Source organism: Channa argus, chromosome 9 (assembly GCF_033026475.1).
Source record: "Channa argus isolate prfri chromosome 9, Channa argus male v1.0, whole genome shotgun sequence".
Taxonomy (NCBI): domain Eukaryota; kingdom Metazoa; phylum Chordata; class Actinopteri; order Anabantiformes; family Channidae; genus Channa; species Channa argus.
Genome location: NC_090205.1, coordinates 10,299,828 through 10,438,558, shown reverse-complemented (window position 1 = coordinate 10,438,558; position 138,731 = coordinate 10,299,828). Strand labels below are relative to the sequence as shown.

General features: G+C 40.3%; 2 protein-coding genes across 4 annotated transcripts; one reads left to right on the top strand and one right to left on the bottom strand.

Annotated features, from left to right (window-relative positions):
- Window positions 1-31,423: 31,423 nt before the first annotated feature.
- dachd (dachshund d) lies at window positions 31,424-123,264 on the top strand. 3 transcript variants are annotated; one of them, XM_067516368.1, is made up of 11 exons: window positions 31,424-32,378; window positions 78,634-78,749; window positions 85,733-85,885; window positions 99,109-99,281; window positions 99,390-99,543; window positions 99,639-99,770; window positions 112,336-112,481; window positions 115,597-115,744; window positions 116,386-116,529; window positions 117,559-117,627; window positions 121,609-123,264. In XM_067516368.1, the coding sequence occupies exons 1-11, from the start codon at window positions 31,822-31,824 to the stop codon at window positions 121,644-121,646; spliced, it is 1,830 nt and encodes a 609-aa protein (XP_067372469.1). In that variant the 5' UTR covers window positions 31,424-31,821; the 3' UTR covers window positions 121,647-123,264. The 3 variants fall into 3 exon arrangements, with proteins under 3 accessions (XP_067372469.1, XP_067372471.1, XP_067372470.1); XM_067516370.1 differs by having other exon boundaries at window positions 31,425-32,378; window positions 99,408-99,543; XM_067516369.1 differs by having other exon boundaries at window positions 31,425-32,378; window positions 99,408-99,543; window positions 116,386-116,544.
- An 8,262-nt stretch (window positions 123,265-131,526) lies between these two features.
- On the bottom strand, window positions 131,527-136,182 carry gpr18 (G protein-coupled receptor 18). The gene is made up of 2 exons (XM_067516417.1): window positions 136,053-136,182; window positions 131,527-135,080 (listed from the first exon to the last, which is right to left on the bottom strand). The coding sequence occupies exon 2, from the start codon at window positions 135,060-135,062 to the stop codon at window positions 134,043-134,045; it is 1,020 nt and encodes a 339-aa protein (XP_067372518.1). The 5' UTR covers window positions 135,063-135,080; window positions 136,053-136,182; the 3' UTR covers window positions 131,527-134,042.
- Between the last annotated feature and the right edge of the window lie 2,549 nt (window positions 136,183-138,731).

The following is a 138,731-nucleotide window of genomic DNA, read 5'->3' as shown; positions in this document are numbered from 1 at the left end:
TGTATTAAACTGCAGGTTTCTACAAGAAAACAATCATATTTTTGTGATTCAGTTGAAAATCTGAACCACATTGAAATGAATACTGATCATCCAATTAGGAGCTGACTGATTGCTTGTCATATGCTGACCTTTCAATGTGCAACTTAAATCCATGGATGTCTCAGCTCCAAGAGGAGCAACTGTCATTCTTGGCCGTGGCTCTTCCTGTACAGCGAATGTGAGCCGAGCCCTCCTCCATATCCCCCCGTATTAAAACCTCACAATATGCCCAACAACTGCACAGCGGAGGAGAGAGAATGCACGGTATGTGCTTACAGCATCACAACTCCTCTCTGCTCTCACATGGACAAATATGGCCAAGCCAAGGGGAGACAGAACAATAAACACATGCAGCGCATTGTAAACTCCTGTAGGCTCAGTGCCCATTTCTTTTATTATTTGAAGCGTAAAAAAACTTTCAATGATCAATTAGTTGGTGTGCTTTGTTTGTAAAAATAGATTTGTTTAAAAACCCACCTTTTGAACACATCGATTCTGTCTTTGTAGTTATGCCAGTTATCTTTAGTTCTAAATAGCATTTAGTGTAAGACATAAAATACACACAAATTTTATTTTTGCCTTGTTTGCTCTTTCTTCAAGCAGGTGCTTGGTGCACCCACCAGAGGGCAATGGTCAGCTGCAGTTAAGCTTCACTAGTGTGTTTACCTACTGCAGCTTTGAAATGTTAAACCATCAAAGTAACACTGTTAATGCATTCTAGTTTTATGTGTCGCATAATTACCTTCTACAGTCAGTGAACGGAAAAAGCAAAGGGATGTTTTCTCTGCAATAAATTTAGTGCTGTTTGGTTTCAGTGGGTATTAATGACATTCTGTACAAGTTCATTTTTAAATCACTGATTATAGTTATTATGATTTAAAATCTTTACATATGCATCAAGGACAATGTTTAAATATAAACATGCTTAAAATGCTACCTCTGGCTTTCTATATACTTCTATAAACGTTATGTAGGCACAAGGAATTTAATTTCTTTTTTTTACATCTGTACGAAGCCTGTTCCTAAAAAAAGGCAATCAATAATTTCTTTCTTGGCTTTATTATTTTGTCTCAAGTTTGGCTGTGTTACAGGCTTGGCTTGTTGACTCCGTACAGCATTTATCTGATCTGACACTGTTTCATTAGGCATTAGTAATCATTTCCATAGCTCACAACATTAGAGTACTGCTGTTTGTAAAACAGCAGATGAGGCTAATGCCATCCTCTGGGGAGAAATTCAATATAATTCGTTAATTAAATAGAATAATTTAATTACAGTAACTTAGAAAGCATTCATCAATATAATTGTTTCTGGAGCCACCATTATAATTGAAGTTTAAGTGAAAACAAGTCCGTTTCTAATGTTGGTAATGCGCTGACATAGTTCCCCCACCCTCCATTTGTTCCTCTCTCTGATCTTCCACCATGCCGTTTCTCCACAGTGTTTTCGTTTGATAGCCAGCCATACCACATCAGCAAGACCAAAACATTTATTACAGCCATTTAATTTAACCTCTCTACAGGCACGGACAAGAAGACAGAGATGATAGCACAGCCGCACTGAAAGACTCTCGCTGTTCAGCTTCTAATCTGATCCTCTCTGTTGCCCTTTCATAAAGACACCAGAGTATTACCCTGACTCCAAACATACCTCTGCCATTTAAACTGTCTTGGATTTCACCACAAAGACGACCAAATAGAGTCCAATTCACTCTTCGGGGCCTAAATAATAAAATATAATTTTAGTCTAATCTGCCTAAAGAATGTCCTCTGTTTGAAGTTGACAGTGTTCTATCTTCTGGGAGGAATAATTGCCTTTTGAGTACAGCAGGAGAGGCCACTGAGGTAAGCCTGTAGAGGGTCTGCACCTTACAGGTGTGCCCTTGGATAGACAACCTCCTCGTTGTTCTGGAGAGAGCGAGACGGGGGAAAAGCCAGACTAAAAGAATTTATCTGCCAGTTGAAACTATACAAGGCACCAGCGTAGCAACTCCACTCTGCATTCTCAAATCACTGTGTGGACAAAGTGTGGTGAACAAAGAGACACTGATCTCCAGTAATTCCCCGTCTGATACAGCTGACAAATATTTGTCATTAAAGTTTTATCATTTTGTTGGACAGGTTTGTGAAATCGACCTGGTTGTAATCTGTTTGATTTGGACAACGGCATTTATGATGAAGTTACTGACAGTTATTGCCTAGAAATGCAAACGACACTTCTCACATAGTGCGGGCTTTGTGTGCAACCACAAGCCGAACACATTAGCTCAGTTTGCCTACATGGCCACTGAAATTCAGTGCGGCCATTGATTTGGATGTTAAACATTAATAACCCGATCGTTTTGGTTAGTGCAGCTTTTTATCAGCCCTTCTAGATAGTGATTTTTTAATTTTTTTTTTATGACAAACACAATCCTTGTTTCATTTGTCAAACTTCTCCATGATTTGTAATGGGGCCTATTAATTTAGCCCAGAAATCTGTCCCTCTCTGAACATGGCACAGAAAGCTGCTGAACAGCTGTCCCAGCTCTGGAGAATCATATGGAAGAATGCATTATCGGCCTTGTTTGAATATTCCCTTAGATTTGGAATAATCAGGCAGCTATTCAGCAGTGAGATGGCCACGCACAGATGCCAAAGCACAGCTGAGGGGAGCACAACGGTGTTATGCTGCTGAAACACACACACACACACACACACACACACAGACAACCAGTGGCATGAAAAACGTGAATAATGCAGGTGTGTCTTATTTCTGTATGGTGTGCTCATCATACATAATAGCTAAGACACTTTCTTTCAGTCCTTTTATCTCCCCCTTTTTTCTTTCTTCAGGTCTTGTTCAAGGTGATCCTAGCTTTGCATATGGCTGATTAATCTTATTGCACAGTAGCTAACATTGATCACAGAAATGATTAGAAATGCATTAGTCAGCAGACTGTTTGGAGTGGTTGGGTTTAAGTGCTAGTGCCAAGCCATTTTCCATAGGTGTCCATGTTTTTAATTTTGTTATATAGAATTTTGCAAATGGATGCATGCATGCCGCCCAAATACAGCATCAAAGCTTTAATGCTTACAGACATAATTTAATCTCCTAGATGGCAGGCCTGATGGACTGTGTAGAGAAGGCATCCCTGCTAAATTCATTATGCTAAAAGTTGCTACATCTCACTACCTGATGAGAGACGGACCGAGTAGCATAACCTGTGTTTGTGTTTTGTGCAGTGTGAGAAACCTTGGCTCGGCACTGAAAGCAAACTCTTCTCTATCAGACTGTTTGCACTTGCACAAAAGATTTTCAATAAGTTAATAGTGAAAACGCATCAGAATGTACTTACATGCAGAAAGCATAAGAAGCTTTAATTTGATTCTTTGTTCAAAAGTGTGCTTTTTATTTGGGCGGACGCAAATAAACTACGTGTTGTCATTCAGTGCCCAGTCCCACACAGCAGTTGACCATAACACTGTGCTAAAGAAGTGTTAATGTGTTTAAAATGACAGTGACACTGCCATCTAGTGAATCAAATTAAGATGATGTATGGTGTCACACATGAGCGGAACATTGACAAGTAAAGAGGAACTGTGCTTTTGCATTGGGAACACTGCAGTCCTCAATCCCCACAAAATCAAAATTAAAAACCCTGGCTTCAAACAGATTTCTTTAAGCTTTTCTTCATTTTTCCCTGACCTCGCTGACCACAGCCCCTCCTCTTCACTCATGGTCCAGATGAGTCCTTTAATCATTAAACAAAGTCTTTCTTTCTTCACGTTATTTCTTTTCTTCCTCTGCGTGCACAGAGATAATAGAAGTTTAAGTTCACTCCCAATGCTCCTTAACTCTTCTGCTGTGCTTTGGTTGACAAGAACACCCCTACCAAAGCTGCACGTTTCTTAGAATGACACATGTTGCAGAGATCATAGCCACAAAAGAATGCAAGGAGAAAAATAATTATTCCATTCTTGTAAAGTTATAAAATCCTGTGACTTTACAGCAAGATACAGACATTAAATAGCATAATAAATCTGAATTAAAAAATAAATCCTCAGCCATACTGCTTAAATGAATTGGTTTGTACAGTCCTCCAAATAATAAAATGAGCTTGATTACTTAGCAAAGGGGCACCTTTACAATTAAAAAGCATGGCATCCTTTCAACAGCAGAGGTGCAACTCATAAGGGCCCCACCAAGACAACTCTTGCCACATGTTCAACACTACCCATTAAAAACCTGGGGAAATTAATGAGCTTCCATTGGCACCCTCACAACAAAGGGATCTATAAAGCAACCTTAATGTTCTCAGGGAAACTTTACTCTTCAGTAGTTCCCAATCAACCGGTAGCAGCAGATTTTGTTTTATTTCCCTTGTAACCTACAACAAGAGCTAAAAATGCTGTGCTGCAACTTTACATAAATGTTATCATTGATTGACGCTCATTGCTTTAAGCTCATTCTTAATCAAAGATTTGCCAATAATTAACCATGTTGGGTTGTCAAAATATAATCGCATATACCATATACTGTATATCTGTAAATAAAAGCTCAGCAGTGTGTTGTCAAAAATCTATAAACCTGCAAATTATTGCCAAAGCAACATTTATTTGTATTCAGAGTCCTACCAAGAGTTACAAGTAAACCACAAACAGTGTACAAGGAGAGCAAAACCCTCTCATGTTGTGAGCATTGATTTGTACTTTCTACCTGCTTGTACACAATTAAGAACACTTAGGAATCAAAGAGCGCAGAGGTTTGCAGAAAGGTATTAATTAGAACTTTATTTATGCAGATGCTTTGTAAATTTGCATAAAAAGCAATTCCACAGATGGGTTTATGGCAGTAATGACTGTTCCAGTCTGCAATAAAACATCTGCTTAATCACAACAGAGACAGTCAATGGCTGCTGTGAAAACCGGCTGTCCAAGTACATCTCAAAGAAAAGTACTCAGGTGAAGAGCCAGTGTGGACAGGTTAGGCAAAATATTTAAGAGACTTAGGAAAAAACCTGTTCAAAAGCTGTGTTAGTTAAAAGAGGCACACTTTTCCCAAACATTTGCTGGTGGTACTTTGAGTCCTCTGATGTTGAGAAAAATACCCTTATCGTGTTGGCAGGACAATCCACTTACTGTGTCTAAGAGAAGAGAGAATTTTGTTCCAAGTCAAGCCAAGTCTTTGTCTACATGTGCCAACTATTTTGAAAATATTCCACTTTGTGTCTTTTTAATCCATGAGCCACACACAGATCCGAGCACGCATGCACGCACGCACGCATGCACGCACGCACGCACACACACACAAACACACACACACACTCAGACACAGCAGTGTGGCTGCAAGGTCACTCCAAGTATTGATAAATCACCCAGCTGTGATTCCCTCCTGACAGCTCAAACTAACATCAAGCTGGATGGGGGAGAACAAAAGACCATCAAGCGGCCCTTTTCCTGACACTTTTATTCAATCACGGCCAGATTGCTTACGACAGCACCAGCAGCTGTTTCGTCTTCATCTTTCCCCATTTGATAAAGCGTGTCAAGTCATATTTCTGTAAGTACTTCACCTCACCCCATACTGTGCAGATCCGCAGCGATTCGGCATATGCACATTCCACATGAGGGGATCGTCAAATGGGTCAGGGAGTAATGACACCCCTCTGAAGGTCGCAGCACACTGGCGTGGGGGGGTGGGAGCAGGTACGTGGGTGGAAGGTAGGGGTGTTGGGGGGGCAACGACAAAGCAACAAGCTGAAGGTCAAAGATAAGAACAGCCGCAGAGATATCTAAGATAGCCAGCAGAAATTAAACAATGAAGGAAAGGCAGTAGGGCTTTGATTGTGTGATTGTGTTGTTTAAGAGAGAGAGGGGAGGGGGGTTGGGGCTTTGGATTGTTATTTTGGGATCACCATCCCATTTGGAGAGCTTCTACTGACCTTGTTCCTTGTGGGATGGAGGTCGGTGATAGGACATAGGAATATTTCAGATGCCTATTGTTTGTTTGTGATCAGACATCAACCCACACAGAAATGACATTTCCATTTCGCAACTGCCTTTTAATGTTTACATTTAGATTGTCTTCACAGGGCCCGTTTTCCTGTGCAACTGTCTGATAACAATTACAGGTGTTTCAGGTTATTGAGGAGAGGACGGCTGCCATAACGACAATAATAACAGCACTGAAGGATGGAGTACACAACATTTCCTAGCTCTGTTTGTTTTCACACAGTACAATTCCTCGTCACCTGCTTTTTTTAGTGATTGCCTGCACACATTTTAAATATACCCAGACTTTATTCATTACTCTAAAGACAGAACCAACTTTGTATAAATAATATAAAATGCAATTTATGTATACACAGCAACGTGAAACTTTGCTTTACACGTCATTTAAGATATTGTAGCAGTGTGGCTCCAGGGGTGGAATCGTTGTCCATCCACAACTTTGGCCCAAACTGAAATATTTTGACATCTATTGAATAGTTTGTCATGAAATTTGGTATATGGACACTTAAGGTCCCCAGACAATGTATCCTATTGACTCTGGGATTGACTTTTCCTTTTGTGACACCAGGAGGGTCACATTTGTGGTTTTGAGTGAAATGTCTTAACAGCTGTTGGATTGATTGCCATGAAAATAGGTAGAGACATCCATGTTCCTCTGGATCAAGCCAATAGTTTTTTGTCAATTCTTTCACTTTTTAACTTTATTAAGTAAGCCTCAGCTTTTTTTTACACTAATTTGCAACTAAACTAAGATGGTGAACTAGTAAAAATGACACCTGCTAAATATTGGCATGTTAGCATACTTTTATGCTTGTCAGTTGCTTATGCTGCAGCTTGCAGTGAAAATTTCCTTAAAGAAATGTTGCTACAGCTATGTTCCGCTTGCACCCATCCCAAACAGAAATAGCTTTACCTGACTAGACAATCTAAGATGTATTAAACCTCCATCATACATCATTAGAAAATAAGTCACACCAGTAGAACCTGTACTGTGGTAAAACTGTGTCACTGCAAAGATACAGTAGCACAGCTGTTCAAGTCACACATCTCAGCTCTATCTGAAATATGTCTCAAGATCACCTCTTCAGCATCTTTGGTTGGAGAAAAATTATCTTCTAAGTCAGGTGCTATTTTGGCCCGTGTGAATGGTTCTGTGGACACAGAGACATGTAAATCAAGTAGAATGTAGGAGATGCTTGTATCAAAAATGGGACAGCTCACTCCACTCAGACTTGGCCTGGCTCCCAGGAATGCAGTTAGCTAGCACACAATCACTGCCTATTCACGGTGGCACAGCTGCTGTGGACATATGTTCGCCACCAAAGGAGGAGGACATCAACCAAGCACACCTTGAACAGGTTAGCAGATGAATGGCGTTCGGTCCTTTGACAGTCTGCCCTCGTCTCGTTGTTTTTTTCCCTTGCTCAACAAATAAGTTCCTCTCCAATTGGGCCTAAACTTTTCCCAGTCATTCACAACACACTGAAAGCATCAAAAAACACCAGTGAGAATATTGTTTTTAAATAACACCAGTGAGGAAAAAAACCTGACTGCTGTAAATACATATCTGAAATCAGTGACATTGCTCAATCATTGAGGGCGTTTCGGAAGGACAATGAATCCCAAGGAACAGTAATAAGGAATATTAATAGCAAAAGCGCATACAAAGACCTTTTTTCCCTAGCCCTCAGCAAATGACCAAATGTGAGAGAAAAGATTACATTTATTCATAGCTGTCTTTCATCAAGAAGCTTAAAACCCAAACTTCGAATGTAACCCCAAATTATATGCATATTGGGCTGACCTCTTTCACCCTTTTTCTTAAAGCCATACAGGAGGTGTGATATGCAAAAACCCACAGATCCTCCAGCCCATCGTTTAGACGATTTCAGCACTTTTGGTTTTCCAGCCGTCCAAGCTTGATCACGTTAGTCGCTAATAGATATAGAAGAGGCTCCTCCATTAGCATGGAGGTCATATGTGTAACGTAAAAATTCCCAAACCTTGCTGTCAGTGCAGTCAGAGAAAAACACAATGTGACACTTGAAAATTCACTTGATGCAATGTCAAACACTTTGAGTCATGAGACAGAGAAAGCATTGGATGACTGCAATCCATTCTCACATTATCCATTGTTAACACTCGTGCTTTTGTCACCCATCACTGCAGCTATGACCTATTAGCTTTAGTGAAGTGCTCTGAGGCCACGGAGCCACGTGAAGGTTGTTCACCCATCCAACAGGGCCATTTACAGGAGAGAGACCCCGGAGCCGAGCCACAGCAGCCCTCTAATGACTCTATCAGCTACAATGATGGGAGCAAATAGCACCCAGAGATTTCAACACATTCCCTGAGCATGCATTACATTTGCTCTCTGTTTTTTCCTTATTGTGTTGTGATGGTAATGCTTAAGTATGCATGTAAGGACATTGTACAACATTTGACACCACACCACAATCAGATTCCCCCCCAACACACACACAGAGACAATCCAGATTTCATTTCAAGTAAACATAGGTGTGATGCCACTGACATCTTAAGTTGCACACACATTTTCTGACCTTATGTTAGCTCTTTAACCTAAATATAATCTTGCTCTAATTATTGTCTTTTCTGACGGAAGCAGGGTTGATCTTAGACCTCAATCCAACAATTACAGGAAACTATGTATAAGACAAAAAAAAAACAGAATATGTGCTTCCCTTTGTAAGAGATGGTGTGAAGTCACAGGAGTATTCATTAAGGCCTTTGTGTCCTGTTTGAAATAGTGCTGTTAAAGGCTTTAGCTGTGGGCATCTCTCTGGAAGAGATATAATGATCCTCCAATTAGAGACAGAATCATGAGACCTGTTTATTAGTCCTAATTCATCTCCTCATTGTGCTGAGCATATCAAATACCACAGAGAAAAAAAAATCAACAATTTGCCCACCATAATTACAGATGTATTAATAGTTTCACAACAATGACAAGCAAAGCTATTCACATCATTTTCTACTGTCAGGAACAATACCACAGCACTGTCAATGTATCCATTAAGGCCTACATTTATACCAGCTCAGTGACATTTTGCATTTCAAAGATGACTCTGAGCCTCTTCAGACAAATTACACTTTTTCATTAACAAGAATGGTTTTGGTATTATTAATTCTAAATGGATTTTCAGACACCACTCTACATTTGTAGCTTATCATACAATAACAGGCTTTTCTAGCTGTAAAGGTATTTTCCATTAACATGGAAAGGGGGAAAAACACATTGTTTAGGTCCCGTTTTCAGGAGTCTAACTGTAAAAAAAGGATAGAATGAAATAAAAAAAATAAATTTCTAATTCACAAATGTCCATTTCAATATGAACATCTTTGATAAACACTGTTGCCTTCTACTTCCCTAAAACAAGTCTTTTCTTTCGTGATAGTAAAGCACTGTGCATTCTGCAACAGTAGATGACACTGGTCAGGACACTCACTGCCCACTTTATAAGGTAAACCCGTACAATCAATTTATAGTTTTTCTAGTTTTGTAAGTTGAAACCGCAGGAAAGGCGATAATTCTACTCTGTTTGTTATTAAGGTCAAAGGGGTTATAGGAGTCCTACTGGGGAGCATTATAAGAGGAGGTGGTTCTAATGTTTTGGCCACCCCATTTAAAAAGAATCCACGATAATTCATGGCAGGGCTGCTGTATTGAGTTTGTTTGGTTGGTTTGTACAAATGTACCTAATAATGTGGCCAGTGAGTGTATAATCATGTGCAGAGCACTTTTGTTACTATAAGCTAGTTTCTGTTGTTTTGCCTACATGTTGACTAAGATCAAACCGATCACTGTTAGCTAAGCTTTGTAAGGGCCTCGCACCGACACTTGGCCGTTTCACGCCCTTCAGACCGAAGAGGAAGCAGCGGTAACGGGGAGTCTCGGCTGTCTCCGGCTTCCACCGCGGATCCGACCGGCGGCCACCCCACGCACGCTGACGCACACGAAGCGTGACCGAGGACACAGCGTTTCAAAAGCCCTGGGTTTGAGTGAAGGGTAAACGCCAAACTTTAGCTTACAGAGATGGCGCTAGCATCGTGGACAGTAAAACAGCGTTAGCCAAAGTTAGCTAACATAGCGTTAGCTTTTAACTTAACAGTGTACACAGCAGAAAAGGTGTGATGCTGTCTGAAGTTAGCCGCTGGCTAACACCAGTTTAAATCGTAGGTGAAATTTAATTGTATAACGTTAATTAAGTTAACAAGGGCCAAAGCCTGTGCTAATGCAAGACACAGAATATTAGAACATTAAACCAAAGATAGCATCATTCATTTTAGGGGCTTAGTTAGATCAGAACCCACTGCCCTGCTTGTTTCCACTGTTGATTATGTAATTCAGGTGTGATCAGGGTTGAGAAGCACCACGTTTAGTGGCTATTTCCTGTTTGACTTCCCTAAAAACTAACCTTCTTAATTGTGGTTTGGAAAAAATATATAGATGAACTGCAACACCATCAACAGACAAATTATGCTGCAAAATGTGTCAACAAGACCACAACTCTACATGCTTTCTCCCTTTCATTTTTTCCAGTTCCTGTTTATCACACAGATTTATATGCATTTAAAATTTCTCCTAGCCATTTGGGATTATTGGGAACTGATAAGCATTGTCTTTAAGCAGGAAGTTAGAGTGGGCATTGTCACCATTTTATAAAAAATCTATATATTAACATCTAGTGGTATTGGAAAAAGCTTGGTTGGAATGACAAGATGCGTAGATGTGATAAATCGCTGGCCAAATCTAAACACATTTAAAATATATTTTACAGTGTGTAATCATAAACAATGTGATACCACCCAGAAAAAGAGCCAGGCCATAACTCCCAACTATGTGAAACTTAAAAAAAAAACACTTTGGTTGCAATTATGCCAGAGAGGTGTTTATTCACCTTTAGGGTTCATGATACTTTATTGAGGGATTATAATTTCAGTACATGAGCTGACACAACCTCACCATCACTACTCTTGATGTGGGGCAAGTAGCTGATTTAATAATGCAGATACAGTTTGTCAGGATTGACTATGATGATATAGATTTATACACTCACTCAGAATGCACACGTGCACCTGACATTCTCCTGACTTTCTCCAGAGGGGGGTGTACAATATGTGAAATTGCCTGAGTGAGATGCTACCGACGTTATCTGGACTTTGTCCTTTGAGCCCCCTAGTACAATGTTCCTTCTAATATGCATGAAAACGTGTGTGCAGCATGCTGCTGTGTCCAGAATTGTTGGGAGGATTTAAAATGACCCGATGTTCATGATGTTTCTATCACTCAACTACTGCAGCAGTTAATTGATAGAACCTTTTTTTTAATTTTTTTTTCATTTCAACACAACACTGTATCCCAAACCCTAGGTTTTCCATCATGTTATGCCTCGTTTGCACGCTCGTCCTGCACTGAAATCAAGTAGAGTTTCTCCTGTGAGGACGCGTCTGACTCAAAGAGGTCCCGCTGTGTGTTACACGTGTGAAACGCAACTCCGGACAATGTCCTCGGCTGATTTCTCCTGACATTGTTCTGTGTTCGTATGAATGTACGTCTCTCCCTGTCAGCCCTGAGACGTGTCCCGCAGTTCACCCATTGACAGCTGGAATCAGCTCCAGCACCTTCCTTAACTTGTAACATTAGAACACAATGACACTAAAAAGCTACTTTAAGATTATGTAAGTTATAAGTTATAGCTAACTTTAGCTAGAGGAAAATGAAGACTGCCTTTTTTAGATATTTTTCTGCCCACTCAACAAGTCGAACACAAGTTGTTAAATAATGAGAAACGCATCTTGATGGGAGAACACTTGGCATGATAAGCCCCAGTGCTTAGCAAGCCACATTGATCAAAAAAGTGGCCATGTGAACTCTAGTCAACAGTGTGCTGAGTGACAGTTCCCACTTCAAAGCAATTACATTTGAAAACATGAACCACAAGCCGAATAGTGCAGCAAACAATATCACAGTTCACTGTATTTTTGTCAGTGACTTGTCCATCATGGCAAAAAACACAAACTTCACGTAATTTATTGACGTTTGCAAAAAATCTCAATAGGACCTCACGATTAGACAGGAAATAAATAATAGTGCACATGCACTGTATGCTACTGTGGGTAAAAAGATATAAACTTTTCAACTTCTGAAAATAGATTTTTTTCCACATACATCTCAACCCAAACTAATGATGCATACACTGTGTGTATAATATGCTTCTCTCACTTTGCAGTGTTTGGAATTTTCTGGACCAAGCAGTACATCCACTCACCATGGATTTGAGAGTTTCTGCTATTTGCTTCAATCCCTAAAAATTATGTGACAAGTCGACCTCAAGTCAAGGTAAATAAATATAGGTTTTGCTCTCCAAAGTTGTTAACTTTAGATAGGAAACTTTCAGGACAGCAGATTATTACTCTCTTCAGTACAGCTCTGTAACCCTAACTCTTACTGCCATACGATTTAACATTTTGTGCAGAAGAATCTTTGCTGTCCTTATGACAGATAGTACACCTCTTGACAATAGAAACAGGGGCCGTTGCTAAAGTTTTGAAAAAGCTGTGTGCACTGCAACAACACATTAGTTTCACATAGGGCCGGCTTCCTCCTGAACTCCATCATAATACCAGCCAGAATGAGGCCACTGTGTTGGCACAGCAGAGAAAATGCAAGGTCATCTTTCTGGGAAAGTTGAACTTGGCCCAGCTTTTGTCACAATACGGTGTAACGTGAAAGGGGCAGTTCTAAAGTTTACCATATGATTAAGTCTAGTCTCATAATATTAAAATCCACTTGTAGTGTTCTGGCATCTGATAAGCTTTGAGTTTCATTGATTCACTGATTAAACAAATGTAGCCTCTTGGACTGTACAGTATTTTCTTTCTATTTATATTTTTTTAAACAAAGCTGTTTGCAGTCCAGATGCTCATTATAGTCTGAAATCATATTAGAGTTATAAAATTCTAAAAGGTGACCCATTAGAGTTCTGTTTTTGTGTTATTTGTTGATGTAGGTTAACGCATAAAGAACTAGGGGCTCATGGATTCTTCTAGTCCATGGTTTGGTTCATACCTTGGGTAATTTGTAGTTTTTAAATCAGTAGTTGGAAATAGTAAGGTAGGAAGAGTCTTGGGCTCTGAGCACTTTGAAAACAAGGATGATCTACTGTACACTCTGCACTGTCCTCAACACATCAAATGCGTCAGGCAGATTTCTGCAGTGGTTGGTGGGGGTCAGATAGCCAATTAGCATTGTGATACAGATATTCTTTCAGTAACACACACTGTGGTGCATATTTCATCTCTTTTATTACAGAGTGGGCTATGTGTAACATATGCCAACATCCTGCAGAGGTTCTCATGCATTAGCCTAAGTGTTTTAATATTGTAGCTTTATTTTATGAAGCACCTTAACTTATAGTATATTTATACATGAACAACATGCATTAGTAATAAAGGTGAACTAATAATTGCTATAGACCATTACTCTCTCTCATGTGCTTAGTCTGTCTAGTACAGGTGTGCTAGGGTAATCGAGAATAAACTCATGCTGATCTAGAGAGACCATGTGTTCACCAGCCATTTAAGTGAGATAGACTGAAGCCCTGCTGTCTCTTGGGACAGGGCAGCTCTACTTTGGACAAATTAATCTCCAGTAAAGATGACTTAGATCAACTTTGAAAAACACTAAGATGAAAACCCATAAAATGATTACGAACGGCGGCCAGAATGACAAGTATTATCAACAAAAATTAATCAGGTGCATCTTTTCATGAACTCAATTAATAATGTGCAACAACGGGGTCTTTTTTCCCTGGAATGAAAATTAATTAGCAGGGGAAGGTCACTCGGAGATGCTGACATCACTCATCAGGCCGCTGTGGCAGTTCTAATTATTTGTCTTCCAGGCTTGGCTGATCAAAAATTATTGCCATACCTGAGCAACATTTAGAAAAAAAGCTTTGTTTAAAGCGCTTTTAATTAGACCTGCTATTTGATTAATGCCGTGTAAGCGCTCAGGATCGGCCCTCTTATCAGCATTTCTGACAAGTTTGCTGGGTATTGTTGTGTGAAAGACATTTTACTGACGCTAACAGACTGTTTAGTATCTAATTCGTTCACTTTAGTTGCAATTAAAAAGCTATTTACTGAGAGAGCACTTGTTGATACTAATATAGATGTTGTAAACTTTGACAAAGCACTCTGTATCAAAATTTGAAATAATCGTGGCAATAAGTAATAGCCAGTAACTAAATTTCCATAATCTGGTTTAGACCTAATAAAAAGTCTAGTTACTCTTAACTTGCAGTAGCACACCTAACCAGTGTTGTTGTGAATTGTGCAATGATCCCCCAAGTTACTCCCTGCACAGTCTTAGAAAGAGCGAGTGTGGCTCTAAGGTCCCACCATTTATTGTGTTTTTGTCAGCCATAATTAATAACAAAAGACAAAGGTCAAACTAAGCAAACATGATTGCCTAACCCCTGCCTGATAACATATCTAGCCACTATTGCCCCCTTGGTCACATAGAAAGAAGGCGTGTCACAGAGCAGCATTGAGGCTTTATCAAGCTCTTGTGTTTTTTCCACAGAGTTATTGTGTTGACCCGTTGCCTGGACTATCTTCAACCCTTACTACATCAATTCACATTACCTGCAAATTAGCAAAGTTCTACTTTCAAGCTCACAGTACATTTGATCCAAATAGACTCTAAATGCCATTTCTGTTCCTATTAACCTAAGGATCGGTGTGGCAGATATTTTCATGAGGTTGCTGGGGAAAAAATACGGGGCTAATGGCTTGGTTGTGACAGCGCTATTCATGATGATTTATGATTCTGTGTTTAAGTTGATTACTCCACTGCTGACTCGGAATACTATTTCAATTAGTGCACTGAAGGTCACTCCGCGAAATCCCTCCATAATCTATTCCTATTAACACTAATGCGCCTAGTATCCATATCTGTTCACCCTTGTTGATTCAAATCATCCCCACTCCTAACGGCCAGCTTGTTTACCAGTTTACTGGTTTGGACGTATCCTAGATGGTAATTTTCTCTCCTGCGTGTATCATTAATGTCTTCAGTTTTGACACATGGCTAGGAGGGACATCTCAATAGAGCTTGGGTGCATTTTTATGGCTTTTATTATTTCTAATTTGTTTTACAGATCAAGTTATATTTATGCTGAATGAAATTGATCCTGAAAGCCCTATAGGCAAATGTGGTAATATGAGGTTAGAAAGCAACAACCTCCTATTACTTGTCATCATGAGAACCAAAATAGCCTCGGCATGATCAAAATTTTAGAAGTCTAAATTAATTTTACATCACTTTCATTCACACTCCCACTCACCCATGCAGAGGAGGAAATTAGCTACCTGTATTTAATCTAATATGTTCCCACTGTTAGCGCTGGTGGACATGATATACCTAATCAGTTCACACTGAATCAAAAAGCTCACTAGACAATGCTTAGTGATGAACACTGTATTAGCTTTCAAAGACAGGGTCTCTGAGCTCACTACCTAGAAAGGAGGCGTATTGTATTTTAAAGGACACATTACTCTTACTACATAAATAGGCCTAATTGCTTGATCTAGTTATTTTGATTCCAGATGTGAGAGATCAAAGATTCCAGATCATAAATTGGCAACTCTTTTTCTGCTAGAAGTTTAATTGCACTTTTTGTGTTTAAATCTTTAAACTTGTAGTTGTTTGGATTAGCAGCAAAATACTTTCTTATCAGCTACAACAGGTCTGTAGGCCTGAGGACAGTAAACATCCTTTTTTTGAGAAGGGTAAAAGTGCTGACATTGTCACCAGTTGATGGGACTCAATCCAAAGGATAGGTGAAAACACTTGGGCACAGTGACATCAATTTTCAAGATGATTTAACTCTGTGCTCCTGTGTTGGAGGAAAGAAACTTCAGACCCCTGATTTACCTCTGATGACAGCCACGCGGCCCCCGAAACAATGTTTCCAAGGCTACTAGCGAATGACGAGTGGTCACGTCTGTACAGCCGTCCCCATTGGTTTGATTTATGTGACCGGGATCCAATAAAAATGGCAATCAAATCAACCCAGCCACTTTACAGGTAGAGGGCTGTCTGATTGAGTTGTCGAAGGCATGGCTGAGGCTCAGAATGATTATGCTAGGAAACGGAGAGGGGTCCATCTCTCTGCACCCAACAAGGACACCATACATCTCCCCGTGCAGCTTTCTTACTCCACTGTGAAATGTATCCAAAATAACTGCACACCTACTGCTTGCCTGCCTCCCCTCTCTGAAGGTTATTTGTCGTCTGAAGGACTCTCCCTGTCAGAGTATGATGAATACCATGTACACAGACAAGAGCAGCGTCAGGTTCAGGATTAGCCGGAAAGCTCACTGATCTGTGAATAACCTAAAAAAGAGGAGCTGAAGATTAGCAATGATGCTTTTAGGAATGATCCATCAAACTCAACTACCTCAGTCACTCAAATGAATCATCTCACTTGATTCTTTAAACCAGGTGAAGTAAGAGTGACTGCCACGGTACCCGCAGGTCACAGAGATCATTTTGAGGATGTTTATTAAATCAGTGCTATCAATTTTCTTACTGATCATCTTTTATCGGTCCCGTCCTTGGGGATGACTCTAGCACACCGTGATGTTAAAGGTTATGGTATTCAGCTTATGACTTCCCCATTGAACCACAAGAGCTTTGCTGGCAATTGTGAATTACAGCAATTGCCAAAATGTAAAAGTTGATACTTGAAATATGCCCCAATTTGAGAGTACCTGTCGCTTAACTTAATTTTCCTTTGTTAACAGAGTAACAACTGTACGAGGCAGAACAAAAGAAATGAGCAAACAATAATCATGAACTATTTGCCTTGGCTTTGAACTAATGACAGTTTAGGCAGGCCTGTTTACTGTGCATGAGGAAGCACACATTCAGGAAGTAAATTGGATCAAAGTACAAGCAGCTGCTTAAGTACTTACTCGCTTCGATAAGCAGAGTGAAATCACCATCATTGTTGCATTAGAGTGACTTGATTCAGTCACCGCCAGGGAAGCAGACAGGAAAAAGAGAGGGGAGCTGATAGTGTACCAGCTCCATGTGTCATGAAGGAGCCACTGGCTAACAGCCAGCCCGAAATAGAACAATTGAACATCACTGTCGAGTCTTTTTGTGCTGGAAACACAATCACCTTGTTGGAGAACAGAGTGCACGGTACAACAGTTACAAACACATCCTCTGGAACAATAGTCAAGCACGTTAACTTTTAACCAAACCAGCTGACACATTTTAAGGCAGTGCATTTGTCAGGGAGGGTTTTGTGTTTTTCTTTTTTCTCTCCTTTGCCTGCTACAGTTAACTCGGTGACATTCAATAGAAAAGCTGCCTACTGCCTACGAAAGTCAACAGAATAAAAATTTCAAAAATGGAATATGTTCCGTAGTAATGAGCAAACAAGCCAAAAGAAAGGGCCTCTCAATATTTTCAAAGCAGAGGAATTCTCTGGATGGTCTAAAGAATTTGAAATGACATCATTTTATGTTTCCACTGAACTCTGAAGACCTTTCCTCCCCGGCAAGGAGGACACAAGGAAAGTTCAAGAACTGAACAAGTCAGTTGGACTAACATGGCATGGAACAGGAAATAGCCATTCATTGATTTTGTGTGTGTCCAGAAAGATCAATTTTATTCTTCCTTTGTTTTCAGACTACAATGCACTAAAGCTCCTGCAGCAGCAGGATGTGTTTCGTAGAAGTGCAGTCCAAATGAAGCTATAAATCAAGTGTTGGAGCAGAAACACATAATGTCATCCCCCATAGACCATGTACTGTACAGTACCGCACCTCAAACTCCTCCATTCTGTTTTGACTCTGCCTGTACAAACAGTCTGACAATGTCAGACAATGTAATTAATATGACTGTCAAAACATCTAAACAAGTACTGTTGAAAACCGTTGAGAAAACCTAATACGATGCACATTTATTGCGTTTTTTATATGTAGGGCTGTTTTTATTCTAATGTTTCTCCCATAAAGTGAGTAGTGTTGGTTAGATCAAACTGTGTTGAATATGCTCCTTTATGAGTTGTTGGTTGTTATCTGGTTCAACATCATTCTGTTGTTATGCAGTTTGTTGATTGAGTGTGTGTGCGTGCACGAGCACATATGCCTGTGTGCATAAACTGACACTTCTTTAATTGTATTGCACTTGTGCTATCTGGTGCTGGAGTTAACTCGTAAAAGTGAAGTCTCAAGCAGATTCCCAGCGTCTGCCTATTTAAGATTCATAGAAAATACCATCCACCCCAATCAATATCTACTTGAGATTTAAGTTGCATTATGTGTCCCCTTCACAGGCATGATTTAAAACATCAGCACAAAGTATTCTTAATTTTATTGCCTGCTGTAAATTAAAATTAATGATGCTGACATCCACAATTAACAATGAAAAATGCAGATTCTTATAATTACTTTAGCAGTAATATTGTTTTCAGCCCAGGCTCAAGGTGCTCCTCATATGCTCTGCAACATTCAGTAAAACACAAAAAGACAGCTTCATTACATTTTATTTGCTATAGGAAACAAAAAAAGGGTCTAACAAAAATCCACAGCTCATTTGGGAATATCTCGCCATGCATAATTAAGCAAATTTGATTGGAATTAAGCATGACTTCTTTTGGTTGGGTTTTAATGAATGCAAATCAGGCATCTACATCCCTAAGATTAATTTCAGCCAATTAAAAAACAAAGCTTGTTGGAAAGTGTAAAAGTGTTCAAAGCCGGGCAGCAAAGCAGTTTCTCTCTCCCTCTCCCATTCCCTCTCTCTCCTCATCTCATCTTCATAACTTGCACTCAGGAGAATCCCCCCTCAACTTTGATCATTAGCATGAAGTTACAGGCAAACAGTATGAATTCAAATGTGGCAGATATGCACTGCCAAGATTCTAATGCCTTTTTAATCTCAAAGTGGCACCCCTTAATAGTTTCTTTACACAATTATTGTTTCGGTACTTCAGTCTTAACATTGACGGGGCACTTAAGATATGCCTTTGTCAGAAAATATGTTTAAATATACTCCGATATCGATACAATATGCTAATTCCTCTGTGACGCAAAGGTAATCTTTATGGCATTGAATACGTCTTTGTTCTGGGATTTGACAGGACAATATATGACAATTATTCCGCATTAGTTTAGCCACAATAGTGTTGGCACAACCCGAAATCAACCTTTATCAGTGTTCAAGAACACTCAATTCATCTGACTTAAGCACTCAGGAGATCTCATCGTGATATTTTCCATGTGAAGGCACCGTTGCACATCGGACCATTGACAAATAACGCAGCTCTCGCCAATAAGAAATGTCAGTGTCAGCCAGTGTCTTCGGCTTATGTAGGTGTAATCTCATTATGACAGCCTTACATTACCCTCTATTTTATGTATTGTTATGTTTTTGCAGCCATCAATGCAAAGCACCATTGTACCGAGCAAATCCTGCTTGTTTGGAGAGTCAGATGTAAACGCTAATGATTGAGGGCAAGCAGGCACCTTCGGGCTAATGCTAATCTGCCTGCGCATAGCTCGCAGAACGCCGTATACATTGATTTGATCTCTCACATCAAAGGACAAACATTGGTGCAAGTCAGCAGTTGCCCAGTCAATGTCATTCCTTGAAGTGATCCCCACACATGCATCTTCATGGGACTGGGGAGGGAGCGAGGGAATAGAGAATTAGGCAATCAGATCTATTGGCATTTCTTTAAAGGAGATTCATGGTGTGAGGAAAGAGGAAAAGTGAGGAAAAGTGTTTCCCTATTCACCTGCTAGCCAGAGCCAGGTCTGTGAGGCTTGCTGTGTTTAGATTGCATTAATCCATCTGTCTCTACCTGTTACAGAGATTTCATTAATGTTGTCTTTTAACATCAAGTCTCCTGCAGAGTGGGGAATAAGTTGAGAGTGCTCAGAACTCTGCAGAAAGTTCAAAGCGTCACAAGAAACCCTTTATGTGTTCTCTTAATCATTCAAAAGCCCATCCTAGTATGCCACTTGCGTAGCTCCTCCATATGACGAGAAGAATTAATATTTGGCCTCTGATGCATTCTTTTTGAAAGAATAAAGGAATGTGAAGGAAAAGCATTATCTATTCAGGGAGCACAGGGAATACTCTGGCTGTGTCTCAGTTCTGTTGTAGCTGCTGCGTCTCATTTTGTCTGTCGCAGATCACAGGGCTTCAGACTGGTGTGTTTCTGAGGGAAAACGGAGAGTGGGAAATTGTACTGTTTTATTAGAACCCTGTGGGAGAGTTTTGTAGAGGCAAGCATGCCATTGAGCCTATTTGCATCATGCTAGCAGTGAATAGATATGATAATATTGTAGTACTTTGGAATCACTCGCACAAAGTGGTTTATGTGATGACTTGTCTGTCGTGAGAGTCTCTAGCAGAACCCCTCATCATATCAGAGAGAAAGTCTGCACTGCTCTTTTATATTCATTTATTTTTTACCTCAAATCCTCATCTTTTGACTTGCTTATGATCACAACTTCAATGAGAAGCAGTTCAAATACTGTATAATACAGAATTATTTCACTGCTGTTTTCTCTCATTTGTTCTTTTTTTACCTCTTACTATTTTTTTCTGTTAGTCGTCCACTGTATTAATGTATTAACTCTGATGCCTAAGGCTTTTCATTTCATTCAGAAAGGCCTCATTGCTATAGAATTGGTCTTATGCTTAGTTTATGCATCAAGGACCACTCATTCAAGTTCAGTAGAGCAAACCTCTGCGCCTTTCGAAGCATTTGGACCGCATTATTATGAAAGTATAGTGTTCATACATTTGTAACTACGATTGCTACTCAGCCATCAGTGTAAAATTTGCTATTCTATTCTATTGCTAAGTTTCCTGAATGCAGCGAGACAGAGAGAGGGAAAAATGTGTATACCCTTTCTTCGCACACATAATAACACAACAGAGATTATTGTTCAGAGGGTTAAACCAGTGAAAGGCTGTTCAGTACATTTGTTTCAGACTGTTCTAGTGAAAGACTGAGAACTGGAGTAATTTGTGCAAAGCCTTTAAACATTCTGTGTGTTCAGTGGTGTCTTTTAAAAGCACTTTAATTAATTTCCATTGGATTGCATCGAACTATTTAAAAAGGAGGGTACTGGGGAAAAAGTCTGTCTGCTAGGTGTAGGGCTAAATTGTGTTGGAGTGAAGAGATGTTACTGAGAGATGGGAAGCCCAAGGGACACGCAGGAGGACAATGCTGTCTCTTGGGAGAATTTTATGCTGCGGAAGTGAATTTGAATACATAAAGGAGAAAAGGGGAGTACAACATAGCTTGTGTTTTCCTGGTCCCTTGTGTGGGAGATGATCCTACCTTTTTTGCCACTCTGGCCCTATTCCTGATTAGTAATTTTACATTTTAGGATCTGTAGTTGTGTTGTGAATACATCCAAACACATATCATATTTTAAGTGTTTAGTTCATTTATTTCTAATGAAAGTGTCCATTAGCACGCCACAAATCTGTTACAGATGCATCACCTTGCAGTAAAAGTGTTCAGCACAGATTTATTGCTTCCACTAAAGAAGTTACAGTACATGTTTCCACCTAGTTAGTTCATTTTCCTGTCTTGCTTTCAGCTAGCCCTTTCAAAATCTCAACAGATTCGTGCAGTATTTGGTGGACAAATGGGCCTTGAAGCAATGCATTTGATTGTGAACCCGATCTGGGTGTAGGAATCCCCGATATGAGATTATAATGTTAATAATGTTAATAATATAAGTAGATATTGATTGGGGTGGATGATTATAAACCTCATCTTAAACCCTATTTAGATGTTGGTTTACAATGTTGGTATGATGTTGGTCGTAATATGATTCAAGATTTGAACATTGTATTTAAATGGATTTGCATTGTCTGTGCTCCTTCTACTTATATATTCTGTGTTTCTACATTGAACTGGGGTGTTTTTTCGTGATTTTTAATTGGGCAAAAAATAGATAAATAAATAGGTTAAAATAAAACACAACACAAACTCAAATAGAATGTGACATTTTCATATTCTGCACATTTTCCTGCTCAGGCAGGCAACGCCCAGCACATTCTTCTTTCTTAGTTTTCCTGTTTGGTCTGCCCTCTTTACTTTGTCCCTTATCTGAGCATCATTCATTCCTCCTCTGTGATCCTGCACTTGGCTGTGGTTTGCGAGGCTTGGCACCCTCCCATTCCTCCCCTACCACACTACAGACACTGATCTGCACTGTTCTTTGTCCTCAACTAAAAGCAGAGGGTTGGTGTGTGTGAGGGTATTACTTTTTGATATGCAGCAAACTCACCTGTTTGCATCACACCTTGCCATAATGACTTGTTGCCTTGCTCTGCTGCTGTTTCCAGTTTGTAGTAAAATCACGACATCAAGAACGTCATACTTTTTAGTGTAACCACTGCAAACATTTGCACTTCTGTGATTCCTAATTAGTTCTTAAGAAAGACCCAAAGATTCCAAAGTAAAGTAATAAATAACACCATAATATTTTAAGTCAAACAATGTATAATAACAATTTAACAGTTTGACCGCTTCCTAATATAGTGAATAAAATAAATTCAGTACATTCAAATTCAGTAAATTCAGACAAATATTTTCATTTTTAATATCAAAATCATATGACTTTGTGTCAAAATCTCCATTTTGGGGTCACTGAAAATATCTGCAGAGAGATGTCAGGGAATTACAGCAAGCATTGCAGTTGATGTGTTATGTGTTCCTGTAGAGGTCACTGTTGTGTGGTGCGTCTGCATTAGATTGGGATACTATCAGCATCGATAATACCTTCCTTTATGAAGTCTGCAGCAAGTAGTGTGACATTGAAATAGAGCAAGAGAAGGATTACAAAGTTAATTTTGCCAAGCCATAATGTCTAGTACAAACAACATTGTTTTAAAAGGAAAAAGTTTTTTGGCCATTAATCTAAACAATGAGGAACAGTAATTTGTTTATACCCATGTTAATCATGCTGTACCAGTAGTAAGTTAATTTGGTCCAAATAAAGAATCTTACGTACATATGTCTGAAGGCATCTTAGAATTGTAGGATTATTTTCACTCTGGAAGAAACACATTATGTTAATCACCAAATCCCTACATTTGTGTATCTGGAAATGTTTGTAGTGAACAATTATGAGTGGGCTTTATTACTAAGAACACAAATTAGATACTATGAATGAGTTCATCCCAAGCATTTGTATGTGCCATTTAACTCTGAAATCCCTGTTTATTAAACCCCAGTTGCACATATGAATCAACTCTTTGGCATTAATCATGAAGTACAAGGGCCCAGATGGTACAATCTTAGCCAAGCTTGAATTAATACGAAAGGTTGAATCACTGCTGCATTGAGATCCGCTCAAGGACCTTTGAAGAATGACATGAATAATCATTGTTGTTGGATGCATAGTTTATTAACTCAGCAGAGCATAGTGACCTGTATGGCAAACTGAGAGACATCATAGCACACTGGGCTGTCCTGCACAGACTTTTTGATGTATTACAGCTTTAATACTGAAATGAAGAATGACTTCTTGCACAAAACTATAATATAACTGTAAAGTTTTTCTATCATATCATGCGACATAATATCATACCGTGATCGTGATAAGTACACAAGATCAGGATCAAAGTGGTACAATAACAATGGCTACACGTGACTGATTCTTGACAGTTTAATTGCCTGTTGATCCTGGTAAAAGTAGTGTGGAGCAACTTACAGTACATTTAGTTTGGTTTGATTATCAGTAGAGCAATTTGAAGTTTGTTGATGTTTAACTTACCATACATTGGCCCAATGTACTGGATTAATGTCATTGCTGATACTAATCACAACTGATATTCACCAGGTGGCTAGAAACACGACTCCAAATAAATGTTAAATCTTATCCAATCTTGCATTTGCAACTTTTTCCTGCTGCCCCCCTAAAACATGTGATATTGAGTTTCAGTCATTTGGAACAATGTCATAAATAAATGTACACAAACCTAATCTCCTGCAATTAATAAAGTGCTGTTATGGATTTTAAATTGAAAATTAAAAAAACAAAACCCTGGTATAGTTGGGTCAGTAATATTTAGCAGACAATGCTTTGACTAATAACTAGATTGAGAGGTTAGATGATAAAGTAGCAACAGTTTCCTTCCTGATTTAGAGCTGTTGATGTGTCATTTAAGCTAAATACTAATGTTAATAAAAGGTCAGCCTGACACTATTAGTCTGTTAATGCTAAATGCTACTCTTTGAAAATAACTAGACTAATAGCATTAAATCTTTCCAGTCCTGACCCCTGTCCACCACAACATTAAAACCACAAGGTGGTATTAATGTTTTGCCGGATCAGTCTGTCTCCTGTCACTGCTCATTGTAACACACTACATAATCCTTTTGATTTGCACGAAAACAGTCCTCCTCCACTTTGCTCTGGCCTCACACTTAATGTATTCTACCTTAGCTGATTTCCTGATTCCAAAGGACATTGCATCTCATTTCTTGTCACTTGTCTCCTAAATTCCTAAAGGTACAATTAGCATTTTGTTTGACAAAATGTTGAAGGTTCATAGATTGATATTTGCAAAAATGTAGCAGGCAGTTTTTTTTTTCAAATGCAAATTCTGACATTTATTAACTTTTATTACAGATACTCTGTTTATTGATTGTAAAACTTTGCATAGATTTAATGGGAATAAAGTAAAATTACAATGTTTAAACACAATCAGTGTGGCCAACCAGCAAGTGTGTAATTTAGTGTTGTGTGGCAATGAAATGTTTTACGGGCCTTGATTTATGTCCTGTGCATGGCATTTCTAATGAGAGAGACCAACATTGCAGAGTGCCTGGGTTCCAGGAAACTACGTTTACAGCAGATCTTTTTTCTCAAGAGTGTTTTTCCCTTGTGAAATAATGTCAGCACTTTCCCACCTTCAAAGTCCTTTTGTTTTCAGATCTATTAACAATTCTAATTGTACAGGAACACTTGTTAAGTAAGGCTGGTAAATAAAGCAGGAAACGCATTATTTCCTTTTAGTGCAGATTAAAAGTACAGCTATGCAGGGTTGAAACACATTAATGAGGTTTTAAATAAAAACGCTGGCAGGGAATTTACACCGCTGACTGGTTTAACTGCAGTAAGCAGTTGATTTTCCTTGATGTTAAAGGGGAACATTATTTTACCCACTAATGAAAAATACATCTTTCCACCCTTCTATCTGTTAATTAACATGTTTGTGTTAAGGGATTTTCAAAAAAGGAATACAATCGCTTTCGATCTGATTAAAGTAAGTGATACATAATAGGGAGGTTGTTTTCCTTGGGTCCTTCTGTTAATTGAATAGCTTTGTATGACTTGGAATGTTTTTCCTAGTCACAATAGTTTGCTTGGACCTCGCTGCCTGGGATGCCCCTATCTTAATTACGGATCGTTTTCCAAATGTGGTTCAATTTCCTCAGCAGGACAGTTTCTGTTAACTGCTATTTTTTAAGGCCAATAACAATGTCAAAGCTAGAGATGATTAAAGCAATTAAAGTTTCCCTTTGTTTTCTAAGCACAGTGAGATAGGCCTGCCTGTTTGTTCAGCATTTATTAAACATTTACTAAATGGAATTGAATCTGTCATCGACAAAGTTTTCCGAGACAATTACCTTTTAGCATGGCAAACACTGTTTGACTCAGCTAACATCGCACAGCTTATGGCTGTGATTAGCCATTTGATTTCATCAAACCAAACTAAAATCCTCTAGCAGAGAGAGAGAGAGAGAGAGAGAGAGAGAGAGAGAGGGTTAAATATAATTTTACCATCAGAATTTCTCAATTAGCATACCACATTTTCTCCATTAGATAAACTGCCTTTAGAGAGCTGGCTGGTTTAATCTGTTTAATGTCCGTGTAAACTATAATCTCCTGATTCTAAAAAGAAATCCCTTAAGGACATCATTCGCATACACTCTTCATAAGACAGTTTTTGAAAGACACGATCGAGTGCAGCTTTTAAAGCGGGACTGAATAGTGATGGTTTGCTATGCCACTCATGCTTTTCTTTTCTATGGCACACGGATTGTGCAAGCTGTGGTTTCACTGGCTTGTGTTTAGCTAATCATTAGTAATTATGCTTTTACAAGCTTGTCCTTGCTTGACTGTTATTAGAACAGTAACTATAGATGCATTTTACTTCCAGTAGTACAGTATATAGGTTTATGCGGGCACTCTGTCTTCTGCTTAGTGATTCTACCAGTTTTAAGGCAACAACCTGTTGTATATGAAGTCATATGTCACATTAAATCCTTGTTCTTGAAACATATATTATTTGGAGGAGATACCACCATGTGCCATGTATCAGACTTTGATCTCTGATTGACTCTGAAGTGTATCAGACTGTGTACATGCACGTCACTACCAATCGTAGCAGCATTGGACTGTTAGTGTATATAAATATTGAAATTAGGATTTGTTGTTATCCTATTGAACGATGACCAGGGAGAAATCATAGTGTTTACATGCATATTATTGCCCTCCATCATACACTTCAGGCTGTATGAATTAGGGCCTGCAAACACTGCCTCATTCTCCTTGCATCACGCCAAGAGTCACTCCATTGATTACCCTTCCCTGCTCCCAGGAAATGGCTCATGCATCTCATGTACATTATAACAAATGTTCTCTTTGCATTACAATTGAATTGTGATTGTTATGTTCAATCAATGGGGAAAGGTCACAGGATCGCTCCTGCCAGCGCTTTAATGGAGAAGTCGATGAGGATTCATTTTAATCACTGCGGCTGTGGCAGAATGAGCACAACACTGAGAGACTGTCAATGGCCCGGTAATTACCGCTGTTTATACAGGTTTCTGCTTTAGCAATTTAGATATCCACAAATCTCTCTGTTTCTTGCACCGCAGTTATATTGGAAGCTGCGCTGCATCAAGTGAAGTACTGAAGGATGTGGGTCGTGACTACTCTAATTGTGGGACTATTGGTGAGGCTGGCTGTTTGAAAATGGAGTGAACACTATTTGCTTCTGTTTTGAGCAGTTACATTATCAGAAAGCTGTTATTTTTACATACAGTACTTTACGTGAAGAGGCATTCTATTAGCTCTGCTGAATCCAGCCCCTGCCCCTTGCAGGTGTATCAAGAGAGGGAAGGTTGCGCAGGTGTGTTACCCATTTTCACCGTGCATGACTGTTTAGATTTACTTCAATAGCCTAAGTTACTTTAAGTGTCAATGCTCTTCAAGAAGTTGCGATTCTGTAAAAAAAAACCCCAGTTACTTCATATCCCAGAATTCCTGCTAAAGTGGAATTCTGACTTACTTTTTAAACTTTTTCTAACATTAACTGTTTTCCTTGTTGTATCTTTCTGACCTTCAGTTGTTTTGTGCTGTTATAATATATATATATATATATATATATATATATATATATATATATATTTATTTATTTTTTTTTACATATGACGTACACGTGACGTACACATACACGTGTGGCCAGAATTAGCCGGCAAATATGCAAACATTAACTGCGAAGAAAAATGCTGTTTTAAGCAGACGGGAATTGCAACTAACATATATTTTTTTTATTATCAGTGAGCCTGCCAGTTGTTTTCTTGATTAAATTAGTCATTGGAATGTTTGGAAATGAACAAAAACTGAGATTTCTGGAAGTTTTCCAAATTCCATGGTGATGAAGTTATATTTGTAACTGGGAAGAAAATGAGGTGGCTGGTGCAGAACATCCTCACACACTCTTCACGAGTGCTCTCTGACATCCCCCCCTTCAATTCAAGTGGCATGTTTGTCTTGGACGATGTCTATGGATAGACAGGGTCAAGGCAATATAACCTTGGAGAAACAAATATTCATGATCAATAAGTGCTTTATTCCAAGCATCTAAATGATTGTAATGTCTGAATCTGCTTCGCTTCCTCTTATTTGCCCATGCAGAAAAGCAGTTTAAAGATTTATGCAGACTAGGTAAAAGGCCATTTTAAAAGACTACACAGGATCCCTGCTTTCAAATGTCATGTAATCACAGGTTAGGGGAGAGTACTGGGCACAGAGAGCTAAGTGATGTTACAGATAATGAATTGCCTCTGAAATATAATACATTGTGAGTATGATTCTTTGTTCCAAGCTCTGTACACCAACTCTGTACAATTAAAGTTATTTATCTCTCTCATTTTTTAAGTTCATCAATTATATTGTGATACACTTAATGTCCATAAGAGGATGATGTATGATTGGTCTAATTATTTCTTATTCACCATGCTTTCTAAAGCATATCAATTTTGTTAATACCATGTAATTAAAACACGTCAGTGCGCTACAAGTTGCTGGCTGTATTAATGACTATGAAATTATTTTAATTAAATAGCCAATTATAGAAAAATCCTAACCATGAGAATTGACATTTAAATGAATTCAATTTAAATTGCTTTTCAACATTGTTTTATCAAAGCTTTATGGGGTGAATAAATTATTACATCAAACAATATACTGTGTCATTGATCACACACAAGTCTTTCCCCATATCTATACATTTTCAAACACTTTCCTGATGCCATACATCATACTGGGTGATTACATTTTGACGTAGTCATTTGTTTACCGCAATCTCATCCACATGTACTGTACTTCTGTGCACTACTAACACAAAACTCCTAACTTAACTGCCCATGTGACAAAGTTGACCAAGTGTTCAGTCATGCTGGAAACTTTAACTGTTCTAATTTCTAAATTTGTCATCAATTTTTGCAAGAACAGTTTTAAACTTCTGGTGCTTCTCTCCGCTATGACACACACTATGCGACACAGGTCTTTCGCAAGTGAACTCTTCTTAGTACGCTGTTTCTTTCCAAGATAGGTTCCCACATGATAGTAATGGTTTTGAAAGTATCGTGGCATAACACACTGTGCGAGTATACTGATTCAATTTTTGTGATCTGCACCATAACAGGCATCAAATACACGCAGCCCACCCAGCTTGTTGAAAGGCCTTTGTATCTAAAACATCCTGTGGTGCTTTTTAATAGCTATTAGGCTACTCAGGATCATATATTTTCCTTTTTTCCAGCATAACGGTAATGAAAGTCATTTTTCAGACATTACAAGCACAATGATTTGCAGTTAACCCATGCAAACAAGAGAAATAGTGGGCAAACTGTTGTGACATTCATTGTATATAATGAAATCTTAATATGGTGCATATTTAAGTGAAAGGTTAGCAACATAAAGGGCAAATGGATTGCCTGGCAATGAATTTTAAGCAGCTATTGATTTTTACACTACAAGCTACCTCTTTCCCTGCATGATAATTTTGAAACGGCACACTGCTTATCTTAAAGCTGATCTGACACAACAGGACAACACGAATACACAAAATTTAAAGGCGAATGCAGACTGTGATAAGCAACGCCGTTCTTAATGTGCACTACACTGATTCCACCCAGAAAGAATACACAAGTGTTAAAAGTTCTTTTTATCTAGTACAAACACATAACAAATACACAACTGTTTTACATTTTCATGTATATGTCTCACGACCGACTGACAACTGACATAAACTCATCACTCAAGTAAAAGTGCCTGAAAACAATTACTCCACTGCAAGTAGTAGTACCACTTAAAATTCTTTACTTAAGCTGAAGTAGTAAATGCTTTCTCTTAAATTGACTTTAGGTTGATACTCTACTAAGAACACAGTACTGTATGACCAGTATCAAACTTGATGTTTTTAGTAACACAAAATGAAAATAAGATCTGTTTCACCAGCTTGTAAAGGTGAAGACTATTGCACAGAAACATCTTTGGTAATGAATAAAAAATAATAATAATATAAGATATAATATAAGATGTGTGCAACTATAGAGACTGGTTTATTGGAAGGAAAAATGCAATAGTCAAATAAGTCCTTTTATGGTTTTCTGCCTTTATTGACACATAAAGGTTAAGCTCTGTTTACTGCTCTTGTACTCAAAGCATCTAAGACCTATTTGTAATAGGGTGTAATCTGGTAATGGAATTTAAGGTAGTTCTGCTGCATGTTTGCATACTGTAGTGTTACACTAGCTGACTGTAAAAAAAAAAAGGCCTGTACATCACGAGCTACTGTACATCAAACCTCAGCAGACAGGATGGTTCAGAACACATGTTTCAACTCAACATGAGCGGCTGTGCATGAACCTGACCCCCATGATAGAAGTGCTGCATTTCCTCCCTTCTCTGCCTTTTTCCTTCTTTACTGTGCTGTCTGAGGTTCAGATTGAGGGACGGTTTGAGACTTCATGTGTCAACTGGGCTAAGTCCTCATAAAATACCACAAACCTTGAACAAGCTGGCGTTCTGGCTGGGAGTTGTGCAGTGTGTGTACAGCGTTTTTAAAGTTGACACTGCATCACCGTGCAAGGCGCTCGAAAGGTAAATGTGCACCGTTTAATGGTGTGTGTGTGTGAATATTTCTATGTTTTTAGCACATAACAGTTCCCACAAGTGCTTGATTTTTCTCACACTACCTGATATACTCAGATGTAATGCATTTAACAATACACAGATTTAGTCAGAGTTAGTTTACAAACAGAGGTGCCAGAAATAAGCCAAAGGAAACAGTTTTTGGCACGTTCACCAGCTCATGTGTTATTCTCGCATTGAAAAGTAAGTGGGAAACAGTTGCTGACGTGAGTCACCGTACATTGATAATCTAAACTCTACAATGCACCCTGTTGGAGATTAGTGATCAAACTTTAATTAGTACAGTGTACTTTAGTGTTGAAGTCTACATATGTAACTTTAATCAAACACAAACAATCATTTCCTCATGTTGCGAAATGCTTTTACTTCACACAAAAAGCTAAAACCACTTTGACTGTGTAAATACAATGACTGAGGACTAATTAAATAAAACCTTCTTTTCCTTCTTACAGATAGAACCTACTTTAAACAGTGACTCATGCTGGCATGCTCAGTTAGAACAGGAGATATGACATCACAACTACAGTGGGAAAAAAACCCACTGCAGTGTTAATGCCTGAATGAAACTTAAATTACGAGTCTGCAGGAGTTCTGTAAAATGTGCAAGTGCAAAAAGTTTTTCCTCGGGTTATTGTGCACGGAGCTATGGGTTCTCGTTGGAGCAATCACTTCTCAATTTAGGAGCGATGTGGTTTTGCTGCAGCTGGACAGCAGGTGTAACATGCATGGCTGTAAGAACCACAAATAAGTCAAAGTGCAACTTCAGGTATCGCCGCAGTGTTCTGACCACGGCACAGAAATCGAAACAAAACTTTCGTGCAATGTTTTTTTATCCAGGTCTGATGCAACATAACCGCATCTCTCTTATAAAGTGTTTTAAACAATGCAGCATTTGAACAGACCTGAAGCATTTCAGTGGCAGCCGGAGCCCAGTTATCTGTTCTTCAAAGGCTTCCACTGTCCCCTAGCTCCTCCCTCTCTGTACCGTGTGACAACAACAACTCATCCACAGAGCGGAGCTGCACTTTTCAGCTCATTTTCCTCCTGTCATTCCTCCTCCTATCTTTGATCATTGTCCCGCCGCTCAGCCCCCCCAAAAGCCCTCACTCAGCACGCCTTTTTTTTTCGGCAGCTCTTTTTACTTCCCAACTTATCTGAGGAGCTAAACTCTCGTGGATTCTTTCATTTAGGGGTGTCTCGGCAGGCTGGGTTTTATACTTTGAACTTCGGCTACTCTCTTCCCCTTCTGTAGGTGACCATGGCCGTGCCGGCTGCTCTGATCCCACCAACTCCTCTGGTCCCACCGCCTCCGATCTCGACCTCCTCCGCGACGACGTCCCCGCCGTCGACAACTTCATCACCATCTCCATCCTTGGCCCCCCCATCTGGACCCGGACAGAACCTGTTCAGATCAGAGCTCCTCGCCACCAGCAGCCCGGGCATCCCGACCCCTAACGCGGCTCTACCTCCCGGTAAACCCGTCTACTCAACACCGTCGCCTGTTGAAAACATACCGCAAAACAATGAGTGCAAGATGGTCGAGTTGCGCGGTGCCAAAGTAGCTTCTTTCACCGTGGACGGCTGCGAGCTCATCTGCCTTCCGCAAGCTTTCGATCTGTTCCTGAAGCACCTGGTCGGCGGACTGCACACGGTCTACACCAAGCTGAAGCGGCTGGAGATCACGCCGGTGGTGTGCAATGTGGAGCAGGTCCGCATCCTCAGAGGGCTCGGCGCCATCCAGCCGGGGGTGAACCGCTGTAAACTCATCTCCAGAAAAGACTTCGAGACTCTGTACAACGACTGCACCAATGCGAGGTTAGTGGAGAGCTGTGACATTTTGGTTTAAATGTCTTTACGGACAGCTGCGCGTAAAGGCGCCGGAGTAGGAAAGGGGGAGACATTTTTCCTTCTTTAAAGCAAGTGCCTCAAGCGATATGATTAGCTGGTCAGCTCCATGCACTAATCGATTGTTCTAATGTGTGCAAGTGTGTGAATATGCGTTAGCGTGCGTGTCACAAACTTTATCCGAGCATCCGAGCAACGTGCTGGTAGCTGTTGGACGGGAAGAGGCCATCAGTGGGCAAAAAAAAGTTCAGGGAAAGTTTTTTTTTAACACGTGCAGGGCAAAGCTGTGCTACGACGGATAGGCTGTCTGCATCACAACACATGAATCGATACTGTAGGCTGCACCTCCGCTGAGTTTCCCTAAGCTGTTGAATAAACTTCAGGTGTACAGTTGCCACTGCAAAGACGATTTTCTATCATCTTTTATGAACAATGCTTTATTGCAATTATTCCTTAATTCCTTATTTGTAAGTGACTGGGATAAAACTATGTTATGCCTTATTATTGGTCCTTGGCACTTCAGCTAGAAGTTTAATTTTAAAAACATAAACCCAGACAAACCCAGATTAGATGGCATGGAATAATTTGTATAAATGTATCATTTGTTTTGATAATGTTGCTAGACAGTACGTTCCTTAAGCATCTCACAGCTTAAAGGAGCTTAAAGCCAGTTTTATACACAGTAAATATTAGGGTCTCTTTCTCTCTCTCTCACACACACACAAATACACACCTATTAGAGTGTCCCCCCATAAAACATTCGTAATGTTAAATAAAGAAAGAGAAGATAAAAAAATTATTTTGCAAAAAAATTAATCTATAACCCCATGGCTATAAATAAAATATTTAAAGCTTTGTATATTTTAACATGGAATGATTTAAGTGGGATCAATATTTGATTAAAAGCCGTTTTTACTGTCCTTTTGCTCCTAGCTTTGATGTATCGTTCAGTCTTACAGGAAGGTTCAGCCTGGTCAAATTTACCATCTTACCTGTCACTATGATTGATTCCTTATTGATCCCATACCCAGAGATGAGCTGGAAATTCAAATATGATGGAAATGTGGGGGGAGCAATAAACACTTTGAGTGCTAGTTGTTTCAGCATTATTTATACAGCACTTTGGAAAATTAGAAAATTATAGTGTGAAGTTCAACTTAATTATGACTTTCAGATACATGCTTGAGAATCAGAACCACCTGTGGAAAAAAAAAACACACAGAAACACATGCAGACACAGAAATAGTTTTGGAAACAGCAAATTTTTATGTATTAATTTGTACCATTTAGGCCTATATGAATGACAAGGATGAATACTTTTGCAGTGTCTGCAAACTCCACTGTTAGCCTGGTCATAAAAATCCAATAACTCAGTTCCATTTTGGGGAAGACATTGAGAGAGCTATTATTACAAGTTAACATTTTTTATGATAATGCATTTTCTCATATAGTTTATATATTTGAAATTGTCATAACCTGTAGTTTGTTTTTTTTGTAAATGAACAGGGCCTCTTTCCTAATGCTTACCTAAAAACAGCCTTACACATTTACATACAATATTTGGAGCTTATGAATATGCTGCGGTTCCATATTCCAGTAGCAACCATCTCAACCACTCACCTGTGCACTTTGGTGCTTAAGCATCATTTACATAAAGTACCAAGGGAGCAGAACATACCCCCCCCCCCCACTTCTCCTCTCTCTATAGAGAGAACCATACCGTGCGGTTATCCTCCTCTCAAGCCTGGCGTGGGGCTTCAGGTGACAAAGTATGTGGTTGAACTCTCCGGGTTGTCAATGGGGGGATGGCCAGCGATGGGGTTAAAGGATAATGCAGTGCCTCGCGTCGCTTTAATGACGCTAAAGTGCTGGGCTATTACGGGCACATGGGCAGGACTGTAATTGTCTTTGAAAGCAGCCAGGTTCTCCCGGTGCGGGGCTGAAATCAATCACTCAGACCCGGCCTGCCTGCTTGCCTGCCCCATTTGGAGAATTACATCATGGAACAGTGAGGCATCCGCTGGATAAAAGGCTTCTGTTACTTAGAAAGAGTTGATTTTATTTGCTAGGATGTGTGCTTTACTCCGTCTGTCATTGAATTGCTGCTGACAAAATGATCAGACTGAGTAAACAGGACACAGGTTGCCCTGTAGGTGAAAACAAGTTCCCTCTCCACAGTCGATGTTCCTTTTTGCACCGACTTACTGCGAGATAAAAAGTATCTGAGTTCACTGCTTACCCGCTCAGGTTACACAACAACAGCCTGCTGCCTGAGATAGTTTAGCTTTTCCTCTCCCTATTACCGCAATGTCACTACTCTTTTTATACAGTGGCAGAGTGGTAACAATAAAGTGAATAATACTCCTGTACAATGGGTCTTACTATTTCACATGCTGCTTTTCCCCACCCACGGTCTATTGTGTTAAAACAACGCTACTCTCATTTTGCACACAGTATGAATGTGAATAGCATCACAGAGCACTGCAGCATCCCGCTGATTTAGTTTTGATGTGGACACAAAGCTTTAACAAAATTGTTACCTACTATTTTTACTTTGAAAACATTTAAATGGAAAAGGGTGCTTGTTAGAATTTTGATTTTAGATTATTATTTTTTTTGTATTTTATAGATTAAAAATGTGATAACCGAGAGTGAAAAATATCTGCTTTTATAGTGAGTGTTTGAACTTTTTGTTTTTTGCCTAACAAGTGACACTGAATTTTAGTAATTTCTGTTAATCTTTGAAGATACTAGAAATATCCTCATTCTCGACCCCTTCATTTTCTTAAGGGCTCTTGTGCCAGATTAGCAGGGTTCACTCTTGCTACCATACTGATCCAGGTTCGGTAATCTCCCCTACATTATGACTCTGGCCCTCCAGGAGCCCTCCAGGAGCCCTCTGTTCCAGCTACTTGTTTTCCTTTTCATTTTCCCTACGGTGGGATGGAAAAGGTTCTTATTGCCGCGTGACACTTGAACTCTTTGAAAGGTTATTATAACATGGGGGGCGGGGGGTGGTGCAGAGATATCGCATATCTCTCATTGGTTTGCTTTGTGGAGGCAGGCTATCCGATGCTGGGGCGCAGAAATGCAGCAGTTAATTGACAATCATTGTCTACCCCTGAAGGTTAACCACACGCCCCAGACAATGTCCCACCACTGGGAATGGGACGGCTTTTCACTTACAAGCCTTTCTTAAATAGATTTTCCTCGGCTCGTTTCAGTCAAACAGGTTCGACTCTGAACTGTTATGTCACGTCACAGTGAAGCGACTTTTCCTTTAACAAAAATATCTAATTGTTACTGATATGACAGCAAGTGTTATGAGAGCTATCACCTCTCTTGTTCCTATTTCAAGAGTGTTTATGCCTAAACACACATATTTGCAAATGACGGTAATTGTTTTGTTTAGCGCTCAGTGTGAGCTGCCACTGAGGGTGCCAGCTTGTCTCTCTCCCTCCTCTCCTCTGCTGAGCTCTCTTATAATATATTTGTTTTCTACAACGCACGGATGTGTTTACAGGTACTCAGGGGAGATTTCTGGATTCCATTCAAATCATTCCCAGTCAGAGTGGGTGCTAAGATACCCGTCACCCAGCAACCACATCCAAGAGGGAGCTTGGGCGATAATAACTTCAAAAACAGAGTGACAGATGCCTGATTAGAGAGAGGGGGAGAGAGAAAGACAGGCAAGAGAGAACGGGGGAGAAAGTGAGACAGAATGAGAGAGAGAGAGAGAGATAATGGTATACAAAGCTGTTTAAAATCCAAATCTATTCAAGTACTTTCTTGAAAGTTAAATTGGCCCTCATATTGTGTGTTGTTTTTTTATTGAAGTAAAAAAAAGCATTTTAAGTTTTAATCCTTCAGTGGGGCTCTGCTAAATTTGATTAGGTACAGTACATGTGCTCAAGTCAACTGTGCAGTTGGCAGATGGCGGCAAGGTGTTTTTATTTTTTTTGTTGTTTTTTTTTGCAAATAAATAGTCTCCTTGAAAATCAGAATTGCTTTATTGACTTGACATTCATTCAACTGGAGCAAGTGCAAATTAAAACAGTTTTTTAAAATCCACAGACAAGCTCAGTTAATAAAAGTAACACAAATTTTCTTTTTTATTTAAGATCATATTTCTGTAGCTTTACAATGAAGCTTTGCCAAGATTAATGAAACCACAGATTTCTCTTGTTAAAGAGGCTTTGTTTGACACTGTCTAATATCATTTGTGGATTTTGAGGCCATTTGCATAGCAAAGAGTCTCTTATTGTTAATTTGTCTGTTGGATGCATTAGTTGTCCAAGCTCTTATTTGCAAGCCTTTACTGGATGTTCAACAGCAGTTGGATTATCAATTAATTCTTTTAAAAATGACATGTTTTAAAGCCACAAATTGACACGAGTTTATTCCACATTGTTCAGCGTATTGAAATGGCTTTTTTTTCTATGTTTGCCAGTCCTTTAAGGCATTGTTTTTATATAGATAAGAGAGTTAAGGTGATCAAAATGTCTGTCAATGTGACTTATTCAGTACATTAGACTAGAGTTGTTAACGGTGATTTTACCTGATGGTTTTACACTTGAGGCCGATTTCCTGACAGGCCAGCAATAGATTTTGGGTCACTCTGATTTCTGCTTCTCTTTCCCCAGTCAGAGTTCTCTGGCTTGTCTTTACTCACTGGCTCCTTCACAGTATAGCACATTTAGGGAGCATAGCAAAAGTCACTGACGCTTGTACCAGGATGTTAAATGCTACTGACAGAAGTTAGAGGGAGCAGATGAGGTTTCCTGATTGGAGAAGGAATGCAGGCCCTTGCCTGGCTCTGTCTAATATGGTCACATGGAGAAATTGATTTTCTTCAGAAATTAATTAATTTTTCATATAGCCCAAAGCTGGAGTTTAAAAAGACTGCACACTTGCTGGTTTCCTATTTTCTCCCTTTTTTAAAGAATTATTGCCTAATCATATTAATACTTTTGCCCTAAGGATGAAAAGATAATTGTACAAATGCATTTGGAAATATGTATCACTGAGTATTTATGATTAAATTATGCAAATAACTCTGCTCCCATCCTTCGTGGGCCCAGATTGTCTAATTAGGATTGATATGGCGAATAGATGTTGGGGAATCTGAATACAAGCATGTCCAAAGAGCAGAAAATTGAAAATGACAAGGCTGGAATCCTTAAAAAGTGTGTAGGTTTTTTTCCCCCTTCTCTGTCTAATTCAGCGTAGCTGTATCAGGAGTTAATTTTCCCTGGCTTCATTTCTCGTCTGAGCTGACAGGAAAAGGAATCCATCAGGGAAGCAATCTCAGATGGGATTCCACAAATTTCCTCCACTTGTTTTTTCTCCCTCACTTCGTTTTAGTGGAGGCTATCAGGGATGAATCTTCTCCTGAGTAAACATGCTGATGTTATTTCTCCAGTGTCAGTGTTTTTGGAGCTCTTTACTCATTACAAAGGACTTTTCCTTAATAATTGAAGTGTATTAAGAAAGGAATGCCATCCAACAAAAAGCTCTTTGTCCTTTTGGAATTTCAGTAATCATAATATAATACAACTTTTCTTTTTTTAATTTCACTGAGAGTTAACTGATGCACCTTCCTTTATATAAAGAGAGTATCTTGCAATTCAAGTGGTATTGTTGAGAGTTAGCAATTAAGTTTTAACAGCAGATGATTTGAGAGCAGACACATGCAAAGACTCATTTTTGTTAAAATGAAAAAAACGTTAATAACCTTTAAAAACCCTAAAATTCAAATAATATGCAGTTGATATCAATTGCCACATCAAATTTCAGTTGGACCTACTTAAACACAGACGGACTGAACAATAAACTCTAGTTTGTGCCAACAGTTACGTGTTAATAACAGCCGTGCTCCTTGCTGGGCTCAGTGGAACATCACAGAAAAGAAACCAGGGAGGAAATGACATCGGTTTCCACACTCTTCTTCTGGTGTTAGCTTCAGATGAACGACACAGCACAGGAACGGCTCCAGTGCCTCCAACAGTATCTATTAAAGGGCTGATTGTTATCTAATCTTTACCTGGCACTAGCTGGAAAAGCCCTGAAGCTAATGACACTTGAGACTAGCAGCACATTCTATGGTGGTTCAAAGCATCTGCTCAGTCACTATCATGCGATAAAAAAACTAAGAAAATGGCCCCACAGCTATTTATGTGAAGTCTGAATTCACTTAGACACCAGAAACACTTAATGCAGTCAATTTGTTACATTGAATTATAACTAACAATGTGCATAAAATGAGCTCCTGTTGAGCCAGAAGGCTAGACACTAAAATGCTCTCTTGTGTGTGCTTTTTGAGTTTCAGAGACTCTGGTGTTCAATTCACTCATTGCAGTGAAATTCTACAAATAAATTAACTGAATAAACAACACGGATTTAGTTAAAAGAAAACCAGCATCAGTGAATAATTATGATGACAGGAAAGCTAATGTCAAAGTCACTTAATTTTAATGAAACACTTTTCGTGTCTCTACTTGCTGAAAAATCAGCGCATTAAATTACAAATGTGCTACAAATGTCAATTTCCTAAATTAGATGGTTATATTTAGGTCATGTGTAGATCACTGGGTTGGACACTGATCAGCGGATTGTTCCAGATATGCCTTTCAAAAGATGGGAAAGAAATCTCACATACTTACTGTGTTCAATCAGAATTCACTCATTAATCATAAGGTCGTCTTCAGCAGAATATTTCTTAAATGAGAAAAGTCACAAATTAAAATGGTCCTACAGTCAAATAAAGGATATGAATATTGTTTTTATAATTTCATATTTTAGCTTTTCTTTTCGGGGCAGCAGTGGCTCAGTTGGTAGAACGGACGCCTACCGACCATAGGGTTGGAGGTTTTCGCCCCGCTCTTCCCGACCACATGTCGAAATGTCCCTGGGCGAGACACAGAACCCCCAACAGGCCCATCCCAAGCCGCGCAGTGCCGGTCCCAAGCCAAGTAGAATTTGGGGAGGGTTGCGTCCAAAAGGGCATCCGGTGGCAAATCTGTGCCAAATCAACATGTGGACAAAATGATCCGGTGTGCCGAACCCGAACTCACAGGATAAGCCGACAGGAAAAAACCTTTTTTGCTTTTCTTTTCAACTGAATTTGACATTCATGTGGAAAGGGAAAGAAAAGCATTCAAATCAAAAGATCATCTGCTCTGCTGTGTGTTAGTTGCACAATCGCTCCGTGGTCAATACAGGATCTTAGTTGGATCAGGATCATAGTTGTCAGCAGTTCAATGCGGACTAGGCAACTTGTTCAGTGTTGTGTAAAACGATAAGGTCTGCAATTCTGGCTTCCATCCACAGAGATACCCACACCCAGAGCTGTTTTCTGATGGCATTGCACACCTGTAGAGGTTATGAGTGGGGTATCAATATCACCAGGTCAACACATTTTCATCTAACACTGACATCTCTCTTTGCCTTCCACCCTTTCCCTCTGCCTCCATATCTCTTCCTTTGAGCCTAGTGAGAATATCAGTGGGTGTCTTTATTGGCTGCAGTGCTTGGGTTTCTCTCCTCGTAGACTCAAATGTCACCGTCTCCCTGATGTTTCTTTAAAATCGCCTGTGCCACCACTTGCTGTGGCGCCCGGCTATTATTACCCTGCTCTTAAAGAGTGACAGTCCAGTCCTCAGAGACGTGACACAGACCTATGTGGATGGAGCTGTAGTGCTGCGTCAAGCCAATGCTGCCAGCCAATCAGGCAGCGCGAAACAGACTACTGTACACCTGGTGTGCTATGAGGTCAGCAGAAACGTGAGGAGATGCTGCAGTTCGGCTTCATGAATTAAAAACATAAGTTTTAGTTTTGCTCCATTTTAAAACAAACCAAAAAAATATGGCTCACGTATTAATCATGTAAAAAAAAAAACAAAAAAAAAACAGCTGAAGAATAACGTTTGTGATGTAGGAGTCACTTTAACCGTGATCTCAAGTCATCAAACTCTTTCCATGCATGTTCTAATGCCAACGTGTTTTAACAGTTACTTGTGTTTGTGGATAGTCATTCCACACTAGTGCCGAACCAAACAGCGGGAAATGTTCTTTATTGAAATAAACATGGTTATGATAATAAAGCAACCCTTGGCTGGAATGGTCTGTCCACATACATTAACCCTGTGTAACTTTCACATTAGGAGCGTTGCTTGTGCTGGAAGTGTGATGTTAGATGCTTAGTTTGAGAGAGAGAGAGAGAGAGAGAGAGCGGGAACAAGTTTGTGTGAGTGTGAGAGAGAGGGAGAGTGTGAAAGAGAGCGAGACATCCTTACACAACTTCACATATGAATGGTCTTGTGTGAAAAGGAGGATGAATTGAGTCAAGCTGACATAGCATGCCAATAAGCTTTGTCTCATTTCCAATGCCGTATTCATTTGTGCCACAGAGAGATTTATTGCATGATTGACAATTATGAGAGGGTGACCTAGTTCTTTGTGATAGAACAAAAATGGTTTTCATCAGTTGCCTTTGCTGTCTTTTGCTCTGTGTGTGTTTGTGTGCGTGTGTGTGTGAAAGAGAGAGAGAGAGCAAGAGACGCTCTCTGGTGAAGAATAGAAGAATAGGGATAGCCTCCATGCAATGAGATACTTTTTCCCTCCAACTATTGGAACTCATGCGTTTTTCTAGTAATGGCTTCATATATTTTGCATAGAATCACATCATCCACTATTTCTGTTCCACAGCAGGAAAAATGAATTTCCTACCCCATTAAGCAATGTGATCTGTCCAAATGGATCACGTTAAAGTGACATTTTTACGAATGCTCTTCAGTCTCTAACTTTAGTGTAGAAAGAAGTAATTTTGCTGTCTGTAAAACTCTATCTATACATATACATACAGAATTTTGAATGCTTTTATTTTTGTGACTGCCCATAAAGAAGGGCATGCGTCAGCTACGCTATACATTCCTTATGCCTTCATTCCTTTATGGTTCATTCTACCTGTCTATTAGCTTTGTGTTTGTCTTTCTGTGTGTGTGTGTGTGTGTGTGTGTGTGTGTGTGTGTGTGTGTGTGTGTGTGTGGTATCCTCCCAGTCAAGCTTAGATTACTATGACTGTGAGGAGGAAGTCTTTGCTCCTCCTGGGACTCCTGCTTGACTGGCCCCACAAATGATACAAGCCAGGGTTTAGTTGGGAGTTAATATCCTGCAAAATTGTCCTGCACAGCCTCGGCAGAATGTGGATGATTAAATGACACAAGCATATCAAAAACATTTTTCTCAGACTAGTGGCTGTTAAGTGTCGCGCCGGTGCAGCCCGTCTCCCAAGGTTACCATTAAAAAGAAAGGAATATTCACTGGGAAGTGGGTGTCATTGAACTTTGAGTGTGTGTGTGTTTTGCATGCACCTGTATAAATGTGTGTGTGAATGCTTTAGATGATCTGTGCAATGCCCCGTTTGAGTGGTAATAATATCTGAAAACGATTTCCGGGTCTCATTGTGAGGTTTAGTAGAAGGTTGAGGGGACATATGCTAATTGTGCCTAAGAAGACTCAGAAACATATCCCACTAGACTTTTCCTTGTACACTGGATGCCAGACTTCCCTCTGTGACAAAAAAAGGGCTTGAGGCTCCAAAGCGATCCATTTTATCCTTTCTTTTCAAAAGATGCAATGCTTTGTTTTAACCTCCGCAGGAAAGGAGATGAAAGGCAGTGTAATAAAGCCAAAAGGTCTTTCTGTAGTTATCAAATGGCCTTTCACTCCTGACCTTTAAGATGCCACAGTAGGAACTGGAGACAATGCTAGAAATCGGATTTCAGAGATCAAACACCTCTTTGTATAGTTTACTTGCACTGTAAAGAAAGAACAACCTTTCACAGCCGATAATTTGTACAGAGGAGAAATACAACCACAACATATTTGGGAATGAACTGCCTTGTCAGCACCCGCTTAGATCAAACATGTGGAAAAGTTAAAAGTGATGCAGCATCTGACATGTCTGTGTTCTGAGGTATTTCTTCATTTCTTGCTTTACCTGATGTGCTCTTGCTACAGCAATAGTCTTTGTATAAGGGCATTCAGAGTCATCTGAGACTAGAGTCCTAAGTGTGTGCACGTGTGTGCATGCGTGTGTTATATTTTATATTACTGACACATAATAGAAACTATTTTACACATCTGCCATTTGATTATACTGTTGCTGCGTGTTAGGCAGGCAAGTATTATTTGAGCTGATGTTGCCCACCAAAAAGCCTTTCACAGAATCTAAACTAAGGAATGGGAGAGCTTTAGATGAAATGGCTAAAATAGATCTGCGCTGCACTTCTTTTAGTAGCACTTGTTTAATGTTAAGTTTCTGAGCTGTCCTTATTGTACTTTGATGTCTTAAAGTCCAAATTCACACAGAGAATGACTTTGCATTGATGTGGCTACCGTGGTAAAGGTTTGTAGCTGATGGTTGAACATACTATATGTGAGATGTTGTAAGTTGAGGATCAAGTTATTCATAATGTCTAACTGCTGCACTGTAATAACAAGCCTACGATTCCTAGCAGCCCATCAAATCATAGACGGGCTGACTATAAAGAGATCATGAGAGATCATGTTCTCAGATGTAAAATGTTATCAGAATGCATGATGACACCCAGCATTGGTTTCGTTTTCGACATTCTAAAGAGCAGCACTCTTGAGTGTGGACTGCTGGTGCCTGTGGACCCTCGGGGACTCTGTTTGAGAGGCCCAGTCGGGGTCTTGCCAGGCCATGCCTGTTGACAGAGCCTTGGCTTTGTTTCTCAACAGGAAAACATAAGTTCGGTCAAAAGAGAGGCAGTGGATGAAGGCTGTCTGGTCAGCAGCGAGAATGGAGTTGGAGAAGATTAGGCTTTACCCATGGTTCATTGTGTTCCCAGAGCAGGCCCAAGCCCGTTGGCCTCAGTATTGTTAAAGCGAAAGGTCAGGTCCTACAACCAGGCTAAGCCTATTAAACAACCCACACTGCTCCTTCCTGGAAACCTGACTGTGCTTTCTCTTAACTACTGAGCAGGGAAACAAAATCAGCTTTGAACAGCTGAGGTCGGCCATATCCTGATGCGAATTGGAGACCGCAGCTAATTGAAATGAATATTACTGTATACTCATATAAAAGCATTGCAATCATGCCTCTTTATAACACCAGGCAGTTATTTCATATTGCGTGCTTCATTTTTTAAAGCAACACTAATTGTTTTACAGAGCCCTCCAGTTGGTATGCCGTACACTTTGTGCGCTAGGCTGCCAGAGGTTTGCTCTGACAGATCCTACCGGTGTCGAACAAATCCTCACATTTATATCCTCTCAGTACTAAATGCTTATGTACCGCATTCATAAGGTCGTCTGAGCCCCAATACACTCCCATAAGTCTCCTTTAGCTGCAGTGATGGCTGATGTCAGGGATGTCTGCTGAATGAAAGGAAACACAGGCAGATAGCGTTTGATCCGTGATGGAGATGAGTCCACATAGGAGTAGAGCTAGTGATTAATAATGGTGCATCTGGGTAAAAAGGATGTCATCCCCCGGACGTCTAATGAAAGCTCTTGAACATATCTGGGAGAGGCGATATGTTGACAGTGGATGATGCAAATGAGGCTAAATGTGAGAGGAAACCTGAAATGAATCACCCCGCCGTCTCTGTAGCATTTGTGTGTGTATGTGCGCGCATGTGTATGTGCCCTGACTAGCAGCCAGCCGTTTAAGCTCGGTGTGACACTCTCCCTCCTTTGTCTCAAACTGCTAACTGTATTTAATTTCACATCTTATCGGACCGGGCTTTGTCTGTCTGTGAGTCTCTGCACAGTGGAGGCGACCCCCGGAGATAAACTCTGTCAGGCTCTGGGGTGATTTATTAAATTCTGATTTCTGTGAAGGACTTTAATGTCGAGGGGGTGGGAAGAGTGGGAGGGTGGACGGGGGTGCTTGTAGTGTGTGTGTGTGTGTGCGTGTGTGGGTGTGTTGGGGGGTGGGGGGTGGGGGGTGATGTGGGGTAGAAAATATGTCGCAGGTGTCTCTGCCAGCTCTGGGCACTGTTCTCTCTCCATTACCGGCATTGTTAGGTATAGAGAGGCGGGAGAAAAGAAAGAAGTAGGAATCTATGCTGAATTTCCTGTCTTTGTTGTGGCAGTGGGTTTGTTTTTTCCCTCTGTTCCAGGCCAGAACAGCGGTATCAAATCTCACTTGTTTGGACTGGAGATAACGAATGGAGTGTGGAACGTGGGTCAGTTTCATCAAGGGGCTCGACCCAGCTCCAGTTAACAGTTATATTTTCATGCTAATCTTCCTCGTGACACCTGAATGGAGTCCTCCCCCTCTATCCAAATCTATTAGGTAAATCCTTTGACCTTATCGTCCTCCTTATCCCCAACGATGTATGAGTAAAACCTGATCTCAAGACTAGTGTGACATTTATTTATTTATTTTTGGACGAGTGCAGAGATTTTATGGGCCGCTATTACAACCTATCTACACCTAGTGCTTTCATTTAAAATATTTTCTTGTTAAGCACACTTCACAGGTCAATTGTGACAGTGCTCAACATGTTCATTTTAATATTATTTTATTCATCACAAATGCACCAGCTCCTCCTCCTTGAAATCTGTTTTACATTTCTCTTTCATATCACCTTAATCTAAATTGATGTGTTATCATACATGGATCTCAGAGGAGGGGATCAAATAATGTCTGTCAGTGGTGCATCTTAAACTGTGTTTTTGAACATAATTTAGTAAGGGACATTATAAAATATGCTTAAAAGCTTAAGTCACAAGGTGCTTTTCACATGACCTTTTCCTTTTGTGAGAATATTTTTTTTAACAGAGCTGTAAAAATGATGTGTTGCCTCTTTTGGTTTTGGTGTTGCAATTTGATCAGAATGCGAAATAGTGAGGGACCCCCACTGATTCTTGTTTCCTACATGTTGCTTCCCAAAGGGCTCCTTTTTCTGTGACACCTCGATTCTCTAAAGCAATGAGTGGATGATAAAGAGTTGTGGATTCCATATATTTATTTATTGCTTGTATTGAAGAAGTTAATAGAAGACTGTGGGCTTGTGATGCGTGAAGGGCTGGATGGGACAGGACTTCTTGTCTTAGATGCCGAACTATAGAAAGGCAGGCTGAAGCATCAATCAAACCTTAGAGGCATGTACTTACACAACTACCCACACACACTGATGCTCTATATCAAATAGTTTACCCCCTTTCTTTTTTTCTCTTCTCATTTTTCTTTCCAAACCAGGACATCTCCCAGTCTCGGGGTAGCTATTAAATCAAACCTAGATGATGAGTTTGCAAAGCCAGAAACTCAATCCTATTTGTGCTTGTACAAAACAAAACACTCAGAGCAGCCTCAACAAAAAAGAAAAAAAAAGAAAACCTCAACAAGATCAGTTTAAATACACGTTCTGTCTTGCAGAAGCAGAGTTTGTTTGACCTAGTATGCAAACCCTGGTTAGCAGGTTTGATTGAGTGGGGCCGGGGATCTTAGGGCCTGCTCCTCTGATACCTACGTCTCCCTGTCTCCATTGTTCTCTGCAAGTCAGCATCTTTTGTCTTTGCCACTGATTTGTCTTTTGATCTGTGCGAGTGATTTATCTGCATAGAATCATTTTTCTCTCTGTTCCCCCTCAGGAAATTTGGAATGAGGCTGGCCTAACCTTGCCAGGGCCAAACAAAGCCCGAGAGCTGATCTCATGTATTTTGATGCTGTTTGTGAAAACGACACACACACACACACACACACAGAGCTTAGACTTTGAGAGGGATGAAAAAAGCACCCTGATGGTGTCTGTTGTTTTCTGTTTTTCTCCAACAGATGTAAGTACCTCCAGCACAATTTCCATTTGGGAGTGACACCTTTTTCAAACTCCGAATTATTAAATGATAGTGAGTGGATTTAAGTGGATGCTTTTCATGCGCTCCATACTCTGACCCTCAGGGAGGGTAAACTCTGCTCCCTGTGGCTGAGATCACCAGGTAGAGCTGATGGAATGGAGACCATGATGTCTTTTGACTGCAACAGTTTTCCCTCTGTTTGCCTGGTTAAAAAAAACGCCAGAGGTTGGGGGTATTGGAGTTGACAACCCGGAGGGGATTGGAGCTGTTTGCGTTGTGTGTGTTTTTTTTTTTTCCATCCGCCCTCTTGTGCAGCTGTTATAGCCTCCTCCCTCCTCCTGCCAGCTGCCAGAGAGTGAGGGAGACACACATAGAAAGACAGAGAGAGAAAGGGAAAGAGAGCCTCAGTGAGAAGGGAAGGGTAGGAGGGAGGCGGGGGGGAGTAAACACAACCACTCAACACCTGCTGCCCGGTAAAGAGAAAAGGTGTGCAAGAGAGAACGGAGAGGGGGGTGGGGAGGTGGGGGTGTGTGTGTGTGGGGAGGGTGGAGATAGGTGGTTAGGGAGAGGCGGCACGAGTACAAAAGCCTGAGAATGTGTTAATGTGGGAGTGAGGATTGTGAAAAAAACAAAGATTAGAGTAAGACAGGTGGGGGATATGCAGGTAGGCTACAGTATCTAAACCTTTGGTGTTTCCTCGTGTCTGCTTGTCTTTAGTTGTAATCTTGGAAAAATATAAATAGATATCTTTTTTCCAAAGGCAGGAGTCTCATTGCTCCAGATGTTTACGTGCTTTGATCAACATTGTTTTGGGGTTGAGGCCCAGTGTGTTTGCCTGAGTTCTCAGCGAGAGGAAACTTTTCCTCAGCAACACTAATTATTTTTCCATCACCACTCCATCACTAGTGGAGACTCTTCACGTACACATTGCCTTGCAGGCGGCAAATAGAGCACGTAACACTAGGAAAGCATAAAGCTGTTATGAGTGTGTTTACACAATTAATGTCTCAGAGATAGCTTTCTTTCTTCAACAGTATACTTGTGAATTTAACAAATACTGTGGTGTGATACAGTTCAGACATTTGCGATAAGATCAGCACTGAAAGTTTGTGCATGCAAAGGTATTTGATTCCTGTCCAAAATATGCATATGCATTTAAATAAAATTAAATATGCAATCTTTTTAATCAGCCATTTTCTCTGTATCAGAGGAGTGCAGAGTTTCCCCCCCTGTGCCGTTTGGGACCGAATTGTCAATTGGCTGACATTATCTAAACAAGAAATATTAAAACTAATTAAAGAAATGGCTCTGTAAAATCTTGATAAGGCGTGCGTTTTTCTTTCCTTTCGCTCTCTCTGACTGCTGCACTGTGCTCTGTTAGGAGACTTGCCACAGGCTTGTCTGAGCAAAGGAAGTTATGAAACTCCTACTGCCATATCATCTGCACAAGGAAGTTTCAGCCTGTTCCTCTGGCTCTGTTGACCGGAGTCCATAAAACAGCTTTATTAAAAAATGACACCATTCCACTCTGTATTTGCTCAGTGGCTGCTCATCTAGATTAGGTCACATGTTGCTGTGTAGTGTGCCCAACAATAGGCCGGGTTTATGACAGATAGCAGCTGTCTGGGCTGACTGTGTTGTGATAACATATTGCATACTGTACATCTCTAAATCTGCTGCCTTCTCATCGAGATAATCTGCTTCTGTTTTCAACAGAAAACTGTCTCAACCACAATTCAGAAGAAAGTCAGTGCTGTTCCAATTTCCTGTAACCAACTGCACATGATAGTAAATCATGAAGCTGAAGTGACATGGCAAACACTGTACCAACTCAACAGAATTTGAGGCTTGTTTTGCAGAAATTGCTGTAACACTGTTACTGTGTATTGCACAAGTTGAGCACTCAAGTAAATACTTCAATGAGGAAATAGCCCCATGTTTCTCAACCAAAGCACAATTTCATCTTGATAGAGGGCTTAAAATCTGTATAATCAAGATAACATAAAGCATATCAGTAAGCGTCTGCAACGTCTGCGTGTTTACTTGTGTGTCTGTGCGACCGTAGATGTACGTATAACACCACACCGCAGAAAGGGAGGGGCGAGCCTTCAGAATTATGTTATGGCTGCCTCCTGTTTAGCTTTTCCCAGAGCCCTGGGCGACTGGAAGGCATCAAGGACACCTGGGTGCGACTTTATTAAAGTATGAAATGAGAGGTCAGTGACGCGACGGTCCCACACATGACATCCTGCTGCTGGCCCTTTATTCCCTGCCTCCTTCCCTCTGCCCAGGGCTCTGATGACTCCTCTATGAAAGTCTGTTTCATTAATCCCCCTGAGGGACCCCTCAACTGCTCTTTCTTCTGCTGATACAAATTTAATTCCTGATAGGTCTGTTAGATGGAAGTCGTGTCTATCAGGGCTTTTAATTAATGTGGCACTACTCACAGTGTATCGCAGTGTTTATCTGAAATTCATGACCAGGGCGAGGACGGACGGGATTGTTCAAAGATGGCTTGTTTTCCCTTTTTGGTTGAAATGTGAATTTTAATTAGACACGGTTGTTACTCTGAGGGGTTGTAAAAGGGGGCTCTGTGCTTGTTACAGGGAGGCATCGGTGTGCATTGTGTGTGTGCAAGGTAACAGCGGGCTTTATCTATTCACTTACTGTCACACCTTTGCAGTGTGTTTATTTTTTCTAAATTAATGCTTCAATATTTTAAAGAAAAACAATGTTGTGAATAGGTTCAGGAAACTACCTACAAAAGTGCAGTTGACTAAATTCTTTGGGCTTCACTGTAAATCCAGAGCATGACAATGGGCTGGCCCGACAACTGTTTGTATTGGCAGGCTATTTCGAGCCTAATAGCTGTACAGTATCATTGTCAGCCTCTTATCATGGCAGGCACAGCCCTTTCTGACACACTGACACCTCAATAGTCTGTGTGTTTGTGCACTTGATTGCATGCATACATCGAATTCTCCACATTAATGTGGACGTGCAGTTTTTTTTTTTTTATTAATTTATGCAAGTCTTTATGTTTGTCTTTGAAAACGATCTACACGATAATGTGCAGCTTTTATTAAGCTTTATTGTTTGTTTCCGAGAGAAAGAAGAAATCACGCAAAGCCCAGCTCCATCTGTAGTCCCACTATCTAATAGCATGGACAATGCCTTGAGATGGTTCTGATAGAAGATTACCATTTGCGTAGCACACTTGTTAGTACCATCCTCGTCCCCGAGTCTCATTCGTGTTGAGACTAATTTGTATGCTGTTCTTAATGGTTGTGTTTGGGTTAGTTCCGAGTAGCACAAAGCTTTTAATTGTGAGGTTTAACGTTTTGCAATTAAAATCTCCCCTCATTGCTCTGAGGAATGAATGAGCCGTCTTTGATGTGCTTTAATCAGCCGAGATGTATTGTAGTTTAAGAAGCATAAAGATGCCAGATACATTTCTGATTTTAAATTGACACACTCTTCAACCTTTGAAGATGATAGTTGTTTTTTTTCCCCCACTGGGTTAAAGCACAGAAAGCTGAGTCCCTTGAACCCCACTCTCAGATTCTGGGGCACAGATCTCTATCTCCCATTCTAAAGTGGCCAAACAGGATTAGGAAGAGGAGCGCTTCTATTTCACCAGGACCAAGGAAGCGTACACAATGATTCACCAGAGCTTGACTAAAGATCTTAGATGCACACTGTGACTGTATCAGCTGTTATTTTCTCACCTGTTAGAGGAGCTTTGCACGACATGCCGATGTGATCAAAAGAGCATTTTTAAAAAGCACACTCCAGTACAAATTTGTATTTAGATGTTTTCGCTTTCTTTCTGTTTTTTTTTTTTTTAACTGCTAATCTTGGTGCCTCTCTTCCTTCCTCCTTCTCACATTTGTGCCCCTCTCTAGAGGTATCCTTGTTTTGCTGTATTGTTGTTGAACAAAATACCTAATTTAGATCAGAGGGAGAAAAAAAAATAAAATAAATATTCTTTTTAAAGAGTTTGCAGTTTGATGAAGACTGATTGGAAGCATCTGGAGGCTGTTTTCAGAGGACATGGTCCTGAGTGAGCAACCCTGGCATTTAAGTACAGCCCGCTCCTAGAAACGAAAAGTCTCCCAGCAAGCAAATTAACAGGAGCGGGGATTTGGTAATAATGGAGGTTCTCGGCTTTTGTTTCACCGTGACAGATGGACAGTGTGTGCTCAAATTGAATTTGGCTTTAATTGCATTGTGGCGTTTATAATTTATCTGCTCCACAGATTTTGTTTACAGGTTTATGGGGTCTTGAAATGCGTGTTTACTCTTTTTCCCTCTCTTCTTCTTTTCCTCCCTTTTATCTGCCCGTGTGTGTATGTGTCTGTGTGTACATGTCGGCCAGATCCTTTTTCATCCTCCACTACAGCAGGATAAAGGACACTGTAATTCTCTGAGAGTGTGGTGTTCATTACCGTAGCAGTTTGCCCTCCAGGGTGAATGTGTTCAATAAGCGAGATTGTCTTTTTTCCAATATACACTTAAACGGTATAAGATTGCAAATGTAAGCTCCGTAGTGCCCGTCTGCTCCTATGTTCAAATCATTTGGATCACTTGGATAGGTGAACACAATATAATCAAATACCTCTTCTTTTGAATAACTTTTGCACATGGACACAAGGACACGCATGTTAGTAGTCAAGAGGTCAGGCTGCCACACAAACGTACATATATGCACACAAGCAAATCCAATCGAGAGATTGGATGCTTTGCATGAGAGAATAAAGGCGTGCTTGAGTCATTTTCTCCTGGCTGCTTGTGTAATTCCGCATATGTTGAAGTGCTCTGTATACAGGTGGACTGGGTGGCCCCTTCTGTCCTTTCATTCACTTAGAGGCTGATACTTAAGAAGCAGAAAAGCTTATTTGTATTTCTTCAGAAAAAAAGACTAAGCATAATATATTCAGGCTGACACGCTAAGCTTGACAAGCTTCTCTGTGATACAGTGATTACTCAAATCTCATTCTGGACATGAATATAAAGCCAGTACTTTGTCTCATTAATTTGTGCAGTATTTTAGCTTTTCGTTTTTTCCTTTGCAAAGACCTCCTCCAGCATCTCACAGTGGTGATAAAGATTATATGCTTGTCTCCTGCTCCATCTAGCTCTTCTCTCCTCTCCTTATCCTAGCCTCTGCCACCCTCTAATTGATGCACCCCTGCCAATTTACACTTCAGCCCTGGCTCTGACCCCTATTAACTACCTGGCCTCACTCTCCCAGGGAAAAGCACTGTGTTCTGGGAGAATCCTCCACCCCCAATCAGCTCCTCTTAAGACTGCCGCTAAACACATTTTCATACTCAGCCAGCGAGAGAACTCCACTTCACACTCTTGCCAACTTTTATCTGGATGAGTGAAAAGGATAAGCCAAGCTGTGCTGTTTCCCAAAACCACAGTGTCCCACAACATAGCGGTTTATCACGGGCAAGCCTCGCGGTCATTTGACAAAGGTTATTTATTTATTTATTTTCACCCCGTCCTCAGATTACTGTCCTAGTAACACTGCACCAGCCACTTGTCATTGTCTGTTTTTCACTTGTCCTAGATTGAGAGTATTTTGAGGAATGTCCGCTCTGTTCTCTGCACCAGTCCCAGTAGTCAGCCCATGTGGGTTGTAAGAAAGAAAGAGAAAGTGGTCTGTTTGCTCCAGCACTATTCAAGCTGTGTGTCTCCATCAGCTTACTGTGGTGGGCTTAGCCTGGCATTCCTACTCCCGGTTTCACTCGGCCCGATGTTATGTCATTGTGAATGTTCTCCAGGGATCCGGACTCTGTGCTGATTAAAGGACAACAGATAATCATGTGTGTGTGAGCTGCCGATCATCTGTTTATATTTAGTTGATACGGCCAAGTGAAGTGGACATATTTAGACTAAGAATTGCAGGGATGGGGACACTTCAGAGGGGTTAGTCACGTAGTAACATTTTTGCAGCAGACATGGTTTGTGTACAGGATAATGAAGTAGGGAATCATTCTGTGTTCTCGATTAACAGTAATCACAAAGCAATTGAAGCATGAAAAATGAATTTGTTTCTTCCTATGCAGAACAGTTTCAGAACACACACAGCAAACTTATTAATTATACAGCACTTTTGAGCTAGCGGGGTAATATTTTTAAATGCTGTCATGTTTTGTCTGCTTAATTGTTAGGTATTCCACATTAAAGTCGAAGAGTGAAAGAAAACCTGGCATATAGTTTTGGCTTTTTCCCTTAGCTCCACTAAGTAGCACTGTGGCTGTTTAGCCACTTTTCTCTGGGCAAATTGTTTTTGTGACCCATGGAATGTTAGAGGAAATGCTTCTTTCTCATTGGCGCTCCCCTGGGTGTGGGGGCCATGGCCTCTGTCATCGGCCCCAGTGCACACACAGACACGCGCACACCTACAGGATCACTCTTTTCTAGAGGAAAGCAATCCAGCACAAGAGAGAGAGACCTCCAGGTTTATTTTATAGCACCGCCCCGCCAGACTCCCATATGTAACATCACAACAATCAGAGGGAATTTTCAGTGGTATCATCATAACCCCCGCCCCTAGTTTCTTTCTGTATCTGTATTTACCATCTCGCTTTCTTATTTGTTTGGCTTTCAGGCTGTGTAGGCAGAGTTATCAGTAATTAACCCTTACTTTGCACAAATAAACAGACACCAGACAGGATTTTTTTTTTTTTAGGTCCCTTAAAGAGAAGTTAAAAAGTAATCATGAACAGTCCCAATTCAAAAACGATTTCCCTAGAATGTGCAATGAAATATGCTCCTCAGATCAATTAAGCGTTTACAGCCTGTAAGAATCAGCAGCACAATAGAGAAGCTGTCTCTTCTGGACCCCGGAGGCTACCATAGCAATGTTTCATTAAGTGCACTCACTCCTGTGGCCCCCTATAAACACACATTAATTAAGGCACACAGAAACACAGTCTCTGAGCTTGCACTATGGTAATGATGATATGACCCCAAAAGGAGAGGTGCACCAGGGGTCAGGGAATAAAAGCAGGGAGTGTTAATGCCAGAGCTTGGCTGATCTGCAGAAACACGGTCTTAACTGGTCCAATTCAAATTAGGCCAAGATTTGCTTAACTGGCTAATTTAGATGTGCATGAATGTAGATTCATTTCCAGCAGTGAGTAGGGCTAGGGTGTGTTTTCTCCTCCCATAAAAATAATAATGAGGGTCAAGATAACAATTTTCTCTATGTCAGCAGTCAACGCCTGATATAATAATTTATATACACTGACAAAATGACCCAATAATAATTATGGCATATTTTTTATATTGTCCTGTACTTTCACATAAAAGTGGAAAAGTTTATTATAACAGATTGCCTAATCATCATAATCACATAAACACCAGACTCTTATCATTTTAATAAACAGAGAAGCCAAACATATGTTCTTTAACATGCTGTTATGTGAGATTGAACATTTCCAGAACCGTGAGCTGTATTTTAAACTCTAATACAAAACTTACCCTGTAGACATGAAGTAACTGACCTGGGATCAGAGCTTGCTCATCCCTCAAATCATTTTTGTTTCAAAAGCAGTCACCTCTCATAGACAATTTAGGTAGATTTGACAGTGGCAAATGGGTGTCATCAATATGATCCCAAACACTGACATTTTCTTTGGTGGGCTAAGTGGAAAGTCCCATCCCATTCTCTCAAGAACTGCAGCAAGAGGCCAGGGGGCTGGTATCCATCTTCGTAACAGTGACTATGTTGGAGGAGGAGGTGAAGGAAGAGGAGTCGAAGAGATGGAGGGGAGGGAGGCAGCATGTCAATGAGCCTGCCCAGTGTCACTGAGCACCACACAGAACAGCCATCTGGAGAATCAAAGACTCCTACCATCTGGCTGCCTCACCCACTCTCTACCCCCACAGAATAAGAATCAACCAGATACTACTTTGCCATAACACTCCTTGGCCTTTTGCTGCGGAAAAAAGTCAGGTAAAACTGTGTTCAACTTAAAAGAAATACACCTGTCAGATTTTATAAACGCGGTTAAGACACAGTGAGAATCGATCCTCATTCGTCAAGCCATCATATGTTAAAATCCGATTTTAAAATGAACATATGCTCATTCTACTGCCAAACGTGATATTTACTAATTCCATCATTGTCTTGAAATCAGTCTCACAGCTGCTTGAAAGGCCTATGCTTACTTCTCTGACTTAAGGTTAACCTCCTACTTTAGAACAAAAGAATAACTTTTTATTTTTCTAATCATATCTTATCCAATGTATTTGTCAATTAGTTTTATGTTAACTGACAGATTATGAACTACTGTAAGTTTCTACAGACCAAATCATACCAGACGTGCACAATTTAAGTGACCACTCTCTCTGACTTATACAGTTGTAGTCTCTGATTTGTCAATCTGTGTTCATCATGATGGTTTTGTCCTTGATTCTTTGCAGATAGTAAAGCTGTCCAAGTCTTAAGTGAAACCTGAAGTTGTGCTTAAGGACCTAGAAACCGTGATGAAAACTTAAAGCTTAAAGGAGTCCTTTAACATTCAACCAGTCTTGCTGAGTGGGCCTTCAATGTCTTTATTTAAATTATGCATGCTCTGTAAGTATGTATTTGGCAGGAAAGAGTGGGGAGAGGAGGAGGGATGAAGCTAAAAAGTCCTCAGCCATATTCCAAAATGCCATTTCCGTGTTGCTGAGGTACCATTGTTTACAGGGCTTTGATGGAGAGGTGCCCTGATCGCCACTAGCTGTTTCTCTCGCTCTCCCTTTTTCTTCCCCCCTCTTAGTTTGAGAGAAATCTCCTGACGCTGTAAAATGGGCAATGATGACATATGTGGATGCAGGCCTGTTCATATCTTTGTGGGGCCTTTAGGGAAATAAATATCTGAGAACATTCAGTGAAATGAAGCTCACTCAATAAATCACCATGACACAATAAACACTTCTGGCACATGAGCACCCCCCTACCCACCATCCCCTGGTGCCCAGCCCCCTCACACACATACACACAAACACGCACACATATGTACACACGCACTCCTCTCAGACACCACCTACCTCTCCCCGCCTCTTCTTGTGCTACCAAATGGTGCCTCCCCACAGGCCAGTAAATCAAATCCCAGCACAAATACAGTGGGAATTTATTTGGAATGGGCTTTTGTTCTCTTTAACGCCTGATTGTTAGGCCGACTAGGTCGCATGATAAATTTTGAGCAGGTTGTTTCTGCGGTAGCTGTGTGTTTGTTGCCCCTTGTACCTAACAAGAATCACACTGCCTTTAAACTCCTCCTAGTTTGATCACATACACCCAATACAGTTAAAAGCTATTTAATTAGAGAATGTAAACGAATGTCTACATTCATTTGTGTGTGTGTGTGTGTGTGTGTGCGTGTGCGTGTGTGTATATATACACACACACACACGCACACACACACACAGACTAGTACATAGATCGTAACCTCCTACATGGTGTTTTCCCACATTGTTCATGTTCACCTTAGGTTTGACTGGCACTCTTTTAATTATGTCATCTTGCTGGGCCCCTTTCTTTAGCAGAGGTCAAATGGCACCTGATTAGAGGATTAGCACCGCCAGTTGTTCATTTGTTGCCCCAACTCCTAATGTTTGCACAACGGCAGTGGATGGAAATTCATATTTAATTCACAATTTGTCTTGACGATTTTCTGGGCATTTGTTTTCAAATTGCTGCAAACCTGGTTGACAAAAGACAGGTTCTGGCTGAACGAGTCAAAAGGACCACGTACTGTAGCATGTTCAATGTGATTAGCTGTTTTCATAAAGCAATTTTGTGAATGGAAATTGGTAGTGGTTAGAGCAAAGAGACCTTACACCTCCTGAGTGACACTGTGAGAAGGATAGAGAGCTCAGCTTTTTCCCTTGGCTCACAGACACCCAGACACTCATTCTCCTATGGCAGCCACTGTTTATGCAGAGGTAATATAAACAGTAATATAACTGACTCTAATTGGTTTATCAGTGTTTGCTATGGTAACCCACATGGAAACAGCCTGGTAAACTATTATATTTTTAAACTGCTGGCCAGGATATATTTTGCTTTATCTTTGGGCACTGTGGATATGATTGCTCACTGTTATAAATGGCACATAGTTAGTGCACAGAGAGAAAGACATTGTTTACTCTAGGCCTCATGTGGTGAATCTGTCCAGTGTAAGGTAATCTGCAGTAATAAGCTCCATTTGTTTTGTTTAGCTTTTAAGCTGAGGGAGAAAGGAAGGGAGAGGGAAGATCGAAAAAAAAAAAAAATCTCATTTCAAATCCTACCACCTTCTTATCTCTATTTGTTCAGTTGTTTTTAATGCCACATACTGAAAGAATTTCAATGGCTGTTTTGCCATGAAGTCATTTGTTATCCTTCAGCGGGCTTTCGTCTCCCTATTGTGTGACAGCCCCCGAGTGCTTGAATCCTCCAGATGGAGCAGGTCAGACACACACAGACTCACTCACTTACATACAGCAGGACACATACACACACGCTCACAAAAGCAGGTTTACACATTTCCTTTTCAGGGGCTGACATAGATCTACTTGCCTTGTGACATATACGGAAAAGATAATGTCATTTTTGGCAATTTGTCTTTCCCCTACTTTTCTGCTAGTTGTGAACGGGGCTGTTAAGAGCTGCCTGGCAGTTATACAGCTCATGTCATGTTTACAAACAGCCCAAATGAAAATGTTTCGCAACAGTATTCTCATTTTACACATATTGTCAGTTGGCTTGTTATTCACTTACAGTTTTTTTGTTTGTGGAAATTTGTGGACGCCTCACAGAACAGATGCATCTGCTTTGTCTTATTTGGCAGTTAAACTCATCCAAGTAGTTATGCCCAAAAAGGCAAAACCACAATGTGAAAGTCTTTATTGTGGAGATGAAACACATTATGGTTCCTCTAGTGCACTTAGCTACAGTTAATAAGTTATACTCTTTCATCATTATACTGACTTTTTCTCTCGTTTGTTTCTCCTTTTTTCCTCTTTTTCCATGTGGTGTCCTGCTTCCTTTTCTGATTGGATCATCTGATGTACAGGTTAGTAACTTTTGTACTACCAAAATATGCACTTAACTCAATGCTATGATGTATTCCTATTTTTTATGTTTGTATTTTTAAATGCATTATTATTGGCATCTTTTTCCATTCACTATTTTTTTCATAACAACGTCAAAACATGAGACAACTCTGTAATATAATACTTATGCTCTCTAAAAGAGACAGGTCGCATGTGAGAGTACAGTTTTTCTGAATGAGAGACAGAATGAAGCAGAGGCTCGAGAAAATTGTACTTTTTTCTTTTAACGTGAAAACCATAGATGTGGTTCAGTGATTTTTCACTTTTACTTGCCAGCGATGGTACTAAAGGTAAGAGCAGGTTCCATAACAAGTAGAATGTAATAACGATAACAGCCATCCTTAAATGATTTGATTGACTCATGCTAGACCTCATTGCTCTATTTTAAACCTAATGGAGTCTGGGTATAATTTGACCAAGCGTTGATTGACAGCCCCTTTCTCTATCTCAACAGTAACCCCTGACGATGTACATTAGAGTCGGATTAAAGCAAGGTGCTAACGCATATTAAAAAATTAAGCCAAGCCACTGGACTGGCAAAGCTCCCTTTTCCTGGCATTAAAATTTCAATGCCATCAAGCAGTGATAGGGACTTGTTAATACAGCTGCAACTTGCCCTTGTGCAAGAAATCAAATGACACAGTGCAGCAGGCCACAGTGAAAAGACTGATAGGACATTATACTGCTTACACAGAGCCACAGAGCCCTGCAAAAAGGAGGCAAGGATACAACATCAAATATAACAATGTAGCCTTGATAACTTAGTACTTAATTTGTCAAAATGCCGCACTTTTGTCTGGGGCATATTTTACTGTGCCTCAAGCCCTTGGCATATTTAAGAGGACGATAGTAGTTTTTCCTGCGGCAGGATACCAGCCTTATTGTACTGCTTCAGCTGCTGTAAATAGTAGTAAATCTTTAGTGTTGCATTTATTCTAGCATGACACCAAAGCCTCCTGCTCAGAGTGTTTGAATGTAACTTATTTGATTCTGCTTCCCCTCATTTGGGGATTTTGTGAAGAGTCTGGTTTGAAGACAATGAACTAACAAAAGATTGTTTTAACAGCTGCATGTCTTTGATTACACACTTCTTTGAAGTATCACTTTAACTTAGCCTTTGAACTTGGATAGAGATCAGAAATGAATCTAGCTGCTTTTTGATGTAAGAGGAGGGGATTGTATTGTAAAAATCTTCATAAACTGCTTCCAACCGTTTGGAGAACAAGTTCAGTGTTGATTTTTAAATTGAAGCAAGAGAAAAGGGAGGGAGGCATGGAGTTTGAAGAGAGGAAAAGAGGGAGGGTGGAGGTTTAATGTTCACGTGCACCCAATGACAAGCAAAGGAAAACAACAGCCTTTATTCCCCTAAATAGGGGATTGTTCTCATACGCAATCTTCAAGTTACTCCAAAGTCTCATACTCCTCATTTGCTCATGTGGCTCATTTGGACAATATGCCATCCATATGTTTCACTAAATGATCGTTATATCAGTTTTCCCACTTGTAAAAGAGTTGCACGTGCACAGAATCTGAAGAGTTAAACCTTCCTGTAACATTTATACTTAATCTGCTTGTTGCTTTTGACACCAGTAATAATGTGCATTTGAGGTACTTTGTTATTTTGGAAAAAACTCAAATTCTATTAAAGGATTAAGTAATTGAACACTAATCTAAAGGACTTGAGGTTTCTGTTCTTTGGTAATGCCTTTAATCTTGGCACAGTTTTAGAAAAGGCAGTGAAGTACCGAGTCACTGAGGGAAAGCAGATTAGTTCAATTTAATGTATTTTGGGGGGGAACTACACTAGCTTAGATGGATTATTGTTGAATTAGCAAAATGAAATGTAATGATGCAAAATAGTATTTATTTGCATAAACAAATGCAGTCGTATCTACTTTGTCTTTGTACATGAACAGAAGTTAATGAATCGTGAGCATTGTGTTGACGTGTCAAATATCACGTGAACAGTTTAAAACAGCCACGGTCATGTATTATATCAATCAACAATTTCCTGAAGTTTCAGAGTCATGAAATACACAATCTAAAAATTTCACACAAGACTTAATTTAGAAATATAAAACACTATTTGTGGGAGGCCATTGTATTCTTATTTCATCATTCACAAATTAATCATGCTCCAGATCCACTTCTATTGTTCAATTTTACTGTTACCACTAACAATAAAGAAACAAAAGTTGAAGAAACTGCTTGCCCTACATCTGTCATTGTCATTGAGAGACCAGCCATAATACTTTATTTATATTCTGCTCTGGAGATATGTGGTTTCTGTTGTAAATGTTCATTGATTCAAGGGCAGACAATTATACCCCCAACACCCTACATGACCCACATACTGTAGAGCAATATGTGCAGTTCACCATCTATTAAAATAACATTATAGATACAAATAAACTACATTCTATATTTCGTTACCCTTGCAGCTAACTCAAATTACATTTTGAATGTCGTCCACTCAATCTCTTCTTGTCTTTTGTGCTTTCTTTGATATAAATAGACAGGCATTCAGGCGTCTGAAGAGTTGAAGTTAGAAGAATAAAAAAGGAAGAGGAAATTTAGATATTTTTAAATGATGTCCTACATTTTGTCAGCTAAAATCAGGATATTGCCTGAGTGGAGAGAAGCCATGTTCTTCAGTTGTCAAAAGGCAGTAAGTAATGATTAAAATAGCAGTGTGAAACGCGGGGAGATTAAAGTGATGCTAATGATAAGTGAGAGAAGAAAAGGGCAAGCTATATTTTAATTCCTGGGAGAATGGTTAATGACTTCTATTGCCTGAGATTAAACTAAACCTGTCTCATCAGCTTTTTCTGCTCGCTGAGGAAAAAAAGCCCCCTGCACTTTAATTTATTAAACTCTTTTAAGGAAGCACATTGATCTACATAGGTTAAACTTTCAAAATTTGGGCAAAAAGATGCCCCATAAAGCTGTCATGCAGGGCAAAGCTGTTGAGTTGCTCAAGGCACACTATAAAGAATTCATTATCTTCAAACTGCCACATTTAATCAGAAAGTATCAATTATTTAAAAGGAGAGGTTTGCTCCTGTTTAGAACATCAGGTTTTACTGACATACTGGATTATACTGACACGTTGAATATATTTTCCTGCTGTCACTGTGGAGATGCTGTGAACTTTTCCATTATGAACGCCCTTATTTTTTTATACCTCTGGCAGAGTAAATGCGCATTTGGCCACTGTAAATGAGTCCATGTAATCACATCAACAGTATAATATCATCCAACAAGTAAAATATTTATCTCCTCTTTTCAGCTTGCTGGAAGAACTAATACTTGTGTTGTGAAAATTGTGCGCATGGCATTAACAGAGAAGCACCGGTGACCTCTATAATGAAATGTATGGTACTGTTGACATGGCATTACAGCAATTCAACACTGTTCATTAATCTTTGTTTTGCTAGAACCCTTCTGGCATGTCCTTCGCCAAGGTGCGGAGCAATGCCAGAAATTGTAAGGCTCACTGCATATTTCTGATGGCAATTAGCATGCATTCCAATCCACTGAGCCCCTCGCATATCAGCCCAATCCTTACAGCAGACAGAGTCTTTATCAGCACCCGGGTGATAGGAGTCATTGAACATTCTGCTGACAGCAGATTATTTTTGTTTTTATACAGATGTCAGGCATGAATAGGTGGTGTTTTCCACTCTGACTGTGGGACTGTGGGCCTCTTTAGACTCTGAGGACAGAGTAATACTTACAGTATCTACTGTTATCTTTTCTTAATTTATGTCTTAGTCTTCCTATTTGCCTGTGCCTGTATCTCGCCATATCTTAACCTCTGTCATTTCAGTCTGAAAATAGGTCTGATATTTAAAGCACTGGTAAAGACTAACTGTCATCGCTTAGAGGACAAATAACAACACTCCACCAGTGCTGAATCCTGTGCATCTCTAAATTCTCAGTGGATCTGTCAGCAGGAAGCAGGCATGCAATTAATAAGGCTTTTAGCTCTAATATCAAAGACAGACACAGTTCTGCCAAATGGGCCAAAGAAGTAAAGAGAAATTCATACAGATAGAGGAGGAAATTTCCACAGATCTCTTGAGTAGAGCAAGCCCACAAGTGCCAGCTGACTGGCCCATGTATAGATATAGAAGACATGATTCTGATCTATATCATCAATGGCTACGGCTGCCATGCAGAATTCGATCCAGCACTCTTATGCTAATGTTAGTGCCTGTGTCACACACAGTGTAATCTTTTGAATAAGTGATATCCTTGTGGCATTTATTGTATTCCTGAAACGCATAATCTGTAAAGCTTTGAATTTTGCTGTCAGCTGAGTTAGAACTTGAATCCGAATATTAACTGTACAAACTTTGATGACCAGTTTCCTATAAAGTCTCCAATTCGACATTATGGAGTATATTTGTGTCCCATGGTTTGTGGCACTGAGTGTAAGTGCTAGCTTATCTTCTATCAAAAATTCCAAGTTTTTTTGAATGTTAATGTGGTAAATTTAGAGAAAAAAGTGTCTGGATTATTTTGTTGACATATTTAGGATGAATTGATTTCTCTGTTTCCCTACTTGTTGCTTAAAGTAATATCTCTGTGTTTCTAGGGACACATTACAATACCGCATTAAGAAATCACATTAATAATGCACATATTTTCTCACATATTTATAACTATCCCCCAGACATCAACATGTCACAGTTGTTGTTAGGTCCCCTTTGGTTTCAATTAAAATCTCGCTGAGGCAATAAAAATAGCCAATTAAATTGGAGCAGGCTCTTCAGAGGTACAATTGGTCTGATTAGATTAACCTTGAACATCAATTAGGGTTAAGAATAAGATAAAATGTATATTAATAACTGTCCACCATATTTGATGCTAAGCTTCTGTATACTGCAGCTGTATCACTCATTTCCCCCGTATTGATTTTGTAAGTGCTATTATTTTCACTTGATTAGCTTGCATTATAGTTTATTTTCCCCCATGCTTATTTGTGGCTTAATTATTTAGACCCGAGCATTTCTTATAGCGCTCTTGTTGTGAAACATTCAGACTCCATTATCTAATTACAGGAGTGTGTTTTCAAGTTACAATAGATAATAGAGATGTAATGATGTATAACAGGCATCGCTCCACATACCAATCAGCACAAGTCTCTAAAGCAGGGTCACCATCCAGCATTTCCAGCTGTGTAACTTCTCACCTTCTCTGTCACTTACTCTCCTCTCGTTCACTCTGTCACCAGCACATGCAGACACACACTTGATTCTCTTCGATTGCTGTAGTGTGTCACGCTTTTCTCACGACCAAGGCCTGGCTGCCTTCAGTTATCCCATTCCACCTGGTAACTAAGAGCTGAGAGTCCAGATGCTAAAAATATGCCTGACGCTAATGTCACACCCCACTGCCAATTCCAGCACCCGGTTCCAAAAGCCCAGGCTGGTGCGAAGGAGGGAGCCGAGCAGACATCTTTGTAATTCTTTTAATAACATGTGTAAATGGGCAAGGGGCCTATCGGTCTTTATCAGGCCTGGTGAACGGAGCAGAGCAGCTGATACCACCTAGGGGCTGGGAAATGCCTGATTCATCTAACAGCCCGTGAAGCTGATTAATTTCACTCTTCATTAGGATTGTGTTGTGGCATCTTCCCTGGACTCCAGTGTATCTTTGTACCTCCACACAGTCTCTTGGTCAACCTTTTGCTTCTTTCCTAGCTTTCTCCCCACACTCTGGCTTGCCTTTCTTTTTTCTTGGGCAGCGTTAGCACCACTGGCCACCCTCCTCCTCCTCTTTCTGCGCCCTTGGCAAATGAAAGGTCAAAGACACTGCAGTGATTAATGAGCAGTAGACTCTGGGATCTCTCTGTCAACCCCCCGCCAGTCCCCCTCCCCGCTCCTTGCATTATTTCATCTGCTAATCTCGCACAACACTACTTAGTTAGTATGTCACCGAGAAAACGGCGTTGTGTGTCTCCGCCGAGCTGCATAGAAACCAACTCTGATGAACTTTTCAGCTAGCCGTAAGACCAAGGGAGGAGAGAGAATTATGGAGAAAGAGGAAGGATAGGTGGGGGCAGTGATCACAGAATGTTTTTTAGGCCAAAGAAAAGGTGCCGTAGTGTAAATGGCGAGCTCTCAAATCAGCTTTTTTTCGCAAGATGTTGCTACCAAGTCTAATGATTTTAGCAGTGTGCTCTCAGCACAAAAAAACTCCACTTCAGAAGCTTGGCGGTTTTATGGTGTAATTGAATGTGAACGTCACCACTCCTTTCATAGGATAGATGACACTTCATGGGCTCAGACCAACTGTTTATTTGAAAAAGTAATGAAATATTTACTCTCCATTGCAGTTCAGATTAGCAGCAGTAATTGACTGCGACAGAGGTCTATGCACAAGTATGTGCGTGGTTTATTGCGAGAGAGAGAGGGAGTGAGAGAGAGAAAGACTTAGAGGGCCCCTCATGTTTGAATGCAGATCTTCAGCACACAATAGGCCTGTTAGCGAGGCTGAGTTTCTGCCTGTCACTTTCTCTCCACATGTTGCTTTTTCTTTCAGAGATAAGTGGGCCTAATGCTGAACAAATAGTGGAAATCAGAAGCCACTGAGAATCATTTGCCTCTCCTTTTCCCATGGCTCCCAAATAGACACCCAAACTCGCAGATGGAGGGAGTGACGATGAGAGAGCGAGGGCGAGACTGAAAAAGAGGAGGGGGGGGTGATACAGAAGAAGAAGAAGAAAAAATTCAATGAGCAAAACAATTTTGTCACCACAAGCAGATCCAATTGAAAAGTCTCCTGGATGGGGAAGAGCTGGAGTTGTCAGATCAGGCCATGGCAATGAATAGATCCAAGCAGGCTAAACTGGCATCAGGTGTGGGCTTCCCCTGGCCGGTGATAGGCTCTCGCATTGTGCTGGCTAGACATTTGGCCATTTTCAAATATAATGGGAGAAATGAATGCAAATGAGTGAGTGGACTGAAATGTATTTAAATGCAGATTGAATGGGGGGCTCTGCGTAGCGCCTGATAACAAGTTGCTTTAGGAGAAGGGCCACATTGTGTTGGATCATCCCTCCAACCCCCACCGCTCCAGTCTCCACACCAGCAGTCCTGTTCTCTCTCCCTCTGTCGCACTTGTGTCTCATAAGGGGCCATTGTTCACTGGGTAAACTCTCTCAAAACTATTTACATTACTCATTTATTTGAATTTCAAATATTTTGGGTTCTTTCTCTTTCTCATATATAGCTGACACACATGCAGCCTGCTGCCTGGAGCTATTCAGTAAAACAATAATTGCAAAAGGACAAGGGGCTGAGGCAAAAAAAAGGGGGGAAAAAAAAACTACGAACAGAAAGCAGGCAAAGGAGGGGTTCCATCATTAATGATAATGTTGCTTATGTCCATAGCCTCATTAGAGGCAGTATAGCAGCTAGTAGCGTGTGTTTCACAAACAAGTTTCCCCTGCCCACTGCCGGTCGACCGCTAGCCGACGGCGATCCATCTTCTCAAACGTCTCCTTCCCATATTTAAGGAGCTCTCATTACAGCCTTTCCCAGACCTGTGAATTTATGGTGCACTCCAAGCGGTTAGCATAATCGCTGGGAATGCAGTCATTTCATCGGGAATGTGGGAATTAGGGCAGAGGAGAAAAGGAAAGCTGTTGGTGTGTTAATTGAATTTCATAAGAATCCTTCACAGCCGTGTTGCCTTGTTCATAGGGCAGTGTTGACAAGTAGGGGTCTAAATAAAAATGCCTGTATTTTTTAATTTTAGTTTTCTTGTTTTTTAAATATATAATAGGAACATTTTCAGTATTTCTCTATAGAAACCCTGATGTTAAACAGCAGCTAGACGTAGCTCACTTTTACAAACAGTTAATTTTCCTACTCTCTGATCTCAGCAAATAGAACAAGTGAAGAGTAGGAAGAGGTTGTGTTCTCCACCTCAAAAACAGCTTTTTCTTTTTTTCCTCATCTGCATTTAAAATACAATTTACATGCAATTAAATTTGATTAATTAGAGACACTAACCTTTGCCCGTCCGTGTGCACATTATGTATCATGCATTTCAATATCAACCAGCTCATTTTTTCCTCAACTTTTTGTTTATCAGCTGTCATCATTATCTTTAGTTTCTACAAAGACATTATTTGAGACATTTAAAATAATTTGACATATTGGAGCCTTCAGTATAATGACAATTGTTTATTGAAATAAGTTATTCATGACTTGGTGTTCATCTCCCTTGATTGTGTTTTCAACTTTAAAATTAAAATGTTCAAACTGTCAGGTATTTAAAGTTGGCCCTGTTAGCATTGGGGGCAGCTGGGGCAGCGACTGCAGAGATGTTTCAGTGTCCAGAAGTTTCCATGCAGTGATTAATGGGGGGGTAATGTAGTGGGGAAATGAGTAAACACTCCCTTGCTCCTGGCTTTGTGCTTCAACGGCTTGATGACAAGGGCAGAGCAAGGTGAGAATTAAACAGACCTGCAGAAGAACAGAAAAATAAAAAAAAGTAGCAACGGGCTGGAGGGAGGAGTGAAGCATGACAGACCTGGGCAGTGAGTGGGAGTTAGAAAAGGGTGACTGGGAAGAAAGAAGGCTGCCCTGACAAAAGTGGAAGTGGAAGTTTCTCCTGAAGAAGAATAATTAAAAGCGCTCAAGGGAGGGCAGTTTTAATTTCACATGTAAGGGGCTAAAGATTTCATTTAAAGGCGCGGCGAGCGGAGAGGAGGTTAATAAGATGAACAAAGCAGGGAATGTGAGAACATACAGTGTGAGAAAGCGCGCTGGACTTTCACCTGACACGTTTTTAATTATTGAACCTCTGATATTTCTCTGTTGAAGAGAGGGGGTAAAAAGAGAAGATTAACTGATTAATGCTCATGGTAACCAATTACTCACTCATGGGGAAATAGATGTAACTTCGCCACAGTAACACTCTGTTTAGCGCTAAACCTCGCAGAGAGTAGCTCCGCTTCCAACACCAAAGCTAAAAGCATACTCTAGGTTGTGCTGGCGGTCTTAGTAGCTGCCTACTGGGAACCCAACCAGTGCGTTGCATAATGCCTCCTTTAAAAAAAAAGTGAACTTGCTTCTATAGTTGAATATGTGCTCTTGATCACTGGAATCTCATTCCATTAGTGCTATCTGAAGTTGATGTATTCCAATTATCATAATAAGATCAGCTTGGTCCCATACTCCATGGGACTCCAAACTCTCTTACTGCCACAAAATGATCAAAAGGACTTTGTGAACTAGACCCAGAGTCCCAGCTGTGGGCTGATTTGTTCAGTAGTGGTGAAAAAAGAACTTTAATTGAATATGATGTATTTCTTTTTCTTGTGCTTTTGGACTCAGGCTGGTCCAAAAGAAATCTGCCATCTTGTCTTATCTAGGCTAGATATTGACCCCAAATCCATCTCTTTACTTAGATCACCACTCAAGTCTATAATATAATCCAGTGTTTGCCAGGCTGCATCCCAGTTATAGAGTGCGATGCCAAAGCGTGCTCCATAGGTCCCGACGTGTCCCCCACACTCCCTCTTTATGAAATCATTAATATTGTCAGTGCAGGGCATGGGAATGACTGTTACACTACAATCTCAAAATCTTCTTCCCCTTTTGCCATTGCATCACAGTGCACACACACTGTGTTTGACACTTATGTATTATATGTTTATCAGTCTCTAATGAAACACTGACAAGTTCCCCGCACAAGGGATACTGTGTTCCATTAATAGCCCTTAACGAACCTTGGGCACTCACAAAAAGGCTGGTCCTATTGCAGCTGACAGCAGAGGGGCCCTCAGCCCCGGCCCCCTGGAGAGGGAAGATATTAAGCGTTAGCAATGTGTGCACTCCCTCCTTCATTCTCACTGTCATTGCCGCTCCCTCTCTCTCTTTCTCTCTCTCTCTCTCTCTCTCTCTCACTCTCTCTCGTCCCTATATGCATCCGTCTCCCTTGGAAGTAAAAGGTGTCTCATTCTATTTCTGCAGGCACACATTACTTGACCACAGTGTTTAGCATGAAGCCTGACAAAGAGAACAGTGTCAGTTAATTTGTCAGACACTGTTTGTGATTGATTTATTCATCTAGGGCTCAACAAATGTTTGTACTGTGATGAATGCCCTAAACCACAATTTACTGCAAATTAAACTCAAACCTTTAATGACACACGCTCTCATATGTACTCTGTTCGAGTTTTTTTTTTTAATCCAAGATTATCCAGGATACCTAAGATTTATTAGGAACAAAAAATGTAGTTACATGCAAAACTATGCAAGTATTTTTAGAAAATGTTATGCTGCAGCGACTTAAACTCTGTCAACGTTGGGGCATATCGTGGTTTTGGTCTCAGGAAGTATTCAATTAAATATTTTTGTTATGTTTACAGCAAACATAATGCATTTTTCTTGCTTATTGCAAAGATTTGCTGAATGCCAATTTTACCGTGAGAAATCCTTCTTGTCTCAGCTGCGTCTCCCATATGACACCCGAGATCTCTATATTAGAATGTGACAAAACATTTGTTCTCACTAGAAATAATGGTCTGTAACATCCTCTAATGTGATTCACAGTTTATTTGCAAGTCCATTGCCGTGTTGAACAAGGGGTTATAAGCACGTCTCACGTACTGTATACTTAATTTTAAGCAGATGCATCTGGCATGGCTACTATGCTATGATTAGTTTCCACAGCGTTTGTGAGTGTGTAAACTATTGCCGACATGGATGAAATATAGCCTAGGTTCACTGGGAGTGCAGAGAGAAGAAATGTACCCCCATCTGTAATACACTGTGTAGACTAATATCAGCTCCTTTTCTCTGATATTGCAGTGAGATATCGATCTGGTAAAATTGTCCCATATTGGAGCTGTCTGTTGTGATATTCATCATGCTGTCACCTCTCCCCAGCACCTACGCGTTATTAGAAACCCGGGTTTGAAGAGGTTGAAGGGTTTTAGTCTCCGAGATGTAGCAAACAATTCATCATGAGAGAGAGAGAGGGGAAAAAAAGGCAGAAAAGAATTCAGGTGAGGTGATGCTTGGGTAAGATTTATGTCTAGTCCGGGCGTACATTAAGAATTATATCATCAAGCGAGAGGACACCAGCAGCTTCACTGCTATCTGCTGAGTAGGCCTATATGCTCTCCTGCCAGGCTTAAATGGAGTTTTTCTTACCTCTTAGAAAGCTTTTAGGAGACATCTAAAGTCAAGAAATGTGGTATCTCTCCCAAACAGTGTTATTTGTAAAGCGTGCGGCAACTTGTCAAAAGCAGTTGTCATGTACAGTTTGCTGGGATTTTACTAAGCCTGACATTATATTTTGTGTTCAATGCCAGTCATTCATAGAGAATAAAGCTTGTAAATGGTACGTGCCACCATCGATTTGGCCCACTTCAGGGTGGGACTCTAGTTTGAGTTCTTGTTTTTTCCTGTCTTTGCTTGCAGTCAGAGATTTTTCCGGAAGGATCACAGAGATGTACACAGATGGAATCCAATTCTTCCGTGTCTCACAGAGGAGTCGGGCTTTGATTCGTCTTTAACTCAGTACTAATGCTCGTCTGGGAATGTTCAGGCTGGGGGCTCCCTCTGAAGTTCTCCTCTCTCTCTCTCTCTCTCTCTCTCGCTCTCTCTCTTCCTCTTTCTCCCTCCCTCGCTCTCTTTCCCATTCTCTCGTTCTCGATTTCTCTGTCTGGGAAGTGTGTGTGCTTGCACGCTAAGCTCTGCTCTGTTAGAGGCGATGTTATTGTTGTAAACAGCATTTAAAGCACAGCTGGCCAAATTGATCAGGGCTTGCGTTGGAGTGAACTTGAGCAGAGAGAGTGGGGCTGCATAAACAGGGCTGCTTGTATCTAAATATGCAAACACTCTCACAGCAGTCGGCACTCAAGGGAACAGACACTGTTACTTCTGATGGGGAAACAGTGAGAAACAGGCCCCAGCCCTAACCTTTCCATGTATACAGAGAGGGGGAGAGAAGAAGACAGGAACATTTTTCCTGATTATGTAAACATTTCTTTTCCTCCCCAGATCATTTTTGGACTCCTCCAAGTATTTGCTTTTCATTAATTATTGAAAAAAAAAAAGAGAATCAGGAAAAAAAGCAAGTAAACAGTAGATAATTTTTGTTTAATGTTTCACACAGGATTCCAATCCTCAGTGCAATTAATGCTAATCACCACGGTCTTCCTGTTTAGCTTGAACTTGGAGTGTGTTTGTGAGTCTTTGCTGTCTCCCTTCCCTTGTGCTCGCTCTCTGTTTTTCTCCTGCTTGCTCTTCCTCCTCCAACTCTGCTGTTAGTCACCGTGTCTCCTCGTGTTATGATTACATCACACTTTCTGTCTGTTGTGTCCATTTAGACCTCAAATTAATCACATCCGACAATCTGGTGATGCTATTCCCAAAGTTCAAAAGCTTTGGTGGTGAGAGAGTGATATACATACTGTAGACAGTGAGAGAGATGGAGGGAGACACGGTGCGAGATGGAGCGCATCAAGCATGTTGGGGGTGCTCAGCATTTGTAGAGTACAGTATATTAATTGCTTATCGGTTTTTGATTTCAGAGTCCTTTGGAGTCAATCGAACGCATAATTTTCACAGCTATTGTTCTTTGGGGTTTGTTAATTGTCACCCCACTGGCAGAATTAAAAGCAAATTAAAAGCCTTAACTATTGACTCTATCTGAAGTCACTCTCCACAACAATTTCACAAAACAATGGGGAGGATTAATGAAAATGCAGCTTGATTTCTGTTCTCCAAAGCTTTTGCTATGGGGAACCAATTAACTACCCTTCAGGATGACTTTCACTTCTAACTGCCAGTCTGTTCCACTGCCAGAAACTGGGATTAATTCTCAATTAATCCCTCCACCAGAACAACTCTGCCTTTGTCTGCTGGGGAGGACATGAGCATACAACACTGAGGTTACCCCAAAGCCTGTTTGGTGGAGGAACCTCACCCCTCCTAAGATTGATACACCCTGTAGACTAGCTCTTCTCAAGCTGAAAATAAGAGCCATTAAAAGGGAATGGTTGACAATGATTTTTGTTTTAGGATTTTGAGCTTTATTAACCATGCATATTAATGAGTCAATTAATTCCATTCGTCCTCGCAAGTGGTCTGTTTGTTTTTGCCTGACCTTTTATCTTAGATGCGTTCACGCTCCGCTTGGTTTAAGCACTTACGCCATACTGTGTTTCCCATAGCCTCACGTCCAAAAAGGGAGTTTTTATGTGTTTAGCACTAAGATTCTCCCCCTCTCTTTTGTTTTCTCGCTGCTACTCTCTTTCTCTCTCTCTCTCTCTCTCTCTCTCTCTTTCTCTCTCGCTCATCTGTCCACCCTCCCCCTCTATCTTTTTCTCCCTCTGTCAGAATGCCTGCTGGATGTATTCCTCTCTAAATGTGACAGGAAATATGCTATTATAGCATGCAGAATATTTGCCTGATGGGATTTGCAATAAAATTATTACATTTCCTTTCCATTAGGATCTCTAAAACCCCTCTCTCTAATTTATGATTACCCTGGCAAAAAGACATGTTATATACATAAAGACTAAAGTAGCCCCCAGTCCACATTTAGCCTGTCCTGCTTTCAAAGTTAGTTGAGAGGACAGGAGAAATAATTGAAAAGTGCAGCTGGACTGTGTACAATCTTGTAAGGGATGCCTAGAAAATGAGATTAATCAGTGCACAGACATTGTGGGGAAAAGTTTGCAGTGAATGCCTGACAGTCGTGCTCTTTCTCTCATTTCAAATGTTGGCAGGCTAGCAGGCAGCTCCAAGGGAAATGCGCTCCTTTCATACTTGAGTAATTGATGAATTGTATGCAATATGCAAATGAGAATCCATAAATCTTATGAATGACAGCTTAATTTATGTGAGCCTTAATGAATGCAGGATTAGATTTTAATTAAATATCCTCAAAGGCACCCTGACTGGGTAAGTTTTTAAAGCCTTGTTTTGAAGACTTGTTTCATATGCATTGCAGTTCATGAAAAAGAGAGATCAGTGAGAGTGGTTAGATGAAATTTCCTCACAGTTTGAAGATAAGACCTGTTCTGTTTTGTTAACCAAAGGCACTTGCAATTAATAAATATTGGAGCAAAATCATATCTACCGATCTCATTTAGGCTTTCCTGGAACTGCTCATTCTCATACATTTGATTAACTGCATTTACTTTAAGCACTATCTGATTTCTAACATTTGGTACAGTATCTTTTTAATTAAGAGAATCATCCATTAGGCATGGAAAAGTCAACCAATTAGGCTTTCCTCATCAGTTCCCGTGATGTAGGAAGTCTGCTTACTCATTATCAGAGTCTGTTGATGTGATACTAAACAATCTTAGACTCTGTAGTTATGGGATATACAATTATGAAACCAGCTTTTAACATTAATGATGCATGGGAATAATCAGCAAATTATCGTGTTTTAGATCTTTTCTAGATTCTATTTCACAGCTGAGGAGCTTCAAACAGCTCTAATAGAACTTGATTACAGGAGTAAGCTCTTTGCAGCTACTGTAACAGTGGTTTTTCTTCTAAATCCAGGCTGTGGCTTGAGGACAGTCGAAGGAGCGTGACCGGCTCCAAGTTTCTCTGTACCATCACATGCAGTCTTGTTTTCACCCAGTGTGGTTCTAATCAGGCCTGAGCCCAGACAAAGGCACCAGGAAGGCACCCACTCTCCCAACTAGTACTGATCTCAACTCTGCACATTAGTCCGCACAGGGATCAGAGCACAGACAGCACTTTAAAAGGGGTTTTAGTGGGATTGATGCTAACTCTCCCCCGCCTTTGATTTCACACCATTTGATCTGTGATATATTGTTCCGTAACAAAGGTTCACAGTTTGCAGGCGGATGCAGCTGTTCCTACCCCTAATAAATAAAAGTGTGTGTTTTTTTTTTTTTTTCTCCTCGCACTCACAAACTCACTGTAATCCAGCTATCTAGATCAGATAAGCGCGATGTGGCTACCTCTGCGAGGCGGTGTTTGACAGGTGCAAGGGGAAGCTGATTGAGATAATCCAAGAATAGGTTCAATGCAAATACAGATACAAGATGAAGGTGAGGATAGATGGATGCATGAAAAAGATGGATGAGTGAATACATTCCCATGTATCACACTGTGACTCTGAGATTATGATCATCACAACCAATAGACTGCCAAGGTCAGCAGGATGTATAAATCATCTTTTCTTCCTTTTTTGTTCAAGGCAACATGTATTCCTGTCATTTGCAGCATTTTTGTTTTGCCAAACTAAAATTATAATTGTTTTATGTTAGCATTATCTAGAGCTACAACAAAAATGCATTTTCAAAATACATTAACCCAACCATTATACTAATTATAATATTTACATATGTATCCAAATTTTTTTATACTATAACTATAAAATGTCAAAAAGTGTAAAATGTTTTGTTGTTTGTAATTTAAGTTTTCTAAAGCCTAAGGTGACATATTTAAATGTCCTGAAACCTACAGTATATATACTTAGCGTGAGGTATGTAAAACAGCAATTGATCTCAAAAAAGAAAGTGTAAAAGTGAGAAATTGCTTTAAAACCTCTTTACAAGTAATAAATTAGCCACATAGTTCATAATTAATTCATGTTTATTAGTGTGAAAAGTTCATATCTAGATATTCTCTTGTAAAGGAAACATGAATGATAAAATACTTCTTGGTTCCTCTACTGTTAGTTTGCATGTTATCTGTGCTTCTTTGTTGGCAAACATTGTTATATCCTACTTAGTGGATTTTAAGGCGGCTGATCGAGTAGGGAGTGAGAGAACAGAGATCACATCTAGATCAGCTGATAGTTAATTAGACATATATGTTATCACCACAAATTCTCAGTGGGAAGTTTTTTCATTTTCACTTATTCGTGTTGTCAGAAAATAATTTGTGTACTAGTATTTGCATGTGAATCCTTTTTCTATTAGCGCCTTTATTCTTTAGATGAAGAAAATAAACACTTGAATGTGTATCTAAAATAACTTAGCTCTAGAATCAAACATTTCAGCTTTTGTGTTGCAACCAATGCTGTTGTGTTATCTGTGGGGCATTTAAATTGTTAGTAATACATAGCTTTAGTATTAATACAAAAATAGTTTTACCTCTTAGGAGACTTGTATGCACATTGTTAAGCACTTTGATTGTACCAAATAACACAGATATCTAAAAATGAGTAAACTCAGCATATTCAAGACCCTGATGGTCTGAGGCCCTCTGAATTTCTCCCTGACCTGGCACTTAAAAGGTAAGGAGCTGCTTTGTTTTATCAATAAGACCTTGTTTTCATGGCTGGTCACCACCCCAGCAAACCAATCAATGGGGCATGCTCTGCTATCGCTGTGAAAGAAATGAAAAATAAACCCCAGATAATCCTTCAGTTAAAAGGTTACTCAGGGCGATAAAAGCTATTTTGTTAATTTATTTACTCTCTGCACTGGAGAGATAAAGAAAAGGAACAATTAGGGAATTCTAGGTGAGAGATTTTAAAAGGGCAATGACATTGGGTTAATATTTTATAAGGCCTGATTGGCAGAGACCTAGAGAGGCTTTTTGTTTACACAAGCCCCAGACGGAATGATTCACTCGCTTGTTTTGGCCAACTGGGCGGAAATGGAATAAATATCTTCATCCTTACCTTTTAGAAACGTCAAACAAAAGACTGAGATAAAAGGTTAATGGCTCAATCATAACCACCAGGAAATAATATTATGCTCCTTCTCTGCAAACTGGAGTCACTATTGACATAATCAGGTTGAATTCCTAAAGATATCCAAAGATGGGAGGAGCGATGATTTTTGTGTGTAACTAAATCCACTAAGGGAGTGCGCTCACAGGGGCTAAACATTACATTTGTGGTTTCAATTGATTTATAACAGATCATAATCACTGCATTAACGGCGTTCTGGGTAATAAGATCTCAGTCACAGCTTCTGTCGACAGAGCAGCGTCTGATAGTGAGATGTCAGAATTTTGCCATGAGATCAAAAACCATCCTGATATTTCATGCAATATTATGCCTATTATTATAGCTATCACCTCGTGTTGGCTTCCTGTAAATGGAGTGAGAACGTGAATTTAATTATTGTGCTTTTATTGCATTGTAGCACTGAAATTGGACTCGTGTGGAGTGTATTGTTGGGCCCCGTGTAATCTGATTGCCTGTGCAGCGTAGTGTGTTGGATAGTATCAAGTTCCAGCCGACTCTGCTGGGTCAACACACGGCCGGGCCATTAAAGGAAGTCTGGTTCAGGGAAAGTTCACCACTATTTTCTTTTCACTGTGGCAGAAAAACAAAAAAGAAAGAATAGATGTGTAACATATTTGTGGCCCTAGTCCAAAGCTGGCGGGGCCTATTTTGTTTCCCTAATTGAAACCAGAGACATCATGGCCCTCAATATCTTTAGTGTAAATATAAATAAAGCAGGGAATAAAATTCCTTCATAAATGACCTCCAATATAGAAATAATATTGTCTAAATAAGTCAATTTAATAACCAGAGGTTATTATTTTCTGTAATATTTTCAAGTAGGGAAAAGAAAATGAAAAGAAGGTGAGAAAGATTAGTAAAGACGTAAATAGTGGTGAGAAATGAGACTTGCCGAAATTCCAATCATAAATCCAGTTGTGCTATCTTTTTTCTGCAATAATGGCCTAGTTTGGAGCAGTTTCTGTGCCAGGCTATTTAGGGAATCAGCATCTGCTGCTTGATAAATAGCCTACCTCTTTTGTTTGAGGCCAGGTTGAGTCCCTCTCTGGACCCAGCCTATTAGCCAGGATTGCTCTGACCATTGCTGATCTGTTCAGATGTGAGCCTCAAATCTGTATAAATATACATACAGTTGGGTGCAGAACTTTGCATCCCATGACTTTTTTCACATAATATACACATTCAGCTAGTACGTGTTTTCTCTAATCTTCATAAGTAACAAAAATGGTCAAGGTGCGTGTACAACAAAGAAAAGAAAAGAAATATCAGTTTCAGAGGTTTGCATCCCTCTTTATGAAATTACTTTGAATACTTTGTAAGTCCTCTCATTGTAGTTATAACCTCCTCCAACCTCTTTGGGTAGCCTCTCAGCAGGGTTTGTATCCTTTCAGGTCTAATTTTAGCACATTTTTCAGGGATTAATTGTTCAAGTCTACCAGCCCACTTGTTTGGTTGACTGCCACATACAGCTCTTTTACAGGTTTTCAATGATATTTAAGTCTGGAGAGTGCGAAGGCCATGGGAAAATATTCACCATATTCTTTTTAAATCATTCCACAGTTGATTTTGAAGGACCCACTGCCTCTTCATTTTTTAGCTGTTTGACTGATGGTAGGAGGTTTTGCTTCAAAATCGTATGGTATTGGACTGTATTCATTCCTGATGCAGATATACACCCCAAAACCTCAGCGAGCCTCCACCATGTTTGACTATGGGAATGGTGTTTCTTTTTTTTCTCCCCACGTATACTTTACAAAGATGGTGTGATCTTTTTCCAAAACTCATTTGCTTTGTTTACATGCTCCTTAGCTTACTCTAAGTGTGCTGGCTTATATCTTGAAGTTAGCAGTGGCTTTCTGTGTGCATTACTTCCAAACAATCCAGACTTGTGCAGACTACGCTTGACTATGGACATGTGGACTTCCAGTTTTCTTCCTATTCCATGTAGCTCTTGAGGGGATGCAAACTTTTGTACTGATAAATAAATGTTTTTTTCATTATAACCTTCTTTTCATACACTCACTTGATAATTTTTGTCAATTCTAATGATGAAGGAACATTTGTTCTGGCAGAATGTGCATTAAATATTGTGTTGATTTAAAAAAAAAAATCACTCTGTTTTACTTTTTATGAAGTTATAACGTAAGTTAAAAAAGTTTGCATGCCTTTGATTGTATATTTACATATGTGCCAAACTACATAAATCACAAGGCTTTGAAAGACAAATAATAATAAAAATAAAAAGGGAAAATAATCTCTGCACGCCATGTATAATTAAGTGTATGCCATTTCTGTAAATCTAGACACCTACCAAGACAAAAGGAAAGGAAACGATAACATTCATTTCTGTGAGGCTTTCCTGTTGCTTGGAGGTTCCTCAGTTCAAAGCTCTTTTTCAGTTGCTGTACTGCTTTCATGGGTAGCCAGTGTTATTTGTGTACAGAGAGTAGCTGAAATGCTATCCTTTTAAACACACGGACAGATTCTCTTGCAACCTATCCAAACATTACTTTTACTTAACCGGGTCTTTGTACCTGGGTTCAAATCCTTTGACATGATCTAAGGTGGATGTGACATTTTTTCTGCCCATTTGAGGGCCTTTTTGCTTTCAGTATTGTTGGTAAAAAGCCTTTTACCCATCACATACCCTCTATTCAGGTCTTTCATAAATAATTCAACCAGAGTACAAGTGAAAGTGATGACAGCAAAACTGTCTGCGATCTCTCCCTCTCATAAGATCAAAGAGGTGCTTCTATAGAAATAGGAATTACATTCCCAGACGTTCCTGGGTTGAGCGGGCACTCATTTCTCTTTCTGCCCCCACCCTCTCTCTCTCTCTCCCTTTTTTTCTCACTGCCCTCCTCTAACTTTCTGTCATTTGGTTTCCCACTCACTACTTTTTTCTATCATTTGTGTGTGTGTTCCCTCCAAAGGGACACAGTTGGGTAAAGGTCTGCTTTTAGTCCTAAAAACCTCCGGAGCTGGTATATGAGAGAGTCAGCACATTCAGACAGATAGAGTGAGTGCACTCTATTAGCAAGACTGAGGTAAATAAACCTCACAAGACATGGCTGAATAAATTCAACTACTAAGCCTGTGTTTTATCTAAAGAAAAACAATGCATTAGATACTGCCTTAGCTCAAATATAACCTCATATGGTTATACACAGGTTGTATGCTGTACATGATCACACAATCTTGCAGCACGATCTTTACCTGCATACAACAGAGTCATGAAAATAAATTAATAAAATCCCCCTTTTTGATACTAAGGCCAAAGTAAAGTATCAGGGCAACAGTATAATGACTACAACGTGTGTAGTTAAATTGATGCAGAGACCTTTTTTACGATTGGAAAAAATAAATAAATTCACACCCAAAGCAAATTTCAGTCACATTAAAGTGTAGGATTGTTGGTACAAATTTCTAAGCCTTATGTTAACAACTAACTTGAATGCACTTTTCTTCTTCGACAGACCCCCCACTTTAGTTTTTTCGACCCCTTAAATTTGTGGTTTGATTAGGTTTCCTCAGATTGTTGAAGACGGATAAAAGTCCGTTCATACGGGAGAGAACTTCCTTAGACTAAAGCTTGTAATGGACTATTGTATGTGATATAATGTATGAAGCCAATATGTCACCTGTGTCAAGTCACTATAATTCATCTTTAGCTGAGACATCCAGCTCCTGGTTCATAAAAATAAACCTATATATGATCTTGGTCCCCTTGTTATATGCTCATTGCATTTTTTTCCCACCCTGTAGGCTTTTCTTTGTAACTATAAGCCAGCAAAGTAGGTATTGATTGCAACTCGAAGCTGTATTAATAAGTGAATGAGTAAGATGTGTGGAGAGTCAGGGTTGTATCTGCTTTGAAGGCCTTTTCTCCTCCACAGTAAGGTGGCACAGTCATTTATCACGGCTGGATCTGTGCCCCTCGTTTGGTGTAATAAAACTCCCCCATCAGAACCGTCCAACAGGTCTGAATCACTCTGTCTCACCACCTTCCAGCTAAGGCATGCATTAAATCAAGCAAGCAGAACATTTCCTAAGGCAGCCATTGCCTTTTAATTTCCTGAAGAACCTTAAAATATCATTCATTACCAGAACTACACATATTTGGTTTTTAAAAGTCTCATAAATCAATAGTGGCCTGACTGCAATAATTATAACAAGTTAACATGTAATTTCCAGGCCGAGGGCCGCGCACTGGATTTTAGCATATGCAAACGAGGCAATTCAAATAGTGTGGGGATATTAATACGGAGGAACAGGTAACGAGGTACGGGTTATGAATTATGCATCAAAAAGTGGTTGATCTTCAATAAAGGAAATGAATTCACCGTGTAATCTAATTAGTTATGGAAGTCTATTATGTTGAGCTGCAGAAAGCAACTGTCCTTGAAAAGATATTTATTTACAGTACATGTTAGCTCTTTAGAATAGAATTGCATTCTGGGGTACTCCAAATGTTAACACCCCACCCGCACCAGCGCCACTCCTCTCCCCTCTGCCAGTCTGTGCCATGTTTTTCACCCGCATTCTCCTCCTTCTCTGCTCTGTGCTTTAGCTCCAGACCTGGTCGGCCTCCGAAGAGGACCCAGAGTGTGACATCGCCAGAGAACCCCCACATCATGCCCCACTCCGTCCCTGGTCTCATGTCCCCTGGCATGATCCCACCCACAGGTATGGTTTGGTCTTAGTCTGTAGCGCTGTTACTGTTATTAGGGCTGTGATTCACTGTTTCCCTCTTTCTTTTTGGCACACACACACACACACACCTCCCTATGAGTGGCCTCCCCACAGCTTGTCCTCGAAATGGCAACCAGTCCAAAGTGACACATGCACCCAACCACCAGACACCAGCCGCTCACTCGTTTACCAAAAACAGATCCTCTGCTCAATCCCCGGAAACCAAGAAGGGGAGAATAAATTGGAGTGGAGATCCTTTCTCCCAGATTATTCCAGTAGATGTTGCATTTTGCCTCGAGTGCATTCTAATTAGTGCGATTAAATCCACTCCACTGGTGAATGTACATAGGCAGTGGTGATGCTAAAGCAAGCTTATCGCCACAAGAATCAACAACAACCGTTTGTGCCCTAACTTACCCTTGGGCCAAGTCTTATTGCAACTAATGCTTTTGTTCTATTTGTGGCTGGCTTCATTGTGACTGCTTTGATGTTGGCTGTAAGTGCTCTGATTTGCATATTTTGCTCTCCTTCCTAAAATGTCTTTAATGATATTGCACTGTCGAAAGGAGCTCTTTGAATGCTCACTAGGCGTACAGTACACACATTGTATTTAACCAAGTATTAACTGTAGTACTTTGGAGAGATAAAACATCAGGGCTGGTTTTCCACTGTGATCTACAGTGTATAACAATTTTAACAGACTTGTAATTATCTTCATCGTGCATTTTTTTCCCTTTTTTTTGTAAAAACAATAATGAAAAGTTTTTTTTATTATCAGTAAAGCAGCGTCTGAGGGGATTGAAATGTAATATTAAACACAAATGGAGCCATCCTTGTGATTCATTACAATGGCGGTTCACAGGGTAGTGCTTTGAACTCCGGGAATAGGGGGAGGTCACTGGCTATCTGGGCTGTAGTACAGAAGGTGAACTTAAAGGCCGAAGTGAACACATAGAAGGACAATGATGAGAAAGACCCGTGTTATTTAGTGGAACATAAAGCAACAGAAAAGCCTTTTGATATCATCCCCTTTAAGCCCAGAGGGACTCTATGATCTTGACATTTAGTCAGGGTATTCAGAGGGCAGAGATAAAGTAATTGAGGTTTTTGGTCTTCTCATAACTGCCTTAAGCTTCCTAACTGTGGTGAGAAAGAACTTTTCCATCACTTTCTGTGGTATAATTAAACCATTTATTGTTTTGATGATAATATTAAGCATTAAATGTCAAGGAACTTACCGATTTTGACAGATTAATAATAAGTATGATTGACCACACATAAGTTAGCATCTAAGTAGGCGACTAATTGATCTACCCTGTCATGTCCAAATGTTCTGATGGATGATTAAAAAGCCAGCATTGAGAAACCGTCTTAAGTAGTTACACTATCATGTCATGTCACATTAGTTCATTTTTCAGATGAGTTAGCGCCTGCATGGAATATGGGCCAACGGCTTTTTCTGAGGCCTCACCAATACACAGAAAATTCTTATATGAGCAATTTCGTGAATTAAGTAATAATTTTTTCATGTTGGTATCACTGTAATTTTTACTTAAAATTTTTTGTTTGGAATGAACTCGTTATTTAGTTATTAGTTGTTCTGACAAGAAGTCTCAAAATGATGAGTTGAATGAATAGATTTCCGAGAGTTCACTCCACTGACTAAACTAAATGTATAAAAGAGTGTAGTAGTTCGTGTAGTTGTAGACTTCCCAGCATGCATTGTTGACGAGTTAAAGTATTCTAAATACAGTATTGTTGGTTTTTTTTTTTTTTTTTTGCATCTCATAGTGGACGCTTGCTGTGTCTTAAATTCTTCTCAAATCAGGTCACTGTTGCTAATTTACAATTAACAATAAAAAAACAATATAAACATGATGGAGGTTAATGTTGAATGCAGCCTCCACCCTCATGCACTTGTGATTTATTAATCACAGAGTGCAACTTAACATTCTGGTTTTACTGACTCAAGTACAGTGAGTACGCTTACATGCATACACACATAAATAACCAGGTTACAGTCCACGTTCTTGGGAAAGTTGGTTTCTTAGGTGTCATGTAAACGAGAAAGCTGGTTCCCAAAATTGGCGTATGGGATTTTTCTCAGTTTTTTCTCCTCTTCTCTCCCCCTGTGCTGTCACGCTGTGACACGAACACACACACAAAGATGAAAAAACTGAAAGCAGGGTTTTCTGTCGCTATACAGTGAAATTATGTGCGCCAGGCTTCCAGAATAAGTCCGGGGTAGAGGAGAAATCAGGATACTCTTCTGCTGCATGTATACACTGTTTTTTTAAGTTCTTAGGTTTATGTAAACACTGTTCCCCGATTACCAGAACAATGCAATATTTTACACAGATAACAGTTTTTCAACACTTTTTAGATGCTGGCCCTGACTCAAATTTGTCTAAAGAGCTCACCTTATGATAAACTTAGCTACTTTATCTAATCTTAAAGTCTTGTGGAGAAGCACAAGCTGACAGAACCAAAACTTAATTTTGTAGTACAGTGAATCTAGTTTATGAATTGTGTTTGCTGTGATACCTTCATGCACACAATGATTGGCTAATGTGTTTTTTTTAATTAGACATATGCAGTAGACATGGACTCAAATCATATTAGATTAACATCAATGACCATATTCAACACAGTGGAAAGGTGTCTTCTTCACACACTAACAAGACCAGAGAGCCTATGTGAAACACATTGTTAACATATGTAGCTTTGCCCTTGACATCAGTTCCATTTAGAGAAGGACATCTTAATATGCTTAGGTTTCCCTTTAAGCAAATACCCTCATATGTGTGTGAAAGCACATTTATGTATGTGTGAGTCTCTGACTGTGTGCGTGCTTCTGTTCTTGCCCTGGGGGGTGGGGTGGGGGGATACGCTGGAGATTTTCCAGTTGCTGATGCATTACAGGCAGATTGGCCTCCAAATCGGATTATTTGCTGTGGACTGACACCACACTGAGATGACATCTCCTTTAAAGTGGAGAGGGCCTCCACTCACACTCTGGCCACTACTTAAGCAGCAGCTTCAATATAATTCATTTATGTCCTGGATATGGCTTCAACATTTCAATGCAAGAGCACTGCATTTACCATTAGAGAAATGAATGTCACCTACATCTTTCCAGGATGCATCCAGTACTTTACTGATAAAAACACAATTTTCTAATGCTAGCCGACTCTGCGCTACTGTACAGGTATATGTGTGAATAATAGTAGGTGGAGACATACTGTAATGTTTATTTTCTTTTAATGTACAATTAGCATGTCAGCTTGTAGAATGGATCATCTAATCCAGTGCCACTTCAGGATGCTTTAAAATAGATCCCGTATGCACCGGGTAATTTAGTGTCAGTTCTGAGCCCCCCTCTTTGAGTCCGCTGCTTGTCATAGGTTAGCAAACTCTGTAATTGATACTAAATTTGTCATGATGTGGATATCACAGTTCAAGTGGTGCAGTGTGCGTAAAGAGTTGCGTCGTTCCCAACCTCAGTTTGTCATTGCTGTGCTGCCACCAGTCTACGCATAAAATTAGGCAGCCATGCTCACTGACATGGAGTGTCTCTTCTCTACTTATCCTGTTTCCCTCTTAAATGTGTGTTTTCATTGTTGCCCATGGTGCAGTCCCTAACAGAGACAGAACAGAAACACAACAGATAAGCCCTGGTGTGTCTTTTATTTTTAAATCACTGCTAGAGAAAGTCATAAAAGTTGGTCTTTTGTGTACTGATGTGAAGTTAATCTGATTTTAATTTGATTATACGAGTTAGTTGCGGAGGGCACAGGCATTGGGGTGTTTGTTGTAAGAATGTTCTGACATTGGCGCAGGTATGGGGCAGCTAGCATGTTAATTAATGATGAAGATCCTGACAATATGCAGAGGCATGACAGCGTTAAGCCAGTCGGCTGCTGCTTCCTTTGCATATTAATAGATCCTTCATTATTATTTAATATGACAGCTGCTCCAAGGGCTACCATCAGACCTTGTCTCTGTTATTTGCTGTTTTGTGCTCCCCATGTGACAGTGCCATGCTATTCTCTATTTGTTGAAATGTTCCCTTTTCTGTTCTCTGAGTGGTGTGCCTCTCTACATGCGGCCGTGATGCACTGTTTGTTTTGTGCTCAGGAGGATTCTGACTTGCCCATGTGTCTATATGAGAAAGTGTCTGAATCTAAAGGTGACTTTGAAAGAATATATGAGGCTCGATTGCTTTGTTTGCATAGTAGTGAATGCAGATTAGCAATGAGTGGGATTGGTATTGTTGTCGTTTAAACTTCTAGTGGCTTATTAGACTTGTTGCTGAATGCCCACATCTCGGAGGTTTCCTTATTACATCTGTTTTGAGCTGCATGTGACAATTGCATGTTGATGTGACAATTGATCTGGTTGAATGAATGCCGTTATCAGAACAAAGATTTATGGAGTGTGTCCCTTAGTCAAATACAGGGTGGAGGTTTGAGCAGAATGATAAATGAAATATGGAAAGGTGATCATTTCATTTTTTTTTTTTTTCAAAATAACACAAATCAATTTCTTTGCCTTTATTTACTCAATACACATGTAATCAAAACCTACGAATGCATTGTCCTTGCTCTTTCACGATTCTGTCAAGTTTGCTGAGGAAAAAGAAATGCTGAGGACACCCAGGCTGCAGTGCAATAAACCAGCGTTCTCACAGCCAAAGTTAGAGAGCATCAGAAAGCACCACTGCGGCACTCCTTTGAGCGGCACCTGATTTGTGGGGGGAATTTATCACACAAACAGCCCAGAGGTGATTTCAATATTTACTCTGCAGTCTGTTCTGCATACGTCTCATTTGGAAAACAGTTGACTCTTGCCCATTATACACAAATGAAGGCTGACCTTCAGACTGGGCAGAGGCCACATTCATTATGTGGAGAAGTATCACCTTCTTATGAGGCAATGGCTTTTTTTTTCCTGCTTTGCCTATGCATATGGAACAGCAGCCAGGGCCCATTGCAAACGAGAGCTCCCTCGTTGACATGATGTATACTGTACGTCAATATGGTACTGATGTATTTTAAGATGCAAACAAGGCTTTAAATTATATGCACCTCCATGTCAGTGGCTCAGAGTGACTCTCGCCATCTGCCTATCAGCTGGGGATGAGAGGAGGGGGTGCTCAGGCTGGTATGTGCTTGTGTGCGTGTTTGTCGGTGTGTGTTTGTGCGCATGCTTACATGTATCTATTAGAGCCACATGTTCGATTTCTAACGCTCCTTGTACTTGTGTCTCCACTCAAATTCATGGATAATAGCTGCTCTTCGGTCCCATCACAGAGACGTGACAGCTTAGTGATGATAAACGCAGACATTTCCTTGTTCTGCATCAAACGTAAAACTAACCTGCATATCAAATGTAAGCAGCCTCTGTAAAAGGACAGGCACCGTATTTTGGATACATGTGATTCCTCTAATAGGTATATAGCTTTTTCTTGAAATGCATCTTTGACTTTGTTGCTAGGGTTGGCAAGAAGAATCATGGGACTCTCCTGAGACACACTAGGTCTAGAGGAGCTTTAGCACTACATATCTGTCCCTGCTGTTTGAGACCCTCCTCATGAATATAGATATCAGTCACGTTCAATACACCAGAACTCTGAAACTACCACAATGACAAACCAATGCTTTATGATCTCTGCAGTGTACTCAGCATATGTATGTCTATAAACTCAGACTCACTATATCAATCATATCAAGTCTATTTTGATCAAGGTGGACGACCATGTCAAATATTGCTGTTGTAGCATATATTCAGAGAAATGGAAATGTGAAAGATTATTTAACATGTGATGTCAATAGTCAAGTAAGGAAAGCGACTGCAGCCTCAAGCCTGAGGAGAATCTATTTAAAGTTTTTGAATTTTAAGTGTTGCATACTAAAGAGCGCATGACAATTTTTATATTGTATAAAATAGTACAAATATCTGTGCAGATTTAAGTAAGCGCTCAGACACAAGACACAACATATTTCTCTGTTTTTTCTGTAAATATTTTTGAGAATTGTTCATCAGGCAATATAGGCAGGTAAAAAAACACTAGTCTGGTAATGTTTTACGAACAAAAATAATGCACCACAGCATACTATAATCTGCCTCATTAATTTTCCACTTTAAATGTCCGGATTGTTTTAAGACTGATACTGAATTTTTCACATTGCTTCCTTTTTATGCGTCATATTCCTTAGTTAATTTTCACACATTGGCCTCTGAGCACTGACTACACTCAAAATCCATTTACAAGTATTAAAGGGAAAAAAAATTAATCTGTGGTACATTGTTTACAGCTTTCCCTCCTGCACAATGACTGGCCTTGACTCACAAGAGCTCTCTTTACTACAGTATATGGCTGTGAAGAATTTGATCACCAGTTTTAAGCATTATTCAGATAGATTTGATCTGATGAATACATTAGAACTGACATGAAATGCTCTTAAAAAGAAGTTTTCACACGTTGAACATCTCTCACGTTCAGTTTAAAATTTTTCCATCTCTGACCTCTCAGGTATCACCTATATCACTATCACTATACATTATGTGTTATTAGTTGTACACGCAAAATGTTTGCCTTATGCACTACTATCTTGATTGCATCTATTTCTGCCAAGGTATAAATACATCGTTATAGTTTTGAGGAATGTTGGAGTTGTAGAAACATTCATAAAAATCATATGCCGCCACACACACACAGGCATCTGTCCCATCAGCATGGCAACCTGCTGTGAAGATAACCCCTGTCAGAAGATAAAAAAAACTGTGAGCTCACAGGCACTTATTCCCTATAGTATACAAAATTATTCATTGTTTCATTATTCCAAATTCAGTTTTCATTGTTTTTTTTAGTTGTGAGGACAGCTTTCTGAAAGGGTATGCAGGTGCAGTGGCTCAGCCCCAGCAAACATGTAGCGTTCTGTAAGCATTCTGTCTCCTCTGCCTTTTCTCCCCAGGCCTGACAGCAGCGGCAGCAGCAGCTGCCAACGCAGCCATCGCAGAGGCCATGAAGGTCAAGAAGATCAAGCTGGAGGCGATGAGCAGCTACCACAGCAACGCCAACCACCATGGGGCCGACGGAGAGAATGGAGACCTCAGCTCCAGTGTTGGTAAAGATGCCCTTGACACACACACAAACACACGCTGTCACAAAGACCAATACGTAAGCACTTACATTAACGGAACCCAAACTTATCATGCAAACTGTTTGGTGTGTCTGCAGACACTCACATCTAAATTTACAAGACATACTTGTATACATCACAGTTTTCACACTTAGAACCTCTTCTGCTAGCTCTCTGCTACCAGGTATGTGCAATTTTAATAATAGATGATTAAAAAGATTTGTAGACATTTTTGATATAATCTTCATTTTCATTAAATTAAATATTATCAGAGGGTCTAAGGCCATAAAGTGGGGTTGTGAAGCAGGTTGTAAATCCCACTGAGGCACTGAAGTTCATCATTGAACTTGATAGTAATTGTAGTTTATTTTATTTTATAAAATTAATTTGGCTTCATGCTGATGTGAAGCACCTTGATTTGTCATTTTACATAAAAAGTACTATATACACGAAATTGACTTGACTAGAAAATAATGCAGATTTGCACATGACAGAGATAATAAAACAATCCAGAATAGGTAGGAGTAAATGTGGTTCCAGTTGCAGTGTCTGTGTTGAAGATTCTTGCAGTTGTCCATTCCTACGAGAAACAGGCAACCAACATGAGGAGAGGCAGCTTTCCAAGGTTTAAAGTAGCAAATAAAATAATCTCATGTATTCCTTCGGGTGAGTTCATTTACAATCTAAAAAATGTATAATATAAATACAGATATTTTATAATTCACATAAAAATTGCATCTTGATGTGCGTCCACACCAACATCAAACAATCGGTTTAGACAGTTACGCAGTTAGATGCTGCTTAATTTTTTTGTATTTTTGTAAATATTTTGGCGAAGTATTGTGTTTTTCAGTTTGTCTGAACTATGCGTGTCCACTTTAGTAAAGTAAGTATTGTTTCCATTTAAGGGTTACACTTTTTGTGTTCAAAGAAAAAAAAATCTTAATAAGTTAAAGCGTGAACACAGTTTCCCAAAGCTATCGGCTTTTAACAAGGTCTAATTGAATTGCTGTGAGAACGTTGGTTTTTCACAATGTGCCATTTCAATTAATTATTAGCCCTAAAATGCAGAAGGATTTTCATAATATCACACAGAACCACTTAGTGTATTAAAGAGAATAATAATGTATGTTAGTGCGGATTCATGAGCCCATTCCAAATTATAGACAAATGTAATCCCTGTAGCTTTGGAAGCTAAACGGGGGTTTTGATTCACTTAGAGTAATAAATGGCTGGACTCTTGAATACATTTCAACAGTAATACATGACACCACGGGGCTTATGGTGTGTGAGATGAAAACAGGATGTGTTTCTAAGCAGATTTAACAATGCAAAATGCATAAAGTGTGAGGTCATCACTCTGAGAGAATGGAGTGGGAAAAAAAAGAGAAACGAGCATACGAGGTCAGGGAAATAAAGATAAATGTGAGTACCAACAGCAAGGCTGTGGCAATGGAGCTAATAAGAAACTGTTTTATCTTTTTACAATTTAAATTGTAACCTTGAGCCCACAGTCAGCCACACAGGCTCCCGGTAGAATCATAATTCTGGTAAGGGGGAGAAGCTCTAGGTGTGGGTGCATGGGCCACAGCATTAGCTCTCTGAGTGAAATATATGGCAGTGACGCCTCTCAGCCCCATCCACAATCAATTGGATTCTTTTCCTTTAATATTTACTCGCAGCGATGAGATGCTCGTCTGCATGGTGATGAACAGTCTGCCACTGGCGTTTGAAGGTGACCTGTCAGTGAGTATGGACAAATCTCTCGCTCGCAGAAATGTAGAAAATAAATCATTAGGGGCAGGCAGTCAGACAGGGGCCTCTTTCTCTCCCTCACTCTCCTCGGATTTAAATCAGCTCAGATTTATGATTTGAATTAATGCTTCGTTTGGTCAAAGGAATGGTCGCAGAGACAAATGATGTTTGGTACTGAAACCATCCTAATATTGATTACTGGGTGTCGCAGCAATCTCTTGTTTATATCAAGCACTCTCCTGTGACAGGGTGGCCAGCAGGAGTCATCCTGATAATACACAGAAGAAATATGGCCTGCTCTGTGCCACAGGGCCATGAAACACAGCTAGCAGTATGCTGTCTTCTTCAGCCATAGCCCCAGGCTTTCACCCACATGCTTATTTTAATGCAAGCATTTTCTAATTTCATAAAAATATGAACGGACTCAAAAGAAGGTATGATTATTTAACATTCCAAAAATGTCTCTCCTTTAACCTGCTTTCACAAACTATTTTGGAGTGTGAAGGCCTAATAAGTCCAGCACTCAAGCCTGTTATCTAATAGCAATCCAAAGTTATAAATCACTCGACTGATATAGCATGCAGTGGGCAGAACGGGGACTGTATTTGGCTGTAACTTTGTTCGGACATTCACAGTGCTGACTGGGGTATGACTTCATGCTGTTTTTCACAGACTCAGACCACAGCTGCTCTGAGGAAATGAACTGGAGTTTTATAATCAACCAGCTTATGCTAGACTCACACAAACGGACGTGTTTACTTTACACAAATTATGTTACCAACCGTGTAGGAATTGATATGATAATGAGCATGCTTATGATAATACCACTAAGGGCATAGATCCATTTAATATAAAGCTATTGAAAAAATCCTCCTCGGGCTAAAGTACAGGTGGCTCATCTCAGTGTTTGTCTGACGCATATCTTGTATTGTGAAGAGCTTAAAGCAAAGCACAGCAGAGACAGCCAGTGAAGGACACTCTGTTCCGTTTGTTGGATTGCCCGTCGCTGTCTTTGTGTTGATGTAAATTGAACAGGCTAATGTTTCTCTCTCACATTAAATATTCATCACAATTAGACCTTCCTGTTTGCATCAATGTTATTAATTATAAGGGAAAAAACAGCCAGTTCAACTCTCAGCCAAAATAAGCAAACATCCTGAGTGAGGGGAGAGAAGGGAAACAGCTGTAGTTGTATGTTTCACGAGTGTATGAGGCAGAGACAGATAGATGAACTGAAATGGAAAGACAGAGAAAAGGTATAAAGAGAGAGAATGAGAGGTGTGTGTGTGTTGGGTGGGTGCTTCTTTGATTTTTCCCTCACACTCCTTAGTTGGGCAGAGGGAGTCCTCTCAAAGCACAATGTGGATTGTTCCTGCTTCTCAGGAAATGCCACAATTACAGATCACAGACCAAGCAAAACACGTGTGGCGCTGGGCCTTGAGGGGGATAAACAGCCCGCCATTCCCTCCCAGTGCACTGACCCCAGTCACAACCTTCATTACTGGGAGAGAAATATTGTCAGCTGCCCACTAACAAACACCTGCCAATTTTAAGAGAAGGAATTGCTTTTTTCAGCTGCAGTAGAAAAATAAAGTGTTTTTTAGACCCTTGGAAAACGAGTGGAAAGAAAGGATAAGGCAACATTCACCCTTGTCCTCTTTTCTTTTTTACTCTTTTCCAGTCTGTCTCACTTATTTCTCTGTCTTTCGCCCTCTGTCTCTCTTTGGCCACTGGGTGCTGCCCTGCCACTCATCTGACTCCTCTCCACAGAAGTCTAATGGAGCTGAAATCCTGTTTGTAATTAGATATGGGAATTCCACTGTCATCGGCCAGATGATACCACAACATGCCGACCTAACAACTCACAGACCGACATCACCGCAGTAAAAGAAGAAGACAGTCACTGCTAACTTTTACACTGTGCAGCCTATATTTATCCTGCATCCTGTATCACCACAACTAAGCTGTTGAGTCGGTTTTTATTTTGTCGCACTGGTTCAAAACCTGAAAGCCCTTTGTCTCAGATCTGTGGCTTCAGTCCAGGCTGCCTGTGCCCAACAGGGTATGGAAAGACACATGCTAGGCTGAAGCTGGACGGGTGGTGACAGGTACCTGGAGTGTTGCCTGACTGAGACTTGAAAGAAAGAGGTTCTGGGTGAGATTATGAGGAAGCATTATTCTCTTTCTACCCTGGGTCATCAGGCTAATTTCTTCAAGCCCCACCCTCATGCTTGTATTTTTGTGTGTATTTGTGTGTGAGTGCATGTGTGCATGCTTGCATGAGTGAGAAAGAGGGGGCCTTGGCCCCTGAGAGCGCTCTGTGAGGAGACCACAGCTGTACACTCCCAGCAGCTAATTGGTCCTTATCTAGCTGTCCCATTCATCTTAATTTTTTACCAATTACTGAGTATTATCTGTGTTCTCAGTTGGGTATGGGACTTAATCCTTTTTGGTTAAGCTGGTGCTACAGCTTGCAAATTTCAAATGGCGGAGGGGGGGTGGGGGGGTGGGGGGGGTGTTGAGCGGGTGGAGGAAATAGGGAAAGTGTGTGTGTGGGGAGGGGGGGAGGGGGGGGCAAAAGTCATAGCAAAAACAAACTGAAACTTCCCATCATCCCTCACTGGCAGGAAACAATCAATAAACAATGACATCAGGAGAGAGGAAAAAATGGAAGAGATCAATTATTGGCATTATAATTCAAGTCCTTGTTTGCAAACGTTGCAGCCTCATTGATTAGGCTGTTCTTGTTGCACTCTACATTATTGACTTGTTAAAACCATATTTTCTCATCATCACCGGTTTTACATTTGCAGTCACACTTTTAGGGGCATCATTAATTATTCAAGATGTATTCATTTTAAAGCACAGCAAGTCCAAATCATCCTGTTTACTCTACAAACAATACAAGTATAGTACAGTGCTCATCCAGAAGGTACATCAAGACGCTGCAATCTGGGGCAGTTAGCCTTAATTTTCTGAGATCAATGCATAACTAGGCTCCTCTCTATATGGGGTCCATGCTTGGCCATGCTGCAGAGCTGAGTGGAGTCAGCCTGGAGACCATGCACTAATTACTGCAGTGTTTACTGCTCTGCTGGATAGCATTTGTAACATTTTGGATCAACTCACCGAGTCAGTGTGATTTGCGCTAAACTGATAAATAAGACATTAAGATGACAGTGGACATGAATGAAATTACAGTGGGAAAATGTCATCAAATAAACAAAAGTCTAAAATAGGTGCAATTAACAGTCATGAATGCATGTGCAAATACAGTCCAGAACATATAGTGTCAGCAGATAGAAAGCCATGCACACAAAAGCAGGACACATAAAGTGCACATATACTTCTGCACTTTGATAGGGATGTGTTTGGTCACACTCTCTGCGCCAGCTGTCAGCCCAGCTCCACTGCTGTGATTTAATTAGTCTGTTTATGTCCTTTCTAATAATAAAACTCTCTGGGTGGAAGGACACGTCCAACTAGCTAGCTGTGTGCTCCAACCTGCTAGCTGAACTAGTGCTGGTGGCCGAGCGCACCCAAATGTGGGCCATGATGGAGGATGGCGGCTACTTCCTACTCCACTAGACAGAACAGTAGCCCTCAGGCTCAGATCTAGTATCACCTCCTACTCAATCCTAACCTTAACCATTAGGGGATAAAGCACATACTGACCTGATATGAGTGTCTAGGGGCAACTTCATCCATCTTCCTCCGTAGCTCTCTTGTGGGAGCCTTTGTCAGTCGAAGCTCTTGAGAGAGAGCAGATTGTAGCCATAGGCTGAATAGAATTTGTTTCGTGAACATATCATAACACCTCTTCAACTGCTACAGATTTTTGTCTTGTCCGATTTATGGAATTACATTGGGGTTTGTTTTGTTTTTCTTTTCTTTTTTTTCCGACGTCGAGACCGCAAACAAAATGGGGTTTGTTGAAGCTGCCAGCATTACGATAAAGGGGAGTTGTGGTGGTAACTGAGTCAGACACACTGAGCTAGACAGAGAGTGGCAGAGCAGACAGACAGCCTTCCAGCTTGAGTGAAGAGCTTGATGGGTCTCTGTCTCTCTCTTGGGCTTTGGCCCTCACCATCTCTCTATTAGTCTGCCAGGCTCATGGGAGCCAGGTGACAGATAAGTGAAGAACGACACACACATTTTAATAGACATTTCAAAAGATAAACCTGATAATGATTTCTCTTTTTAATGAAGTCTAATGTCCTCCTTCTAATTCCAGTTGCGTCGGCTGTTAAGCATCAGCGTAATACTTGAATATGCATGATTGGGAAATTGTGAGGCACACTGATGAAGCTAAAAAATACACAAACCCTGACAACTGCAGAAATAGATTACAATAACGGCAGGATTGATTAAACATTATTTTCATAATGATCCATATCAAGTTCTATCATCTTTTGAGTGGCAGCGCAGTTGCAGAGTTATAAAAAGGAAAAGACAGAACGAGAGACAACACTCTAGACAAACCTCATGCCATGGAAATATTTGTCTGATTGTCTCTTGTGGTTAATTCAAAGTCACAGGAGCAGAGCTATAAAAAACAACTGACCAGTCGAGTTGTCATCTCTCATCAACATTAGGCCTCATTCTTCATTAATTGGATAGATTAATTTGGAGCGCTTTGATGCGGGGGTGATGCATGTGTTCGCCTGTCCCCTCCTCACTATTCTCTGTCAGGTTGAATTTAGCCAGGGAAGGGGCTGACCTTTGAAAGTGAAGAGATCAACACAATTTGAAAAGACAATGTCACTTGGTGTAAATGTGATACGTGTAATAAATGACATTCAACCTTTCAGTGATGATGAGCTTTCGCAGGTTGGAGTAATGTGAAATATGCATAGTGTGTAATTGCACAGAATGTGGAGCAGTTTTCACATGCGCAGCTAAGATGGTGCAGCATTAGAGTCTACATATCATGTGCTCTCATTTCACTATGATTATCTCTAAGAGGGCACATTAGCATAGAGTAATAATATTACTATGTACACAATAACAGTAATGACAATACAGTGATGACAACAAGAAAATGACAGTCACTCTTACTGTGATTACGCTGAAGAAATGCTCTATTGCTTGACTATAAAGCAATCTTGGGGAGAATCAAAGAGCATTTGTGTGTTAGAAATAGTTAGTTCTGTTCCTGGACCGAAAGGTGTTTCTTCTCAATTATGATATGGGAATCGTCATCTAAATAGAGCTATCAGCCAAACTGCGGCCAGACATCTTCACCATCGTACTGCCACTCCTCTGGGACCAAGATAAAGAGGGAGAGAGCAAGCAAGTTCAAACAATGTTAAGGAATTTCACAATCTCAGCATGTCCTTCACTGTGTGACTAAACAGAAGAAGGTATTTCTTGGCAAATTGTGTTTAGAATCCGCAACAAAGTCCTCATTCCTACAAAATAATTGAAATGGCATCAGTATAATGTTCTTCTTTTATTTAATCTGTGTACTTAAATGCAATTAAATCCAAACTAAACGCATTTTTTCGGAACTGTAGTCATGTAAAATTTACGTTGCGGTCAGATACGCAACACATTTCACCTTGACCTCATTAGCATTGCAACTGTAAACTATATACTGCATTACTGATTTTCTCATGAGGTGAATGTAATGGAGGCAGCGAGAGCGCGCAGGAGGTAGTGATGCTAATTTTGTAATTAAAACAGATGATCTGATGACCACATGCAAACCGATCCCTCCTCTCCCAACAAAGCGATATGAAAAGCAGAGTGGGCTGTGATTGATAACACTCGTCAATATATTTCATTTCAGGAGCCTTAGTCAAATGACAACTGGTTGTCATTGACTGAAAGCAATCTTTTTAAAAGGGGAGCCTTTGCTAAGTATCAGATGAAAATGATTCCTCTGTCTGCTTGGGTGTCACTGTCTGTAGAAGCTTTATTGATTGGGCTTGAATATATTGCACCCGCAGTAGTAACAGCTGCTAGTAATATCTCCCCTCTCCTTCTGCTCTCCTCCTCTGCTCGCAGCTCTTTCTGTGCCGCGGCTTATTGTCAGCGATCGGATGTTGGTGCTCTCACACCGATGTGTATTTATCAAGAGTGATATGTTACAAATGTGAAGTGAGCCTGGTTCCGACCCAAATTAGAGAAGCGACTAGTGTTTGCTAATGTGTCCCGAAGGCCTGGCTGGCCTGGCTACCCCCAGCCTTGTGCATGATTGCGTTAACCAAAGCCACCATTGTGTTACGCTCTGTATTATCAAGCACAAGGATGTTGGCATTGGTTGGTAAAGGTCATTTTCTGTAATGAGATTTGCCACATGCAAGCATATGGCTTGATTATTGCCCTGTGCATTAACATTTTCAGCAAAGAGACAAATAGACAGCTAAAACGGGGAGTAGTGCGGGTGGGGCAGTGGAGGAACGTGTTAAGCATTCTTTCTTCAAAGATTTGAGGAACTTTTTTAACAACAGATCTGTCATAGAGATGATTGATCTTCCAATTTTCATAGGGAATGTGTGCCATTAGAGCTGAGGATTAAAATGATCCTATAAAAGTTGCCTGCCTTAGATTTTTATACACTAAAAGGACAAACACCTCTGTCTGTCTCCTTGATAATTTCTACCACATGTTACACTCCAGCGGTTTGGGTAGGAAAGCAATTATGTTACCTCATCAAACCAAAAATTTTTTCTTATCATGGTTTCTCTTACATTACATTTCATTAGGAATCTTGGCAGGAAATCTTTGCCCACCTGAATCATTGCAAAGTGTATTTCTTTATGCCAGCATGCTGAACACATTTTGTTTGTTGTTATGAATTAGCTTGAAATGCATCCCGTCATCATTGCACTTGGAATCTAAAGCATATGTTTGCATTTGTTTTTATGTCTGGCTGTCTCCATGTGCGTACAAACCTATACACAATTATCTATAGTGCGTCATTGTCTGAGTGTGTACCTGTATGTTTTTATGTTTACCTCTCCTTGTTACCGCAAGATGTGCTCCTTTTATGTGTCTGCGTGCATTTGTTTGTGTGTATGCATACATACAGCACGAGTGTACAGCAGGTATTTAACAAAGGCAAGATGTTTGCTTTATTATCAACATTAACTGAGTAAACACAAAAGGCTTTAAAGTTTCATTCAATGACACTGAGGGGCTGTGGGTGGCTACATCAAAGCTCAATACCTTCCTCTCTCCCCCCATTTTAATGAGAAACAGGACTCACCAGCCTTGACTGAACCTGCCATCTGTGTGTGTGTCTGTTTTTTTCTTGTTTGTGTGTGTGTATGTGAGAGAGAGCAATTTTGTTTCTGTGCATATGTAAGCATGCACTTGTGTTGCATAAAGTGGCACCACTATGCCAGACAACATATTCATGGAGGCAGTATCTTGTGTTTTCTCTAATGGCTATAAGGTGCCCTCCAGCTTACACAGTAAGGCGTCGGATTTTTAGAGGAGATTAATAGTTATAGTTATAATTATTTTATCTTATTTTTAATTATCTTATATAGTTATAAGATGAATAGCTGATTAGTGCTACGGAGAGACTTCTAAATGTCTCGGCACTTTTTTGTGAGTCTTTCATTTCCTTTCGGGACTGGTGTGCAAACCCTTGATACGACCACAACAAAGACTCCTTGTGTGTGCACCACCGTTTCACCTTTGTTGGAGAAATGCATACACGACATGGGGGCATTTTACAAGCGCAATTAGGGGAAGAACTGAGATTGTTTTGCAGTGGCGGACTGCATATGCATTGTGCAGTGAGTCAGTCCATTTAGCTGCTTGACAAGAATGGTCCTGTTCAGTTTGACAGATCAGAAAAGGGGGAAAAAAAATATCTCAGTACCATGTAAACCAAAAGGCTTAGCGCTGAGCAAATCAGCCTTTTGTCTTATTCAATTCAAATCAAAGGATAACCAGGAATGTTTGTTTGACAACAGCATTTACATTGTATTGTTCTGAAGCCCAGAGCCTCCCAAACAAAGACAGATAGGCTTTAAACAAGTCATTTAATTAGCACCGGATCCCCAGCTTTGGCTGCAACAACCAATTATACATTCCTGAGGCATGTGCAGGTCCTATTTCATGGGAGCGAAAGGCAGATCTTCTCCAGCCCTGTCTCCTACAGTACATCTCTCCCCTTCCATTTAAGAGAAGGTAAATAGCCCAGACAGACAGCTTCATTAGCCAGCGTCTGAAGAGCGCGGGGCCGATTGTCGCTTAAATAGTGCGCTTTTACTGCAGGCCCAACTGGCGACCTCCGATCAATTACAGCTGACATTATTGTTTGTCGGGAGCTTTTTTCCTGGACAGAGGGAGTAAAAAATGAGATCAGGCCTGAGCTTTGGCTGGAAATGTAATCTTCCCCTTCTCTTTGGTTCTTGTGCTCCACAAACAATAAATCATTCAGTTGAAGAGATAATAAAGTGCCAAGTAGGAGCTAGTTTAATTTTTGTCAGGGGAAATCTGTCCACAACAGAGTTAAGGGTAAGGGGCTGGCTGTTACCTCCGTACCATTTTCATTGACAATGGCTTAGTTCCTTTTTTTCTTATTTTCCTCTGTAGGGTTCATGCGGCCACAAAGGCTGAAGTCCTGTTTAGATGAAGATTAACTGCAGCACACATCACCGCAGGTTATCATTTCTGTCATCAAAATAAATTACTGCTCTCTTTTTAATCATTTTAAAACATTCAGCATTCAATCTTTTTCCTGTGTGATTCTTTTAAGTATTGGACTTACCGTCAGCCGTGCGGTTTGATTCTGATGTAACAGCTTTTTAATCATGTTGTTACCAAGGGCTGTTTTAATTCATACAATTCATCCTACGTGATTCAGAGTTTTGCTTATCCATGCGTGAACTCCCAAGCACTGCACGACATAATAGCTGAGCTGTTTATATTGGTATTAAGTGATTTGTAGTTTTAATGATGGTAAATAGGAGTTCACCTTTGCAGGTCCCTCAGGCTTACTTCAGGTAAATTACTCCAAATGCATTGTTTATGCCCTTCAGGAGGGAGGGGGCTTGTGGGAATTCACCTCTCATCAGGTCTGAAGTTCAGTATCGGAGATAAACAGAAACTGACAAATATGTTTCTAACAGTTTGCCCAGTGGAATAGCCACACAAAATACACGTGATTAATGAGTCTGACCAATGTTTGTTGATTGTGTTTTCAGAGCCGAAATTCAGCAAATCACTGCATTGCATTACTAAGTCCAACTTTTTTCAGCGTAGTGTACTGAAGTTATTTGTAATCCTTCTACTTAACAAGAGTAAATGAAGCAAATTGGAAGACATTGCATATGAATGACACGGACACTTCACTGTCTTGCAAAACTGCCGGATTCCTTGAATAAACCAATATCCTCCTCACCTGGCTCCTTTCAGCTACAAATAAAGGGATTTGGTGGACCCTTGTTGGTCTGTGGCACATTCTCCTACAGTGGCCTGAATGGGCTTTTATAGGAGAAACACAGCTTTAAGATGGGGTGACATGAAAGGGGCTGGACAGCACTGAAAGCGAGACTAATACCCCTTAGAGAGAACAGAGGTCCAGTGTTTCCCTACCAGGCTGTTTGTCAGGTGAGGACACATTGAGAAACAAATTTATAATCAAGGGCAAAATATAAGAAAGAGACAAGTAGAGGAATATAATTTACTGTATACAGGGAAGACTCATGTTTTTTTTTTTTTTTTTTTGAGACAACTGTATCTATTAATACTTTTTTTTAGGTGTCTTTATGCATGTAGCTGTGTTTGATTGAATGGGTGTAACGTAACCACCTCAAAGGCAGAATAAGTCTCTTCACTCTGGCCCTTGAGTGGCCTTGAAAGGCTGATAGGTAGCCTAGACCTCTCCATGTTGTCCTACAGTAAGTACCCCCGCAATCAGGCCCTCTGTGGTGTTTTTTAATTGAGCTTAGCCTGCTGAGTAGTAATTGATTCAGTCTGAGCTACAGCAGAGGCGCTGATACAAGGTGCTGCTTGGCTTCCGCCTTTCTTTAATCTCCCCTGCTTTATATTGTTTGGGAATACTCGCCACTGAGAAACTGCGTGAAATCTTTCTTATGGAAATCAATGCTTCTTTTGGAAGGAGGGGAATGACAGAGAGGCGTACTTCTCATGTCCTTTCATTTTCAACCAGTGTCCTTCTCTTTAGAGGCGTCGCCATGCAGATCTCCTTGCCCTTTGGCTACTGATGTTTTGTCAGAAAAGAAGAGTGGAGTTGTTTTGTGGATCAGCTTTCTGTAGCACTTTTTTCCCCCTCTTTCTTTCACACTGCTTTTTTTCCCCCCTTGAACCAGGCTGCCAAGAAAGAGAAAAAAGGGAGTGAAAAATCAACAGAGGAGCTCAATCAGATCCAATAGTGTCTGTGAGGTTTTCTTTAAAGCATTTGAGGAAACGCATCTGACTGTTGGAGGAATGAGACCAAACTGTTCCCAGTCACTTTTGATCCTGCCAGTTCAAAGTCCCAATAGAGCGGAGGGGGGTGGGAAAAGGGGGGGGGGGGAGCTGTGGTTGGGGAGGTATAGACACCTAGCTTTGACCTTCTGTCTGCGCTCATGTCCTTTGAAAGTTGGCTTGTTTTCATTAAGCCATTCAGAAGCACAGTGCAGGGCCACAGTTTGACTAACTGCTAACCCTCTATGGCATCTCTATTAGACATTCTTTACATTTTCAGACTACTAATGTCTCCAGTTTTCCCAATTAGGCGTCTGTTGTGAAACAGCAATTGAATAATTTAAAACATTTGTAAGATATCTGTGATGTTGTAATGGAATAATTTGTGTGCATATAAAAGAGAAGAAATGAAAATCCCATTATTATGTGAGCTGAAAAAGGCTTTACTCTGGCTCTCCTTTCTATTTGTCTGGTCTGGAATATGGGCTACTATAATTAGCCTAAAGCCTTTGCTGTACAGTACTCTGGTGGTAGTTGTTTATCATTAGCACATTTAACTAGTAATTTGGGTAATAGCTTTAAAGATTTCTTTTGTTTTTACAGAGATATTTTTATATGTAAATATTGAGAGAATTTGCATAATGTGCTCTTTTTATTCATCATCGAATAATTGATGCATCTTTATTACTGTGTAAACGTTGGTCTTTGAATGACTGTGTATATAGTTATTATCTCCATTTTCTTTATTATTATTTTAGTCGTATCTATTATTAACATACTGTATGTTGTTAAACATTTATGTGTATTATCCTAACATGGAAAGATAGCCGAGAAGCAATGAATTGGAAGAATTCCATTTTAATTCTAATGGATGACAGTTTAAATCTTTACTGTTATTGGACAGCACGTTTAAAGGGTATCTCAGTGGTAGCAATAACTGATTGCTGAATTTACAACAGCAGGTTTTGAGTTTTCAGCCAGAGCCTCACAAGTTTCCCCTGTGAATATCTTACCCATAATATGCATCATTGAGTAACCAATGACCTCTTTATGTGTCTCAGGCCTGGAACTCCCCTTCATGATGATGCCACACCCCCTGATCCCTGTCAGCCTGCCCCCAGCCTCTGTCACCATGGCGATGAGCCAGATGAACCACCTCAGCACCATAGCAAACATGGCCGCTGCAGCACAGGGCCAGAGTCTGCCCTCCAGAATGGTCACCTCTGTTATAAAGGTAACTTTTAAAACAGAACCCAAATCGATGATTTAAAAATAACCTGCTTCATCCTATGTGGAGTCTTTCAGTCTACTCTAGATATTTATTGTGGGTGGGGGGTTTTTGTTGCTGCTGGGGTTGCAGGAACGTATGCCAGACAGTCCCTCGCCTGCTCCTTCCTTAGAAGACAACAGGAGGCCAGGCAGTCACCCATCGTCCCACCGCAGCAGCAGTGTGTCCAGCTCCCCAGCCCACACAGAAAGTTCCTCAGACAGGATACGTAAGTCTCACCACACAGATAAATAGTGAAGCTGTGTAAACTGTTAAAAGATGTCTTCTAAGTATTTTGCTACTGCTTTGGTCTCGTCTCTCTAGCCGCACACCACAATGGCCTGTCCATGAGCCAAGCCCTGCTAGGCCTGTCCCCCAACATGCCGCCTGGGCCTAAAGAAGGAGACCTGGCCCATGACATGACCCATGAAACAAAGAGGATGCACACTGACAAAGGTGAGATAAGTATCATTAAATATGAGGTGTGTTGTTGTTTAGTCTGCATGATGTAGACAGTGCACATTGGTATACACACTACAGCAATTAACAGGGATACGCCAAAGATCAACGGCTCTCGGCTTGTTCGTTCAGGGGTTGGCACAGCGGAACTTGTTCCGCACGTTCAGTTGGCATGAGTTTTTACGCCAGATGCCCTTCCTGCCGCACCCCTCCCATTTAACTGGGCTCGGGACTAGTGGCTGGACGGGGTGGGAATCAAACCTGCTTCCTTCTGCATCCCAACTCAATGCTCTGCCACTGATCCAACAGGCCCCCAATTAACAGGGATATGTATTGATTTTTTTGTTTTTATTTTTGTTTTTTTAACTCATGATATAAGTTTTAGTTAAGGGCTGTACTTTAGTTTTTACTTTCACTGCATGTATGAAATGTCAGAAAGAAATGTCACCCATAAGCTTTACTGCACAGAGTCTACAGTATTCTAGGAGCATTTATTAAAATATGTAGTTATGAAAATTTAGTTTGATGGAGATGAAAACTGAGTACTTTAAGGAGAACAGGGCTCTCCGTTTATTGGTTAATTGCATAAGGCTAAAATTATAACTTTAATATGTATTTATTTTCAAGAAGAGGGAGCCCACATGAATGTAAAATGTGTGGATGTGTGTAGTTATATATAAATGCCACACACACATCGTGTGGTTGGAGCGATATCTCTTTTAGAACTCTGGCGTTAGACAATGGCGTTTTATGTTTTTATCTGCTGTAAGTAGAACATTTTATACGTACAACATATTTCAGCCCTGTAGTACACATGCTATAAAGAGTCTCAGAAAGAAAATCTACCGATAAGATGCATTGGTTTTAACAGTTTCATACAGATAATATTTGCTGTTTTAAAAGGCTTACATTACTTTCCATTAAATTTCACTCAGAGTTTATGTTCCCATGCACCCATGACCTTGGCTGTAATAGGACTCTCTTCACTAGAGTTACAGTAAACAGGTGTAGATGGCCAAAACACTAATCCTCTAGAGTTACAAAAACATTAAACGATACAACTACTGATTATTACCACAAGAAATACCTTTTATTAATCCAACTTTCAAGTATTTTCTTTGTTTTTATATATCAAGAAAAAAACACTTTTACATCAATAACTGATACCACAGTATCAGTTATATAGAACAGTAGATCAACTTATGTGATATTTTCTATCATAATATTTAAAATGTTAATTTCTGTCACTTTATCCAGATGTAATGTCTGTTTTTATTTTTTGTTTTTTTGCATTAATCTGCTGGCTTTATTTAATTTTAGAATTGCTGTGCATGGGAAAGAGAAAAAGAAAAAGAAAGAAAAAGATAAAAATCTACTAATCACAGTGGATTAAATACAAAATAAAGCAAATAATAGATTTTAGTATTCTCTGTTGGTTTCAGCAGTGCTGTGCTGTTCTGTACTGGGCGCTACAGGGTGGGGTGAGGCTGATAATGATATTAAAACCACTATGGAAATCATTGGACTGTGTGTTCCCTGTTGGCAAGACTGATGTGAAATCAGTGTTAGACCTTCACTCACAGGGTGTGAAGCAGTGAATAGTAATAATTAGCAGGATCATGAGCTGAATTTATGGGTCACAAGCTATCTCTGCATGTGTGTGTGTGTGTGTGTGTTTGTGTGTGATTGAGTTCAAAACTGTTTGTGTGTGGGGAAATATAGAGGATTTAGGTGAACAAATAGAGCAACGCAAACAGACAAAGAAGAAGGTTTAACTAAGTATCCAAATAGTAAATCAGCTGAATGCTTTCTCAGTAGCAGAAATCTTACTTCTTAACTGAAGTGCCTCCTCCATACTCAGATAATCAACACAAATGGACTGTAATTCCTTTGCAATATTAGAGGAGAAAGCAAATGACCCAGCAATCCACACCAATTTTAGATAGTTGACCCACACACATCTACCCGCAAACACATGCTGTATTATCTTTGAGATTGTCAATTCCTAATATGTCACTGGACTTGATTAGGATTCTGAGCTCTCCAGTGTGTGCACCAGAGGTCTCGGGCTGTGGAAAACATTTTTATAAAATAACCCATTAATGCAGAGGAGTGCAACTAAATTAGTTACCAATTTGCTGAGCATGAATTAATGAAGAGAGCTTCTCCCGGCTCCCACAGTTGTAATTTTCATAATAACCCCAGACCTTTATTTGGCAGGTTGTTTAGTTTTTTCGTTTGAAGGTTTTCATTAGTCTAATGAGGACTGTGCAAGGGCGAGCAGTCAGCACAATTTACATGAGGAAGCTATCATAATAAATGAGGCAATTTGAATAACATGCACAGGTTTATGCAGCGAGATAAGAGAGATTGTAGCAGCCAGATTCAGAGGTAACCAATACATTAGAACCAACTAATAACCAAAGTAATTCCAATAAAAGCTTTAAGTGAAGGGAATAAAATTAATGATAGATATATTGAACTGTAATGATATGATACATGATGCATTAGATTAATAAAATAAATGTGTTCCATTGTTAAAGAGGGGAGAGGCCTCACCATCCGAAGCTTTGTTTATGGTGAGCTTTTTAATTAGGCTTGTTCATTGCATCAGTTTGTTTAGATAAATGAGATAACATTCCAATGGTTTAATGATATCTCTCCACTTGTTTGATCTTTATGATCCTGGCAGAGCATTAAATTAATCTCTTGCAATGCACTCTTGGAAGAGAGCACAGTAGGCACAGAGGAAAGATGCAGTGCCCCAGCTCTTACGGAGGCTACTTAAATAGCCAGACGCCTCAGAGACAGCTACTGTAAAGTCACATCACTCATATCCTAAGAACATGTCTCATCTTTTTCATGTCATCTCTGCTGATGAAGGACAAAAGAGTGTTTGTTGTCATCTAAAAAAGACCATTTCCAAAGTTGTGTCACCCAGTGCAGAGTAACCAGATGGTAGCTTTTTCTGGGCTGTTGTTTGAACTCGGTTATTTTTTTGTCCAAAATTTTGCCTGAGAAAAAAGGCAGATTAGATGATGTGTGAGAAGAAAGGCCAGTAGAAAGCTAAGTGTTATCTCACATGTGACTAATTGAATTGCTTCAAACAGAAAGTCTGTGTCGATAGCTTCCGACAAGCCTCTGTCTCGTGAAACAGCAGGTAGCTGACAAACAAGGGGAAATTTTGAAAGGTACGGAAGCCTTTGGCTGTAAACTCACTTTAGACATCAAACACTTGACATCATTTTATTTCCTTGGGGAGACGTTGTTTGAAACGCAAGCCATATGTATGTATGTAGAAGTATAAGAGTTTCTTTAAAAACCATGTGGCAGTTTCAACATTTTGCCAACAACAAATTTCACCACTTTACCCCAGCCCTCCCACTGTAGTTAAACATGCCATATCTCTTCTACACGGAGCTAAAATGCCTGACAGGAGATTCGAAGGCAACTACAGTATGTAAACTGATTCTGTAAACCATATTTTAAAAGCGGGTGAATCACTGGTAATACGATATTGGCACTTCCCGGGTAAACGTTATATATCCTTGTTGACACAACAGGAGATGCACTCATAATGTCCTCCCAAGCACAAATGGAAGCTTGTGGTGTATTATGTCACCTAGAGGTGCATCCGTTCATACCTGCTATCGAATGAGCAGTCGTTCATAGATCGAGCACCGGTGCGACCACAATGGACAAAGCGGATTTGCCCCACCTTTTTTTTTTTTTTTTTTTTTTTTTTATTTTAGTCAAGACGTTGCCTGTTTTCTCCACATGACGTGCTTAAGGCTGTTGCACTGTGCACAGTCTGCAGTCCCAGTTTACAGTCTGAGTGATGAAGTGGAGCCATGTACTGGTGTCACAGTCTATTAGCATACAGCTGCTTTGGGCAAGGACCTGTGGACGCTGATGGGCTTGTGTAGAGAGGGTGGATATAGTTTGAAAAATAGATGAAAAAGCCAAAAAAGTTATTTCTAGCCTTTGTAGTCAGTCTTTGGTCTGTTCCTTCTTTGCATAAGCATTTGCAATGATAAAAGCAAGTCAGGGGACTTTGGGTCAGGCAGAAGTTTTGTGCTCTTTTTGCGGTGTAAATATTTCACTGACATTGATGGTACCTCCGTATAGTATCATTAAAAGTTTGATATGTTCTGTGTAAGCTTCTTCTCTTCATCTTTCTGACTTTATAGCATGGTGTTTTGTTCAGTCCTCCCAATGTCCTTGGTGTTGCAAGCTTCAAACACATGCTGACTACCTGACTTTCCCTAAGTCAGGAGGCAAGATCATTAGCCATCACAACCCTGAAATGTGACTTGGCAGACAATAATGCTTTATGATCAAACAACTTGTCAGTGCGTCCTGTTGAAATGAAAGAGTGCAAAAAAATAATTCAATAGAGGATCAATCAAATTTCCCCAGCCCATGTGAGAGAGATTGCTGATGGTGCAGAGAGGGGCTATTCCTCGAGGACATGGGAGTTCATTTGGATATTTGTTCTCCCCCTCATGAATGTTCCATTGCGTGACACCATCTCTTGCTAATCACATTTCACTGAAAAGGGGGATGCTTTTAGGGACGTTGAAAAGAGAGAGGTTCTTTTTAATCTTTGAAATGCCTCAAAAGTGACAGAATGCTTTCTCCTGCCAAGACGTGAGCCTCGGATGGGGAGATAAATATGCTGTGGTCAGCTAAGTGTATCTAGTGAGCAGAGAGGCAAATTTAATAATGCATTATCATTCACTGGCGAAGGTGAAATCTCCCTGTCCATCAGAAGGCTGAAGCCTGTTTCATGTTACCCTTCACTGCAAATGAACAAGTGCTTTACTCAGCCATACCAGAGATGCACAGTAGGCACCAGTGCTCTACTATATATGCTGCTCTGGACTGTCAGAAAAACAGGTCAGTAATCAAAGCAATCATCTATCAGTTTGACTAGAGACATTTGTGATCACAGCTCTTATTCCTGATAAAATATTCCTGTTCTGAACAATAACCTTCTTTTTGTTGCTGTTCGTTCTCTCTGAGAACACAAGGTGTGCTTTACATATCTGAGCATCTGCTATTATGCAGATTATGGGAATGTATTTACCCGAATGCCCTTGGACAACAGCATTAAACAATTATGAAGATTATGTTCAATGCAGAAAATTTGTGATTCAAAACAATTCATATCTTAGCAGTGGTAACTGTTGCAGACAGATAAGGTTGACCCTGAATGTGTATTTCTGTACTTTTGGAGACATTCTGTGGGGTTATTTGTATAATTTAATATTTACATGTAAACAGTAATTAAGTGATGCTACCGACATGCCAGGTCCAGGCTCTGCCAAGGTAAACACCAGCCCTAGTAGTTTGCCACAGTCCATCATGTTTACAGACTTGCAGAGCCTAGTGCTGTTTGTGTGCTCTGCCTTGGCAAAGCCCATAAAACACAACCAATTGGATGCCGAGCGTTGAACACAGTCACTCTTATCGTCTGGCAGTCTGCTCGCTGACTTGAGGACATTGTGAGTCAAACCTTTAAATTTTCACTCTGCGATAATTACGCTGCTATACTTGAGCTTTTATATCCTTTCACTGAGAAAGTAAATCATTCCTAATAAAGAGAGGAAGAATAGGGGGCGGAGGGAGAAGTGCTTGAGGACTAATTCTCTTCACTCCCTCCCTCTCTGCTTTCTATTCTGCTTTTTGAAAGCCTTTCTCTGAGTATTCCAGTCACCTTGACTTTGCAGCTGCAGCCTCATAGTCTGTTGCTTATCCTGCCTAACCCCAGCCTGTCAATTAGGTGTTTAAAAATTAATCTCTTTAACTGGAAATACCATGCCAGCTTTCTTCCGTCTGTAAATGAAGCGTTATTAATTCACACAGCGTAAAGCCAGTGTTATGAATAATGTTATCAAAACAGATTTCCACACGTTTAACACGTCGCTCCTATTAAAACCCCTTAAGTATTTTTATAACTGTGAAACCAGGACTACTAATGGATTTGCATCCGGTTTAGAGCTTCTACAGCAGACAGCCACAGAGCAAGTGCTCCTAAGCCAGGCCTTTTAAAGTTTACATTTCCCATTTCCTCTTTTTTGTTCTTTCATTTTCATTTAAAGGCAGCTCAGTATATCCCGTCTGGATTAGCACCAGCCGTCGTCACCGCCCGCCCGCTCAGCAGCAGCAGAACGGCAGAGCCTCTCTCTCCCTGTAGGATTGCAATGCCAGGCAATGACACCAATGTGTCTCCCTGTCCCCACCCTCCCTTCTCCAACCAAGTGAAGCTCTGATCTAGCTGCAGGATATCTGGCCAACCACACCAAGCTAATACTTGTTCCATTAAAACCTGGTGATTATGGGGGATTTCCTCTCTGTTTGTTTGTTTGAATGCTTAATTATCAATATGTAATTGGCATGTGCATTGTGATGTAGGGTGCATATTCAGTGGCATATTTCACTGGTATGCACATTGCTATCGGGTAGAAACAGGACTCCCCAGTCACTGTCTGAGCTAAGCTGCATGGGAAGTTGCTGTAATGAATTAATAAATGCTAAACAAAGGAGAACTAAACAAAGAGTGAGAAATTAATGACTTGATGATTAGTGGGTCAGAGAGATTACCAGGGTATACAGTCCAAATGATCCCCTTCTGAAATAGGAATGATTCAGGCAAAATGCCCAATCAATAGTTGAGGCCTGTTTAATCTCCGGGATTCTTCTGTCAATAAATGAACCTGGTCAGCAAAGGTCAATATGCAAAGACAAATATAAACACCTTTAGAGTGCCTCACCGAAATGTTCTTCTCCAAGTTCTCATAGTCAAACGAAAAATTATAGGAATATTCGAGTCTGCCCGGCTGTTGTTTTCTCTTTTGAGTTTATTCTCCAGGTCTCCAACCTGACCCTTGCTCTTCTGGTTAATCTCAAACCTGAGGTCGTGGATTTAGCACTGTGATCCCTAACCTTTAACTGCTTTGCCTCGTTCTGTTTCGTCCACTCTAACTGTGATCGTCTCTCTACAAAATGCCATTTTGTCTCCACTACTGTGCGCTTTAAGAGCTCATTTGAAGGTGTGCGCTGGCAGAAACAAAAGTCCTGTATGCTTTTATGCAGTCATCACAGTCAGCCAAGCCTGTAATCCTCAGAGGTCCGATAATGACATAGCCCCTGCATTTATTACATGAAGGAGAGGAGAGAGGGAAAACGCTGACTTTGAACAAATGAACACTCTGACCTTTATGCAATAAATATGACATGGGCCGCATAAAAAGACAAGATATCTTCCTCCTGAATGGAAGTCAACACGGATTCTGCTCCCTTGTCTCCTGCTCTCTCTGTTTCCATTCCTTTTACCCTCTCTCTTAATGTTCTCACAATTTTTCCAGCCAACAATTAAACCAATGATGAAATTTATTTGAATTGTTCAAACCAAGATACTGGAGTATGTTTCAAAGGCACAATTTGTAGTTCATAGTGTTTTGCTGTTGGTTGTATTAAACATAATGTACATAGCAAATTATTATAGACAATCATCTGTCGGCATTTAATCTTTATACATGTATAGAATATTACATCAGTCCATTATGAAAGCAATAAAAATATTCTTTATCCATGCCAGGAAATTCAACCTTTCACTGTGTCTTTTGTAATCTCAGCGTGATCGCAATTGAGCATCACAATTGTCTTCTTTTGTCACCTCAGACCGCGTCTCTGACAGTAAAGGATTTATGGTTATTTCCTCCATGCAGCCTGTCCATCTGTGGCTCTATCTTCATATGGCCTTGAGTATACCATTCAATTTATTAAGGCAAAGCAATGGACTCATTACTTTAAAAAGGTGGCAAGAGAGAGAGTGAGAAAGAGGGAGAAGTGACACACTGAATTGGTTATTAATGGAAAGGCACAGCCATAGGGCAGTTGAAATTTAATGATATCCTACAAGAAAATATGAGGGTGTCACTCTCCAAAAAGTCATGCTAAATGTCAACATTTTAAGGTCCTGGCGCTAATTTTATGCCTGTGCACAGTAATGTTTTGGAGAGCATTTAGGAAACACGGCCCAGTGGCCAGCCTGATTATCCCGCTCACCTTCTCTCCTCTCTCCAAATGGGTTTGTGCAGCAAGCGATTTCATCTCTAAGTGAAGGGAACATTAGGGAGGGGAGAAAGAGAGAGCGATAGAGGAAAACACGCGGTTTGATTTTCATGCTGTGATAAGAGAGTGGGAGCCAAATGTTACCTGTTAATCTAGCCCAAACCGACCAGGGCTCTTGACTTTGTCCCCCAGCAGGGATGGGGCAAACACTCATTTTCCTCTCTCTGTGATGAAAAGGAAATTAGCTTAAATGTGATGAGGGCACATTAGTGTGTGTGTGTGTGTGTGTGTGTGTGTGTGTGTGTGTGTGTGTGTGTGTGTGTGTGTGTGTGTGTGTGTGTGTGTGTGTGTGTGTGTGTGTGTGCGTGTGCCTGTGTGTGTGTGTAATGGTTGTGTATGGGTTAAAAGGTTTGTGTTTGCATACATCTGTGTGTGTTTGTTTTCTCTTTGTTCACAGTGTATACAGTACAGTGCATGCACATATGCACAGCACATGCAAGTGATAGTCACTGTAAAGGAATTTGTCTTGTGTAGATCATCACAAATTCTTTAAAAAGTTTTTACCTTAACCCTCCATTAGTATAATTACATACTGTTGCATTTCAACCTTTGTTAACACTTGGGAAACTGCTTTCACAACTTTGCAGAAATTACAAGGTAAAAAAAGTGACATACAGTAAAATGACATTAAAACAGGCCTGTGACGTACTGTAGATCCTTTTTAAAGCTATCGTACAGTTTTTTTTTGTTTTTTTTTTTGCCTGAAAGACCCTTCAGAGTGCAGACATCATTTACAAGATAAGTCAGGCTCATGTTTTTTTAAGTGCTCAAATTGCATGCATCTACTTTTTTATGCCCAGCTCTGCATCATTGCATTTGTACCAGAAGACAGATATTTCCCTTGACAAGATTTTCCAAATCCAGCGCTCTAAGTGCAGGTTGAAATAATGCTGTGTTAGCTGCTAATGGCTGTCCAAGAGGTCATAACTACTCCATGCGAAGGAGGCTGGTTTCTCTGCGGCCCTGGCAGGTCAAATCAAATGTAATTGTGCAGTGAAAAGCTGTGCCTTGCTTTGTGTTGGCTGTGCTGACAACCTCCAGGTTTAGCATTCACTTCTCCTGCTGGGAGGAACACAGCTTTGCAAGGACAAAAGCTTCACCTGTCAATATATCACACTGACTGGCCGGCCAAATGTACCTCTGCTCTCCCTCTCTCTTTCCCTCTCTCTTTCCCTCTCTCTCCTATCTTTTTTCCTCTCTGTCAGTCTTTCATTCACTGCACACCCATTCTTTTCCAGCCTCCTCTTCCTCAGACTCTGCCTCCCCTATCTATCCATCCATCTTCTGTCTTCAACCATCTATCTCTCATTCCTGGCGTTCTTTTCGTCCTCTTCCTCTTTTTCTCTCTGTGTCTTTCTGCATCTTCCTCTCCCCCTGCTCACACTGCCTTCGTGCGAGGACTCAGCTGAAATGTCCTTAGGGACCCAGTTTCAAACACAGGAACCAGAAACATATGGCACATTTTCAACTCCCAAGGTCAATTACAGCTATTTATCCAGAGATTGCAGCTAAATTTCCCAAGGTTTCTTCTAGATTTACCACAGATTGCAGAGTGTGTGTCTGTCACATTTCAAATCAGGCCATTTTCCTCTGTATTTCTCCCCTCCTTTCCATCAAAAATTTCAAAGGCTTTCAAGTGGGTTTTAGACATGTTTTATCTTTGGTTATCATGTGCCCCATCTTTTTTGCCTCAGCTTTGCTAGGTCCAAGTGCCGCTTGCGACACAAATCTAATAACATGTAAATTGGAGATAAGCCCAGATCCCTCCAAGTGATATTTTTTACATTCATAGTTTGTCAAGTCAATTCCTGGGTCCCTGTTTTAGAAGCACAACACATGAGGAGTGAGAAAATTAACTGGATAGGTGATTCATCATTGCTAGCACACTGTCAAGGACTCCCTCTGCAGCTATTGAGAGCAGGGTGGAGGAGGAGGACAGAGAGAGGAGGGGGGCGTTGTTTTAAATTATGGCATTTCATTCAGAATGCATTGTATTTACAGCGTCCCATTTTTATTTGTGGCTCCTATTATCCGCCGAAACAGTTGTGCATGAAATGTTATTTGTGACAGGGGTGACCTGCGAGTGTTTTTCCACACAGTATTTCATAGTCGGGGCCTTAACTGTACCTTTACCGTACGGTAAGCACAAGAGGCTGTCACAGCTGCTGTTGGCAGCCTTGCTAGTGGAGAAATATCACCTGGAAACAGAGTACTCCATTCCATCGGCCCCCATCACTCCAACGCCTGTCGCTGTAATTAAGTTGAAGTCAATGATTCTGGAGCGATGGTGAGAAATAAACATGCAAACACATGCCAGCATTTGCAGCCAGGCACCGGGAGAAATGTGGAGGGGGGAGTAGAGGGGGGCAATAACATAAAAGCACAGAAACCACAGATCTAGATCATGTTCCACTAGAATTTACATTTGAGTTTCTTCAAGTCACTTTTGATTATATTGATTAAATTAGTCACCTATTAGCTTCCCTTTTCTTTCTTTCTTTTTTTTCCTCCTTTTTTTTCCTTTTTTTTTTTTTGAAAATGCCACTATTTATGCACAGCTCCTGGTGGAAATGTTATCTGACAAGAGGTGCTGTACGGTAGTTGGAGTCTGTCGAACAAAACATGCTGTTTGCTTTTCCCAGAGCATGACAGGCTGTTTCCCCTGCAACAAAGCCATCAAATATTCTGTGTGATCCAACATTGTGTTGGAGGGGAGGCCTGCTGAGTGGGAAGCCAGAGTTTGTTAAAGCAATGATTTATGATTAATGCCAACACTAAATAAGGGACAAAGTGCCTACAGTACAAATCAATTACAGAGCTACAACAGCAGACCTTTCCCCGAGGTCTACTAACGTCTTTAGTTGTTATGGTGATTTTATTGGAGGTGGGTGATGCATGCATATAATGTATGCAATACATCTATATCAACCTGAGCTGGAGCCAAGTGTAATGCTTTTGATCTTTGATTAGTTATTTTATTGAGATAAAATGGGACTTTTCATGTTGCGCCACTGTATATGGAGAGAACATTTTACATCTCCACCCAGGCGCCCACCTCAAAATGCAGACGAGGACTGCACCAAACAATACAAATTACCACAGGAGTGGCTTCTTAAAAGTAGGCAATTCATTATTTTTATGAAGTCAAATTATAAACAAATTTTAATCCATTAGGCAACCATCCATTCTAATTAATCAACGGGAGTGAACTCCATCTGAAAAAGGAGAAAGGTTGTTTACACTCTCCACGGACCAGCGGTGCATATTTCACCATCTACCCCTCTCAGAAAAAAAAGTTCTCCAAATTACAAACCTAAACTGTGAATCCTAACACTCGACTTTTGGCGCAGAGATGTTTCCAGGGCATTTGCAGATGCTTGAAATAATCTCCAATGTTTTTGCTCAATCTGCTCTGAGGATGGGTGAAATAAATACTTTAAACTAATTAATGTAAGACCAGCTGTTCCCAGCACTTGGCTGGCGTTGGTGAATATTGATGGGAGGGAGAGGCAGGGCTGTTCAGCTCCTCTCACTGTTTGTACAAGATGCAGTCTGCCACATAAACAGATATGAATACTGGATGAGAGCGGAGAGGTGCTGTGCACAACACAGCCAGGGTCCCACATTACAAATAAAACTTTCCCCTCGTTTCATTAAATTAACAATTAAAACAGCTGATGGTGCAGGCTTCCTGTGAAGACCTTTTTAGACTGGACGTGTTTAATATACTGTCTCCCCTGCAAGATGGTAGCACTTACAAATTGTTGGCTTGATTAAAGCTCACTGGACAAAAACATGTGTCAGATCTGATGGGGCAGCAAACGGCAGTGTCCGACATACTGTTTTAGTTTGACCAGGCTGTATCTCTGTCTGCCTGCTTGCCTCCTGCTTACTCTCCCTCCCTCCTCTGCTCCTCTTTCCTCCTCTGAGGCCTGGTGGAGAGGCTGGACAGCAGATGGCAGAGCCCTACCCCTCTGCCGGTGATGAATGGAGAATGATGTCATCTTAAGTTTGACAGGCACCAGTGCGTGCGTACACAAAGGAAGCCCGAACCTCTGGGGTCAAACTGCGGAGCTGCTTCTGATTTCGGAGGCCACATGACATCTCTTAAATGGGGGAAGCTGGATTTATGTCCGAGTTGATATTGTTTAACCCCGCACTTAGACCTTGAGCTTAAGAAGAAGCAATACAAAGGAATCTCCAAGGGACCGGGTTGCTATATTTCGGAGAAGACTGGAGAGCTGGGATTCACGGCGGGAGTTCAATACAGACCCGATCATTGCTACTGGTCAATTCAAGTCAGGGACAATACGTGTCTGCATGAGCAGAAACTGCTCTCATGTAGTGCCACGTAGCTGCTTTTTAACAAATACTACCTTTTATGAATTCTTTATACATTTTCCCTGTTTATTTCTCTTTGCAGAGGACAACCCAATGTGCACCCCAACAGCGAGAGATAGCTACGAGAGGTTGTCATTGGCAGGACAGGCTCTGCCTCCTGGCTTCCCTTCACCATTCCTCTTCCCAGATGGCTTGTCGTCAATAGAGACTCTCCTCACCAACATACAGGTATTGTCCACTGACTGAGTTGTGCCCTCATATCAGGAAAGACTTAAGTCACGCTGACACAACATCCTTAAAAACACATTTTATGCCAAAATGGTGTCAGCTGCGTTTTTAAGATGTACGTGTCAACTGACACCCTCCTGTTTTAATCTATTTCATTGTCTACACTGCCAACGCCACTCACACTACACACGTAATTGTGAACCAAGATGTTTGTTTCATGTTTTGAGTCTATTTTTTGGGTCTACACGCATTTTTTCTGAAAATAATGACATACATCCAGTTAGAACAGCTAAAACAAACTATCTACTTTGCTGCTATGCCTTTTACGCATAGAAGCTGGGGTTACAATATGTAACCAGTGGTTTTCCAGTGTGTATCGTATGCTCCCCTTTGTACTCATGTAAACAACCCCCTTCCTGTGCACAAGGGAACGCGTGCCTGTATAGACACAAACACAAGTTTAGTGCAAGGTTCACGCCAGACCCTGTGTCCTCGGTGTCTTTTTTTCCTCCCCACGCGGGGGCAACAAATTGGGCACTTTTTTAATTCTACAAGTAGCGGCTTTAAAATGTATGGCAGCATATTGCAGCTACTACCAAAAAAGGTTTCCTTTCGTTTGTCGAGGTAGCACTTTATTCAGTTTTTACAGTTTACAGTTTTATCCTCGTAACTTTCTCAGTCACTTTGTCACGAATATAAGACACAGTGGAGTAGACACGGTATCTGTTGCATGATTAATAAACATGTAACATGTTGGATTAATACCTGTGGTGTGAGGTATGGACAGCCCACAGCCTTAATATGCCACATGTTTATCAGTCATGTTATACTGTATGATTTCACAGGCAATAATGATGCTTTTTTTGTTTTTACTAAACATATGTTGGTTTGCTGAAAAAAATAAGTTTTATGACATAACAATAACAGTGATATGTTATTGTAATGAGAAAAGTTTCTTTTAAAATCTGGAATTGGTTTGTGCTTCACAATAAACAAGAAAATACTGGACGTCTTTGTAACAAAAAACTTGTTATAACAAAAAAGGGATCTTGTAAAAACGAGAAAAACTTTCTAATATGAAAAGTTTCGTTATTGTGGCTTTCTAAAGAAGGGCGAGCTACACACAGAGAAAGTTTCAATTCAGCATCAAAGATAAAGTAAGTCATGTTTATTACATAGCAACTTTTAGGCACCATGCAACTAAAGGTGCTTCCCAGTCACATTAAAATGCATTAGGAATAAAACAAAGCAAAAAGGAAACTGCACCAAAACTAGGACCTAAAATCACAAGCAAATCAATAACGGAAAAACATCAGTCAGTATTGGTGTTGTTTAGGAACAATGTCAAACTTTCTTTGCTCTAGCAGTTGAGTTAATCTCTAACTCATTCAGAGACAGTGAGAAATTTGAAGATTTCTCAGATCTTAGATTTCAAGTTAACTCGATTTAGTTACCTATTTAAATATCACCATAGAAGCAGCTGAGCTCATTTGGCTAATTTTGAATTCCACCGATAAATACATGTACAGTATTCGTAGGGATTATGAAAGCTAAGCTAGTATTTTACACCTAGGGGAATGCCCTATATATGATTCCAACACTGAATCATTGATTACATTTCTAGTTCTGTAATATTTCTTATGCAATGTTTGTCAGAGCTCTGTGAGATTAATAATTCAGCCTGGCAATGGTTTATAACAACTAGCCTACGTTCTCCACCATTTAGGGCTTTCCATGCTAAGTTATGTAGATATAAGTCATTGTCAGGATTGTCTACTTAACCACTCATTTTTACTCAGCAGTGTCAGTCATCCACACCCTCTTTCCCATATACTCTACAAAACATGCATTTAAGCATAATCAGTTTGCAAATCAGCATACCTTAACAATACTCATCCACTCAGAGTGGCATTTAGGCTCCAGCTCAAAGACCTTCAGTTAGAAAGATGAATGTATTTGCCTTCTGTCGGAGTGTAATGATGTGTGTACACCGCTGCCCTTCTCATTGCACTTGTACCGTTGGCATCAGAGTCCTGCTTCTCCTTTGGCTCTGCATGGTAATTAGAAAGCCACAAGTAAACTCGCTGCATGCTCCCCAACACTTCACTAAGTCATTTTTGATAATGATCTCCGCTTTGAAAATTTATATACAAATCAACAAAATGAAACCAAGCAGAAAATTAAGATAAAGCAAGTTAGAATAAATTGAGGTCAGAAGAATCAACAATTAGTAAGATATAGCCCAGTGCATTTGATATAATTGGGTGTGGATGGGGAATAATTGTGATGAAAATGGCCACAGTGCCGTACAGCTAACAATTGAGAACACAGTATCTTTCAATTTAGGACTATCAGGAGTATGTTTGGAATGGCAGTAATATAATTGATACATGATGAGATAGTTGTCATTCATATTATTCATTCCTTCTGTGTTGTGTGAGGAGCTTGAAAACGCGCCACAGGGACTGGAACAGTTTTTATACCAATTCAGTTACACCTGTCAGCTGTTGATGCCAGAGCACTGTGGATTATAAAAATAGAAAGAGCTAAAAGGAAACTTCTTACACTCCATTTAGCACATTGGGCCTTTTACGAAATGTACTTCGTCTTAAGTATTAAAATTATAGCATTGAACTGTTTCTTTTTTTTTTCCCACATATATTTATGTTTTTCAATAGGTCCCAAGATGTGAAGTCAGTCTCTACATGTATTGCACAACTTTGACCAAAAGGGGTCAGACACACTCAGCACGCTAACACTAGCACTCATTTAAAGTGTATTACAAAAACTGTGATACTGTAGACCCATTTTTGTGCTTCTGGATGGTGTGTGAACCATTGCTTAAAGGGACATCTGTACAGATAAAAGGACCAGTGTAGGAATCATGTATCAGCAGTCAGCTGTTGGCCTTCTATTCAGCATCAGTACTGTGGGTCGCACTAAGAACTGCTGTGTGTGACATACTTACACTGCTTTGCTGTCACTTCATTTTAAAGCACTTAAATATCCCACATCACTCTTCTCTTTCCGTGCTCCCCACTCTCCCATTTGCTCTGTATCTCTCTCTGTGTATATATTCATATGTGTGTGTGTGTGTGTGTGTGTGTGTGTACAGGGCTTGCTCAAAGTGGCAATTGACAATGCACGGGCTCAGGAGAAGCAGGTGCAGCTGGAGAAGACGGAGCTGAAGATGGAGCTGTTCAGAGAGAGGGAGCTTAGGGAGACTCTGGAGAAGCAGCTCGCGATGGAGCAGAAGAACAGAGGTACTGCCTGATGACTACCTGGCAGTGAATCCTTCCTGTCAGCCGTGTGTGTGTGTGTGTGTGTCTGTGTGTGTTGGACCCTGTGGAGATGTGTGTATTTTCACAGCAGTTGAGACTGAGACACAGTTCTTGAATGTACTCACACAGTTCTGCATGTTTTATATTTATTGTTTACTATTATAATAGTGACATACATGAGCTACTGTGTCTTTCTCAGCTCTGGCTTTCTTGCCGTTAAGCAGTTAAGATTGTTGGAAATACACATTACATTAAGTAAGAGAAATTCTGTCTCTCATGTTAAATGCATCAGCTTGGTATGCTAAGTGTGCCGTTTATGTTTAATGAGAGAAATCCAGCAAAAATATCCCAATAAAAATTTCAATTTGCTTTAATTCCCTCCAGCAGTTTGCTAAGCCACAGTCAGTATTTGCTAAGATTGTCTTTTTAAGGCTTTATATATTATAAAATATTTAAGTTTAATTGATTTGCCTTTTACCATAACTGCACGGTAGAATTTTCTTAATGAGCTTATTATTGCATTTTCCAGCTAGAAAGAGTTATCCACAATGCATCAGATTTTAATCAAAATAAGGCTCGATTAATTAGCCCCAGAGCTCATTTATGGTCTTTCCCCTTCTTAGCAATCATTCAGAAGCGACTGAAGAAAGAGAAGAAGGCCAAGAGGAAACTCCAAGAAGCTCTGGAGTACGAATCCAAGAGGAGAGAGCAGGCTGAGCAGACTCTGAAGCAGCCCTCACCCTCTGACAGCATGCGTTCCCTCAACGGTCAGATGCTCCACAGTGAGACACTCTTACTTCTGTATATTTAGTCTAGGTTCTTGTCAAATGGGGCAAAAAATTGCCACTTCAAAATGTTAGATTTGATTTTTCAGTAAATAAAAGTTAACCAAAGCAAATATTGTGAAATCAAAGATGACTTGTTCCCTGAAAACTGAATCGTTTTTTAGTACATTTTAATAAATAACACACTCACGAGCTTTGCATTTGTAGCATCAACAAATAAAGGCTGAATACTTATCCAGAGGAGAACTTTTCTGCCGGTAAAATGCGTCTTTGCCTCCTATTTCTTCCTGTGGAGATTATTTTTATTATGTATTAATATTTTGATTGTTTGATCAATCGTTTAGTCTGTTAATAAATTTTTTATATAAATTCTTATATACTATTCTGATAGTTGCAGATTAACTTTACACAAGAGTTTTCTCTTATAGCTGGATGAAGAAGAAAAAGTAAATACAGTCGTTTATAATTTGTATCTGGCAGCTCGAGTTACTTTGTTTGCAGAGTCTAGGTTTCACATGCAAAAACGATGAGCTCATAAATGATGATTTACTGTCAGGAATTTGCTGTCTTCAAAGAAATTTTCATTTTATTCACGTCAGTTAGGACTGCAGATCTTTTTCATACAGAAAAAACCCTGTAAACTCAAATCAACATTTTAACCCCAGTTTCAGGATGAAGTCTGCCACTCCACAACATGGAGTTATTAAAGCAGTTACAAAACGGAACTATAACTGCATCTTACGTTTGACACGATTTTACTACTAGCACAGCCACAGGGCCATACTTTGGATAATTATTTTAAAGTGTTAAATGAAGGTTTTGAGTATCTCACTACGGATGATAATCACACAGAAAAGCACACTTCATACAGTACACACATCCAGTTAGATGTGGGGGAGGTATAGCTTGAAGGCTTCGCCTCTTGTTTCGAATGAACGATGCTGTGAAACTGGCATTGTGATAGGTGGATGTCAGGGATGTTTAACGGCTGTGATCCCTCTCTTCTCTCAGACTCTCTGACCCCTGAGATGGAGAGTGACCGCAGCAGTGGAAGAACAGATGCTGAAAGGACAATACAAGGTACAGGGGCTCAGATGAGACAATAAATCTCTCTCTCTCTCTCTCTCTCTCTCTTCCTCTGGCTCTCACTCTTGCTCTCTCTCTCTCTCTCTGCCCCCCCTCATTCCCCTCTGCTTCCTCTTTCACTCTCTCTGTCTCGCACGCACACACACACACACACACACGACTTCAGTTTATGAACATTAGTGTTTCTGTGCCTGCTGTTCGGGCATACAGCTCACCATCTGGGCCACAGCACTGGGTCAAGATCATTGGTTTTCTGTAGAAATAATATTGTTGTTTTACTTGACTTTAAGTAGCTGTAATTCTTTAGCAGGTAAATTTTTTTTGGAAAAAAAAAACCCTCAACACTACAATACAGTAAGTGAAACCGTACAATAAGTAACCTACAGTAGACTGTTGCAGAAAATGAGTGTAAGAAGAGGTTTGTTTACAGCTCAGGAAGCAATAATGAGTCATAAAACCAAAAAAAGCAGTGGAATCCCCCCTTTGATAGTAATTAACGCGGCAAATCAATCCATTTTATGAATAAGCCTTGTACATTTTTAATGGTTTGTTTGTTTGTTAGCCTTCAGGGTGCAGTATGTGTTTGGGGAAGGGCACTCTAGTGATAACCTCTGTAGACTGCCTGCTATCTGTGTTTACCCAGATACAAGACACCTTGCAAAGGTTGAATATCCTCATTATTTCTCGAACGTTTTCCTTTAATACGCCTCAGCTGCGTCTGCTCAGAACCGCCCTTATCAGTGGGAGAGGGCCAAATTTATCCAAGAAAATGCTCCATGTAATTTGCTGTGAAAAGTGGGAAATGTTCATCTTTGTATGCAAGAATAAGTTAGGTCCCTTTAACTCTTTAATGTTTGATTAGTCTACTTGAACTGATATTTTGTGAAAGGGCAAAAAGAAAGAAAATGTACAAAGAGAAACGATGACTCCTCCATAATTAAATGTCATTCAGTCACTGCAGGGATCTAAAACAGTTTGATGTCCCAAAAAAGGAAATCCATATGTCATCATTTAAATACAAAGATAACTTCCAGATACAGTGTAATTATAGCCCCCTATTTCATGCCAGATTAGTATATTTAGCCACTTTAATTTCTAACATTTTGCACTTATATACAAAGAGCTGGTGCTTTATACTCTAATTGTGTCAAATTAAATATGTAAAGGCTTGACTCTTACAATGTAAAGTCTGGGTTAAAATGATGCACAATTCGATTTTTCCCCCCCTCTTTAAATATTTTTCAGCTGATCCCTGTCTGGAACGGTATGATGCAGCTATAGAGCATATAATTTTTGCAGTCTCTCAGTCACTTTGATCATTGCTGCGAAGAGTGGAATGAAGGAGGAAACCGAATAACAGGCTGCACTTTGTGTTTTTTTGTTCAATTAGAGAAGCATTTGTCTGCCACCCATGTCTCCTCTGCTCTACTCTGCAAGCCTCGCTGTATAATTAACCTCAAATGGCAAAAAATGATGTTGATAAATTACACAAGCAGAAGGGGAAAAAACAAGCCTATCACTCGCATGAAAGCAGAGAGAAATGTGTGGGTATATTCTCAACTCCAAACTCAGGGAGGCAATGGAGAGAGAGAGGGAGAGAGAGAGAGAGAGAAAGAGAAAGAGAGGGGGAAAAATAATGAGGGCATAATTTTAGAGAACTAATTATTTCTATTTGTCTTTTGTCACACTTCTCTAATTCTGCGATATTAACACAGTCTGTGTTTATTAATTGCTTTTACACTGTTTTGAATCAAGTCCAAGAGGGAACGTGGCTCTTTTCACAGGCAAGCTACTGGGACCGTACCTCGCCAGTACTGCCTGGCAACGGTGCACATGCGAATATCTTCCCCCAATATCTTCTCTGGTTCCCTGCCGCTTCCCACTCGATGTGTTCTGCAAGTTTACACGACCCTGTGCACAGAGATAAAGTTCTTTGTTGCAAGATTAAACATCAAAACAGTTAAAGTGAAATTAAAATTAAATGAATGAATGTCACTGAAGCAAAAAAGACTGTAATTAATGGATCCCTTAATTGTCTTCATAAAATATTTGCATGGGCATAATTTGCATAATTTACATGTATTAATTAATCTTTCAAAGGAATTTTATGCTGAGAGAAGCCAAAAATTCCCTTTGTTTTATTTAGCATCTAATGAAATATTTATTCTCTTTAATGAACTTTTCATCTTGATTTGAATATAAAAATACTAAAGTTTTAACATATTTTAATGAGACAGTCTTTCATAAAACAATGTGTCAAGACGTCACACATTTCTCTGTGCGCGTACGAAAAGCAGATGTTTCAACATTTGCACGAGTATTGCACGCTAATTTGACGATGAGCTCGAATCAGTGAGCCTCTTTACTTTTTCCCCTCTTTAGAAGTAAAACGTTCTCCCCGTATTGTATTACACGTTATCACACGTCAGATAATCAAGTCTTTGTTTTCATTAACACCCCTAGAAACTGCCCCGCGCCAGGCAGCCAGGCAGAGTGTGAGGTGAGCGTGTGATGTTTCCTCTGCTCTTGTTGTGAAAGGCGTGCATGTGTGCTGTGTCAAGTTGTGTATCCGGACCCTCACTCTTCGCACTCTTCAGCCCCCACCCTGGCTTTCTCTTCTCTTACCAGTGCTGCGTTCATGCTGTAATGACTTTTACACAGAAGTCGGTGGTTGTTGCTTGAATAGAGGCAGCCAGAGTGCAATGCCTTTGAGACCCACGGCAGTGCTGGGTAATTAGCCTGTGTGTTTGTACACCCCCTCCCACCCTCCCCCAGCACGCACACACTGCATATACACACATGCACACACCACAAGCCTTTGTTGGCTCCACTCTCTGTTCACAATACATAAAGCACAGGCTAAAGAGGAGAACAGGGCTAACTGATAAAATATTGATAATGTAATGAGTGTAGATTATAAATTGAGCAAAAACAAGTTCTACTTAATGGAATAAAAAATATGTTTTTAATTATCCAAAATAACCTGATGCTTCAGTGTGTTTCAGTAGAGGTAAATGTTTCCTCAGACATTGCTACTCGGAAGAATAGGACTCGAGCGTCGTCTCCGATGTCCTGCGCGGCTTGTTTCATGTCCCAACATCTTGCAGCGCTAAATGTCTTTGTGTGCGTTTCTCTTTAACATTGAATTATTTAGGCACTCTGCCATAGAGAGGTGTGCTTCTTAAAGGAATTACTGTAGCATTCTCCGGCAGAAGAAATGTGAAGGTAATAAATGTCAAACTTGCTCCTGAGCTGCGCCTAACAGATGCTTTTACCAGCTCAGCGTCGGAGCAGTGCTGCTCGCTCAGGCGAATACTCAGACAAGAGTGTTCGCTGGAAATGGACAAAGCTCGTTAGGTTGGAGGTGTCTGGAGATAACACAACAGAGGGATGTCTGCCGTTCCCAATAAACACTATTCCCATGCAGGAAATGTCACTTAGAGTGTGCTTAATATCATGAGTGCAGTATTATGTTCAAACAAGCGTATCAGTAGAGATGTCTTAAACACATGTGGCACACAGTTGTGATGCTCTGAGTGCCTCTTATCGTGGCCACCGTTACAGTGTGTGCTTTTTTTTTTTTTTTTTTTTTGGTAATAAAATATGTCTGTAATAGTGTAATTCTATTTGTAAATGCTGAATGAAGCAATGTGATCTTATTTAGGAACGCAAAACTACTTTTAATTGTAAGTGTTTTCTAAGATGCCTCAATAAATGTCAGCGTGCATACATGGTTATTGCTTATATCTGTTGCAAGTAATAAAATAAATTACTGTACATGATATTCAATCACATTTGTCATAGTTGCTAACTTAATCTTCTCCTCAAATCGATTTACCGCTTTATAGTAACGCTGCTGAAATTGATCGACTAGAGGGCAACATTTTAAAGTTACCTTTCAACAACAGTCGCATTTGCGTCAGCAGGATGTTAGCTGTTGGCTAATGCTTGGTTCCTGTGTGTTCTCTGTTGCAGATGGAAGACTGTTCCTGAAAACCACAGTGATGTACTGATAAGGCCACCAGGAGCTGGAGGAAATAAAATTTTCAGAAAAAAGGAAGGAGAAAAAAAAAACAAAAAAGAAAGAAAAGAAAACCCATGAAGATTCTTGAGAGCCCTTATCCAGGCTGATTTAGTAATGGAAAGAAGTCAAGCTGCTTGTAGGAGTTCAGTGGAAATGCTGTGTTCACCCCAATGCTGGAGGAGGTTGTGTCTGAATGTAGAATAAGAAGTCTTTTTCATCACAGCGGCCAACACGAAATAGTTTGATGAAGCAGGTTTTGACATAACGAGTTGGCCAACGTGAAGGATAAACACATATATCGAGCACAGTAAACATGTACCCATGGTACACCGATGGTCATAACTCATAACATTCACAGCACTGAAGATTTTTATACTGTATCTCAGCCAGCGAGAAAGCTTTGAAAAAGAAATTCGACTGAAGTTCTGTTTTGTATTTCAAATTGAATTTTGAGAAGCTAAATATGACACGTGGAGATGAACCTTGTGGGGGGGGGGGGGGGGGGTGTGAATCTACCCATGTGTTCCTCAAAAGAGAAGACTGATGTTTGATTTACATGTTTTCTAAATTAGATGACAATACAATCAAGTTTCCTTTTTACCATTGTTGTATATACAAGATCTGATGATAATGATAGGAAGACTCACTCTATCGAACCTGAGTGCATTGGTAAGGTATGTGTATATAACGTTAAGAGGTATTGTGTATGCAGTAGAGCTATTAGGCAAACAATACCACCATTTATATAAACCTACAGTTTTGTTTTGTTCTATTTCTGAGCCATCATTCTTTCCCATAGCTGCCATTTTGGTGAGAAAGCATGCAGGCATGTAAATGTTTGTCCTGGAATTATGATATTTAATAAATCCTATATTGTGCTGAACAAATACTAGGGTTGACTCACTCAAGCCCAGATGATTTTGAAAACATAATTATCAGACGTTTCACTTACAAACGAAGACTTTTGCTGTCGATAGTACTGTAATCTTTGTAACAGAGGTAATATTTCTTGGAATTTACTGTACATTTTTGTCATGAGACACATTCAAAAATCTGCGCCTCTCAATGCTTTTTTTAAAAAAAAAAGAAAAGAAATAATAGCCAGACTAAATATGATCACATGTCAGCTTGAGAACCAATCAGTCACGTTTCTATCTGAATGCCATTTAATTATTTAATGCTTATATCCTTGTTGAACCTACACACACACACACACACACACACACACACACACCAACACACACACACAAACACTTTTTTAAAACATTTCATGAAAACCTGAAAAAATAAAAATGAAAAACCTCATAAGTTATAATTTTCCTGTTACTTTCCCTAAAGACTTTGAATTTCAGTGTTGAAACACTTGTGTATATTATCTAGACATAAGCTGATGTCAGTCCTTTAACTGCAAACCAGTTTAGACCTTATGTGTTAACAATCAGGAGAGAAGGAGAAGGAGGAGGAGGAGTATCCCATGTTCACAATGTGTTTGTTCTTTTTGTTCTCGATGGCGTGTCTCGGTCTGTTGTCACTGATAACTTATATAGCTTCTCAATCATCTCTCATTGTATTTCAAATTCAAATAAAGTTAACATGTTGATGATAAACTATGTGAGTTAACTATGTTGCCTGAGGGCTTGGACACAATCCTGTGCGTTAACAACGCCGAATGGCTTAAATGGAGACTGATTTAACATTCCTTCTACAGCCACTGACACATAAACATGTAGCTCATCAGCACTGACACAGCCGAACAGGACAGTTCAGGATCATCTAAGGGTTGGGGGGTGGGTGGGAGGGGGGCAGCTGCTTTCTTTGCAAGTCTCAATCGTTGTGTTTCTGCAGACCGGTCCAATCAGCCGCCAGGCTTTTTATTTTTTTTCAACTATTTCCTGTGTGACGTGGCCTGACATCATTGCAGGTGTGCTGAGCTATAGAAAAATAAATGAGCATATTTGTTCTTCACTTTATATAGCAGTAAAAAATAATTGTATGTGTTTTGCAATGACAACATCTTGTGGAGGTTTTTCTTTCTTTTTTACTGACTGTGTGTGTGTGTGTGTGTGTGTGTGCGTGCGTGCGTGTGTTTAAAGGCACAGGCTAACCCGAGACACAATATGTAAATGGGGGTGTGACCAAGCTCACTGTAAATAAATTATTTCATGTGCACTTTCAAGTGTATGACACTAATTCACAATATATCACCATAAAATAAACAGTGCTGCTTTAGCCAGTTGTACGTGCTGGAGGGTCAGGCATTTTAATATTCACTTCAAATAACACTCAGGCCTTGAGGGAGTTGTTTGGAAGATGTTGCATTTTTCAGATTATTCTGTGTTGTGAATGTGACACTGCCTCTTATTGTGGCACTTCATCCAGGTCTCTTCCTTCCTTGTAATGATTATTTGCACTGACTGTTCTTGGGCGACTTTATTTATTTTGCTCTAAAGACACAATCGTTATCCACAGGGATCATTTCAGAGCAACTGTAACCGGCACAGCTCTTAAAATGCATAAAAAAAATATGAAATCGACATTGGGAGACAAATTCCTCTAGTAAGCAATTCTGAGTGAAATGTGTTGACACAGCATGCTTGGCCCATTCCCATTTTGCATGCTTTTTAAAGCATGGCTGTAACACAGCCACAGAGATGAATAATTGACTGATTGCTGCATAATTCAATGCTGCATTGTAAAAATTCAAGGTCTGAAATATTTCAAGCTTTTCTTTGTTTTATTTCAAAAATGAGGTTAAAGTTTCAATCAACCTTGACAGAACAATATGGCACAATGGGCAATCCATCATGGGGCCGTGCTTCTCGTTGTCGAACTCGCTCCCGTCGAAGCTTTTTTTAAAACTTAAGATCACTTTGGAGGAGAAGAAACTTACATTGTGTCCACATTATCCACATTTCTTCTTTTTCTTTTTTTTAAGCAGTGAAAAGATTCACTCCTCGTGCCTCCAATGAGCTCGTGAGATGTAGGCTGTTCACAGCTATTACTCAAATATTCTCTCTATCTGTTGCCTTTTTTTTTTATTTCCTGCACTGGCATCTGAGAGAAGAAGCCCTGCAGCTACATGTTTCATATCACTGCACATTTTGTAATAAATTCAATTCAGTACAAATATGACCATGAGGCACGATGACTTTAAATACCAAATGTGCATTATAGCTGTGTTGTTGCCTTTCACTTCGCTGTAGTGTGGAAAGTGCAGCACTGATTGCATATTCAAAGCGCTGAAAGCCGGGTGAGCCGTGTGCTTTCTTTACTTGGCTTGACGTGGAGATGTGCTCATAAAGACATCATCCAGACGTGATTATTCCGCATGATCCTGCTTCTTATTTCATTGTTGGTTTGCCTAACATCATGTTGCACAATTTGCTGTTGTTTTGTGTTCGCTCGACCAGCTGAAGAAAAGTGTTTATCCCGACACAGCTGACAGTTTCTTTTTGCACTTGAAGGATGGAAAAAAAAGTTTCACAGGAGAGAAATGAAGTTGCGTTTATACTTCAGCGTAGAGTCAACTGCATTGTTAACCCCGACCAGTCTAATTATTTGCTCATCATTATGACCAGGAGATGGCCATTTAGTGAAAGCAGTAATATTACATGTCTCTAACTCAGTGGTGCCCTGAGTCTGTAGAGAGACATTATAAGGGTGCGGGCTGATTGTCTGAAAGATAGGACTAATGTCACCTAATCAGATAGACCATTATGTATTAGCGAAAGTACAAAACAGTTTTATCTGACAAGGGCCAGGCCACATTACCTAAATTAACATTTTGCAAGCGTGAACATGGAAGACCACAGAGGCGAGGGGAGGGCTACAGGACTGCGGCCTGCGCTTAGACATTCGGCAGTAATTATTAATTTATGATTGTCTCTGGTCTTAATGAAAATGAAAGCCAGGAAAGAGAACAGGGAGGGATAATGTGGCGTGAAATTGAGTTTCATTTGTACAGGGGCCACCTTTTAACTCTGTGCTTCTTAGGCGGAAATGGAGCCAAGCGCTCCCCATCTCTCTCTCTCTCTCTCTCTCTCTCTCTCTCTGGTGAATTTATTTCAGTGTTATTGTTGTTTTTAGTCGTTGTTGTAGTTTCACCAGGTTCTTTCTGCTTTCAGTCAAAGCTTGTTCATATCCTCTTGTCCTTTTTGTGGTATTTGAGGCCAACACGCCCTTTAACAACCCCATTACTCTTGTAAGGCCTTTTCAACGTGACACAAGGCTCTTTGATGTCTGATAACTATGTCAACAAGTTTCTTGAATGGAAATGTCTCAGCACAGTGCATCCTTAATGTCAGCAAGGCAGCACAGAAAGGTCTCAGTCCAGGTTGGCATGACGGTGGGGCTGAAAGAAAGGTGGATGGACACCAGATTATACCCTGTTGTACATGAAAGGAGCGTATTTACTGTTAATTGATAGTTTCCTAATTCAAGCACATGTTGGCAATGTTCCTCCCTGGGGAGAGCTGCATGCCAATAGGCTTCTAGTGAAGTGATAATGGTCACAGCAAGAATGATGGTGGTGATAAAGGTCACAAGCATGTTTGCTATAAGTTGCAGTGTATTACTGACTGTGTTTTGTTAGGATGTATTGCTCTGGCATGCTGGGTAATCACATAGGGCTAAAGGCACTGTAAGCGGAAGAAATAATTACTTTTGTACCTCAGACATTAACCTCGTACGTTCGACTTGCGTTCGTGCTCCTTTTATCTATTTTTTGGTCACCACCAGCTCCTGATGGAAATAATTGGCTGCCAAACACTTCAATACAGTATGTTCAGTCTCTAACAGGGTCTGTTTGCTGTTTGGCGCTGAGCAGGCTGTGTGCCGTGGGGTTGTAGTGCTTTTTTTTTTGCTGAAAAACAGCTCCATGCTGTGACTGAAAATGACGCTATGAGAGCAGCGAGTGTGGGCTGAAACAGTTAATGAAGGTTGCTCGCTCAGTACACCTGAAGGGAACAGCCATGTTGGCACGCTGAATTGTCTGATGTGTGGATTCATTAAAGCTGGTAATAGTATCAGTAATTACATGATCCATTGTGCTGCTAGTAAAAAGACTTTTAACTATCCACTATATAAAATTACCAATAGTGAGTTGTGTCTGTCACAACAGTTTCATGATCAATATCTGACGTTGCTCTAAAAATGTTTTATTTTTTTTTTCCAGAGAAGGCCCCAAGAAAGTTACTGTGGGATTGTTAAGCAGCCACTTTGTGTCACGATGCATCGACGGCTCCATTAGACTTCGAAGCTGCTCCACATCTGAAGTGGCGTCTGTGAGCTTTGACAAAATTACTCACAGCCAGAGTATCCAAATCGCCAGGGTTGGTTTTATATTAAGTCAATTACATTTTTACAATTGTGAGCGAGGGATGGTTAATTTAGTTTGACCCAGGAGCCCCCGACACTCCCCCAGATAGCAGATGGATGAGGCGAATGACCACAGGCGTGAGGGAGTGTGTGTCTGAGTGTGTGTGAGCCCACTGGATTAGTCTTCATTTGGTGCCTCTGTCATAAGGGAGGGGAAGACTGAACACTGTGTGGCAGAGCAAAGAAAACACACAGGGTCAGTCAAACACACACAAACACCGGCGCATTCTATTAACCTCCCCCCAGCTCATCAACTTTATTTTGCAATCTTGCCTCAGAACCATTAGAATACCCTGAAGAAATGACTTTCCAATTAAAGGGGATCTAGAAGAAGAAGGTTTTTTTTTCCTCCCTCTCTTTTTTTTTTTTTTTTTTTTTTTTTTAATCTACGACTCCTGGAGTTCTTTATTCCAATAATTTAAATTGGAATTGATTTTTCAATTTAGCCGCTGACTGCTACGGACACAGAGCACAGAGCCAAACAGACCTACGTTTTTACAGTATTCGTCATGACAGCGAGCTACATGTAAATTTACACGCGCGCCTCCTAAATTTTACTGCAGCTCTTCCTGTGAGAGGAACAAATGTAGTCCATGTGTTTCTACGGTGATTATACAGTAGCATCGGGTTTTATCTCTCACTTTATGTGCTGTTACAGTATGTGGAAAAGTTGTGGTCTCCCCCTGACAGTCCACTAATTAGCCAGTGTCACCATTCATTCACTTAATGAATTATGAAACGCGCCATTGCATTAAGATTTTCAGCTGTACGGTATAATATATGTAGTTTCCAGTTTAACGCAGAAGCTGCTCGTAGATTTAGTATCTTGGCTGTTCTCTGCACTCAAAGCCATCACCCAGGTTCAAGTTTACTATTACCCTGCATTTCCCACATGCTTTAAAAGCAGGAGGAAACTAGTCTGTCCCAAGACAGGGAGCTAGAGCCCCACATATTTAAGAGTGACAGAGTACACCTATGAACTCGGCAACTACAGCGGTTCCAGCTGCGTTCTAATGAGCATTTATTGTGTCTCTACTACAGCGAGTGCTTTGCAGCGGCTGCTTCAAAGCCAACCGGAATCTGCTCGAGCTGTTTTACAGATGCGCCCACAAATCCGAGGCCGTTCTTCTGTGGACGAATGGTTCTGTCTTTTGCTCCTGACAGCTGCGCAGGCTTGTTGTTGGCTCTCTCCTGAGTTGTTTTAATAAAGTTGTGCTGCAGGAGTAGTGAGAGAAGATTAATGGACGCACAGGAAGTGTGGCAGTTGTGAGAGGATGCAGGACAGAGCGGGCCAGCAGCCATCTGTTCCCTCTCCTTTACAGCTCTCTTAATGGAGAAGCAAACCAAACAACATGGATCTGAGCCCTGCAGACAGACACACACATGCACACACACCTCAGTTGCACACAGCTAAACACAAAACATCACTTTATGTGACAGAGATGAGAGCTAGGCTTTTGTCATTGTATTCCCCCTTGTTGGATGTGCGTGCCTGTGTGTGTGTGTGTGTGTGTGTGTGCTTGTGTTCTTTTTTTTTCTTCCTCTACCTTTCAGCAAAATAAAGTTGGGTGTGAGCCACGGCTGTGAGATTTAGATGAAAGACACAGCCTGGATGGAACGTGATTAAGAGATATGTTCTTGAGGCAAAACAGGACTTGGCATTTGCTGAGACAAAACCTAATCAAATTAAAGCAAAACATGGCCATTGTTGTGGAGTGTGTTCTCCACTTGTGTCACTGTTTGAAATGAAACAGTGTAAAATAGATATGGGCTCGTGTCTGCGCAGCATCACCAGTGCGGTGGTTTTATTCAGATTTACACACAGGCACTGACTAATGACGGTTGAGCCCAATGATGCCTAAAGCTCTTTATAGAGCTGTCTGGGTTATAAAAAATGTTTACTATGATGGAGCTGAATGGCTCACTGAGAGAATATTATTGTTTACAAGTTATTGTTTTAGAATAATTCACTCAGCAGAATTGTTAAATTCTCTGTGCAACAGGCACGGCCACCTCCAGTTCAGTCTTCAGTCACTAAGCATTTGCCTCCTCCCGTGAGTTTGCACCTTTTACTGGTGCTCCACATGTATTATTAGCCTATAATGAAGCCTATTGTCCAACTGTTTCTCATTTAGTTTGTTTTGAACGAACGCAGACCATGTCGTGCTAAATGACAACATGCGTCTTCTTCCTCTTTCTCCCAGTGAAGACATCTGTACGACATGATGAAGTTTCCTCTCTGAGTATCAATCCTGTAATTGAGCTCGGGGAGAGGAGACGTGATGTGCACACAGAGGAAGGAAAAGGCCTCCCTCTCTCTTTCTCTCCTTCCTTCCCTCCCTTCTTTCCTCTGTGCCAACCCACACACATACACACACACACACACACACACACACACACACACCACAGGTTAACTCTATGTCCTGCTTTTTTTTTCTTTCCCAGGCACACACAACTCTTCCACTCTGCCTCTCTACCTGCTTTCACATTAAATTTGTCAGTCAGCTCTCTGTAGATGCACATCAGCTGAAATGAGTGCATTAGCGTTAGCTGCCATAATATCACTCACTGTTCAGGACACACACACACACACACACACACACACACCGCACTATGGCTCGGGCCTCGGCAGAGAACAGAGACACAAGTGGAATCTCATAATAGTGTCTTCACAAGCTTTTCACAGCACTACATCCTGAGTGAGACAGCATCCTGGAGCTACAATGTCTTTACTCATGTCTCTTTATCCGTCTTGTAATGTTGCTTTCTCATCCCGCCCTTGCGATACATCGGATCATGAGGAAACTGAAGTGAGACCAGATTAAATATTAACACAACCTGACACCGTCCCCGCAGGAGCTCCTATTCCACTTCACATGATAAAATTAAAAACATTCCCACATGCATTGAGCGGAACACTTGTCAAGAACATGCTGCTTTACAGACTTAAAATAAATCTTATACTAATCTATGGAGAACCTGACAAGGAGGAGGCCAAGGTTTCCATGCAGGCACTTAGCTGAGTAGAGAGTTGGAAAAAACATAGAGATGAGGGCTGTACATTATTTATATGTGCTAATGGTGACTGGCTGTGCGTGTGTGTGTGTGTGTGTGGGTGTGGGTGTGCGTGTGTCTGAATCGGCAACAGAACAATCTGCTAAAATAGACACAGCTGTAATCAAGGCCATACATTTCCTCTCGTCCTATTCTGTGCTAACTGCAGGGTCAATTGGAGTCAGTTTAGTAGCATTTGAAAGTCTTGCAGTAGATTATCTCCTTTTAATGGAGACAAAAGACAATGCAGGAGTCGTCTGCCATTGCCAAAGGGAAAGATTACCTCTGTGGAGCTGTTCTGGCTAAATATATGTGCAAAAGGAATACCTCACACTGTTCTGTACATAATCATACTACATCTACCACAGATAAGAACAATAGCTCATGTGCTTAACCTAGTTTTGTCCACAAAAGGAATCCATTAGTCTCATTGCGGAGCCCTTAAGCTCAGCATCACAGGGGGGAAGCCACTGTTGTGCTGCTACATCCACACACATGTGCCTCTCATTTCCTATGGCCGTCCAGGAGTATCCTTCAACATCCTATTGTAAAGTTTACCAGGGGAGAGGTTCAGTGTATTAAAGTGCCCTGAGAGAAACACTAAACGATGTAAATGCAGGCAGCTGCATGTTGCTAATGCCGTACAGTAGACGAGGAGGCCCAAACGAGGCTGGACGTGTACAGTATCTATATAACGTTATAGGTTCTCTTTCATGTCCTCACGGTCCGTAATGGGAACAGTATGAAGGCTAATGGTATAGTAAAGGTGAAGGGAAGTGTGCTTCAAAGCAAACTGCGACGTGTGCTGCTGTCGTTTGAAATGCAACAACAATTTTGGGCAGCAAAAAAAAAAAGAAAAGGAAAAAATGCTTCAGGTGTGTGTTTTCGAGTGTGTTCAAATTAGGTCACATGAAAGTATTACAATCGTTATCAAAGTTATTATTCTTGTGGTAAAACTTGGCTCTGGCGGTATAATACACTGTGGTTCCTAACGTTTATGGTTTGAATGTAGGCTCCCCCTTCATTTCCCCCCCCCCACATCATGCTCCAAACATGTGCAGTTGAATTGAAACTACATGTTATTTCATGCGATTAATGATATGAAAAAAATGCTGCTACAGGTATTCTGTGGTGCAGTTTTGTGTGTCAGGGCTTGGTGAACACAATTTCAACTATTTTTCATTAGCTAACTATTGCAACCACTTACCTACTTCTTTTAGCCTTTTCACCATTTGTTCATTGCTTTTTGGTATTTATTCCAACCACTAACACTTGTAGCTATTTCACCCATTGTGCCCACGCGGTAGAAATTAGCAATCACTCCTGTAGGTTATTTACTGCTGTGTTCAAATTTCCATACCCAGTGAGGTCATTTGTCCACATTTACTCTAACATTTATAATAGCATGAAAAACAAATGAACCCATAAGAGACATACAATTCTTGAGAAACACTTTTATCATGGTAAAGACAAATAATCCAACAAAGCACTATTTAGAAAAACAAATACACCAACTCTGTCTCTGATCATCATTTGATACTGTGCTGACACGCAAACTCTATTAAGCTGTCTTCAAATATGCAAAAATGATATGATTTTACAATGATTACATATTCACTTCCCCAGCTGGCTGGCTCCAAGCGTCTCCATTTGTCATCGACTATTGTGTCCAATTATATGATTAGCTTTGAACACTCCAGCACTTCGAGAGCTCTTGTGTGTTCTGCCGCGCAGAGTGATTCGCAAACAAAGTCATTACAACATGTATTCACACATATCAAATAACAAAACAGATGGCCACTGCGCTCGCCGCCTGATTTGTTTTCCACACGAGTGGTAGAAAAAAAAAGTATTTTGTCTGAGCTGTGTTTAATGCTGACTGTTTTTATTCCCAAATAGAGCAGCTGGCTGTCGCGCTGTTAGATCAGCTCCTATGAAAGACAATCTTGTTTTCATTAATTTCTCTACAACAAAGGCACTTGTTGGGAAGATTTAGAATTACAGCGGGTAAAGCTTCCGGATAATTCATCACAGGGACTTGACAGGAAACTTAATTGTTTTAAATGCCAGTTGCCGTGAGCTCCGTGGCTGGTTTTTCTTTGATGGCTAACAGGTGGGACAGATAGAAGACCCTGTGATGTTTCATTTGACCTTTGACCTCTTGGCTATAAATCCACTTGTAGTCCACCGGCCAATAAACCTATCAGCACGTGATGAACTGCAGTTCCCAGAATTCCACGTGAGACGGGAATCTTGTAATGTGCCCCCTCTTATTAAACACTCCGTCTCCGTGTAGCCCGTCCATTCGGCCGCGTTCCTGACTGTGAACTATGTACAAACCAGCCGAGCACCACGTGGCTTCTCTGTGTGAAGTTTACCACTGTACCACATCTACTTACATTAGGTTTATTTGGTTGTGCTCGCAGCTCATGAGCGGTACAGTCACTTTACAGGATATGCTAGATGCAGTCACACCACCATGTGCTTTGCATGTCTAATTGTATGAGACACTGCATAGTTACTCAGCCGCACTGACTCACTGTCTAATCCAGTTAAGACTGTGTCCGTGTGACAGACACACTGGCTTGATTATCTGAGCAAGTGGCAACACCAAATCAACTTGTTTGTGCAGGACACTTATCAACTGCGTCCCATTCGAACACAAGCTTTTTCTTCCCTTTTATTTAAACGAAGCCACACAGAGACACATTCACTACCTTTTAGCTCATCACTCATTTGAGGAATAAATTCCGGCTAAATTACAGGACCTTGCATCTTTCAGCAAAGCCCGGACATTAAAGTTCCCCCGAGCAGGAAAGGTTTTCTCTTTCAATGTTAAGGTTGCTTTAAATCTAGTAAATGGCCTCTCTGACATCTCATGAGGATGTTACTGTAAATGCACTTCAAGTGACTGAATCATTTAACATCTAATCGATAGAATTTGCATTGCACCATAAACACACCTCAGTCTGACTCCTCGCTGAGGCTGGAGTTAACAACTTCACTGACAAACGGTGGAGGAATGAAGAATGAAAGCTAAAATATTGGCTGTAATAAAAACAGTTAATTTCTAACAGCATGCAACAACAGGAAGCAAAAGCCTCTAAAGTGGACACACAAAATATTGCACTATTCATGTTGGCTGTTAACAAAGCACAGCTTTTTTTTTTTCCTGCTCTGGCAGGTAGATGAGATCTAGCTGTGCCATGCTGCCATCACCTGGCCATTCCACTTTCAGGAATTTTCAGGACACTTGTATGTGTGCCAGGTGTGCGTTGTAATAATTCTCTGTATCAACTAGTTGGAATTAGTGTCCAAAAATACGAGACAGTGAGGTGACACCGTTCAAGCAAACTGGTGCACCGGTGCATTTGTGGTTATCTAGCAACCCTGAGCTGCAATGGGGGCGAAGCTATAAATATAGTGCAGCAGCCAAACAAAAGCAGTAACCTTTATAAACCCACCATAGTTTCCTGTAGGTAACCCCCACCCGCACATCCACCCCCCACCCGCAGAGGCTGTCGGGCCCTTTTTGTAATTGTTGGCCGGCATGGTGAGAAGGTTGAGAAGACTTTCACAGTTTTAGACATGTTGTAATAACGAGGCAAAACTGAAATACTGTGAAATAAATTTTGAGGGATTACAAGCTTTATTTTCGCCTGCATGTTTTACAGCTGAGCCTCAGACACTCGTGCTGTTTCTGCCAGAGCAAAGATGCACAAGAAAACATCTCAAGTCTCATGGGTGAGTCAATCAGCTCTGAACACAGATGTTTTTGCCACAACAGCAGCACTCCCATACTGTGAGTGTAAATTACACCTTGGAAATTAATTGCAAGTTTTGATCCTTTTGATAATGAACCATGTACACGGTGATGCATTCCCTGTAACACTGTGCCCAAGTGAGCACACTATATACTGTATACAGTGTGCTGTTTGAAACTTCGACTGCAGTTTTATATCATAGCACTGGTCAGGTTGCTCATTGACCGAATGCTGCCTGTGTGTGTGTGTCTGCTTTTTCGCCTCACACTTCGCAGATAGTTCCTGTACAGAATAACACTGATCACCCTGTCCTGGAACTGTTTGGAAACAATGTAATACAGAATAATATCTAAAACTGTGCTCATGTTCATCAGGAATGTGGTGAAGACCGCCCCTGTGCTAAACCCGCCATCTTGGCCAGTGCCCACCAGACGGAGCACTAAACACACATGGAACGGCACAAAACACACCAGCACTTGGATAATGAGCGTGACGATGATCCGGATAGACTTCTGCTTCACTTTCGGTTTGAGTTTGGAGGTGCGTCCATGGATCAGATTATCCACAATGACAATATAACAGCCGATCATTATACATATGGGAACCAGGAAGAAGAAGATGAGTCGCACAAAGTTGACAGGGTTGTCATTACGCATGTAAATGATGTCTTGTGTCTTGATGCAGGTGGTGAAGTTGGAGATGCGGTCGGGGTCATGGGCAGAGAAAAGCAAGGGCAAAGTGCTGCCCAGAGTCATGAGCCACACGCCCAAACTTGCCACCACGGCCTTGGGGACGTTCCTCAGCTCCTTGCCGTGCTTTGGTTGGACGATGGCCATGTAGCGGTCAGCGCTGATCAGAGCAAACAGCCACAGAGCCATGCAGGGGTAGAAAATGGTGAGAGCAGCGTTGATCCTGCAGAAAAGATCACCAAAGGGCCAGTAGTCCTGGTGGTGGTAAACCATCCTGAAGGGCAGCAGCAGGATAAAGGTGAGGTCTATCACCGCCACGTTTATCATGTAGACAGTGACAGAGTTCCTTTTCTTGGTGGTGAGAGCAAACACCCACAGAGCAATGACATTGACTATGACCCCTATGATGAAGACGAAGCAGTAGAAGATCAGGCCCATGATACGATACTCCACCGGCCCCTGCTCCGGGCTTGTAATTCTGGACACTTCAGACATGTTGGAGTAATTCAGATCCAGCTCCATACCAAACCTGATAGAATCCTGCAGAAAGAAAGAACATTTTTTAGTGTAATTATTGTACGGAAACACGTTGGTGTTTGTTTTGATTATATATTTCTTTCATTGTCACAAATTTGTTTTGCATTTTTTCTTGTGCTTCTATGAAAGTCCTAGTGAAGTACATACATCCACGACCCTTTGTATTGTGTCAAATCTAAGCTGAACAATTCTGTAACTTGCTGTCAGAAATACAATGTTGACTAAAACTTGATTCCTTAAACTTCAAGTGATACAAGAAGTAAAAGTAGGTAATGCAACGTACTACCTCATCAGGTCTGTCACCCAAACCATAAACAACTTTGTAGACATGATTAGCAAAAGCCCAATATGTAGAAACACTAGCGTTGAAACGTCTACTTCAGAGGCTACTAAATATGGACTTATATCTGTTATCTGTATAATTTGCAGAACTTGCTGCTTGACAATTTGAATAGTTATTTTTAAAAGATGCACAGCTGTACTGAGAAAGAAAGAGGAAGACAAATAGATATGTATCATTTTAGTAAATATTATATGAAAAATGGCCACACACACACACACACACACACACACACACACACACATATATATTTTAAATAATATATACATAACAAGTGTAGAAAAAAATAGCAAATACAATTGATGGGGCCAAAAATGTGGAAGTGGAAGTTTTTTCCCTGAGAAAGTGGTGCTGTGGCTTGATAAGAAACCATGTGACTACTTACTTTCACATACTGCATATTCTATTTAACATGAATTGTGGGGGATCACTCAAATAGAAATAATGTAAACAAGTATTGTAAACCAGTGGATTGAGAAAAAAGGTGATTTACATCAGTTTGCTGTAAAGCCCAGCAACAAAAGGCACAAACGGCAAGTTCTGTAGCAGAAAACACAACAACCAAAAATACATTTTGCCTCCATCTTAAAGGTCGAACAGATCAGGTAGGCTCGCGTGGACAATGAATGACTTACCCAAAGTAATCAAACAAACATCTTGGCAAGCTTGCACCAACAGGTTCCTGAAGTGGCACAGCGATTTATCTGAGCACTTCGCTCAAACAGCCAAAACAGGGAAGTGGATGCTTTTTTAAAGGGTAATGTGATGGTAATGGCGAGACTGAGCACGGTGTAAACCCCCCCATCACTTCCTGTGTCGTCTGTGGGCTGTAGTTTCTGTACTTTAGATTCCTTTACAGTATCTACGTAGTTGGAACACAAAGGGCTACAGATTTCCACAGTCTGCAATTACACCCCCTTAAAGAAAATGATGTGCCATTAGAAGTGGGAGTGTGTTTGGCAGGCACAGAGATGGCAGATTTAGGGCAAGTTATTGATTGGAAAAGTGGGGTCTGTCACAGCACATTAGTTCTCAGGGGAGTAATCCACAGCAGGTTGCTGTGAGAAGCATCTGCTGCTAGAGAGAAGTAATTAAAAACAGGATGTTGAGGCAGTTGCCATATAAACAGGAAATAAGACGGTGGTAATAGACACTTCACGCTGATGCTGGGAGATGGTTTTACACCACGTCGCCTTAATGGATGCAAAGCACATACCTCAGGTGAAACGCTCAAGGTCAGTCTGGACCCGGATTGAATACAGATTAATGTGTGTGATTAATGTGTGCGTGTGAGCTGGTAACAACTATGAATTAGGACATTTGGCTCAAAGAACATTGTGCAATCAAAAGTTCCTCCCCTGATCTCCTCACGGACACTTCTCACTCCATTTTTAGATCTTAGGAAATACAGTCTAAAGCACGCATTCCCACAGCTCTGAGCATTTCCTCTTTGTGCCTTCTGAGTTCTCACAACTGTCTGTTTGCCCTCTTTAAAAGGTCACATGTATTTGTCAAACACCTTAATGGGGAACTTTCTTAATTTTTCTCGCTTCTTCTCTTTTCACTCCAGTATTGTCAGCACAGTGTCTATAAAAAGGCTGCTCATTCAGTCTAATTCTTATTCCTGGGAAATAATTATCTATCGGCTTGTCCTCTCGATGCGTCTTTAAAATCTCATACCAGATGGTACTTCGTGTTCAATGCAATATGTTGTTATGACAACAGGCTGTGTGATGTTTTCCTCTCTTTGATACTTGTCATGTGGTTGCCTCAGTACATTCTTCAATCCACGATGTATTCTTTATAATTCACCTGTATCGTAAGCAACATAAGTGCATTTAGATATGATGGCAAAGTCAGGTTTTATCTCACTGGTCTTTTCTCCTAATTTAGTTATTTTACACCTCCCGATTCCTCTTTAGATAGAAATATAATCCCAATAGCATAAATAATTCATGTTCTTTTGTTTGTCAATACTGTTTTTAGGTGTACAGCGTCTCATTTAACTTCCTTCACATCGACTTTTAACCTGCTTTACACTGTCCTCTAGAGGCGGAAAACAAATACTACAAAACGGATTCAGTCTGCCCAATAAAGATTTTTTGTCTTTGAAATATTAATTTTATAGGGTTGTATGAAGACCAATTAGCGAGAACCTTAACAATGGTGGTCTTAATAATGTCACTGAGGACCAGGGTCCACATGGCCACTCTGAGCAGTCTGCAGGTACAAGGCCCCATACACAGCAGAATGTGATACACTGTGTGCAGAGGTAATGCAAACTCATACTCTCAATAAATAAAGCTCCACTACAAGTTCCACTTTAAATCTCTTTTATTACATTAAAAGCACTAATCAGATTATCTACATTTTACCTAAAGCCAGAAAGTTAAATTGCTCAAGTAAGAAAACAGTGTATTTTAAACTATACTAATTATGGCAAAACATGTACAGTCATGAAAAATGCGTGAAAGATTAATGTTGGTGAGAGAGGAGCTGATTTTAACCACTTCATGTACTGACTGGTGGTTAACCCATAATGAGACATCAGTATATGTTAATTCATCATAACTTTATAAAAACGAAACCATGTATGTCAAAACCACTAGGTGGCGTTAATGTTGTGGCTGATCGGTGTACATGAATGAATGCATTGGAAAACATTTCGTGTGTTGATAATATCAGCAGAACACACAATAAAGTTTGTCTAAACTAATTTTTACATTTGAACAGTTCCAAATATATCAATAGTTTAAGATCACCACCATGTTTGAAAACATAAATAATACTATGCTTGGGATAAAAAAAAAATATAATATTGTGTATCCCCAAACCTTTAAAATTCTAAGAGTTTCTTTTTTTTTCAATGAAAATACTGAAAAATGAATTTGAAATAAATGTATTCAGTTCAAACCTGGACATCTCCTGCCTTCCCAGAAAGTCCATTTATTAGTGCTCTTGCACCCAAAGCTTCAGGTTTTCAAGTTTATTTACATAAAGTTTATGTTTATGTATTTACATAAACTTAAAGTCAGAAAAAATAAAACTTGAGGGCGTCAAATTAATTTCTGGACAATGCATTCACATCATTGGCACAATCAGACTATTGAAGTACCATACATGTCTCTAATACATTAAGGGTTCAGGAGTGTGGGTACATTGTGTCACACTCCCCCACACTTCCTGTGAACAAGCACTTTACTCCACAAAGAAATGTTTTAAAAAAAAAATAAAATGTAAATTTAAAAAAATGCAGTGTTGCCGATGGCAATGATACGTGTGAAATGCCATGTTTACTGCAATACAAGCAGCTA

Coding starts and splice junctions, on each gene's coding strand:
- gpr18 (XM_067516417.1), bottom strand. CDS start 135,062: ATGGAGCTGGATCTGAATTACTCCAACATGTCTGAAGTGTCCAGAATT.
- dachd (XM_067516368.1), top strand. CDS start 31,822: ATGGCCGTGCCGGCTGCTCTGATCCCACCAACTCCTCTGGTCCCACCG. Junction 78,750..85,732: donor TGGCATGATCCCACCCACAG/GTATGGTTTGGT, acceptor TTTTCTCCCCAG/GCCTGACAGCAGCGGCAGCA. Junction 85,886..99,108: donor AGACCTCAGCTCCAGTGTTG/GTAAAGATGCCC, acceptor TATGTGTCTCAG/GCCTGGAACTCCCCTTCATG.